The sequence below is a fragment of the Triticum dicoccoides genome, chromosome 3B (assembly GCF_002162155.2).
Source record: "Triticum dicoccoides isolate Atlit2015 ecotype Zavitan chromosome 3B, WEW_v2.0, whole genome shotgun sequence".
Taxonomy (NCBI): Eukaryota; Viridiplantae; Streptophyta; class Magnoliopsida; order Poales; family Poaceae; genus Triticum; species Triticum dicoccoides.
This window is the reverse complement of record NC_041385.1, coordinates 345,293,560-345,437,738: the sequence shown is the minus strand read 5'-3', so window position 1 is coordinate 345,437,738 and position 144,179 is coordinate 345,293,560.

Below are 144,179 nucleotides of genomic sequence, written 5' to 3'. Positions count from 1 at the left end.
CCGGTTAGATTTTATGTGGAGGCTATATAAACCCCTCCACCCCTGTCGGTGCAACAAACCCTGGGTCCGTTGCCCTGACTGTGCACAGGCACAAGATCAAGACTGAAACACCAATCCAAGACAAAGGACAAGAAACCAAGAGATTCGAAGAACCAACCAGCAGATCAAAGGGACAAAGGCCAAGCCCGAGAAGCAAGACATCGTCAGGAGAGAGGCCTCCGTTGCCGGGTAGGCGAGCCCGGCAAGGGGCAAGGCCACCCCCAGAAGAAGATGACCTAGGCGTCCCGGTAGGGCCTGCCGGGACTTGTGAAGGCCAAATCACCTCACCGACCACTCCACCACGACTCACGTTGTCGATCAATGCAGTATCAAGCCACAAAAGGATTAAGTGGCAGCCATTCACCACATGGTAGCCTATTTCTACCAACAAAACCCACAGATGACACCCGTCCTATGACATGTCATGCGAGCAGGCGTGGAGCTGGCAAGATAGCCCGACAAGCCTTGTCGGGCAACCAACGACATGATGTTAAGCGGTGCATTAAATGTGCACTGTCAGCCTACAGAGTTAGGTATGATAGCACTATTTGCTATTTTATCAATGTCTAATGACTAATTTGCCACTGTGGTGACCCCTTAACCTATAGAAGGAGGCCCATGGCAATGGTTCGAGAGGTTGGAAACTTAGATAACTCGCACCCTCATACGCGTGTAGTCGCTACCACCCTGAGGCAACCCTTGCCGGACAAGTGTACTATGCTTCACCACCACTTTTCCACCATCAATCCACCAAAGCAGGAGTAGGGTTTTACGCCTCGCGGTGACCCGAACCTGGGTAAGACTTCCTGTCTGATTTCTGAAGCGCCGCCCCATGTTGGTCTGCTCTTTGTGCAAAACGACATCCCCCTGCCGAACTAGCAAGGGGCTGCCCCTGGCCTCATAGGTGGCCATGGTTTCTCGTGACATTTTTGGCACTAGGTAGGGGATTGCTTGTGTGAACCTAGTGGCGTGAGCAGCGCGTCACCTTCATCGCCATCTGCATCTTCGGTGGCGCCATCGACCATGGCGCCCAAGAAGAAACCAGCTTCTTCAGCTCACCCATCCACCTCGCAGGCTCCGCCGCCCGCAGCCTCCAATGCTGCGGGGGCCAAGGAGATGCGCGAGGACGTGAACGCTGTTGGGGATGTGGTCAGAGCAGGCGGCCCCACCATCCCTTCCCCCGCGGCTGACATAGGAGTAGGAGGCACCAGAGGAGAGCAATACCAGCAACACCTCAACGGCCATGCTCCGCTCGCTGATGGGCACAGTCATAGTGACGGCACTCGGTCTGGGGCGAACCGCCACCCTCCGGCCGCCCCGGTCGCACGCGCGACCGCTACATGTGCACTTTCCCCTGGACGGGTCGACCAAGCCACTGTGCACAATGGAGCCAATAGCCCTCGAGCGCCTCCGCCTCACCACCCTATCATACAGGTGGTTGCACCGCAATAGCGGGGGCGCAGTGCTGCCGCCACTGGCTCCATATGGAGCCGAGAGACGGCAGGATCGACTTCATCATCGTCTATGCCAAGCACAGCTTCGGAGGCCATGACACATGCTTAGCTGCTGCTGAGGTTTCCGCCAGCGGCCGAGTAGATGGACGAGTGGCGTGCCACCATCCAAAGTATGCTCGGTTTTGCCGAAGCCGAGGGATCACGACTAGCTGGCCCACCACAGCCTCCCCAGGCGACGGCGACGGCTCAAGCTACTGCCCGTACGGAGGGAGCCGTCCCCACAGTGCAATCCCCGCCACGGCAGCCAGGTCGAGCGCAACCAAATCAAGACCCCGATGAGGTCTTGATGGCCTCCTCTGACCCTCAAGCACGTCCAGGCCAACGACGAACCCCGGAGGAGAGGCAGAGAGGAGACGTGTGCATCGTCGCGTAGCTCCACGGCGACCACCACCGGACCGACGGGTGTGACGGCCTCAACGTCGACGAGCTCATGCTCGGTCTTAGCGGGTCCCTACCTTTCAAGTTTGGCTGCCCTGCCTCCACCCATGAGCTATGGCAAGTCCATTGGTCGTCCGTTCGGCATTCAAGCCAGAGATTGCTGAGAAATACGACGGGAGGCTGAACCCGACAGAGTTCCTAAGCATCTACACTATCGCTTTTCAGGCTGCCGGAGGAAAAGATGAGAAGGTGTTTGCCAACTACTTCCCTTTGGCCCTCAAGTCCAATGTGAGGTCTTGGCTGATGCACCTGCTAGAGAAATCCATTTCGTCATGGGCACACATGTGCCACGAGTTCATCGATGCCTTCACCGGTGGCCACCAGGAGCCGGGCCGACCCTGTGATCTGCAACTTCTCCAATAGAAGGAAGGAGAAACCATCTGTAAGTATTTACAGAGATTCCACAAAGTTTGTAGAAATATTCCAAATATCCATCCAGCAGCTGTGATAGCTGCCTTCCAGTCCAATGTGCGCATACACCAGATCCATTCTATGATGAACATGCGGTTGCCCAAGACCGTGAAGGAGTTGTATACCCTAGTGGATAAGTGTGCTCGGATGGAGGAGGGAAGGAAGTTGCCCGGAGAGGAAGATTGGATCAATGTTGATTCGGAGGATGATGATGAGTCCACCAGTTCGGAAAAGAGCAAGAAGCGGAGTAAGAAGCAGAGGGATAAGGCAGTGTTGACTATTGAAGGATCGGGCACCCCAAGTACCGGCAAGATCACTAAGGCTAAGGCCCCCGGCAAGGAGGTTGCCGTGTGTGCTGATTGCCAGGAAGCTGGGGCTGCCGAGAAGGCCGGAAAGGGCGATGGGCCATACTGCAAGATCCATCAGACCAAGGGCCACAACCTCCAAGAATGCTATCAGGTTGAGCAGTTAGTCAATAGACAGAGAGCAGAGTATGAGAAATGTGATAAGGAAAAGGGTCAGAATACTGCTGTTGTTAAGGGACGAGGTGGTGAAGTAAATCTCCCCGGCAAGCCCTTTCGGAATCAACGAAAACCCGCTAGGGGTCGAGAGAAAGAAGCTTGTGATGATGAGAGTGATAGAGGGGATGAAGAGGAAATCAGTGAGCAAGAGTTTCAGAAGTCCACTGATGCCCTATGCGTTGACGGGGGTGCATTTCTGCACACCTCTCACCGCCAGCTCAAGCGGTGGGCACGAGAAGTCAATATCGTGGAACCAGTGCCAGAGGCCCCGAAGCCGCTTAAATGGTCCCGTATGACCGTCATCTTTGACGAGAAGGATCATCCTAGCCGTACCACTGTGGTAGGGTGCTTGCCATTGTTGGTTTCTCCAACAATTCGCAACCTCAAGGTCACAAAGATGCTGATGGGCGGTGGGGCCAGACTGAATCTGATTTCCCCGGTAGTTATCAACAAGCTTCAGATAGCAGAGGAAGAGCTAGAGGTTACCGACACATTTCAAGGAGTTAATCCCGGCAAGAGTCATCCTAAGGGGAAGATCACATTTTCGGTAACATTTGGGGGACCACTGAACTACCAGACTGAGAAGATTATGTTTGACGTAGTTGATCTCCCCCTGCCATACACTGGGATTCTTGGATGCCCGGCTCTCGCTAAATTCATGGCGGCATTCCACTATGCCTACAAGACTCTGAAGATGCCTCGGCCACTAGGAGTTGTCACCATCCCATCAGATGAGAAAGATGCCATCATTTGTGTGGACAAGATGTACCAGGACACAGTCGCGGCAGAGCCAGCGGCGGCAGCAGTTCCTGCCAAGGAAAGTAAAGGAAATAAGAAGGATTGTAGGACCTCCAGCAAAGAGTCCGGGAAGTGTGCCCCCACCGAGTGCACGACACCCATTGACGACGTGCCGAAGTGCTCCCATAGCAAGAGATCCAAGGTTGCTGCTCCACAAGTGAAAAGGGTCCCGACAAGGCTGGCTGGTGTTGATGGTACTTTCACTATTAGCGCCACCCTTGATGACAAATAGGAAAGCGCGCTCGTTGCCTTCCTGCGGGCGAATATCGATGTGTTTGCATGGAAACCATCTGATATCCCCGATGTTCCTAGGGAGGTAATCGAGCACCACCTTGTTGTCTGCCCACACGCCAGACCCGTTAAACAGAAAGCCCGAAAGCAGGCCTTGGCGAGGCAACAGTTTCTTGCAGAAAAGATCAAGAAGCTTGAGGCAGCTGGTTTGGTCAGAGGAGTGCTACATCCCACTTGGCTAGCGAACCCAGTGGTGGTCCGAAAGGCAAAAGGGAAGTGGAGGTTGTGCGTTGATTTCATAAATGTCAACAAGGCTTGCCGGAAGGACCCGTTTACCTTTCCGTGTATTGATCAGATTGTGAATTCCACTTCAGGCTGTGATTTGCTCTCATTTCTGGATGCCTATTTTGGATATCACCAGATCTTGATGTCCAAGGAAGATGAGGAGAAGACGTTGTTCATCACTCCATGTGGTACGTACTGCTTTATCCCCATGCCACTCAAACTAAGGAATGTCGGGTCCACTTTTGCAAGGGCAGTCCAGATTGGATTTGAACGTCAGCTACATAGAAACATTGAAGCATATATGGATGATATTGTGGTCAAAACCAAGGACAGAGCAACCCTTATCCAGGATTTGGAGGAGACATTTGCAAATCTGTGCAAGATCAACTTGAAGCTCAACCCAGAGAAGTGTGTGTTTGGTGTTCCCTCCGGCAAGCTGCTTGGGTACTTTGTGTCCCACGGGGGGATCGAAGCTAATCCCGACAAGATCAAGGCCATTGAGCAGATCCAAGCGCCAAGGACAGTTAAAGATGTGAGGCGCCTGACGGGATGTGTTGGCGCGCTGAGCGGATTCGTCTCCAAGTTTCTCGAGTTGCCGTGTCGTTCTTCAAAATTTTGAAGAAGGCAAGTCCTATGAAGTGGACCCCCGAAGCAGACGCATCTTTGCAAGAGTTGAAGGCCTACCTATCTTCTGTGCCTACCTTGGTTGCTCCTAAACCCCAGGAGCCGCTCCTGCTATACCTAGCGTCAACCAACCAAGTGGTCAGTACAGTCTTGGTGGCGCAGCGAGAAGTAGATGAAGCAGAGAGTGAACAGAGACCGGTAGAGTCAGATAAGGTTCAGGACAACAATGAGCACGGCAACAAGGGCAACCCCAAGGACGTGGCAAGGAAGAAAGTGGGGCAGCGCCTAGTGTACTTCATTAGCTCCTTGTTACAGGGGGCTAGATCGAGGTACTATGGCGTGCAAAAGTTGATTTTTGGTCTCATCATGGCCTCAAGGAAACTGCGCCACTATTTCCAAGCCCATGAGATCGGGATTGTTACTCGCTTCCCGTTGCAACGGATACTCCGAAACCCAGAGGCCACCGGCAGGATAGTGGAGAGGGATTTGGAGCTATACAGCTTCAGTTTGAAGCTTGAGAGCACATCAACTGTCCAGAGCAGGGCATTGGTAGAGTTTATTGCGGAATGGACGCCAACCCCTAATGAGGAAGTGAGAGAGACAGTTATCCCCGGCAAGGAATCACCCCAAGAATGGATTATGTATTTTGATGGTGCCTTTTCCCTGCAAGGTGCAGGGGCAGGCATGCTTCTCGTTGCTCCCTTTGGGGAGCACTTGAAGTACGTCATCCAAATGAATTTTGCCCGGGAAGAAGCAACCAACAATACATCAGAGTATGAAGTGCTCCTTGTCGGGCTCAGGATTGCAGCAGAATTGGGAATTAAGAAGCTGATCATTTGAGGAGATTCATAGCTGGTGGTGACACCAGTCAACAAGGATTTTAAAAGTCCATTGATGGAGGCATACGTCAAGGAAGTGAGAAGATTGGAAGAACACTTTGATGGATTATAAACAAAACACACCCCATGTAGAAAATAGCATAGATGATCATCTGTCAAAGTGTGATGCGCATAAGCTTCCTGTGGAATCAGGAACCTTTGTTCTCTATCTTACTCATCCCTCCGTATCCCCAGCGACAATGGCCCGGAAAAGGAGAAATTTGGACACCGGTGAGCCTCTCCCGGTAGAGCCGTCCGCTCCTGGCAGACCCTGCCAGAAACAACTCCTTGCAGGCTGGAGGGGCCGGCCTGCCGGGCCGCCCCCTCCAGCCGGGCCCATGGACCTTGCGTACGAGGCTGGTGCTCCCGCAATAGAGGAGGTGCCGCTAGTCCTCGTTGCCGAGCCCCAGCCTCCAACTTGGGCAGGGCACATTGTCCGCCTCCTCAAGACCGGAGAGCTGCCCGGCAATTAAGACGAAGATGAAATAGTAGCCCGGAGGGCCAGTATGTATCAGTTTGTCGATGACACTCTCTACATAAGGAGGCCCAACGATGTGAAATTGAAGTGCGTCTACTAGGAAGTAGGAAAGGAACTACTGGCTGAGATACACAAAGGAATGTGCGGCTCCCACATTGGATCATGGGCACTAGTTGGGAAAGTATTCCGGCAAGGATTCTATTGGCCCACAGCCCTCCAAGATGAAATTGAGCTAGTCACTAAGTGTGAAGCCTGCCAGTTCCATTCCAAGAAAACCCACCTGCCTGCCCAAGCGCTTCACGCAATCCCTCTATCATGGCCATTTTCGGTCTGGGGGCTCGATATCCTCGGCCCCTTCCCCCAAGAAATCGGGGGCTTTGAATTCTTGTTCGTTGCCATCGACAAGTTTACAAAGTGGCCGGAAGTGATTGCCTTGAGAAAGGTGACTGCTCAGTCGGCTATCAAGTTCTACAAATATCTGGTGTGTCGTTTTGGAGTTCCGGTAAGGATCATCACCGACAACGGCACCCAGTTCACGAGTCATGCCTTCATGCAATATGTTCATGCCCTCAGATGCAAGATCTCATTCGCCTCTGTGGCACACCCCCGGAGCAATGGACAAGCTGATATGAACCAAATATCAGCTATATCAGTTATGGACATTGTTCAGTCAGAGCTCCAAAATATTTACGTGCTACATTACTTTCAGTTCTACGATGGAAAAGACCTCATGGCCATCGCCCTATGAGCACAGGCAGGCGCACCAGGATTTACCTGGTTGCTACTTTGACAAGCCATGGCCACCAGATTGTATGCAATCATATAATGCAAGTAGGAAAGAGTACACCATAGAAGCTAATATTTGCTTTGGAAGGCCACGTCCACCACAAGTACTACTTGATGTTGTACGTATGCATGCAACAAGTGTGACCATGCACATGGATGTTGGATTCTTGGGTATATGTGCACACGTGAAGGATATTGGTGTCTCGAACTGTACAAAGAGATTAGATCCATTTAAAAAGTACAGGTTCAAGGTCAAGCTTAGCCTGCTATTTTTATTCCTGCCGCTCAAGAAATATCAGGCAAGTGCAAATAGGAGGTGCAACTGTGGGTCCTGCTATGTTTAAAGGAGTCTGGATGGGGGCCACCAAGCTGAGCAAACTAAATAACATGGTGCACAAATAAAAGAGTCCTATGCCTACTTAGATTAAGTTAAGTCGTTATTATGTTTGGCATGTCCAGATCGTTTCCTTTTGAATTAGATTAAAGAAGATTAGAGAGATAGGTGTGGTGCGGCCAGTTTGTTGGTCACGCAAAATTATGAGGACTTGGCTATATATAAAGTCATGTCGCATCTATGTAATGGAGGTTATTTTGAGATGAATTAGGCACGTGTGTGTTTTTCGGCCGTCGGCCATTATTGAGTTTTGAAAAATCTTGTCAAAAGTCTCTACTGGCATGTGAGTTCCTGCGACACGACGCGTAGGAGATTACAAGTTGAACATATATGGTTCGTCCATGTTATTCCTTCAGATCGAGGGGTTGGCGTGTTGTTTTTGCTAGGTTTGTGAACATCTTTGTAAACCCGCATCTAGTTTTTGTTGTGATGGAGTTCTGTGTTGTGAAAGATCGGGCCAACAACGGATTGACCCTCGCCTCGAGGTTCGCTCCTCATCAAGTGGTATCAGAGACCGGCATTTCTCACGGCACTTCGGAGGAGACGGCCGGCACGCCGTCACCAAGGAGCTATTGGGGGCTGTCTGGCGATTTTTGGTTGGAGGAGAAAGATTATGGTGCTGAACTTTTTCACACCTACTGTAAAGTGGGAGAGAAAATTTGCGTCATGACGATTGACCATGATAGCTCAGTCAACGTGGTCGGCATCGACATGGTAGAGAAGTTGGATCTATCAACTACACCACATCGACGACCATACATGCTGAAGTGGTGCAACGACAAGCTCGACATCACGCACCAAACTATGGTACTGTTTTCAGTCGGAAAATTTTGTTGTGAGGTTTTGTGCAATGTAATTCCGGAGAGATAGGTGTGGTGCGGCCAGTTTGTTGGTCACGCAAAATTAGGAGGACTTGGCTATATATAAAGTCATGTCGTGTCTATGTAATGGAGGTTATTTTGAGATGAATTAGACACGTGTGTGTTTTTCGGCCGTCGCCATTATTGAGTTTTGAGAAATCTTGTCAAAAGTCTCTACTGGCATGTGAGTTCCTGCGACACGACGCGTAAGAGATTACAAGTTGAACCTATATGGTTCGTCCATGTTATTCCTTCAGATCGAGGGGTTGGCGTGTTGTTTTTGCTAGGTTTGTGAACATCTTTGTAAACCCGCATCTAGTTCTTGTTGTGATGGAGTTTTGTGCCGTGAAAGACCGGGCCAATAACAGATCGATCCCCGCCTCGAGGTTCGCTCCTCATCAAGTGGTATCAGAGACCGGCATTTCTCACGGCACTTCGGAGGAGACGGCCGGCGCGCCGTCACCAAGGAGCTACTGGGGGCTCTCCGGCGATTTTTTGTTGGATGAGAAAGATTATGGTGCTGAACTTTTTCACACCTACTGTAAAGTGGGAGAGAAAATTTGCACCATGACGATTGACCATGATACCTCAGTCAACGCGGTCGGCATCGACATGGTAGAGAAGTCGGATCTATCAACGACACCACATCAATGACCATACATGCTGAAGTGGTGCAACGACAAGCTCGACATCACGCACCAAACTGTGGTACTGTTTTTAGTCGGAAAATTTTGTTGTGAGGTTTTGTGCAACGTAATTCCGGTGTCGATGGTTTCGTGTCATATGTTGTTGGGACGTCTATGGTACAAGAAAAACTATACTATGCATGACTATCTCGCCAACATGTACACGGTCGAACGGGGTACAAAATATGTTCTTGTGGCTTTGGAGAAGAAGGCGTTCAAGACCTGGAGGAAAGAACGACTACAAAAAATGAACAAGCCAGAGAAAGCAAAGGAAAAGGAGTTTGAGGTCGCTAATTTTTTTCTGGCACACATTCAACATGCTACAAACATGTTACTAGTGAGACTGACCCGAAATCGAGGATGGTTTCACTTGAAGAGGGGGAGGTTGATATGACCCAAATATCAGCTATATCTGTTATTGATATTGTTCAGTCAGAGGTCCAAAATATTTACATGCTACATTACTTTCAGTTCTACGATGGAAAAGACCTCGTGGCTGTCGCCCCTGTGGAGCACAGGCAGGCGCACCAGGATTTACCTGGTTGCTACTTTGACAAGCCACGGCCACCAGATTGTATGCAATCATATAATGCAAGAAGGAAAGAGTACACCATAGAAGCTAATATTTGCATTGGAAGGCCACGTCCACCATAAGTACTACTTGATGTTGTACGTATGCATGCAACAAGCGTGACCATGCACATGGATGTTTGATTCTTGAGTATATGTGCACGCGTGAAGGATATTGGTGTCTCGAACTGTACACAGAGATTAGATACATTTAAAAATTACAGGGTCAGGGTCAAGCTTAGCATGTTGTTTTTATTCCTGCCGCTCAAGAAATATCCGGCAAGTGCAAATAGGAGGTTGTAGGATCCAAAGTATGTCTAGAGAGGGTGATTAAACTACTTGACCAAATAAAAACTTATCCTTTTCTCAATTTTAGTCTTTGACACATTTTAGCTATCTTAGCACAAGTCAAGAAATCTCAACACAATTCAAGCAAGTATGCAAAGAGTATATGAGCAGCGGAAAGTAAAGCATGCAACTTGCAAGAATGTAAAGGGAAGGATTTGGAGAATTCAAACGCAATTGGAGACACGGATGTTTTTGTCATGGTTCCGATAGGTGGTGCTATCGTACATCCACGTTGGTGGAGACTTCAACCCACGAAGGGTAACGGTTGCGCGAGTCCACGGAGGGCTCCACCCACGAAGGGTCCACGAAAAAGCAACCTTGTCTATCCCACCATGGCCGTCACCCACGAAGGACTTGCCTCATTAGCGGTAGATCTTCACGAAGTAGGCGATCTCCTTGCCCTTACAAACTCCTTGGTTCAACTCCACAATCTTGTCGGAGGCTCCCAAGTGACACCTAGCCAATCTAGGAGACACCACTCTCCAAGAAGTATCAAATGGTGTGTTGATGATGAACTCTTTGCTCTTGTGCTTCAAATGATAGTCTCCCCAACACTCAACTCTCTCTCACAGGATTTGGATTTGGTGGAAAGAAGATTTGAGTGGAAAGCAACTTGGGGAAGGCTAGAGATCAAGATTCATATGGTAGGAATGGAATATCTTGGCCTCAACACAAGTGTAGGTGGTTCTCTCTCAGAAAATGCAAGTTGGAAGTGTAGGTTCATTCTGATGGCTCTCTCCATGAATGAAGAGGAGGTGGAGGGGTATATATAGCCTCCACACAAAATCTAACCGTTACACACAACTTGCCAAACTCGGTGGGACCGAATTGGTAAACTCGGTCAGACCGATTCAGCAAATCTAGTGACCGTTAGGATTTTCGGTGGGACGGACATGCAACTCGGTAGGACCGATATGATTAGTGTTAGGACATAACGTAATCTCGGTGAGACCGATTACACAAACTCGGTGGAACCGATTTTGGTAATAAGCTAACCAGAGAGTTGGTCAGGTAAACTCGGTGGGACCGGTTCGCTCATTTCGGTGGGACCAAAATGTTACGAAAAGGAAACAGGGAGTTTACATTGCAATCTCGGTGGGATTGATCGCTCATCTCGGTGGTACCGAAACGTTACGGAGGGAAACAGAGAGATTACAATCCCATCTCGGTGAGACCGAGATCCCTATCGGTGAGACCGATTTGCCTAGGGTTTGTGGCAGTGGCTATGACATCTGAACTCGGTGGCGCCGGATAGAAAGAATCGGTGGGGCCGAGTTTGACTTTTGGTTTAGGTCATATGTGGATGTGGGAAAGTAGTTGAGGGTTTTGGAGCATATCACTAAGCACTATGGAGCAAGAACCTCATTAAGAAACACCTCATCCCTCCTTGATAGTATTGGCTTTTCCTATAGACTCAATGTGATCTTCGATCACTAAAATATAAAATGTAGAGTCTTGAGCTTTGAGCTTGAGCCAATCCTTTTGTCCTTAGCATTTTGAGGGGTCCACTTTTTTCATCCATGCCATGACTTTCATTGAGCTTTTCCTGAAATGTTTATCTTGGAATAATGTTTGCTCAATGAGCTATATGTTGTTAGGAATTACCAAAACCACCTAGGGATAGTTGCACTTTCAATCTCCCCCTTTTTGGTAATTGATGACAACATATAGATCAAAGCTTCGACAAATGATAATAAGAGTGAAAAACATTGTCGCTTTGAGAAGTATGTGATAAGCAAGAGCTCCCCTAAATTTGTGCATAGTTTAAAATTTTCTTTGGACTGCAAATGCACAAAGAGTTAGCCTCATGGCTTACTCTTCCATGTCACATAAATCTTGGTGGAGCGCTAAAAAATGATAATAGTTAAATACATGCACTCATCACCTCATCACCAAGCAAAGTAAATGATCATATAGGAATAAAAGGATAATGTCATCCAACAAGCATTAATGTAGCATATGATCAAACACATGATCATCCAAGTATCACACAAACATAAAGTATCTCAAATAAGTAAATAAAGTTCAAACACCAAAGCAAGAGAGAATAAAAAGCAACGCTCTCTCTCGAAGCATATGATCTATACATTTTTATCCCCCTTTGGCAACAAGTTACCAAAAAGTTCATATAAAATGCATAGCACTAAATCATCTCTCAGGCTTGATCTTCAGGTGGTGGTGTAGAGATGGCTCCTTGGATGAAGACTTCGGTAGATGTGGATGGAGCTGGTGGAGTAGGTGCTGGAGCTGGTTGCACTAGGGCTGTAGCTGGTGCAGATGATGTGGCTCTGGTGTCTGTCACTGGCACTGCAGCTGATCTCTGAGCTCTAGGCACTCTGGAAAATGCCTCAGTGGTTGTCTTTCCCTTCCACTCCTGCATATCATCCTGGAGTTGCTCAACAACAGACTGGATCTCAGTTACCTTCACATCCAAGTCATAGAACTTCTGCTCCATGATCCTCTCCAGGCTCTCCTGGTTTTGAGTCAAGGTGGCCAGACCCTTCTCAATCCTTAGAGTGGATGCAATCAAGTAGCCAAGATGATCCTATTTGCTCTTCAAAAAGTATTGAGATGCCTCTTCCATTGTTGGCATCTTGGTAGCATTCTCTGTCCTTGCCTTCTCCTTCTTTGCATGTGCTTGCACAGAAGATGGTTCATCTTCATCCATAACCACTTGCTTGTCCTCAAAGTCTGGATAGATAGGCATGTGATCCTTGTCCAACAAGTATGTGCTAGTTCCCATCTTGGATTTAATCAGCTCCTGGATCTGTGTGGCATACCCACAACTTCTCTTTTGGTCAGCAGCTGTCCTCTTGATAGTTTCAACTATAAGACTCATGACCTTGAACTTTTGTGGCACATCAAATAAGTGTAGCAGATTTATTCCATGGCCTCTGATCATGTTGTGATCACCTGACTTGGGCAAGAGAGTGTGCTTGAGGATCCAGTTGATGGTTGGCAGTCCTGATAGAAGGCAATGTACTGATCCAAACTTATGTGTTTCAACAGCAGCATCTGGGATCTCCTTGTACATATGTGCCATAGTGTTGTGATCCATCTTCTTCTAGGCATAGACATCCAAGTCATCCTCTTTCTCCTTAGGTGCTTTGATTAGATTAGCCCATTCTTCAATTGATGATTGGTACCTAGTACCTTCAGACATCCATACTATCCTGCCATCTGGATAGAAGTGTGCTATGGAGTAGAATTGCATTATTAGCTCATCATTCCACTTTGTGAGCTTTTGCCCAACAAAGTCTGCCACTCCACAAGCACTGAAGCTATCAAACACACCAGGATAGTGTTTTTCATTCTCCTTCATGTATTTCCAGTCCACCCACCTCATGTCACACACTATTGGCTTCTTGTCCAGCAGCACTGTCTCATAGAAATCATGTTGTTCCTTTGTATGGAACCTGTAGTCAACAGCAGTTCTCCTCCTGACTGCATAAGGATCAGACATATTGCAAATACTGACTGCAGAACCTATGAATAGATATAGATGAGATAGAGTGGATGGGCATCACAAACTACAGAGGTTTTTCAAAGAATGAGTCAAAAACTCAGTTTTAGTTTTCCACATAAAGCATTTTGGATCTACCGATTTGTAAACTCGGTGATACCGAAGCAGCTTTTGGAACCTAAACTAGTGAACTCGATCAGACCGAGTCACAGTTAGGTGGCACCGAGACTGCTAGGGTTTCACAAAGTCCTAAACTCGGTCACACCGATTTGCAATTCTCGGTCAGACCAAGAATCACATGTGCAATGGCCTTAGCCGAATCGGTGGAACCGAGTTCTACAACTTCGTGGGTCTGAGATGGTTTCGGCGGAAACATAACCCTACATTTTCAATTCATCTCTAATCTATGAAGTGTTTTGACTAGATAAGATAGTTTCAATCGTGGCAAGATTCATGGCGAACACAATGTGCTAGGAATCAGATGGGGATAGCACAGTGATCGAGTCCATACCCTAGTTCGGCGATGATCTCTCTATGGAGGCAACGGCGGGGATGATTTCCGTTGACGGCAGCGGAGACCAGCGGCTGGAGGCAGCTGGCGATGAGGAGGACGATCCAGAGACCCTGGAGGCAGAGCGGGCTAAGCGCGGGCGAAAGAGTTCGGAGAAAATTTCCAAAGTTTCGCCCGTGGGTATATATAGCCCGACCCTGTCGGTGTGACCGAGTGGAACAACTCGGTGGCACCGAGATGCATAACTGCTAACAGTTACAGCAACTCGGTGTGACCGAAAAGTTCAAATCGGTTGCACCGAGATTGAAAACCTAGATCGACTTAGTGATCTCGGTATGACCAAAATGGAAGAATCGGTCAGACCAAAAGGCACAAAGAAGTTTGGGAAGTTTAAGTCTATGACGAATCGGGGACTCCGAGTGCTCCTCACACAGAGTGGTTCGAATCTGACTTGATCAAATTTTGTGATGTAGCATGAATAGAGTTTGAGACAAGAAAAGCATAGATAGCTAGAGAAGGTTCTTAGGCATTCTTGTCCATCCACTTGGCAAAAGAAAAAGAAACCAATCAATCAAAACAACAAGTGGATGTCCTCGAATGAGTAAAATATGCAACCAACATGCTCACACAATAAAATGGCAAATGAAATATGTGGCAAAGCATGCACAACCAATTCTAGCATCTATCAAGCAATTGGCGATGACTAGGTCATCTATATATGAGTATATTGACTTACGAGTCAAATGAGAACATTTGATCATAGGTCATACTCATCATTTAAGCTCAAGTGGGGTCACCACTTTTACATAATGCATTGATGTGTTCACACCATTAGAGTTGCTTTGACTCAATTCTTAGAGTAAAGCTCCCCCTAGATGTGAGATCCCCCTAAGAGGGATGAACTAACCTTGGGTTTTGTCGATGATGACTTCATGTAGGTGTTGAAGATGTGGATGCTCAATGTTGATGTAGATCATTTGGAGCAATCCTTTGGAGTGAGTTGCACTTTAAATACCTACACGGGTTAGTCCCACAAGGAACAAACAAGGATATCCATAGATATAGAGTGATCCACACACAAAATGATGTCTATGAGAGCATTAGGTTACCTTGTCCCTTGTCTTACCGACAAGAGGGTTTGTGACTCCTTGAACTAGTGCAAGATGTGAAAATTGATTGCACTTGTTGTTTCCAAAATGATATGAGTGAAATATGTTGGCGGAGTCACCCTCAAGAACTCTCTAGTTCTTCTTCTTCAGGATCCACATCGTCTTGATGGGAATCCTTGGAGTTGCAGTCGTACTTGATGAAGTAGAACTTGATGTAGTCTTGGGAACCCACTTGACCAAGGCCTTTGGAGCTTCTTCAAATGCATCAATCTCCTCTTGAAGCTTGTCCTTGCCTTTTTGCTTGTGGTCTTGTGGTGGAAGATCATCTTGGGCTTGTGTCCCTTTGAAGGAAGTAGGATCATACTTCTCTTGTTGAGGAACAAACTTCGTCTTGGGGTATTGATCTTCTTCCCACTCAACTCCATTAGCATTGAACTTTTGTTCAAAACCAACACCTTGGTTCTTCCGGTGCCTTCCTTGCTTGCGTACAATTTCCTAAAATTGCTTACTCCCGGCAAGGCTCTTGTAAACACCTTTCTCTATAATTCCCTTCAATAAGCTTTTTTCTTGCTCAAGTGTAACTTGGCTAAGAGAATAATTAGTGGAATTAAGAGAACTACTAGTAGCAACAACATTGGATTTAGCATGATTATTGTTACTACTAGAGGAAGAAACCTTCTTGTTCTTGTTAATAGACTTGACTTGAGGCATGTAAGTATATAAGAGTAAACGCTTGGCAATGTAAGAAGAACTTTTCTTACGAAGATCATCATTGATTGCCTTTAAGAACTCATGCTCTTGATCCAGGTTGAGCTTTTCAAAGCGTAACTTCTCATGAGTCCTTAAAAGTTCTCGATCATCTTCTAAGATAGTTTCATGAGCTAACTTAAGAGTGTTTAGTTCTTTAGTTAGAAGCTCAATCTTCTCCTTATCATTGTCATTCGTTTTATCTTGATTAGCATGATTAATTGACGTTTCATCATAGTATTCATCACTAGACTTGTCAACAAATAAATCATCATCACCTAACAAGTCATCTTCATCACTATTGAAATCAACATACTCGGGGTGTGTTACCTTTGGGCCTTTAGCCATGAAGCATCTTCCAAGTCCTTCATTTGGTGAATCAAATATGTCATAGGAGTTGGTTGTCACAAGTGCTAGACCGGCAACACCTTCATCTTGAATATATTCAGAGTCGGAGTGATAGCTTCTCTCGGAGTGATTGTCTGAGTCGGATTCGGATACCCATTCACCAACATGAGCTTGATGTCTTCGTTTTGTGTAGCTCCTTGATGATTTGTCCTTCCTTTCCGAATCCTTGCTTCTCCGGGATGTTTCATTCATAACGATCATCTCTACTCCTCCTCTCTCTTCGTGGTGATTCTTCTCTTCTACTTCTCCTCTTGGGTGATTCTTCTCTTCTTTTGTAGGGTGCCGTACACTCATTGGAATAGTGTTCGGGTCTTCCACAATTGTAGCAATTGCGCTCTCGACTAGAAGATCTTTTGTCATTGTAGGACCTTGACTTGGAGCTTCTCTCTTTGCTTCTACTCTTTGTAGAACTTGTTGAATTTCTTCACCATTAAGCTCAATTCTTCATTGAAGGTTTGTTTCTCACTTGATGATGTGGGGGCTTCACATGAGGCTTTGTAAGCACCACTTGACTTGTTGTGAAGTTCCTCCTTATCCTTGAGTGACATCCCATGAGCAACAATTCTTCCAATGACTTCCGTTGGCTTGAGATCTTTGTAATTGGGCATCATTTGGATCAATGTGCACACGGTATCATATTTTCCGTCCAAATCTCTTAGGATCTTCTTGATGGTGAATTTGTCGGTCATCTCTTCACTTCCTAAGCCGGCAATCTCATTTGTGATAAGAGCAAGCCTAGAGTACATTTCAGCGACACCTTCACCATCCTTCATTTTGAACTTGTCAAGTTGACTTTGAAGCACATCCAACTTGGATTCCTTGACGGAGTCGATACCTTCATGCATACCAATCAAAGTATCCCAATTTTCCTTTGCATTCTCAAGACGGTTGATTTTGTTGAATTCTTCGGGGCACAATCCGTTGAAGAATTTTCCTTATATCACAAGCTTGAGCGTTGTATTGCAGCATCTTCAACACTTCTACGCTAGCTTCACAGTTTGATTCTCTCCCATCAAAGAATTCACCTTGCAAGCCAATACACACGATAGCCCAAATGGCGGGGTTATGTCCAAGAATATGCATTTTCATCTTATGCTTCCAACTAGAAAAATTAGTACCATCAAAGTAACGACCTCTACGGTGATAATTTCCCTCGCTAGACGCCATACTCTCCTAGGCTGTGAAACCAAGGCTATGACCACCAAAAGCCATGGAAATCAAAGCAAATGGAGACCAAAGCTCTGTACCACTTGTAGGATCGAAAGTATGTCTAGAGGGGGGGGGGTGATTAGACTACTTGACCAAATAAAAACTTATCCTTTTCTCAATTTTAGTCTTTGGCAGATTTTATCTATCTTAGCACAAGTCAAGAAATCTCAACACAATTCAAGCAAGTATGCAAAGAGTATATGAGCAGCGGAAAGTAAAGCATGCAACTTGCAAGAATGTAAAGGGAAGGGTTTGGAGAATTTAAACGCAATTGGAGACACTGATGTTTTTGTCGTGGTTCCGATAGGTGGTGCTATCGTACATCCACGTTGATGGAGACTTCATTCCACGAAGGGTAACGGCGCGAGTCCACGGAGGGCTCCACCCACGAAGGGTCCACGAAGAAGCAACCTTGTCTATCCCACCATGGTCGTCGCCCACGAAGGACTTGCCTCACTAGCGGTAGATCATCACGAAGTAGGTGATCTCCTTGCCCTTACAATCTACTTGGTTCAACTCCACAATCTTGTCGGAGGCTCCCAAGTGACACCTAGCCAATCTAGGAGACACCACTCTCCAAGAAGTAACAAATGGTGTGTTGATGATGAACTCCTTGCTCTTGTGCTTCAAATGATAGTCACCCCAACACTCAACTCTCTCTCACAGGATTAGGATTTGGTGGAAAGAAGATTTGAGTGGAAAGCAACTTGGGGAAGGCTAGAGATCAAGATTCATATGGTAGGAATGGAATATCTTGGCCTCAACACAAGTGTAGGTGATTCTCTCTCAAAAAATGCAAGTTGGATGTGTAGGTTCATTCTGACGGCTCTCTCCACGAATGCAGAGGAGGTGGAGGGGTATATGTAGCCTCCACACAAAATCTAACCGTTACACACAACTTGCCAAACTCGGTGGGACCAAATTGGTAAACTCGGTCAGACCGATTCAGCAAACCTAGTGACCGTTAGGATTTTCGGTGGGACCGATATGCAACTCGGTAGGACCAATATGATTAGTGTTAGGGCATAACATAATCTTGGTGAGACCGATTACACAAACTCGGTGGAACCGATTTTGGTAATAAGCTAACCAGAGAGTTGGTCAGGTAAACTCGGTGGGACCGGTTCGCTCATTTCGGTGGGACCGAAATGTTACGAAAAGGAAACAGGGAGTTTACATTGCAATCTCAGTGGGACCAACCGCTCATCTCGGTGGTACCGAAACCTTACGAAGGGAAACAGAGAGATTACAATCCCATCTTGGTGAGACCGAGATCCCTATCGGTGAGACCAATTTGCCTAGGGTTTGTGGCAGTGGCTATGACATCTGAACTCGGTGGCACCGGATAGAAAGAATCGGTGGGGCCGAGTTTGACTTTTGGTTTAGGTCATATGTGGATGTGGGAAAGTAGTTGAGGGTTTTGGAGCATATCACTAAGCACTATGGAGCAAGAACCTCATTAAGCAACACCTCATCCCTCCTTGATAGTATTGGCTTTTCCTATAGACTCAATGTGATCTTGGATCACGAAAATATAAAATGTAGAGTCTTGAGCTTTGAGCTTGAGCCAATCCTTTTGTCCTTGGCATTTTGAGGGGTCCACTTTTTTCATCCATGCCATGACTTTCATTGAGCTTTTCCTGAAATGTTTATCTTGGAATAATGTTAGCTCAATGAGCTATATGTTGTTAGGAATTACCAAAACCACCTAGGGATAGTTGCACTTTCAGAGGTGCAACATGTGGGACCTGCTATGTTGAAAGGAGTCTGGATGGGGGCCACCAAGCAGAGCAAACTAAATGACATGGTGCACAAATAAAAGAGTCCCATTCATACTTAGATTAAGTTAAGTCGTTATTATGTTTGGCATGTCGAGATCGTTTCCTTTTGAATTAGATTAAAGAAAATTAGAGAGATAGGTATGGTGCGGCCAGTTTGTTGGTCACACAAAATTAGGAGGACTTGGCTATATATAAAGTCATGTCGCAACTATGTAATGGAGGTTATTTTGAGATGAATTAGACACGTGTGTGTTTTCAGCCATCGGCCATTATCGAGTTTTGAGAAATCTTGTCAAAAGTCTCTACTGGCATGTGAGTTCCTGCGACGCAACGCGTATGAGATTACAAGCTGAACCTATACGGTTCGTCCATGTTATTCCTTCATATCAAGGGGTTGGGGTGTTGTTTTTGCGAGGTTTGTGAACATCTTTGTAAACCCGCATCTAGTTCTTGTTGCGATGGAGTTTTGTGCCATGAAAGATCGGGCCAACAACGGATCGACCCTCGCCTCGAGGTTCATTTCACATCACAAGCTGAGAGGTGAATGCTGGAGTGCTACACGGACTCAAGACAAGAACCTTTGATATGTTGCAAAAGCACGGCAGGCGGTGGATGGAGGAGCTGCCGGTAGTTCTCTGGTCCCTCAGAACAACACCAAACCGAGCTACTGGGCAGACTCCCTTCTCTCTGGTCTACGGGGCGGAAGCAGTTATCCCCATAGAACTCATTTATGGGTCGCCTGGAGTGCTTTCTTACGATGAAATCGTGCAAGATCAGCACTAGCGTGACGACGATGTGCTACTCCAGGAGAATCGTCTTCGGGTTGCTACGCGTGTTGCACGCTATCAGCAATCCTTGTGTCGCTATCATAGCCGCAGGGTTCATGCCCGGTGTTTTGAGGAAGGTGACCTTGTCCTTAGGCGCATTTAGTCCGCCAAGGGTACACACAAGTTATCACCAAAGTGGGAAGGCCCTTACTGGGTAGTACGAATCACCAGACACGGCGCAGTCCGTCTGGAGACCGGAGATGGAACTCTGTTGCAAAACTCATGGAATATCGAGCATCTTCACAAGTTCTACCCATAAGGCGCGAGGCTGTCGGGCCCTGCCCGCCAGCCAGCCATTTGTGCAGACCTTGCCTCAGTTGCATGTAACCCCTTGTACAAAGCCGGGGCGATGACCCCGTGCAAGAGAAAATAAAGAAGCACTATAGGGGGCCCCAACCTAGATTGCATGCATGGATGAGCATTCTAGATCACTGCATAAGCATTTCATAAGCATCTGCATATGCATATAGATAGGATCGCATCATTCATTCTCATCTGCATGAAGCTGCAGGTTCGTGTCGTGAACTTGGCTTCGACAAGGAGTTGAGAAGATTGCCCGACACTGCGATCCCCGACAAGCCAAACAGATAAGTTCTACCTCTTGTCCGCTCGTGTTCTATAAGCTATAACTTATGTATTAGAAAACCTCGCCACTCTTTCTTTGACATAGGTGCTTCCGTTCCTGAGTCGAACATTGCTTCGGTCAGAATGGTCGCAGTGGCCTTTGGCACAAGGAATTTGGCGGGGGGGCTGGTCCCTTTGTCTGTAACCTGACAGATATGGCTCTCTGGCAGACAAAAAGTGTACCAGCAAGATAGCCTGCTGGAAAAAATTCATTTATTTACACTAAAGAGGCATATCACCTCTGCATGGACATATACATGCATGGGTTCCCGGCAAGGTTTGCCTTTTTCATTAATATGTTGATACAAGTACAAGCATTACAGAACACGAACATGGACTCGAGAGATTACATTATTTGAACTAAAATTTGCTGACTGCCTACAAGTTTAAGATTGAAAAAAGATAAAGTGCTCGTGATGCCTTTGCCCCTGTCCATCTCCTACAGGACGAGGTCGAAGAGGCAGGAGGCAAGCATAGCTGGAGTCCGGTGCCTCCCCAGGATCAGGACAGCGCCGTTCTCCGGCAAGGAGGAAGAAACTGGAGGGCAGGCACGTGTCAGATTTTGGGTTCCGCAAACCCTTCAGAGGTTCGAACTCTGGGGTGCGTGCAAAGATCTCACTCTCCCCAGTCTTCCAACTCACCAATGTCACAGCCTAGCGCGTCGATCTCGAAGCAAATGGGACACGGCAATTTACCCAGGTTCGGGCCACCTTGCGGTGTAAAACCCTGCTCCTCCTTTGTGGTGGATTTCCCTCGAGGGGCTAGGGATGAACTAGTGCAGAGGAGAAGAACATCAGGAGGTGTGTTCTTGGGCTCAAGTGAGCTGGTGAGGGTGGAGCCGATGTCGTTTGATCCCGTTCCCTTGGTGGTGGCTAGGTCCTATTTATAGTGGCCTTGGTCCTCTTCCCGAATGGAGGCGGGAAGGGATCCCACAGCGGCCAATTTTGAAGGGAGACAACAAGTACATCTTATCCTGACTAAAGTGGTCTTCGCCTACAAAATCCTCCGGTCCTGCCGTCCTGGCGGTCTTGGTCTTGTTGCACGGGAATGGAAACCTTTGGTTGCTTCCTCAGAACTCCGCGCCTGCTGCTTGCCTCCCTTGAACCAAAGATGAAACCGGTACACTGCGCCTGCTGCCGCTCGCCTGGTGCCTGCCTGGCCTCGATCGTCATGGCTCACGTCATCTAAACCTCACGAGGTGAGCCTTGCATAGAAATCTCCGCTCCTCGGGAGTCATCCTGAGGAGGCTGATCCCCTTGGAGGTCTTGGTGTCGTCCACCTCGCGAGGCTTGGCCCCTCGCGAGGGACTTGGGTTGTTGGTGTTGAAACTAGGCTGTACCAGGCTGTCGATGGATCCACACCACGGGCCGCAGGTAGGCAAGTCTGGGTACCCCCATATCCAGAATGCCGATAGTATCCCTCGGGCCTAAGGCGCGCTCGGACTTGGCTTCTAGGCGAAGCCAACGGGCAAGTGCGGAGCGCCGCGGGCCCAAACCACCTGCGGCATTGGGCGACGTACGGCGATTGATGGGACGTGGGCGTTCCCGCTTCCCAACACTGCCTCGGCAACTGCCCGACTTGACGAGTCACTTCTGCATGCAGAGAGAACCATCATTGCGCAGTATCATGGAGGCCGGCGAATTGCCTCCCTCTGGCTATAAATGAGGGGGGAGGGGCAGAGCCCTCCTCGCTCATCTCTATCTTCATCTTTTTGCTGCCCGTTCCTTCTTCTTCTCCACCTTGCCGTAGTTGCGAAGCTCATGGCACCGGCGAGGAGGTTCACGGCTACTGAGAAAGGGAAGGCCCCTAAGGAGGGGAACTTGTATATTGCCAGAATCGCTTAGCCATTGGACCTTGTATGGGTGCGGGTGCTTCATCTTGACCAATTGGAGCTTGGAGCGTAGTTCTTCACTTGCCAAGTTGTGACAACTACCTCCATCGTTGATGACCTTGGCGGACCTTCCATTGATGTTGGCCTTTGTGTGAAAGAGGTGGCATCTTTGGTCTTCGTCTTGTTGATGTTGAAGAGTCAAGACTTTGGAGACAACGAGAGCGGAGCTTGAATCCTCATCACAAAAGACTTGATCATCTTCATCCTCGTTCATGCACCGGTGCATGGCCACTTGCTCAAGGGCTTCCATCTCCTCTTCACTCATGGAATCATAGGTTCCGTCGTTGTTGAGGATCATGGTGCGCTTGTTTGTACATTGAAAGGACTAGAGGCCTCGACCACCGCAAGTGAAACACTTGAAGGAGATGGTCAGAGTAGATGATGAGGCACGTGGCTTGAAGTTGCTTGTAGTAGGAGGAGGATGACTTGAGGTTGTCGAAGTTTTCTTGTAACTTGACTTGTCGTCATTGCTTGTAGATGGCTTGGTTGAGGTAGAAGTTGGAGGAGTCGTTGAAGCTTGGGTGTTGGAGAAGCCGTAAGTCTTGGATGAGTACTTGGCGTACTTGAAGTCATCTTGTACTTGACGTTCCGCTTTAGTAGCTTGATGCACGAGCTCAATGAGGTTGGAGTAGGGTTGGAAGTCGGCAATCTTCTTGATGGGATGATTAAGGCCATTCAAGAAACGTGCCATAGTTTGCTCATCCTCTTCCATGACATTGGCCCGTATCATGGCTATCCCCATTTCCTTGTAGTATTCCTCAACACTCTTTGTTCCTTGCTTGAGTAGTTGGAGCTTCTTGAAGAGATCACGGTTGTAGTAGGTGGGCACAAAACATGCTCGCATGACATCTTTCATTTGAGCCCAAGTGGTGATTGGTGGTTCACCTCTTGCTTCTCGGTGCTCAAGGACTTGTTCCCACCATATGAGCACATAATCTTGGAACTCAAGGGATGCCATAGCGATCTTCTTCTCTTCCTCATAGTTGTGCAAACGAAAGATTTTGTCGACCTTCAATGCCCATGATAGGTATTCTTCGGGATCATTGCTTCCATTGAACTTGGGTATGGTGAACTTTAGCTTGCCATAGCGTTGCTCTTCATTGTGTTGGGGTCGAGGGTGATGATGATGCCTTGACGTGGAGGATAATCAACCTCATGTTGCTCTTGGCGTGGAGGATGTCCATAGTCATCTTGCTCTTGTTGAACTTGAGGTTGTGGAGGAGCTTGTCAAGCTTGTGGAGGAACTTGAGGAACATGACGTTGCACTCTTGGTTGGTAGTTCCGCTCTTGGATTTCTTCTCGAAGTGCTTCCTCTTGATTACGCCTATCACGGTTGCATTTGGCAATGGCTCGACTTGATTATCGAAGGGCACGTTGCACCTCAAGAGCTTGTGCTTCACGTTGTTGTTGTTGTTGAAGACACTGAGCCTCGGCGTCTTGTTCATCTTGATGTTGTCGCGCTCGCTCTTCCTCTTGGTGATGTTGACATTGTCATTCTTGAGCTTGTGCATAAGGATCTTGGTGTGGACGATGACGAAGTACTTGCTCATCGACTTGCTCTGTGGATGATTGTCGTGTAGAGGATAGCGAGATGCTTGATGGTCTTGACGCGCGGCTCATCGAAGAGTGTTTGATGTCGGTGTACTTGAGCCGGAGATGGTGTCGTCGGAGTGTTGACTTGACCAGCTCCGTCTTGAGTATGAAGAAGTGGAAGGATGGCGGTTCACCAACAATTGTCGGATCTCGTCCATTCTTGCATCGTTCTCTTGCTTGTGAGCGTCGAGCTTGTTTTCTAAGTAGTCGCGTGTTCGTTGCTTGGATAGTCGCAAGTCAGTGGCAAGGTTGTCGATGCGGTCGCTCATTGCTTGTTGCTCTTGATGCAATGCTCGTTGTGCACCAAAGAGGTGGCTCTTGGTGACGTATGATGACATGTCGTCGTATTGCTCAATGAAGAGTGGGTTGGTAGAAGAACTTGGCCTATCCATCATTCCAAGCAAAATGTGAGTGGTAGAAAGAGAAGAACTTATACCAAATGTACCTTGACCGATGTTGAAGATGGATCAAAGATCACTCAAATGCGGACAATGAAATAGCACAATTGGTACTAATTCTTGTCGGTTCTCACACCTACACAAGTAAAAGCTTAGGCTGGCCATAGTGGGGATAACATAATCGGTAACATGCACTTGGAACTAGCAAATATGCTTATGTGGCGCACAACTAAAGAAGAGAGAGAGGGTTAGTGTCGGTGTCAAGACCGGCGGATCTCGGGTAGGGGGTCCCGAACTGTACGTCTAGGCGGATGGTAACAGGAGACAAGGGACACGATGTTTTTACCCAGGTTCGGGCCCTCTCTATGGAGGTAAAACCCTACTCCTGCTTGATTGATATTGATGATATGGGTAGTACAAGAGTAGATCTACCACGAGATCAGAGAGGCTAAACCCTAGAAGCTAGCCTATGGTATGATTGTTGTTCGTCCTATGGACTAAAACCCTCCGGTTTATATAGGCACTGAAGAGGGTTAGGGTTACACAGAGTCGGTTACAATGGTAGGAGATCTACATATCCGTATCGGCAAGCTTGCCTTCCACGCCAAAGAAAGTCCAATCCGGACACGGAACGAAGTCTTCAATCTTGTATCTTCATAGTCCAGGAGTCCGGCCAAAGATGATAGTTCGGCTATCCGGACACCCCCTAGTCTGGGACTCCCTCAGTAGCCCCTGAACCAGGCTTCAATGACGACGAGTCCGGCGCGCATATTATCTTCGGCATTGCAAGGCGGGTTCCTCCTTCGAATACTTCATAGAAGATTTTGAACACAAGGATAGTGTCCGGCTCTGCAAAATAAGTTCCACATACCACCATAGAGAGAATAATATTTACACAAGTTCAATCTGTTGACGTATTTCGTGGCGTGACATCACACCACGGCCAAGCCTTTATTCGAATCGTTTTGACTATTCCACCTCAGCGCGTCTAGCGAGGCGGTTTCCTTGGCACGTCGTTTCAAAGCAGAGATCGTGTCCCCTTATTCCGGGATTCTCATCAATACGGGCGTGGGTAACCCAACCGCGCCATTGATTACGGCGCTTGGGAGATAAGCGAGTTTTACCAGGCTGGTGGGGACGCATAGTTTCGTCCGTCCATATAAGGGGATAAGAATCCACCTTTTTACCTACGCCTTCTTCCTCCTTTGCTTATCCATTTCCGCGCAGTCGAGCTCCAGCGCCCAAGTCCGCACATCTCGCCTCAACCTTCCCCAGCCATGTCCGGAGCGGGAGGCAAGTGGATAGCCTCCTCCGTCATGGAGGGGCACATCAAGAGGCTGCGGAAGTCCGGATACTTGTCCAGCGACATCGCGCATCGGCTCCCTGACAAGGGGCAGCTCATCCCCACCCCCGTGCCCCATCAGAGGGTGGTGTTCCTCACCCACTTCCTCCACGGACAAGGTTTTCCAATTCACCCATTTGTCCGGGGGATCATGTTCTACTACGGCCTGGATTTCCACGATCTGGCCCCAAATTTCATCCTCAACATCTCGGTGTTCATCGTCGTGTGCGAGGCCTTCCTCTGCATCCAGACCCACTTCGGCTTATGGCTGAAGACCTTCAATGTCAAGCCGAAGGTTGTGGGCGGCCGCCAAGCGGAGTGCGGAGGTGCCATGGTGGGCAAGATGCCCAACGTCCTCTGGCTCGAGGGCTCCTTTGTGGAGACCATAAAGGGGTGGCAATCGGGGTGGTTCTACATCACCGAGCCGCGTGACCCTAAATGGGTAGCGGCCCCCGAATTCCGATCTGGCTTCCCTACACGGCTCACCTCTTGCAAAGAGACGGGCCTATCATGGGGTAATTCGGAAGAGCTTACCGGACTCCAATCCTACGTCAAAACCTTGGTGAACAAGAAGCTCAAGCTCGTCAACATAGTCCAGGTCATGCTCATCCGCCGGATCCTCCCGTGCCAACAACGGGCCTTTAACTTGTGGGAGTTTGATCCGGCACAGCACCAAACCTTGAGCAGGCTCTTCGACACTACGTATGAAGATGCCTGGAAGGTGTTGTTCAAGGGCGCCGAGGCTCCCACATCCGCTACCGAAGATCGCGGATACAGCTCGCAGCGTCAAGCCAGTGAGGTAAGCTACTTTGCCCTTTACGGGACTCTTGTTTTCCATAGTTTGACTCTATGCGGGATCTAAAACTCCCTTACCTTTGATAGGCCTGGCAAAAGATGTCCGGGCAGGTTCACTGTCCGGCTCCCTTGCCAGAAGACCCAGCGGACGCCCGATTGACGGGGCTGCTGGTTCCGGCACTTCACGTGGTGCCGGAGAAGAAGGCCAAGAAGAAGGCCACAGGAACTCGAAGGAGTTCCTGGCGCCAGGTGTTGTCGGACTCATCATCCGATGACTCCGAGGTGGACTCCTCCCGCAAAGACGAGGAGGAGGAGAAAGAGGCCTCTCCCCTAGCGGGGGGGGGGGAGAAGAAAAGGAAGGCCGCCCCAACGGGGGAGGCTGAAGGGTCCAAGAAGGGAAGGACCCTCCCTCCGGACTACTCCACCAACGCCGACGATGATGAAGAGGAGTGGCCACCGAGGACTAAGCCCCTGGCGACTTCGTAAGTGTCCGGATACCAGAATAACTCATGGCATTTTGTTTGTCGCATAGAATCTCCTAACGCCTAATACAACCCTGCAGCCCGCCCAAGGACGGGCTCGACACTTCAACGAGCGGCTCCCTGGCTCCGTCGGACGTGAATAGCACTTCACTTCCGGCCACCTCCTCTCCTCGCGCTGCTGATGACACTAAGGTGGGATCCCAAAAGGGGCCCAGCCAGGAGGAGGAGGTCCCGGAGGTGCCGCAAGGCAACCTCCCGGGCTCCGGGCATAAGGGGGGTCAAACCCCAAAGGGCTCTAAGTCCGGCCCTGGGCCGGACTCCGCACCGGAACCTTCAGTGGTTCCGGAGTCCTGCAGGCGGCCCCTTCATAAGAAGGGCGAGACTGCGACACCGGTGACCTCCGTCCAGCCGGAGGCACCGGATAATTTGCTGGAGGCGCTCAACGGCGCCTCCATTGACGAGGAGCACCGCACTGTTATGAGTGTGGTGATCCAGAAAGTTCAGTCTGCCAAGAGCGGGCTGACTGAAGCCTGTGCCAGCCTTCTAAGAGGCTTTGAGGTATGTATTTAAGATGTGTAAAAATATTACCGCATAGACAGTAGCCCATGATGCTCAGTTTGGTGTTCGGAAAGAAAAGCCGAACTGAGGATCTAAAAAGATATAAGCAGGAGTCTAACATAAGCGTGTCAATATGGGAATGCAGGCTGCGCTGCTGACCTCTGCCGCACTGACTGCAGAGGTCAATGCATTGAAGCAGAGCCTCGAGCGGTCCGAGAACGAGCTCGGCCTTGCCAAGAAGCAGCTCGAGGACAAGGAGGGTAAGTAATACCTTATTGAAGTATATAAAAGATGTGGTTGCAAAAAATAACAGGAATAACGTGAGAATTACAGGGGCCACGAACAAAGTGGCGACCCTGAAGGAAGCGGTGTCCAAGGCCAAAAGCAATGCGGCCGCGGAACGCACCGAGTGAGAGAAGCAGGAGGCGCGGGTGGTGGAGGTGCGGCAAGAGCTCCAGGCTCTCGTGGAAAAACACGAGAGTTTGGAGCGTGACTCAAAGACTCGAGAGTCCGAGCTCGCCTCGGCTCTTGAGAGCGCCAAAGCCACTAAGGCCGAAGCCCAAAAAGCTCTCCAGGAAATTGAGGCAATAAAGAAGATAGCTGCGGGTAAGGCATTCTTCATGCAAAGCAAGCACGTGAAAGTGAATTACTTGTTAATTACCCGAATCCGGAGCTCTCCAGGAGCATTCGCAGATCTTCCCCGCAGTGTGTCCGATGCTGCCGCATTCTACCGGGCCGAGGAGGGGAGCTCGACGGAGAAGGTGTTCTGGTCTCAGTATGCTGAGGCCGGACACCCGGTGCCCTTGAGCGACCAACTGAAGCAGCTGGTCGAGCTCCATAAGGTGGCCGAACAGGCCATGAAGGGCCTCATAGTTCGGCTGTGGCCTAAGGAAGCCATGCCCGGAAGCTACTTCAGGCTGGTGAGGCGGCTGGTGGACGCCTGTCCATGGATTGAAGTCGTCAAGCGCTCTGTCTGTATCGAAGGTGCCCGTAGGGCCCTTGCCCGTGCTAAAGTGCACTGGGGCAAGATGGACGCTGAGAAGCTTTTGACGGACGCTCCACCGTCGGGCAGGGAGTATCGCACGCCCGAGATGTATTATGCGGGCGTCCTGAAGGGTGCCCGCCTTATAGCAGGTGAATGCTCCAAAGATGTAATTTTTGAGTAAACTCGCATTTGTTATCCTGTACGCTTGAAAACTTGTTCATATGCGCTAAGCAACGCTTGTGAATTTAAAATATTACCTTCTGTGCGGCTGTTTATTAATTCTGAGAGATGGCGAGTCGTCGGCTTCTGCCCCCATGCCGCGAGTGCTGGGGTGCTCGGGATAAACTTGAGTGCTCTTTTTCCCATTCTTGGGTCCTTCGAGGGAGGCGCTCAACGCAACGAACGAGGCAACCGGACTATAGTGCTTGAACACTCTCACTTAGCCATAGAATTCTATAATTTTAAATTTTGGCGAAGCCCCTAGTTTTCGGAAGACCGAGTTTGGGGCGCTATCCACGCCTGGGCCGGACAGAGCCGACTCCTCGCTCTAAGCAGCATAAGTCTTTAGGGACTCGAAAAACCTCTCGAACAGAGACCGGCTCTCGCCCTATCATGACAGTCAGTTTTAGCTTTCTCCACTGAGGTGCTCCACCCAGCTCAACCGGGGCACAATCGCAGTGGTTCTCCCAACGCTACCTTAGCTGATATAACGGAACTAAGGTACCAAAACATGGGAGCCGGGCAAACCCAACTATTGACCCAAGACATGATTCGAAGCCGATGCATATAATGCTATAAGTTCGGGGTGCCGCACTTGTGAAAGTGTTCGGACTTATCACACCATATTTTGGGGTACTTAAGCCCCTGGTGTATTTGGCCGTACCGAAGTGTACGGATGCAACATGTCATAAGTGAACATGTATAGAAAGAAAAAAAGGAATGCAATAATAGGCAAAAGCGATGCATTGTTTATTCAAAAAAGCTGTGGTAAAAGCAGAACGATACAAATAGTGCGATAAGCAAGGGACAGGACTATTTGACATGTCTCCCTCCAGGAGCGAGCTGTGGAATGATATGTAAAACAAGTATACTGCTCGTTATGGAGACCACCTGGGCATTTGACGTAGCTTTCTGCTTCTCTGGCTGTTGCATCGTGTGTTCGGTGATTCTACTGCCGGACAGGGCTTCTTGAAAAAGGAGTCCTGAAAGTAAGAGAAAAGAAGAATGAAACAATTGGGAGCCCCTGGTGCGATTGAGCCGCATTCTGGGCCTGCCATGGTCGTGCCCCTCCCCAAATGCCCATGGTATTTCCAGAGCGTAGTTATGTACGCGTAGTTTTGGTTTCGCAATTTCGCGAGGGCTGGGGTTGGGGCCGCATTGCTACGCGTGCTCGGAACCTGCCAGGCGGTCTTGTTGTAGGTTACTCCGGGCGCGCTTGACGATGTCTAGACGTTTAATAGCCCGACTGGAGAATTGCCTTAAGAGGCTGCTTTGTACTTCTGCCGCGAGGGCCGCCGTGTGCTCCTCCATTCGGAGGGAGCGTTCGGTGTTTCTGTTGACCGTAATGACTCCTCGAGGGCCTGGCATCTTGAGCTTGAGGTAGCGTAGTGCGGCACCGCATTGAACTTTGCAAATGCGGTTCGTCCGAGCAGTGCATGATAGCCGTTGCGGAACGGGACTATGTCGAAGATTAATTCCTAGCTTCGGAAGTTATCCGGTGATCCGAAGACCACTTCAAGTGTGACTGAGCCTGTACAGTTGGCCTCTACACCTGGTATGATGCCTTTGAAGGTCGTCTTTGTGGGTTTAATCCCTGAGGGGTCTATGCCCATCTTGCACACTTTATCCTGATAAAGCAGGTTCAGGCTGCTGCCGCCGTGCATTAGGACTCTAGAGGTGAAATCCGTCAATGATTGGGTCTAGAACCACTGAATCCGGCATTGGCTGCCGTATCTTTAGCATTATCGCCATTAATGCGGCGCCTGTGCTTGTTGCGACGCGACCTACCGTTGCTGTCCTTGGTATCCGAACTACCAGGGCTCTTGGTCATGTTGTTACTACGAGCTAGCCAGCTGTCCTCTCCCACACAAAAGCGGGTCATGAGTTTTATGACGGCTGCCATGGATTTCGGCTTTTCCTGTCCTAGGTGCCGGGCAAGCCACTCGTCGCGGATGTTATGTTTGAAGGCTACAAGGGCCTCTGCATCCGGACAGTCGATGATTTGATTTTTCTTGGATAGGAACCGTGTCCAGAATTGTCTGGCCGATTCTTCTGGCTGCTGAATTATGTGGCTTAAGTCATCGGCGTCTGGTGGTCGCACATAAGTTCCCTGGAAATTGTCGAGGAATGCGGCTTCCAGGTCTTCCCAACAACCAATTGACTCTGCTGGCAAGCTGTTAAGCCAATGCCGAGCTGGCCCTTTAAGCTTGAGTGGGAGGTATTTGGTGGTGTGTAGATCATCACCGCGAGCCATGTGGATATGAAGGAGGTAGTCCTCGATCCATACCGCAGGATCTGTTGTGCCATCGTATGATTCGATGTTTACGGGTTTGAAACCCTCAGGGATTTGATGATCCATCACTTCATCTGTGAAGCATAGTGGGTGTGCGGTGCCTCTGTATTGGGCTATATCACGACGCAGCTCAAATGAGCTTTGTCTACTGTGTTCGGCCCGGCCGGAATTGCCATGTCCGGCATGACAGTTATCATCACGTATCATGGGGTGCCCACGCGATCCGTAGATCAATCTTGTTTGTCTTGCCTTGTCCTCCAATATATCCCACAGGTCTGGCGCATTTCCCAGTGCCTTGGTATTTTTTGAGCGGCGCTGGGGTGCTGCTTGAGTGGAGGGCCGAGAGGCCTCTCTGTCGCGGCCACGAGGTGGCCGGTCGGCCGTATCATGCGCTGGTGATGTAGGCTTAGGTGCTTCCTCCTCTAATCGGGGTGGCAGCCTGCGCTTTGGGTGGCTCTTGGAGGGGCGTTCGAGTTCATACTCTTCAGCCACGAGGACTTCAGTCCATCTATCGGCTAGCAAGTCTTGGTCAGCTCTAAGTTGTTGCTACTTTTTCTTGAGGCTGCTTGCCGTGGCCATAAGCCTGCATTTGAAACGCTCTTGTTCGACGGGCTCCTCAGGAAAAACGAATTTTTGATGCGGAGTGATACTTTGGCATAATTTCAATGTAAATCTTCTTAATCATGGTATGAATATTCAGATCCGAAAGATTCAAGACAAAAGTTCATACTGACATAAAAATAATAATACTTCAAGCATACTAACAAAGCAATTATGTCTTCTCAAAATAACATGGCCAAAGAAAGTTATCCCTACAAAATCATATAGTCTGGCTATGCTCCATCTTCCCCACACAAAGTATTTAAATCATGCACAACCCCGATGACAAGCCAAGCAATTGTTTCATACTTTAACATTTTCAAAACGTTTTCAATCTTCATGCAATACATGACCGTGAGCCATGGATATAGCACTATATGTGCAATAGAATGGTGGTTGTGGAGAAGACAAAAAGAGGGAAGATAGTCTCACATCAACTAGGCATATCAACGGGCTATGGAGATGCCCATCAATAGATATCAATGTGAGTGAGTAGGGATTGTCATGCAACGGATGCACTAGAGCTATAAGTATATGAAAGCTCAACAAAAGAAACTAAGTGGGTGTGCATCCAACTCGCTTGCTCATGAAGACCTAGGGCATTTTGAGGAAGCCCATCATTGGAATATACAAGCCAAGTTCTATAATGAAAAATTTCCACTAGTATATGAAAGTGACGAAATGAGAGACTCTCTATCATGAAGATCATGGTGCTACTTTGAAGCACAAGTGTGGTAAAAGGATAGTAGCATTGTCCCTTCTCTCTTTTTCTCTCATTTTTTTATTTAGGCCTTTTCTCTTCTTTTTTTATGGCCTCTCTTTTTTTTCGTCCGGAGTCTCATCCCGACTTGTGGGGGAATCATAGACTCCATCATCCTTTCCTCACTTAGGACAATGCTCTAATAATGATGATCATCACACTTTTATTTTTCTTACAACTCAACAATTACAACTCGATACTTAGAACAAAAATATGACTCTATATGAATGCCTCCGGTGGTGTACCGGGATATGCAATGAATCATGAGTGACATGTATGAAAGAATTATGAACGGTGGCTTTGCCACAAATACAATGTCAACTACATGATCATGCTAGCAATATGATAGTGATGGAGTGTGTCATAATAAACGGAACGGTGGAAAGTTGCATGGCAATATATCTCGGAATGGCTATGGAAATGCCATGATAGGTAGGTATGGTGGCTGTTTTGAGGAAGGTTTATGGTGGGTGTATGATACCGGTGAAAGGTGCGCGGTACTAGAGAGGCTAGCAATGGTGGAAGGATGGGAAAAAGTGTGTATAATCCATGGACTCAACATTAGTCATAAAGAACTCATATACTTATTGCAAAAATCTAGAAGTTATCAAAGCAAAGTATTACGCTTATGCTCCTAGGGGGATAGATTGGTAGGAAAAGACCATCGCTCGTCCCCGACCGCCACTCATAAGGAAGACAATCAATAAATAAATCATGCTCCGAGTTCATCACATAACGGTTCACCATACGTGCATGCTACGGGAATCACAAACTTCAACGCAAGTATTCTTTAAATTCACAACTAATCAGCTAGCATGACTCTAATATTATCACCTTCATATCTCAAAACAATTATCAAGCATCAAACTTATCTTAGTATTCAATGCACTCAAAAGAAAGTTTCACATATCTTGACTACCAAGTATATTAACATTAAGCAAATTACCATGCTATTAACGACTCTCAAAATAATCTAAGTGAAGCATGAGAGATCAAGTTTCTTTAAAAAAAATCCACCACCGTGCTCTAAAAGATATAAGTGAAGCACTAGAGCAAAAATTATCACGCTCAAAAGATATAAGTGAAGCACTATGAGCAAACTATCAAGCTCAAAAGATATAAGTGAAGCACATAGAGTATTCTATAAAATTTCAATTCATGTAAGGCTCTCTCAAAAGGTGTGTACAGCAAGGATGATTGTGGTAAACTAACAAGCAAAGACGCAAATAATACAAGACGCTCCAAGCAAAACACATATCATGTTGGTGAATAAAAATATAGCTCCAAGTAAATTACCGATGGAAGTGGACGAAAGATGGGATGCCTTCCGGGGCATCCCCAAGCTTTAAATTTTTGGTGTCCTTGGATTATCTTGGGGGTGCCATGGGCATCCCCAAGCTTAGGCTCTTGCCACTCCTTGTTCCATAATCCATCAAAAGAATTCACCCAAAACTTGAAAACTTCACAACACAAAACTCAACAGAAATCTCGTGAGCTCCGTTAGTGAAACAAAACAAAAGACTACTTCAAGATACTGTAATGAACTCATTCTTTACTTATATTGGTGTTAAACCTACTGTATTCCAACTTCTCTATGGTTTATAAACTATTTTACTAGCCATAGATTCATCAAAATAAGCAAACAACACACGCAAAACAGAATCTGTCAAAAACAGAACAGTCTGTAGTAATCTGTAACTAACGCAAACTTCTGGAACTCCAAAACATCTACCAAAATAGGAAGTCCTGGACAATTTGTTTATTGATCAGCATCGAAAAGAATCAACGCAAAAGCATGTTCCTGTAATTTATCATAACCAAATTCGTGCGCACAAAGATTCTGTTTTTCAGCAGAATCAAATCAACTATCATCGTAGGTTATCCTATAGGTCCTACTTGGCACAAACACTAATTAAAACATAAAACCACATCCAAACAGAAGGTAGATGGATTATTTATTCCTAAACATAAGAAAAAACAAAAAACACAAAATAAAATTGGGTTGCCTCCCAACAAGCGCTATCGTTTAACGCCCCTAGCTAGGCATTGATAATTTTAATGATGCTCACAAGAAAGACAAGAATTGAAGCGCAAAGAGAGCATCATGAAACACGTGACAAACACATCTAAGTCTAACATACTTCCTATGCATAGGCATATTATAAGCAAACAAATTTGCAAGGCAAACAAAAATTAGCATATGCAAGGAATAAGAAAGAGACGATATCAATCTCAACATGACGAGTGGTAATTTAGTAACATAAAAATTTCTACAACCATATTTTCCTCTCTCATAATAATTACATGTAGGATCATAAGCAAATTCAACAAAATAGCTATCACATAACATATTCTCAACACGATCCACATGCATGCAAAGTTGACACTCTTCCAAGATAGTGGGATTAACATTAACTAAAGTCATGACCTCTCCAAACCCACTTTTATCAAAAATACCATAAGATTGAACATTCTCCAAATATGTGGGATCTAAAGTTGACACTCTTCCAAACCCACTTTCAATAGTATTGCAAACACTATTATCAATCTCATATTCATCACGAGGGTTAAATAAATTTTCAAGATCAAAAGAAGAATCATACCAATCATGATCATTGCAACAAGTAGTAGATATAGCAAAACTAGCATCCCCAAGCTTAGGGTTTTGCATATCATTAACACAATTGACATCAAGAGAATTTATAGTAAAATCATTGCAATCATGCTTTTCATCAAAGGAACTATCAAGTATGGGCGCAATAGCAACGATCTCATGTTTAACATAAGGAACTATAGCAAATTCATCTTCATAAATATCGGCATCATGGCCACAAGGATAGCAAGCATCATGTTCATCAAGGGATATTTCAATCAAATCATTGGAATCATCATTATCTATAGATTCATGCATATCATTATTTCCTTCCAAAGCAGCGATCATTCTCTCAATAAATTCTTTGACATTGACATTAGGAGCATAGTTTTCATAGCAATATTTAAGTATGTCAAAAAATTTCCGATTCGTAGAGAGTAATATCATACTTTTCAATCAAAGAAGCAACTTCATAAGCACCCTTAAAAGCAACAAATTCTTCAATTTGTTCGATATCATAGTAACTGTAAACACCCTTTGCATAAGAAGATAAGATTTCATTTTCATTAAACTCACATAGGTAAGGAAGGTGTTTTTTAGGGTTCTTAGAGCAACAAGTAATATCATAAATTTCACAAAGAATCCAAGCATAACACAGCAATCTGTTTATTTGACTCCATAAGAGTCTCCCTTTTTCAGACAAACGGTGACGCACATAATGAGCATGCTCATCTAAAGATTTCCCATCAACTAGGCTAGTTGGGGTTTTAGCACGAGCGCAAAAGGATCGAAGATGATCCAAGTAGAACACTTTAAGTGGATCCATATCAATAGATTTTCAGTGAGCGAAGATGCAAGCATATAGAAGGCACAAGGAAACACAAAAAAGATACATACGAGAAAAAGGCGAACGAAAAAGAGATGGCGAATAAAATGGCAAGGGTGAAGTGGGGGAGAGGAAAACGAGAGGCAAATAGCAAATAATATAATGCGAGAGATAGGGATTGTGATGGGTACTTGGTATGTTGACTTTTGCGTAAGCCTCCCCGGCAACGGTGCCAGAAATCCTTCTTGCTACGTCTCGAGCTTGTGTTGGTTTTCCCCGAAGAGGAGAGGATGATGCAGCACAGTAGTGTAAGTATTTCCCTCAGTTTTTGAGAACCAAGGTATCAATCCAGTAGGAGGTCACGCGCAAGTCCCTCGTACCTACACAAAACGATAGCTACTCGCAACCAACGCGATTAGGGGTTGTCAATCCCTTCACGGTCACTTACGAGAGTGAGATCTGATAGAGATAATATTTTTGGTATTTTTGGTATAAAGATGAAAAGTAAAAAGTAAAAGCAAAGCAAGTAAATAAAGTGATGGAGATTGATATGATGAGAATAGACCCGGGGGCCATAGGTTTCACTAGTGGCTTCTCTCAAGAGCATAAGTATTCTAAGGTGGGTGAACAAATTACTGTTGAGCAATTGATAGAATTGAGCATAGTTATGAAGTTATCTAGGTATGATCATGTATATAGGCATCACGTCCGAGACAAGTAGATCGAAACGATTCTGCATCTACTACTATTACTCCACTCATCGACTGCTATCCAGCATGCATCTAGAGTATTAAGTTAAAAGCAGAGTAACGCCTTAAGCAAGATGACACGATGTAGAGGAATAAATTCATGCAATATGATAAATACCCCATCTTGTTATCCTCGATGGCAACAATACAATACATGCCTTGCAACCCTTTCTATCACTGGGTAAGGACACGGCAAGATTGAACCCAAAGCCATGCACTTCTCCCATTGCAAGAACTACCAATCTAGTTGGCCAAACCAAATGGATAATTCGAAGAGACTTGCAAAGATAACTCAATCACACATAAAAGAATTTAGAGAAGATTCAAATATTATTCATAGATAAGCTAGATCATAAACCCACAATTCATCGGTCTCAACAAACACGCCGCAAAAAGAAGATTACATCGAATAGATCTCCACGAGAGAGGGGGAGAACATTGTATTGAGATCCAAAAAGAGAGAAGAAACCATCTAGCTACTAGCTATGGACCCGAAGGTCTAAAGTAAACTACTCACACTTCATCGGAGGGGCTATGGTGATGATGTAGAAGCCCTCCATGGTGGATGCCCCCTCCGGCGGAGCTCCAGAACAGGCCCCAAGATGGGATCTCGTGGATACAGAAGGTTGTGGCGGTGGAATTAGGTTTTTGGCTCCTATTCTGATCGTTCGGGGGTACGTAGGTATATATAGGAGGAAGGAGTACGTCGGTGGAGCTCCGAGGGGCGCACGAGGTAGGGGGCGCGCCCTCCACCCTTGTGACCTCCTCGGAAGCTTCTTGGAGTAGGGTCCAAGTCTCCTCGATCACGTTCGGTTGGAAACTCACGATCCCGAAGGTTTCATTCCGTTTGGACTCCGTTTGATATTCTGTTTCTTCGAAATACTGAAATAGGCAAAAAAAACAGCAATTCTGGGCTCGGCCTCCGGTTAATAGGTTAGTCCCAAAAATAATATAAAAGTGGAAAATAAAGCCCATTATAGTCCAAAACAATAGATAAAGTAGCATGGAGCAATCAAAAATTATAGATACGTTGGAGACGTATCAGACGTCCGGCGTCGGTTGGACGTCCGGTGCCTAGGCGATTTCTGGCACGGGATGAACACCTCAATTTTGTGGAGGAGGATGGTGGAGAGGTCAAATTTGAGCGATTTTGTGGATGGAAAAGGGTGGAGAGGATGGGGAAAGCTAGATCCACACATAGCAACACAAATCCATGGATCAAATCCAATAAAACTTCATCACACCAACAAATCACAAAAAAAATTGGGGCTATTTTTGGTTGGGATTTTTGGATTTAGGACGAAAACAACAAAATCAAGCTAGAAAACAAAGGGTAGGGGCTCCAAAAACGTGATCAACGTGGCTCATGATACCAAGATTATGTAGGGTAGAACCCTCGAAGCCGATCTTTCACGTTTGGAGTGGATCCCTATGAAGAACACGAAGAACACGAGGCGGGGAACGGGGGAAAACACGAGAGAACACTCAACCAACAAGAAGAAAGTCACACATGTGCTAGATCATCGAAACACAAAAGGGTACCAGATCCAAATCCAACAAGGGACGATACATAGGGTAACCGGTTCTTCTCCGTGAGGAGGTCTTGAAGATGGTCTTCTCTGGAAGGAGGTCTTGAATCCAAGTGGATCTTCTCCGAAGAGGTGTCGGTCCCTCACGAGGAGTAGATCCGGATGGATGAGCGAGGCTCTATCTCACAAATGAGCTAAATCATTGCTAACCCTAGCTAGGACGTGGGAGAAGTCTATATGTAGTCTAAGAGGACGAGAAGGTATGTGGCTTCAGCCCACACACGGGCGGACGCACAGGCGTCGGACGTCCAACGGTCACCGGTCGTTCGAAGGCTCATGAGGGTTCGGACGTCCGGTGTCGGTCGGGCGTCCGGTGTTTTGGTTCTGGACAGCAATTGCCGGTCGTCCGGTCGGGGTCGATCGTTCGGTCGTCCGATCGTCCGGAAGTCTCCGTTCTTCCATTGTTTTGGCTCGGGAGTGGTTGTGCTGGGAGGTGTCGGACATCCGGTCGGCGTCGGCCGTCTGGCCACTGTAGCGTGCGAAGGCTGGGACTTGGCAGGTCGTTTGGAGCTTCCAGGTGTTAGTCATCCGGTCGGCGTCGGTCGTCCGAAGCCTGGGAGTTTCGAGCGGGCCTTCTTCTTGTCCGTTGAACTTGGTATCCTCGCCGTCTTGTCCATGGGGTGTAGATGATCCGTGGCTCTCCTCCTAACACCTAATCACGCATAGAGTCTCCGCATGAGGTACTAGCCATGTCTCATAAGTAGGGAGTGGGAGTTCAGAGAGGAGCGAGTTCACCTTATCTTCGATAGCCTTTGCTCGAGCTCTTGTCATGGGTCCAAGTGGTGTCGTGGGAGATGTAGACACGTCCATGGGGATGATCACGGGATGCTCCGCATCATGAATTGATGAGAGGACCATGGTGGAGAAGCGGCGCTCTAGCCCGACAGGGTTGCCTCGGGATGAGAGCAGCTACACGTGTATGAGTGTACAGGGGTCCGAATCCTTTCTAAGGTTGCCACGGCCCGCCTTTTATAAATAAAGGGGTCACCATAATGGAAAATCAGTCATTGCATACTGATTTGATAGCAAATAGTGCTATCATACATCACTCTGCAGATAGGATAGAGTGCATTAAATGCACCACTTAGTGTCACATCGTAGCGCAGCCCGGCAAGCCTTGCCAGGTAGTTCAGCCACCTTCTCGCCTGCCTATGTGACACGTCTCTGGACGGTTGTCATTTTGAGGTGATTTCCTCCAAAAGCGGCTACCATGTGTCAAATAACAACCACTTAGTCACTTGGGGGCTCGACACCGCACCTATCAATGACTTGTGTTGCTGTGAGGTGGAGCGGTGGAGCCTTGGCGGGGTAGTCCACCCTCGACGTCCTCGGCAAGCTTGCCAGGGCAGTCTTGGGACTTGTCTTCGGGGCAACCTCGACCTCGCCAGGCTTGCCTGCCCGGCAAGGGAGGTTTTTCCTTAGTGGTATCTTGCTCCTTTGGCTTGACTTGGTCTTCTTGATTTGCCCTTCGATTCTTCAAAGAGCTATCTCTTCTGCTTGGTCTCATCTTGGATGTTGTAACCTTGCTCTTGTGCCTGTGTACAGTCCGGGTAACACATTTGGGGTTTGTTGCACCGACAGACTCCAACACCATTCAAGTGGAGTGCATTGTGCAAGTTTCCTTCAAGATCAGCGCATTGGAAGGCACCTTGGAGTGTGATGTGGTTCCTATGTCCAAGTGACATCTCCTCTTAGGAAGACCTTGGCAATTCGACATCATCCACAATGGGCGTACTGACCACTATAGTTACAAGATGAAGGTCAAGGAGTACGTGCTTGAACCTATGTCGCCAAGTCAAGTGATCACCGACAAATAAGCATCCACCCATCTAGAAGAATAGTGAGAGAGTGAACCACCATAACGAGAGTGAGCACCACAAGCCAAAAATGAGTGCCTCCACGATGAGCGACAAGAAAAACTTAGTGCTTTTAGCTACCAAAAGAGACATGAGAGAAGTGTGTGATAACCCATCTAGTGTTATACACTATGTCCTAGTGTGCAAAGACGAAGCGGCAAGGACTAACACCTCTAATCATCTAACTCTAGTGTTTTCCAATCTCATGCAGGAGTTTGCGAACGTATTTCCTGATGAGCTACCTCCCGGCCTTCCTCCTCTCTGCGGCATCGAGCACCGCATCGACCTCATCCCCCTCACACCCCTATAAAACAAAGCTCAATACTGCGTCAACCCCGAAGAAACTAAGGAGATACAAAGGCAAGTACAACACCTCATTGACAATGGACATGTACATGAAAGCTTAAGTCCTTGTGTCGTTTCGGTTATTCTTGTGCCTAAGAAAGATGGTAGTTTTTGCATGTGTTGCGATTGCCATCCCATAAATGCTATAACCGTTTGCTATAGGCATCCCATTCCACGCCTTGACGATAAGCTAGATGAGCTTACCAGTGCCATAATTTTCTTGAAAATTCATTTTAGAAGTGGCTATTACCAATTCGCATTCAACAAGGTGATGAATGGAAAACTGCTTTTAAAACTAAATTTGACTTGTATGAGTGGTTAGTTATGCCTACGGGCTCATCGGAAGCACCCGTCACTTTTATGCGTGTGATGCACTATGTTCTTCGCAAATACATTGGCATATATGTTGTGGCCTACTTTGACGATATACTTGTGTCTAGCAAATCATTCAAAGATCATGTCACCCATCTTAGGGATGTTTTGCAAGTTCCTAGAAATGAGCGTCTTTATGCTAACATGGAGAAATGCATTTTTGGTGTTGACAAGCTTGTTTTCTTGGGCTTTGCTTTGTCTTCTAAGGGTGTTCGTGTTGATGAGTCTAAACTCAAAGCAATTAAAACTTGGCGACAACCCACAAATTTGCAACAAGTGTGTAGTTTGTTTGGTCTCGCCAGCTTCTACCATCACTTTGTTAAGGATTTTAGCACCATTGCATGCCTTGAGTAACAAGAATGCACCCTTTGTTTGGGGACCCTCTGAATCTACCACATTTGACGAGCTTAAATCTTTGCGTACACATGCGCCATTTCTTGCATTGCCTAGTTTTGACAAAACTTTTGAAGTGCATTGTGATGCTAGTGGTGATGGTATTGGTGGGGTTTTGATGCAATAAAAGCGACACATTGCATATTTTAGCGAAAACTTTCCGGCACCCATCTTAACTATCGCATCTATGACAAGGAATTATATACTTTAGTGCGAGTATTCCATGTTTGGAACATTATCTTCGCCCACTTGAATTTGTCATACATACCGATCATGAGACGCTTAAATACCTTAAAGGTCAAACAAAGTTGAACAAACGACATGATAATGGAGTGAATTTATTGAATCTTTTCCTTATGTGATCAAGTACATTGAGGATAAAGAGAATGTTGTGCAGATGCCCTTTGCATGTTAGTAACCCAACTTGAATTGAATGTTATTGGCTTTGAGCATGTTAAAGATCTATATGCACATGATCCTTCGTTTGTGGTTCCTTATGCCAAATGTCTTGCTAACACTTGTTGGGAGCACTATTACCTTAAGGACGGTTATCTTATGCGTGCTAACAAACTTTGTGCACCCGAGGCTTCTATTTGTTTGTTACTTTTGCAAGAGGCTCACGACAGAGGACTTATGGGACATTTCAGACATGACAAGTCCTTTGCCACACTCTCCTTCAAGTAGTTTTGGCCAAAGATGTTTCACGATGTTCCACGCTTCACCAATCGAGGCTCTACATGCCGCCAAGCTAAGTCACAAGCTCAATCTCATGGTTTACATATGCCCCTTCCTATTATGTATCAACCATGGGAAGATAATAGTATGGACCTTTTGCCTGGATTACCTGGGGCTCAAAACAAAAAGGATTCGGTATTTGTTTTTGTGGACCGATTCTCTAAAATGGCATATTTCATCCCATGCAATAAGATGGACGATGCTTCACATGGTGCAAATCTTTTTTGTAGGGAAATCTTGAGGTTACATGGAGTGCCAAGGACCATTATGTCGGACCATGACGTCATGTTCCTAAGCTACTTTTGGAAGACCCTATGTGCCAAGCTCGGAATCAAGTTACTATTCTCGACAGTCTATCATCCACAAACTAATGGTCAAATGGAAGTCAGCAACTGGACGCTATCTACTCTCCTACGCGTGTTGTTCAAGAAGAACATCAAGGAGTGGGAGGAGTGGTTACCCATCACCGAGTACGCCTATAATCGCACAGGACACTCTACTACCGGCAAGTCCCCCTTCGAGGTCGTCTACGGCTTCAACCCTATGTCTCCCTTGGACATCCTCCCTCTACCACACCAAGAATGTGCAAACATGGACACAAGTGCAAGAGCCAATTATCTCATGAATATGCATGAAGATACAAGTCTCATGATCGAGCGTCGAGTACACCGCCTCTGTAACGACCCGAGATCGACGCTCTAGATGCCTTCCATGTATTCCGAGTTTCTCCATGTGTTTCAATTGCTTTGTTGCATAACATCATTTGCATTGCATCATGTCATCATGCAACCCTTTTTAAAAACTCAGCTAAATAAATTGCATAGATCATTGATCTATTTAAATTGAGGTAATTCACATGGTGATTTCTCTTTATAAAATATCCTCCCAATATTTAAGGAGCTATAATAAATATTCCATTAATTTGCAATTCACCATAACACACTTGCAAAATATTCAATGCCTTTGTTATCTCAATTCTTGGTCTCCAACTTTTCCCATAAATTATTTCATCACTTTCGAGAGCTCCACCAAAAATCTCAACATTTTGGCCACTCCTAAACCTCGTCCTAGTTCAAACCATTTGAGTTAAATTCAAATGAGTTTGAATTCAACTCTTCCATGTCGTGTGAAACTTCTTTTCTTGGGCTAAGTATTATTCTTAGACTCCACAGGATAAGTTTCAGCATTTTCAAAACCCCTAGCTATTTCTTTCCTTCTCTTTTCCTTCTGTCTATTTTTCTGTAGTTGGGAAATAGCGAGAAGGTTGGCCTTTTTGCTCCGAAGCTGCAACCAGCCCATCTAACCTCCTAGGCAAAGTCAGACCGGCCCGTTCCCACATCCCTTCCATTCCCCTCATAACCCTAGCTCGATCGGCCTTATCCCCTCGCTAGCTGGCCTCCTCCCGATCGATCCCCTCGATCGCTCGCTCCCTCCAACGACGCCAGCGCCCGATCCCCTCGCCCTCTCATCGATCCCCTCCTTCCACCTCGCTCCAGCCACCCTCCGCCCGACTGGCCCTGCCGCCATCTCGAGCGCCACAGGGTCGACGCCTCACTCCTCCTCTGGTCCAGCTCCCGATCTGGCGCCTCCTTCCGCCGGTCGTCCGGTCCCGCCTCCGTGACCGGTCGCCGCCGGCAACCACGACCTGCGCCGCACCTTGATAACCCGCAAGTATACGGGATAGTTGTAGCCTCTTTAGATAAGTAAGTGTGTCGAACCCAACGAGGAGCTAAAGGTAGAACAAATACTCTCTCAAGTCCTATCGGCCACTGATACGACTCTACGCACGCTTGACGTTCGCCTTACCTAGAACAAGTATGAAACTAGAAGTACTTTGTAGGTGTGAAAGGGTAAGTTTGCAAGATACTAAAGAGCACGTAAATATAAACTAAGGGCTGTTTAGATAAAGAAGCGATAAAGTAAGTATAGCGAGTGTGGAAAAGTGGTGGTAGGAGTTGTGGAATTGTCCCTAAGCAATTGACTACATTACTAGACCGGTAATCACTATTGCAATTCTATTTGAGGGAGAGGCATAAGCTAACATACTTTCTCTACTTGGATCATATGCACTTATGATTGGAACTCTAGCAAGCATCCGCAACTACTAAAGATTCATTAAGGTAAAACCCAACCATAGCATTAAAGCATCAAGTCCCCTTTTATCCCATACGCAAACAACCTACTTACTCGGGTTTGTGTTTTAGTCACTCACGCAACCCAGCATAAGCAAATCATAAAGATATTGCAAACCCTATAGCGGGAATCCCTCACGCTTGCGCGACACGGAGGGAACAATAGGACAACACCAATAATAAAACATGCAACTCAAACCAATCATAGCAATTCATCAATCACCGATAGGACAACGGAAATCTACTGAGACATCATAGGATGGCAACACATCATTGGATAATAATATGAAGCATAAAGCACCATGTTCAAGTAGAGGGTACAGCGGGTTGCGGGAGAGTGGACCGCTGAATATAGATGGGGGAAGGTGATGGAGATGTTGGTGAAGATGATGGAGGTGTTGGTGAAGATCGCGGTGATGATGATGGCCTCCAGCGGCGTTCCGGCGCCACCGGAAGCAAGGGGGAGAGAGCCCCCCTTCTTCTTCTTCTTCCTTGACCTCCTCCCTAGATGGGAGAAGGGTTTTCCCTCTGGTCCTTGGCTCCCATGGCATGGGAGGGGCGAGAGCCCCTCCGAGATTGTATCTATCTCTCTGTTTCTGCGTTCTGTTTTGGCTCTGTTTCACCGTTTCGTGTATATATGGAGATCCGTAACTCCGATTGGCCTGAAACCTTTGCTGTGATTTTTTTCCGAATATTAGCTTTCTTGTGGCAAAAGAAGAGCATCAACCGCCTTATGGTGGGCTCACGAAGGTAGGGGTGCGCCCAGGGGGGCAGGCGCACCCCCTGCCTCGTGACCACCTCGGGCACTGGTCCGCGTTGATTTTCCTTCCGGAATTTTCCATATTTTCCAAAAATAAGCTCCGTCCATTTTTACCCCGTTTGGACTCCGTTTGATATGGATATTCTGCGAAACTTAAAACATGCAACAGACAGGAACTGGCACTGGGCACTGGATCAATAAGTTAGTCCCAAAAATAATATAAAAAGTTGCCAAAAAGTATATGAAAGTGAATAGTATTGGCATGGGACAATCAAAAATTATAGATACAACGAAGACGTATCAGCATCCCCAAGCTTAATTCCTGCTCGTCCTCGAGTAGGTAAATGATAAAAAAGAATAATTTTTGATGTGGAATGCTACCTAGCATAATCTTGATCATATGTCTAATCATGGCATGAATATTAAGACACGAGTGATTCAAAGCAATAGTCTATCATTTGACATAAAAGCAATAATACTTCGAGCGTACCAATAAAGCAATCATGTCTTTTAAAAACAACAAGGCCAAAGCAAGCTTGTCCCTACAAAATCATATAGTTTGGTTGTTGCTCTATCTTCAACACACAAAGTATTTAATCATGCACAACCCCGATGACAAGCCAAGCAATTGTTTCATACTTTAATAATCTCAAACTTTTTCAACTTTCATGCAATATATGAGCGTGAGCCATGGACATAGCACTATAGGTGGAATAGAATATGATGGTGGGGGTTATGGGGAGAAGACAAAAAGGGAGAAAGTCTCACATCAACTAGGCGTATCAACGGGCTATGGAGATGCCCATCAATAGATATCAATGTGAGTGAGTAGGGATTGCCATGCAACGGATGCACTAGAGCTATAAGTGTATGAAAGCTCAAACTGAAACTAAGTGGGTGTGCATCCAACTTGCTTGCTCATGAAGACCTCGGGCATTTGAGGAAGCCCATCATAGGAATAGACAAGCCAAGTTCTATAATGAAAATTCCCACTAGTATATGAAAGTGAAAGCATAGGAGGCTCTCTCTATGAAGAACCTGGTGCTACTCTGAAACACAAGTGTGGTAAAAGGATAGTAACATTGCCCCTTCTCTCTTTTTCTCTCTTTTTTTATTTTATTTTTATTTTTGTTGGTGGGCTTCTTTGGCCTCTTTTTTTTATTTGGGCTTCTTTGGCCTCTCTTTTTTTTGTAAAGTCCGGAGTCTCATCCCGACTTGTGGGGGAATCATTGTCTCCAAAATCCTTTCCTCACTGGGGTAATGCTCTAATAATGATGATCATCACACTTCTATTTACTTACAACTCAATATTACAACCCGATATCAAGAACAAAGATATGACTCTATATGAATGCCTTCGGCGGTGTACCGGGATGTGCAATGATCTAGCATAGCAATGACATCAAAAAATGGACAAGCCTTGAAAACAGCATGCTAGCTATCTTACGATCATGCAAAGCAATATGACAATGAATGCTCAAGTCATGTATATGATGATGATGATGATGAAAGTTGCATGGCAATATATCTCAGAATGGCTATGGAAATGCCATGATAGGTAGGTATGGTGGCTGTTTTGAGGAAGATATAAGGAGGCTTATGTGTGACAGAGCGTATCATATCACAGGGTTTTGGATGCACCGGCGAAGTTTGCACCGACTCTCGAGGTGAGAAAGGGCAATGCATGGTACCGAAGAGGCTAGCAATGATGGAAGGGTGAGAGTGCGTATAATCCATGGACTCAACATTAGTCATAAATAACTCATATACTTATTGCAAAAATCTACAAGCCATTGAAAACAAAGTACTACGCACATGCTCCTAGGGGGATAGATTGGTAGGAAAAGACCATCGCTCGTCCCCGACCGCCACTCATAAGGAAGACAATCAATAAATAAAATTGTGCTCCAACTTCATCACAAAGCAGTTCACCATACGTGCATGCTATGGGAATCACAAACCTCAACACAAGTGTCTCTACTAATCAACAACCACCAACTAGCATGACTCTAATATCACCACCTTTATATCGCAAAACTATTGCAAGGAATCAAACATATCATATTCAGCGATCTACAGGTTTATGTAGGATTTTATGACTAACCATGTGAATGACCAATTCCTGTCATCTCTCTAAATAGATATAAGTGAAGCAAGAGAGTTTAATTCTTTCTACAAAAGATATGCCCACGCTCTAACAAATATAAGTGAAGAAAAAGAGCATTCTACAAATGGCGGTTTTCTATGTGAAGAGAAACAGGCAACCCAAACTTCAAATGATATAAGTGAAGCACACGAAGCATTCTATAAAGCCACACTCAAAAGATTTAAGTGAAGTGCAATGATCATTCTATAAATCAACCAAGGACTATCTCATACCAGCATGGTGCATAAAAGAAAAATAAAAACCTAATTGCAAAAGACGCTCCAAGACTTGCACATAATGCATGAACGAAACGAATCCGAAACATACCGATACTTGTTGAAGAAAGAGGGGATGCCTCCCCAGCATCCCCAAGCTTAGATGCTTGAGTCTCCTTGAATATTTACTTGGGGTGCCTCGGGCATCCCCAAGCTTGAGCTCTTGCCTCTCTTCCTTCTTCTCACATCGAAACATCCTCGATTAGACACTACATCCACACAAAACTTCAACAGAAAACTCGATAAGATCCATTAGTATAATAAAGCAAATTACCATTCTAAGTACTGTTGAAAACCAATTCATATTTTGTTTTTGCATTGTGTCTACTGTAATATAACTTCTTCATGGCTTAATCCACTGATATAAATTGATAGTTTCATCAAAACAAGCAAACTATGCATCAAAAACAGAATCTATCAAAAACAGAACAGTCTGTAGCAATCTGAACAATCACAATACTTATGATACCCCAAAAATTATACCAAAATTAGGAACAATAAACAATTTGTGCAGAAAGACAGTGCAAAAGTAATCAGAACCATTTGACGTTCCAGTTAAAAATATAAAATCGCGCACTACAGCCAAAGTTTCTGTCCTGCACAGTACAAACCAACAAGCATTGTAAACATCCTAAAGGCAAACCTTAGCACATTATTTTTATAATACAATGGAATTGTACAAGGGGATAATTATTTTTATTGAAAAGTTTCTGTAATTAAGATTCACAAAGTTCCCATGGGCATGAACAAAGTTCAAGGACGTCCCCCACTTTCACAATGCTCGTCTCTCTCACTTTCACTTCTCTTTTTGAAAAGTTTTGGGTTCCCCTCTTTATTTTTGTTGTTTTTTAAACTATATGAAAGAACTCAACAGAAATAAATGACTCTCTAAAACTTCCGGGTTGTCTCCCTGGCAGCGCTTTCTTGAAAGCCATTAAGCTAGGCATTTAGTGCTCAAGTAGTGAATCCACCCGGATCCCAAGGTATATCAAAGACAATTTTAATTAACAATGATTTGTAATTTAGCAGTGAGCACAAAGTAACATAAATCATGTAATGACGAAGTCTAACTCTCTTCCTATGCATCAGCATGTCATAAAAGAACAATTCATGCACACATAGTAAAGGCCAATGCATAGTATAAACAGTTTCTTGCAATTTTATCGTGTGGGAAACATAGGGAGGTGGAGAAATAGTTCCTATCTCATAATAATTGCAAGTAGGAGCAGCAAGCACATGCATATTATATTCATCAAAATCATCAAGTGCAATGGTAAAAGGCAACCCATCAATATAATCCTTAATAAGCACAAACTTCTCCGATATAGTGTAGTCGGGAGAATTCAAAAAGATAATAGGACTATCATGCGTGGGTGCAATAGCAACAATTTCAGGTTTAACATAAGGAACTATAGCAAGTTCACCTCCATAAGCATAATTCATATTGGCATCTTGGCCACAAGCATAGCAAGCATCATCAAAAAGGGATATTTCAAGAGAATCAACGGGATCATAGCAATCATCATAGCAATCATCCTTTGGTAAGCACGAAGGGGATTTAAACAATGTATGAGTTGAAGAGTTACTCTCATTAGAAGGTGGGCACGGGTGATCAATCCGCTCTTCCTCCTTTTGTTCTTTGCTCTCCTCGTCATCTTTTTCATCCAATGAGCTCACAATTTCATCAATTTCTTCTTCCGTAGCTTCCTGCAAAATATCAGTCTCTTCTTCGACAGCGGAGACTTCCTCAATAAATTGTTTAACATAGGCATAATTCTCATAACAATATTCAAGTATGGCAAAATTTTCAGATTTGTGAAAAGTAGGATCATATGTTTCAATCAAAGAAGCAATTTCATAAGCATCCTTAAAAGCAACAAATTATTCAATTTGTTGAACATCATAGTAATTGTAAACACCCTTAGCATATGAAGATATGATTCCATTATCACTAAACAAGCATTGATAGGGTAGGTGTTTCTTAGGGTTTTCAGAACAACAAGTAACATCATATATTTCACATAAATTCCAAACATAGCATTGCAAACCTTGAATTTGACCCCATAATAGTTTCCCTTTTTCAGATATACGGTGTCGCACATAATAAGCATGCTCATCTAAAGATTTGCCCTCAACTAAGCTAGTTGGGGTTTTAGCACGAGCACATAGGGATCAAAGATGATCCAAGTAATAAGCTTCAGCAGTGTGATAGATTTTGAGTGGTTCTTCAACCATTGGTTCAGCAGGTACAACTAATTTTTTTGGTATTTTGCGTTTCCTACCCATAACTAAAGATACAAAACAACTAAGAACAACAAATAAAAATTACTTAGTGATAAAGCAAACAAGCACACACGAGAATATTCACCCCACGCTATTGCCCCACGGCAACGGCGCCAGAAAAAGGTTTTGATAACCCGCAATTATACGTGATAGTTGTAGCCTCTTTAGATAAGTAAGAGTGTCGAACCCAACGAGGAGCTAAAGGTAGAACAAATACTCTCTCAAGTCCTATCGGCCACTGATACGACTCTACGCATGCTTGACGTTCGCTTTACCTAGAACAAGTATGAAACTAGAAGTACTTTGTAGGTGTGAAAGGGTAAGTTTGCAAGATAATAAAGAGCACGTAAATATAAACTAGGGGCTGTTTAGATCAAGAAGCGATAAAGTAAGTATAGCGAGTGTGGAAAAGTGGTGGTAGGAGTTGTGGAATTGTCCCTAAGCAATTGACTATGTTACTAGACCGGTAATCACTATTGCAATTCTATTTGAGGGAGAGGCATAAGCTAACATACTTTCTCTACTTGGTCATATGCACTTATGATTGGAACTCTAGCAAGCATCCGCAACTACTAAAGATTCATTAAGGTAAAACCCAACCATAGCATTAAAGCATCAACTCCCCTTTTATCCCATACGCAAACAACCTACTTACTCGGGTTTGTGTTTCAGTCACTCACGCAACCCACCATAAGCAAATCATAAACATATTGCAAACCCTATAGCAGGAATCCCTCACGCTTGCGCGACACGGAGGGCACAATAGGACAGCACCAATAATAAAACATGAAACTCAAACCAATCATAACAATTCATCAATCACCGATAGGACAACGGAAATCTACTCAGACATCATAGGATGACAACACCTCATTGGATAATAATATGAAGCATAAAGCACCATGTTCAAGTAGAGGGTACAGCGGGTTGCGGGAGAGTGGACCGCTGAATATAGATGGGGGAAGGTGATGGAGATGTTGGTGAAGATGAGGGAGGTGTTGGTGAAGATCGCGGTGATGATGATGGCCTCCGGCGGCGTTCTGGCGCCACCGGAAGCAAGGGGGAGAGAGACCCCCTTGTTCTTCTTCTTCCTTGACCTCCTCCCTAGATGGGAGAAGGGTTTCCCCTCTGGTCCTTGGATCCCATGGCTTGGGAGGGGCGAGAGCCCCTCCGAGATTGGATCTATCTTTCTGTTTCTGTGTTCTGTTCTGGCTCTGTTTCACCGTTTCGTGTATATATGGAGATCCGTAACTCCGATTGGCCTGAAACCTTCGCCGTGATTTTTTTCCAAATATTAGCTTTCTTCCAGCAAAAGAAGAGCATCAAACGCCTTACGGTGGGCTCACGAGGGTAGGGGGCGCACCCAGGGGGCAGGCGCGCCTCCCTGCCTCGTGACCACCTCGGGCACTCGTTCGCGTTGATTTTCCTTCCGGAATTTTCCATATTTTCCAAAAATAAGCTCCATCCATTTTTATCCCGTTTGGACTCCGTTTGATATGGATATTCTGCGAAACATAAAACATGCAACAGACAGGAACTGGCACTGGGAACTGGATCAATAAGTTAGTCCCAAAAATAATATAAAAACTTGCCAAATAGTATATGAAAGTGAATAGTATTGGCACGGAACAATCAAAAATTATAGATACGGCGGAGACGTATCACACCTCACCTGTGATGCATCACCATGGTTGACTCATCCCCGAGCCCCTTGCCGTCCCTACCCCGTGCATGCCGCCTCGCCCGCTCGCCATGGCCGCAGCCGCCGCCGTAGTCCAGCTACTCCGTTGCTCTGTTGCCTCGCACGCCGTGCCTCCTGCTTCGTAGAGCGCCTTCCACCACCTGCGCCTCCCTGCGTCATGCCCTGCTTCTCCCACCTCCACGCACAACCATGGATGATATGGAGCCATTCGCCTCCTGTGCACGCTATGTTTTCTTCCAAGACTAGTAAGGCCACCTTGCTCAACCGACGCCGATCACCAAGTTCAATTACATTCGACCATGTACCTCTACAACCATCTTCGAATCACCAAGACCACCTCCATCGGCTACGTCCCTGGACTAGTACCACTTGCACCAAGTACGCCTTCATCAAGACGCATGCCCGAACAAGCACCATTTCCGTGGATTGCGCTACCGACGTCCCCGAACATTGTACTGAAGACCCGTGTACCACGAGCGGCAAGTTCGACTACCATCGCGTGACTTCAACTACGGCATGAGTACAACTACTTCCACTATAACCGCTGATACATCTCCAACGTATCTATAATTTTTTATTGTTCCATGCTATTATATTACCCGTTTTGGATGTTTATGGGCTTTATTTTACACATTTATATCATTTTTGGGACTAACCTACTAACCGGAGGCCCATCCCGTATTACTTTTTTTTGCCTATTTCAGTGTTTCGAAGAAAAGGAATATCAAATTGAGTCCAAATGAACGAAACCTTTGGGAGCGTGATTTTTGGAACAAACGTGATCCAGAGGACTTGGAGTGGAAGTCAAGAAACAAGGGAGGCGGCCATGAGGGTGCCCAGCGCGCCCCCTCGGGCTGGGCGCGCCCCCCACCCTCATGGGCCCCTCGGGAGTCCATCGACCTACTTCTTCCTCCTATATATACCCATGTACCCCGAAAACATCATAAGCGACCACGAAAACCTAATGCCACCACCGTAACCTTCTGTATCCGCGAGATCCCATCTTGGAGCCTTTGTCGGTGCTCCGCCGGAGGGGGAATCGATCATGGAGGGCCTCTACATCATCTCCAAGGCCTCTCCGAGGAGTTGTGAGTAGTTTACCACAGACCTTCGGGTCCATAGTTATTAGCTAGATGGCTTCTTATCTCTCTTTGGATCTCAATACCATGTTCTCCTCGATCTTCTTGGAGATCTATTCGATGTAACTCTTTTTGCGGTGTGTTTTTCGAGATTCGATGAATTGTGGGTTTATGATCAAGTTTATCTATGAGAAATATTTGAATCTCCTCTGAATTCTTTTATGTGTGATTAAGTTATCTTTGCAAGTCTCTTCGAATTATCAGTTTGGTTTGGCCTACTAGATTGATCTTTATTGCAATGGGAGAAGTGCTTAGCTTTGGGTTCAATCTTGCGGTGTCCTTTCCCAGTGACAGCAAGGGCAGCAAGACACGTATTGTATTGTTGCCATCGAGGATAAAAAGACGGGGTTTATATCATATTGCATGAGTTTATCCCTCTACATCATGTCATCTTTCTTAAAGCGTTACTCTGTTCTTTATGAACTTAATACTCTAGATGCATGCTGGATAGCAGTTGATGTGTGGAGTAATAGTAGTACATGCAGGCAGGATCCGATCTACTTGTCACAGATGTGATGCCTATATACATGATCATGCCTAGATAATCTCATAATTATTCGCTTTTCTATCAATTGCTCGACAGTAATTTGTTCACCCATCGTAATACTTATGCTATCTTGAGAGAAGCCACTAGTGAAACCTATGGCCCCCGGGTCTATCTCTTATCATATAAGCTTTCAATCTACTTTTATTTGCATCTTTACTTTTCCAATCTATATCATAAAATATCAAAAATATATTTATCTTATCATATCATCTCTATCAGATCTCACTTTCGCAAGTGGCCTTGAAGGGATTGACAACCCCTTTATTGCGTTGGTTGCGAGTTCTTGTTTGTTTGTGTAGGTGCGTGGGACTTTTGAGGAGCCTCCTACTGGATTGATACCTTGGTTCTCAAAAACTGAGGGAAATACTTACGCTACTATTGTTGCATCTCCCTTTCCTCTTCAAAGAAAACCAACGCAAGCTGAAGACATAGCAACCGCTGCGTGAATGTCTACTTCCTCTACATTGCAGCAAACTCGTTCCGCCCGAAAACACACGCTTTGGAGGTATAACCCCGAGACGACCACCCGTGGACTGAATGCATGTGTTGCATGAGATTCTATTGTTTGCATCGTGTACGAGTTGATCCTTGCATGTTCCTCGTTCCCTTGCCGTCGACATGTGGGAACCCGGTTGCCGGGAACACTTCAGCATCTTTTGCATGTTTCGTACATCCACACTTTCTTTTGCATCGACATCTCGACGAGTTATCGAATCATCAGAGTGTGGCCATGGAACCATTTTCGTTGTCGTTGCCATGGCACCCCTTTCGTTCCACCACGGTGAAAAATGCTTCATAACATGCTCATGTCAACATTTTCATAAAAATTGCATAAAACTTGCATATGTCATCCGCATCATGATAACAACATTTGAAATGTTTAAAATTGTTGTTTGCTTTAAATTGCTAAATAACATATTGGGGTTTTCCGGAATTGTTGTTTGTGTTTCCGGCCTCATTTAAACTTGCCTTTGGTAATGCCTCACCTTCTTGCCATGTTAACCAAAATTTAATATTGTTGAGTACGTAAACGAGAGTTAACTAAATATTTGAATGTGGTGTTTCGTCAATATGCAACTCATTGCATATTGAGCTCCACTTAATTTGTAGTATCCTTTGTTGCACTTTGCCGTGCTATGCCAAATTAAACCAGACATACGTCATACTTGGTTGAGCATTATGCCATGTATATTCACGTGTGTTTACCATGTTGTTTGCTTCTTTCCGGTGTTACTTCTTCTTTCTAGTTCCGGATATGTTGCGATTGTGAGGATTCGTTCGATGATGCCCGTTCGTCTACTTCATGGATTTGGTCTTCTTCCTAGCGGGATTACAGGCAAGATGACCGTCACCCTGGATCTCACTACTCTCTTTGCTATGCTAGTTGTCTTGATGCTATCGCTATGTCGCGCTTCCTACCACTTGTTTATCAAGCCTCCCAATATGACATGAAATAGCCTCTAACCTTTTCCACCATCCTAGCAAACCGTTGTTTGGCTATGTTACCGCTTTGCTCAACCCCTCTTGTAGCGTTGCTAGTTGCAGGTTGTTACATGTTGGGACATGGATTTCTTGGGATATCACAATATCTCTTATTTAATTAATGAACATATATACTTGGTAAAAGGTGGAAGGCTCGGCCTTTTGCCTGGTGTTTTGTTCCACTCTTGCCGCCCTAGTTTCCGTCATACAGGTGTTATGTTCCTTGATTTTGCGTTCCTTACATGGTTGGGGTTTATGGGGCCCCCTTGACAGTTTGCTTTGAATAAAACTCCTCCAGCAAGGCCCAACATTGGTTTTAACATTTGCCACATAATAATATTGAACTAATTAATTAATTGGCGTAGGGGGTCGCATCCCCGAGGTTCTTTAATTCCACATAATACAGGAGAGCCAGTGTTGATGGTGTTGGTCCCAAACTAGAGCAATGTGTGGGGCTGCCCCTTGGCAACTTGGGGTACTTTGGCACCTATACGCGTAGCTTATTCGTCGTGGCCTGAGACGAGAAACGCACGGCTACTATCAGGGTGTCGGCATGTTGGGAGATCTTGCTGGACTTGTTTTACCATTGTCGAAATGTCTTGTGAACCGGGATTGCGAGCTTGATCATGTTGTTCCTGGAGGAGGATTTTCCTCCGTTGATCGTGAGAGCAAGATGGGCTAAGTTGGGACACCCCTGCAGGGTTTAAACTTTCAAGAGCCGTGCCCGCGGTTATGTGGCAGATGTGAATTTTTAATGTTCGGTTGTAGAGAACTTGACACCAGATCCGAATTAAAATACACCAACCGCGTGTGTAACCGTGACTGTCTCTTTTCGAGTGAGTCGAGAAGAGAACATGGTGGGATTATGTTTGAACGTAAGTAGTTCGAGATCACTTCTTGATCATTACTAGCTTGCGACCGTTTGCATAGTTTCTCATCTTATTCTTGTACTCGTAAGTTAGCCACCATACAGTTGCTTAGTCGCTTGCTGCAACCTCACCACTTATCCATTCCGTACCCATTAAGCTTTGCTAGTCTTGATACCCATGGTAATGGGATTGCTGAGTCCTCGTGGCTCACAGATTATTACAATAACAGTTGCAGGTACAGGTAATGCGATGATCTGGAGCGAGTGTGATGCTTGCTTGTTTGGAGTTCTTCTTCTGCTTCTTCTTCGATCAAGGGATTTAGGTTCCAGGTCGGGAGTCTGGGTTAGCAGGGTGGATGTCGTTCTTCTTTTTCATTTGATTTCACCCGTAGTCGGATCCTGCTCTTCTGCATGATGAATGTTATGTATTGATGTATTGTTGTATGAATGTTGTAGCTTGTGGTGAGTGTAAGCCTATGCCTTGTATCCTCATCTATTCAGTACATGGTATGTTGTAATGATATCCACCTTGCTATGCGCTCAAAATACGGTTATGCGCCAATCATGAATTGATCACGTGATTGGGATAGAATCGCATCTTAGGTGCTAAAGTTGGTATCATAGCCTTACCTACCTTAGGAGCCCCCTTGATTGATTGAACCGCTACCGTTGTTGAGTATAGAAGAAAACTATTTTGAGTCTAGTTATATCGGAGAGTAGGAATTCTTTTTACTCCCCAGCCCCTTCGTCGCTCTGGTGAGGACTCCTGACATAGATGTTTTGACTTCACTCTCCTCTTTCTCACTCAAATTTTTTTAGGATCACGCGGGTATTGTTAGAATCGTTGCGGTATTGATGTGACGGGAATTCTATCTTGGTGCCTCCCGATTGTATAGATTGTACCCGGGGAGTTGAGCTCCAAGGTGTTTTCGTCATAGCTATCGTTTCAGTTCCGAAATACCAGAGGGCACTGACATCGAAACGCTCCCATACTTTTCATGGTGGCAAATAGTGTCATGACTTATCCCTAGTACTGGAGGAGATAGCACGAATGATCCTCCATGACTAGTATCGTTGTGTGTTCAAAGGTCTGAGGTACATGATTTCCGAGGTTTTCTTGGTTATGTGTTGATGGATGGATACAGTTGGAGTGTAGGATTTGTTAGTTGTGTGAGATATTTGTGCCTTCCTGTATCCCCAACACCGGATTGCATAACCAGAAAGTTTCAGAAGTTTTTAGGTGGGAATTCAAGTAGTTACCTAGGATATCTTTCTAACAGATGCATGATATGAGATTGGGGTTCGATGTCTAATGGTCCGCCTATCCACGGTTGGTTTTATAGTGGTATCGTTGTGTCTTAAAGAGTCCTTAGCTATGCTAACTTGGGAACGTATCGTATGTCATGTGCACTGCCTTGTACATGATGGTGTTGTACGATCGCCCGTGTGGGCCCCACCACGAAAATTTCGGACGAAATCTCTATCATATGTTTGTTCTGGCTTATTCTGCAAGCCAAATCTTTGTTTTGTTTTGAGTTGCGGTATTCGAGTTGCTTCGATGTCAAATGTTGATCCACACCTTCCGTGAATGGTGTTCTCATATTTCTATGGGAGTGCTAATCCTTCTTGATCATTGAGATTTTTATGTAAATTCTTCTCAACCGGCGTGCTTCTCTTCAAGTTAATCCGATCCCTTCAACATTTGCAAGATCAATTATTAGTTCTTCTCATGGGTGTTCGTTTTGCCCGTCCCAAGTTGCATTTATTTTCCCACCATCCCACCCTTTACTTCAAAGACTCATATATATTAATCAGGTGTCCATTTTATTCATGAGAAGTCTATACAGTTTTTTCCCCTTCAATGTTCTCATTCGGTGTTTCCTCACGAAGATGCTTAGGAGCTTCAAGTTTATCATTGTTCGTTCTCTTTCCTTTTCTGATGGAGTCAATTCGAGCTTCGATGTTAATCATATCTTTTCATTTTGTTTCACATGTTTTTCCATGTTGGAATTTCTTATCCAAGTCTCCCTTAGTTATTCACCTCTCTCTATTCATATTCGAGGTGCCGAAGATATCTCAGAAGATTCAGTTTCCATTCTTAATCCTTTCAAGCTATTTAAATCAACCGGGGAAATCTCTCTTTCAAGAAATCTTTTTCAATGGTGTATCTTCGAGTGGGCCCTAACCCACATGTCTTTTCCCAGGATCTTACCCGGCTCTTCTAATTTTCTGTAGTTATTCTAAAATTCTTTTCAAAGTGTGACTTAAGAATGGATTCCATCAGTCATATGCCTTCTCCAAGACCGCTTTCAAATTCTTTTCATCATTGGTTCAACATTTCCTCTTTTCATTCTTCCGGAGTATCTCTACAATTTTGGTGGTGTTCCTCGTCGTCATTCTCTACAATTGAAGACCGAAGAAGAGTTTCTCTTAAATCTTGGTCCTTTCTCTTGGAGATTCATGGTTCTAGCTTTACGCCTTCCTCTCATAATTGTTTTCGATTGTGAGAATTCTTTTCACCCATTCGGGCAATTCAGGAGTCTTTTCAGTTTGATTCTTCGGAGCCCATCATTTTAGAATTACTTATTCTCAGCTTTCAGCTTTCGTTCTCCAAATCTTACCGGTGCATCGTTCAAGTATTCTCTAGTCAGCTGGTCATCTATTCGTTCTCTTGTGTCTAAATTACCTCAAGTATCTTCGTTCATTTTCTAATTCTTCCCGGTGACGCGTTCCTATTATTTGTTCGTTTTCAGATTGTTACGGTGCTTCACTCAACATTCCACTTCCATATTATCAAATCTATCTACTCGTTGTTTCCAATTCCTACCAGAGGTTCGTGAAGACCTTCTCAAGTTCGCGCTATATCTCTCTTTAATCATTTTCAGCGCGAATAAGTAGTATGCAAATGCAATGCTTCTCATCAATTTAAATTGGTGAAGGATACGCATAACATAATTTTTATTCTTGTTTATCCAAGTGATTAATTCCTTCTTCTGGGATTTGCTCATGATGAATAAACTCTCGGTTCAAAGTGCTCCATCTTTATTTTTCCGGAGCTCCAAGCTATCAATTATCGTGTCACGAAGTTCCATCTAAGTCATCGCAGTGTTTCATCTTGTTCTTTCAACCTTCACTTCCTTCCTATCAATTATTTTCTTACCGGAGTTCTCACTATGGTTCATCATGGTGGTTCATCAAAAGTTTTCATTAGTTCTCGAAGTATTCGTCAAGATTCTTGTTGAAGGAGTTTGAGTATTCTTCTTCTTGCACTTCGAAGTGCAATTCTTTCTACCTTATGTTTTGAGGTGGTGTTATGTCATTCTTCACAATTTCCTTCATGTTTCACGATTCACAAGTTGTCGGGAATAAGATATTGTAAAACCATCATTTTCTCTTTGTTCATGAGTTGTTTCTGTCGGATGTTGGGTTTCGGCAGACCCTTAAGGTTCAAACTCTGGGGTGCGCGCGAAGATCTTCCCCCTACCAAACCACGTCCGATTGCCTCGCGAGAATCTAAGCTAAAACGATGAACAACACGAGCGACACAAGATTTATACTAGTTTAGGCCACCGTTGTGGTGTAATACCCTACTCTAGTGTGTGGTGTGGTGGATTGCCTCAGGGGCTGATGATGAACAGTACAAAGGATGAACAACCTCGCGAGGTGTTCTTGAGCTGGTGCGATGAACTACTTGGATGAGCTTGATCGCATATGGATCTGATGAGGACTCGATCTCTCTCCCTTCTGTGGTGGCTAGCCCTATTTATAAAAGCCCTGGTCCTCTCCCCAAATATTGAGCAGGAAGGGCGCCAACAATGGCCATTTTGAAGGGGAACATCTAGTACAAGTTATCCTGACTAAAGTTGGTCTTCGGCTGCCAAAGGCACTGGGGATGACGCCGTCTTGGGCTCCATGGTGACCTCCATCCTGCCGCTCTGCTGGTCTTGGTCTGGTTGCACTGAAATGGCAACCTTTGCCTGATGCCTCGGTACTCCATGCCTGTGCTTGCCCCTTTGCACCAAAGAGCAAACAAGGACACTGCGCGGGCCGGCGCCCGCCTGGTATTGATCGTCACGGCTTGCGTCACGAGCACCTCGCGAGCCTGCCTGGCGAGGCCTCTCCTGAAGAAGCCTCGTGTCGTCTGCCCCGCAAGGCTTGGCCCCTCGCGAGGGTCTTGGGTCTTGCGTTGATGAAGATGGGTCGTACTGGGCCACCACTCGAGCCACGCCGCAGGCCGCAGGCAGGCAAGTTTGGGAACCCCCGTTCCCAGAACGCTGACAGTAGCCCCAGGGCCCAAGGCGCGCTCGGACTTGGCTTAGCAGAGAAGTGAAGGGGCAAGTGCGGAGCGCCGCGGGCCCCATCAGCTTGCGGCCTTGGGCGCCGCGTGGCGGTTGATTGGACGTGGGTGCCTCCGCTTCCCCACGCTGCCTCGACAACTGCTCGACTTGACAAGTCCCTGCATGCAGAAATGAGTCATGATTACCGGTGATCGTGGAGACCGACGGTTGGCCTCATCTGGATTATAAGTACGGACGGGCGAGAGCCCCCACAGTCCATCTCTTTTTGCTTCACTCTTTCTTCCTCACCCTTGCTTTACTTTACGCCAATGGCGCCGATCCGCCGGTTTTCAGCGGAAGAGAAGGGGAAGGTCCCCCGAGAGGGTCCCGACCCGCTTCCGCCGAAGAAACGGCCGGTCCCCAGCTGTCGCGACGTGGTTGCGTGGCAGGAGACGTCGAGGCCATGGTATGTGTGGCCGTCGCCTGGGTTTCCGCTGCCCTTGTACGCCCGAGCTGAGGGCCCTGGAGAAGAAGATGCCGAGCAGCACCGCCAGCGATGTCGATGAGTCACGATGGTGCGCGTCGTCGCCCCTGGGGTCCATGCCGAGGGCTCTTCTTGCGAGCTTGTGCTTCATGCCGATATGCCTCCACGTTCTTGGATTTGCCTTCCTCCCTCCTTCGCCTTCGAGATGCCGCCGAGGGGGCCTCTGGAGCTCTAGCTGCAGCATGCTGACTACAGCACCCTTGCGACTGAACCGGAGGTTGAGGTTGTCGCTCCGGGCAAGGTCTACATGACCCGGGGCTGGGGCGAGATCGCCCGGGTCTGCCGGACAGGGGGTGCCCTCATAATTCATCTTTAATACGATGGCGCCTCCTTGATGTTCTTCAAGGTCTTCGACACGGAAGGACGCCGACTGGAGTGCTGCCCCAAGGAAGGCGGCCGGGGCATTGAAGCAGCGAGGGCCAGGCCCGCCAACCGCTTCCCCAGCAGCTCCTATGGTAGCAGCGGAGAAACCGGAGGGTCCAACGACTCTCCCGAGCTTCACGTGACTCCGGAGACGGGCGACGACAGCTACAAGCCCCCGAGCTCGCGTCACGCTCGGAGTGGGGCAGCTGCATCGGGCCGCCGACGCAGCTGATCAGGATGGGGTTGGCGCCGGCGCTTGGCGGCCCACTGTTGATGATGGCGTCTCCTATGGAGGCGCGCGTAGTTAGCGTTCCTTAGGATTGGCACCTTTTGTTCCCTGCGAGGAATCGAAGAAACACCCCGCGGGGGTATGTAAGGCGTCTGCCATGTCTTTTGTGAATACTATCCTTATCATGGAGCGATGCGAGATGCTTGTCCTGTCTCGGCTCGGCTCCTCCTTTCTATCCTCACGAGGGCTTGGTGCTCTACGCTGACAGGTCCCGGTCCCCAGGCAGGCTTCAGCCGTCGCTGGTATGCCAGCCCAAGGTCCAGTAAGAGCCCCCGAGGCGCGATGCTTGGGAGGTCCCCTTTAGCGCTCAAGTAGCCTCCGTTGGGGAAGAAAGGAAGGCAACGTCGCTGTGACAGGGCCGCACTAGGCGAGGGTTTAGCGTCGCGTTGATTTAGCTTTTACAGGGGCGTGACTTATCTCATGAGCTTGGAGTAGTTCTTCGGCGAGGTGCCGGGCCTGCGCGCCGGCAGCTGGGGTGTCGCTGGGTTGGGTCCTCGTGATCTTATCCCCTCTTCCCCGCACTTTCCTTCATGCTCTACATCCTCAGGTCCCGGCCCTCGAGCTAGCTCAGCCGCCGCTGGTATGACAGGTCGTGATGCCGTGGGTCAAGGCCAGGGGGTGAGGGATGGAGAGCCAGTAAGAGCCCCTGAGTCGTGATGCTCAGTCGCCCCCCTTTTAACGCGTGAGTGGGTCGTACGGGAGAGAGAGAGAGAGAGAGAGAGAGAGAGAGAGAGAGAGATAAGGAGCTCACGACGCCCCCCACGCTATTCCTTAGGCGGATCCTGTACACCAGCACGAGGAAAACAAGGACTGCCATTACGGTTGCCAGCCAGCCATTGGTTGCTCCGAGGGAGTGATTGAGGCACTGAGGGCCTGGTGAGGTAGCGCTTTGCGGGGCTGCCACGGTCAGAGCTCGACCACTCAGATTCGTCAACATTGCAGGGACGGACCCATGAGCAAGCGTCGTGCCAGAGCGAGCGGCTCCAAAGGTAGCTGTCAATTGAGCAGGCGATTATCTCAAGCAGGTTAAGCATGAAGAAGCAAATCAACTTAGATAGATGCAGAGAAAGGCACACGCCACTGGGTCAGGCCCAAGCGGCTTGGGGATGATGCAGCCTGAGGGGCGCCCCCAACAAGGTAAGCTGAAGACATAAGCAAAACGGATACATGTCACGGGGACAGACCCACGCGACCTGGGAATGATGCAGCCCTGTGGGCGCTCCCAGCTGAAACGAAACTTGAGAGAAGTCACCTTATACCATTGCAGAGCGAGTGTCGGAGTAGCTGACGGTGTGTGGTGAAGAAGCCAATCCTCACGAGCCCTTGGGGCTCCGAGCCTCGGGAGGCTCTAGAGGTCCGGGCGGCCCGGCGAGGTGCACCTCCATTTCCTCCAGGAGCGCATGGTGCTTGGCCACTTGAGCTTCTAGAATGCTTCTCATCACGCACTGGTGAGCAGCAGCCGCGTTCGTCAAGTCGAAGGGCATGCGAACGTAGCTATGCGGTGGACCCTCGCAATGCCCCACGCGCGAAGGCCAGAAGCACTCCTGAGATGCGACTCGATTGAGCCCTGGGTAGTCGATGCAGATGCGCAGCCCGCCATCCTCGCCTGGATGGGGAGCTACACTGGGCAGGCGGCGGTTGCCGCACATGACTCTCGATTCCTGCAACTCCTAAGCGACCTTGGTGTTGAACTCCTGAGGGTTGGGCCCTCCTTGCCTTATGCCTTCTTGAGGGAAACGTGCTGCGAAGCACGCCTCCAAGTGGTGCCCGAGCGCCTCCCTCGTGATCTTGGCAAAGTCAGTGGCTCCCCAAGAGATAGCCCCGAGCCTTGCCCGAGGAGGGCACCGGGCGCGCCTTCCTATGCAACGGAGGGTGGCGCTCCTTGTATGCGCGCATGTCCGGATGTGGCGCCTCCGGAGGTGCCTGCCTCCTAAGGCCTTGAGTCAGGTGATGTCTTCTTCTTCTTGGGGGCTGCTTCAGGAAGGTTTCTACTCTTGCTGTTTGGGTCCTCGATTGACGTGGCTTGGAAGGCACGCTCGAGAGAGCACACCGCATCCTTCTCTTCACAGGGGACCGTGATGACTCCGCCACTTCCTGGCATCTTGAGGACGTTGTAGCCATGGTGAGTCACTGCCGTAAACTTGGCCAGAGCGGGATATCCGAGGATGGCATTGTATGGCAGGAGAATGCGGGCGACGTCGAAGTCAATGAGCTCGGTACGGTAGTTCTTGTGTTGTCCAAAGGTGACAGGGAGGCGGACCTGCCCTATCGGGACAGTGGAACTATCAGTGACTCCTGAGAAAGGCTTGGTTGGTTGAAGCTAATCGTATGGCATTTGGAGATTGTTGAACGTCTCGACGGACAGGATGTTGAGCCCTGCCCCGCCGTCGATGAGGGTCCTGGTAACTTACACACCGCTGATGACTGGGGAACAGAGCATCGGGAGGACACCGGCTGTTGCCGCGCATTTGAGCTGATCAGCTGAACGTGATGGCACACGCAGACCACCTGAGGGGGCGCATGGCCTTAAGCTTGGGGAGGACTGCATTCACGTCGCGAGCAAACTGCTTGAAGATGCGCTGAGAGGCTGGGGCCTGGGCACCGCCCAAGATGCAAGCGATTGCACACGGCTCCTAGAAGCCCCTAGCCCCCTCGTCCTGATGATGGTCGTCATTCCTTCTTGGCGGTGGTGGCAGAGGAGGAAGTCCTATGTTGCCTTGCAGGCGATCCTCACGAGCCTGATCCCTCCAAGCCCCCTCGCGAGGCTGATCCTACTAGCGGTCCTCGCGAGGCCGGTCACGCCACCCTTGGCGAGGGCCACGGTCATCCCATCATCCTCCACCTCTTCCTCCGCCTCGGCCGTAGCCCCGATCGTTGCGCTCGGGGCATCGATCGACACGGCCTTCTCACACGGCCCTAAGCTCTTGGCATTCGTTGGTGTTGTGGGTATGGAGATCATGGTACACATAGTACCGGTTTCCCTTGGACGACTCCGGCTGATCCCTGCCGCGCTTCATGTCCGGCTCTGCTGTGAACACAGCTGCTCCCTTGCGCTTCACATCCTTGGCCTTGGCTTTCTTCTCTTATGGATCTGCAGCCGGGAGCTCGAGAAGGGAAAGGCGTCCCTCCTCAGCCCTTGCGCACTTGGTCGCCAGGTTGAACAACTCCAGAGACGTACACAGATCTTCGTGGATTGCCAGCTCCTCCTTCATCTTGACGTCGCGGACGCCATCAGAGAACGCCGAGATGATGGCCTCCTCGGTCACCTTGGGAATCTTGAGGCGAGCGATGTTGAAGCGCTGGATGTACTTCTGCAAGGTCTCTCCGGGCTGCTGCTTGATGCGGCGCAGGTCACCCACGGCCGGCGGACGGTTGCGAGTGCCCTGGAAGTTGGCGATGAAGCGAGTGCACATCTCGTCCCAGGAGGAGATCGTGCCAGGGGCAGGTTCAGGAGCTAGGTGCGGGCACCGTCCTTGAGTGCCATGGGAAACAAGTTCGCCATGACCTTTTCGTCCCCGTTGGTGGCTTCGATGCCCAGCTCGTAGAGCTGTAGGAACTCCGCGGGGTCGGCAGTGCCGTCATAGCGAGGGGGTAGGTCAGGTTTGAACTTGCCCGGCCAAGCGACACTTCGTAGCTCGGTGGTGAAGGCGCGACAGCCTGCGGTGGCCACCGGAGCTCTCTGCTGATGTGGGGCTTGCTCCTGGGGATTCTCACGCACCGCTGCCTGGAGCAGCACGGGGTCTTGACGTGCTGGCGCAGGGATGCGGTCATGGCACACCGGTGCCGGGAGCATGCGTGCACCTTCTTGGGGACGACGGATTTCTTGGCAGCTCCTTTCTTGTCGCGCGGGCGCCGGATGCGGTGGATCTCGTCCTGGGGCTGCACGCATTGGAGCCAGGGCGCCTTCTTGGGGAGGAGGTGGCGGAGGCACCTCCTGGGCTGCACCACCCATGCAGGACGGAGGGTGAGGCAGCGAGAGGGACGACACAGGGGAGCCTCCCGCGGCGCTGACGAGCTCAGTGATGCGAGCGAGCCACTCCTCATAGAGGTCGTCGACGGGATGGTAGTGCAGGAGCTCACGCGCCAGGAGCAACGCGGCATGCACATCTGTGGGGGCGCGATGGGCGTGGGACGACAAACTAGCTGGAGTCAGCGACGGGGTGGCGGTGCGGCCTTCCCACCGCACCAAAGGATGCAGCGATGAGGCCTGCTGCTCGTCCCCCGCCGGCCCGGTGGCGGCGTTGGCGGCAGGCGACGAGGAACGACGAGGACACCCACCGACGGGAGCCGTCTGGGTGACGCGGGTGGCGAGAGCGGCCCGGCGCTCGGCACGAGCCAGGCGAGCGTCAGCCATGGACACGACAGGTGATCGAATGCGGAACAGCGGAAGAAAGTTTCCGGCGCGCCCCTACCTGGCGCGCCAAATGTCGGATGTTGGGTTTCGGTAGACCCTTAAGATTCGAACTCTGGGGTGCGCGCGAAGATCTTCCCCCTACCAAACCACGTCCGATCGCCTCGCGAGAATCCAAGCTAAAACGATGAACAACATGAGCGACACAAGATTTATACTGGTTTGGGCCACCGTTGTGGTGTAATACCCTACTCCAGTGTGTGATGTGGTGGATTGCCTTAGGGGCTGATGATGAACAGTACAAAGGATGAACAGCCTCGCGAGAGGTGTTCTTGAGCTGGTGCAATGAACTACTTGGATGAGCTCAATCGCCTATGGATCTGATGAGGACTCAATCTCTCTCCCTTCTATGGTGGCTAGCCCTATTTATAGAGGCCCTGGTCCTCTCCCCAAATATTGAGCGGGAAGGGCGCCAACAACGGCCATTTTGAAGGAGAACATCTAGTACAAGTTATCCTGACTAAAGTTGGTCTTCGGCTGCCAAAGGCACCGGCTATGACACCGTCTTGGGCTCCACGATGACCTCCATCCTGCCGCTCTGCTGGTCTTGGTCTCGTTGCACTCAAATGGCAACCTTTGATTGATGCCTCGGTACTCCATGCCTGTGCTTGCCCCCTTTGCACCAAGGAGGAAACAAGGACACTGTGCGGGCTGGCGCCCGCTTGGCGCCCGCCTGGTCTCGATCGTCATGGCTTGCGTAACGAGCACCTCGCGAGGTACCCCTGCCTTGATCTCCGCCTCCTCGTGAGCCTGCCTGATGAGGCCTCTCCGGAAGAAGCCTCGTGTCGTCCGCCCTGCGAGGCTTGGCCCCTCGCGAGGGTCTTGGTCTTGTGTTGATGAAGATGGGCCGTACCGGGCCACCACTCGAGCCACGCCGCTGGCCGCTGGCAGGCAAGTCTGGGGACCCCCGTTCCCAGAACGCCGACAGTTTCAACCCATAATAATTTCTTCATTCGAGTATCTTTATATAGATTTCACCTAAAGCCTTCCATTGGGAGTGTTTCTATTTGTGGTGCTTATCAATGATCCAAGTTAGCCCTTCGTCAATTTGGTGAAAGGAGTGTTGCATCTCTTCGTTCCTCTCAACTAATCAATCATTTGATAGTGGCAGAATTTCACCTCAAGTTTTGAGATGTTTCCATAAGCCCACGAGGAGCATATCATTTGATTGTTGATTCTTGGTTCAAGCCTTTCTCCTAAGGATGTTTTTCAAATTCATTTGCGGTAGAAGATGTTGTTTTCTTCTCCGTTCTTTTCATTCCATTCTTTCATTTGTCCCGGAGGCATTGTGTTGTTTCTCTCGTCAAGTATCATTCCATCTTGTCAAGTTCTTGTTCAATTCCTCCGCTTTTCAGTCGGAGTGCTGTCTGAATTCTTTCGTTCTTATTCCTTATGTATCTCGTTGTAACCGGAGTGGTTTTCAATGTCTATCTTGTCACGTAAGCTCTTGGTTATCATTGTATTCCTTGATTCTCTTGTCCAAGAGAGTGTTTGCAATCTCGTTCATCTCCGTTGTATTCTTTCTTTCAATTTTTTCAACCTCTCAAGGTTCGTGGTTTCACTCGTTTGCCAAAGAAGCAACTTTGTTGTACCTCTTTCTTTTTCGTTTCTCTCTGGTGCCATCCCTAGATTTCGGGGCGAGATTTCTTGTAAGTGAAGGAGAGTTGTAACGACCCAAGAACGACGCTCCAGATGCCTTTAATGTTTTGCCGTGTGTTTCAGTTGCTTTGTTGCATTACATCATTTGCATTGCATCATGTTATCATGCAACCTTTTTAAAAACTTAACTAAATAAATTGCATAGATCATTGATCTATTTAAATCGAGCGAATTCACATGGTGATTTCTCTTTATAGCATATCCTCCCAATATTTAGGGAGCTATAATAAAAATTCCATTAATTTGGAATTCACCATAACATACTTGCAAAATATCCCATGCCTTTGTTATCTCAATTCTTGGTCTCCAACTTTGCCCATAAATTCTTTCATCACTTTCCGGAGCTCCACCAAAAATCTCAACATTTTGGCCACTCCTAAACCTCGTCCTAGTTCAAACCATTTAAGTTAAATTCAAATGAGTTTGAATCAACTCTTCCATATCGTGTGAAACTTCTTTTCTTGGGCTAAGTATAATTCTTAGGCTCCGTCGGATAAGTTTCAGCATTTTCCAAAACCCCTAGCTATTTCTTTCCTTCTCTTTTTCCTCTGTCTATTTTTCTGTACTTGGGAAATAGCGAGAAGGTTGGCCTTTTTGCTCTGAAGCTGGAACCAGCCCATCTAACCTCCTAGGCTCAGCCAGACCGTCCCGTTCCCACAGCCCTTCCACCCCCTTCTAACCCTAGCTCGATCTGCCTTATCCCCTCGCTCGCGCTGGTTCCTATTCGGCGCCCGTTACAGGTGTTCTCGCAAACGGGCGCACACCCACCCTCCGCACTGGGCTAGCCCATCTGCCTATTTGTTTCTTTGTTTTCAAAACGCAAAAAGGGCGCCCCTCCATGACTCGAACCAAAGACGTCCTGGTTCAGGGTGCTACGCACTAACCACTCTGCTAATCAACCCCACGTGACCACTATGCTCTATTCCTCTCTTTTCTTCTCGGTAGTCTTTGTTTCCTTTTTCTTTTCCCCATTTTTCGTATTTATTTTTTCTTCCTCCTGGTTCTACAAACTTTCGGAAAATTCGTGATTTAATTTAAAATAGATGAACTTTTTCTCAAATTTGAACAAAATTTTATGAACTTTTTTCAAATACGATGAACTTTTTTCAAATCCGATGAACTTTATTTCAACTTCGATGAACTTTTTTGAAATTTGATGAACTTCTTCAAATTTGATGAACTTTTTTCATATCCAATCAACTTTTTTCATATCCGATGAACTTTTTTACAAATTTGATGAACTTTTTTTCTACATCTCACAAAACAGATGAACTTTTGCTTCAGACTCGCTGAACTTTTTCAAATTCTATGATCTGTTTTCAAATTTGATGAACTTTTTTTAATTTGATGAACTCTTATTCAACTTTGATGAACTTTTTTAAAATCCAGTGAACTTTTTTTCAAATTCTATGAAGTTTTTTCCCAATTTGATGAACTTTTCTTCAAATTTGATGGTCTTTAATGGATGAATTTTTTTCACAAACTTTTTTCAAAATCGATGAATGTTTTTGAGTTTGTGAACTGTTTTTCAAAAATGACGAGTGTTTTCTAATTCAGGACATTTTTCAGAATAATTCGTATAGCAGACGGTATTATGCAAATAAATAGCACGGCCATGTTGTTCTTATAATGTTGTCGCTGTTTTCTATCACGAATGTCCCTTGGTTCTAGTGGTTAGTTAAACTCAGTGTGAAGGTACCGACCTGAGTTCGAATCCAGGAAACGCCCATTTTTGCAATTTTCGACCTCACTGCGATCCTCCTTCATGGGCCGGCCCAACAAGGTGCGGCAAGTGTGCGCCAACGAGCTGTTCGGGCGCATAAGGCGCCGAATAGGAGCTCTCCTCGCTCGTTGGCCTCCTCCCGACCGATCCCCTCGATCGCTCGCTCCCTCCATCGCTGCCAGCGCCTGATCCCCTCGCCCTCTCATCGATCCCCTCCTTCCACCTCGCTCCAGCAACCCTCCATCTGATTGGCCCTGCCTCCATCTCGAGCGCCACAAGGTCGCAGCCTCACTCCTCCTCTAGTTCACCTCCCGATCCGGCGCCTCCTTCCGCCTGTCGTCCGGTCCCACCTCCGCGTCCGGTAGCTGACGGCGACCACGACCTGCGTCACGCCTCTACCGCTGATGCATCGCCATGTTTGACTCATCCCCGAGCCCCTTGTCGTCCCTCTCCTCCACATGCATGGCCCTGAGCTCCTATGCTCGCGCCCGTACCCCTACCCCCCGCGCACTGCCTCGCCCGCTCGCCATGGCCGCAGCCGCAGAGCTCCTAGCTTCCGGCAGCAGCCGCCGCCGTAGTCCAGCTGCTCCTCTGCTCCCTTGCCTTGCACGCTGCGCGTCCTGCTACGCAGAACGCCTTCCCCCACATGTGCCATGCCTGCTTCTCCCACCTCCACGCACAACCATGGATGATATGGAGCCGTTCGCCTCCTGTGCACGCTATGTTTTCTGCCAAGACTAGTAAAGCCGCCTTGCACAACCGACGCCAATCACCAAGTTCAACTACATTCGACCATGTACCTCTACAGCCATCTTCGAATCACCAAGACCACCTCCATCGGCTACATTCCTGGACTAATACCACTTGCACCAAGTACGCCTTCGTCAAGACGCATGCCCGAACAAGCACCATTTCCGTGGATTGCGCAAACTACCGCTACCGACGTCCCCGGACATTGTACGACTACCGTCGCCCGAAGACCCATGTACCACGAGCGCAAGTTCGACTACCGTCGTGTGACTTCCACTACGGCATGAGTACAACTACTTCCACTATGACCGCTGCGAGAACGTCTACTTGCTCTACATTGCACCAAACTCGTTCCGCCCAAAAACGCACGCTTTGAAGGTATAACCTCGAGACGACCACCCGTGGACCGAATGCATATGTTGTATGAGATACTCTTGTTTGCACCGTGTTCGAGTTGATCCTTGCACGTTCCTCGTTGCCTTGCCGTCGACATGTGGGAACCCGGTTGCTGGGATCACTGCACCATCTTTTACATGTTTCGTACATCCACACTTCCTTTTGCATCGACATCTCGACGAGTTGTCGGATCATTGGAGTGTTGCCATGGCACCATTTTTGTTGTCGTTGCCATGGCACCCCTTTCGTTCCGCCACGGTGACAAATGCTTCATAACATGTTCATGTCAACATTTTCATAAAAATTGCATAAAACTTGTATATGTCATCCGCATCATGATAACAACATTGAAACTGTTTAAAATTGTTGTTTACTTTAAATTGCTAAATAACATATTGGGGTTTTACGGAATTGTTGTTTGTGTTTCCGGCCTCATTTAAACTTGCCTAAATAGGTGGTTTGCTAATGCCTCACATTCTTGCCATGTTAACCAAAATTTAATATTGTTGAGTACATAAATGAGAGTTAACTAAATATTTGAATGTGGTGTTTTGTCAATATGCAACTCGTTGCATATTGAGCTCCACTTAATTTGTAGTATCCTTTGTTGCACTTTGCCAAGCCATGCCCCATTAAATCGGACATGCATCATATTTGGCTGAGCATTATGCCATGTTTATTCACGTGTGTTTACCATGTTGTTTGCTTCTTTCCGATGTTACTTCTTGTTGCTAGTTCCGGTTACGTTGTGATTGTGAGGACTCGTTTGTCGATGCCTGTTTGTCTACTTATTGGATTCGGTCTTCTTTCTAGCGGGATTACACGCAAGGTGACTGTCACCCTGAATCTCACTATTATCTTTGCTATGCTAGTTGTCTCGATGCTATCGCTATATGATACGTTCATTTTGCATCATCCTTTTATATCAATATTTATTGCATTATAGGTTGTTACTACACATTATGTTACAATACTTATGCTTATTCTCTCTTATTTTATAAGGTTTACATAAAGATGCCGAATGCTGGTAGCTGGAATTCTAGGCTGGAAAAAGAGCAAATATTGGAGACCTATTCTGCACAACTCCAAAAGTCTTGAAACTCCACGAAAGTCAGTTTTGGAATATATTAAAAATATTGAGTGAAAAAATCACCAGAGGGGGGCCACCAACTAGCCACGAGGGTGGAGCGCGCGCCCTACCCCTTGGGCACGCCTCCCTGCCTCGGGGGCCACCTGGCAGGCCCCCGATGCCCATCTTCTGCTATATGGTGTCTTTTGCCCTGGAAAAAATCATAAGGAAGCTTTCGGGACGAAGCGCCGCCGTCTCGAGGTAGAACCAATTTAGGTCTTCGGCGGAGCTGTTCTGCCAGGGAAACATCCCTCCAAGAGGGGGAAATCGTCGCCATCGTCATCACCATCGATCCTCTCATCGAAAGGGGGTCAATCTCCATCAACATCTTCACAAGCACCATCTCCTCTCAAACCCTAGTTCATCTCTTGTATCCGATCTTTGTCTCAAAACCTCAGATAGGTACCTGTGGGTTGCTAGTAGTGTTAATTACTCCTTGTAGTTGATGCTACTTGGTTTATTTGGTGGAAGATCATATGTTCAGATCCTTTATGCACATTAATACCCCTCTGATTATGAACATGAATATGATTTGTGAGTAGTTATGTTTGTTCCCGAGGACATGGGAAAAGTCTTGTTATAAGTAGTCATGTGAATTTGGTATTTGTTCGATATTTTGATGAGATGTATGTTGTCTCTCTTCTAGTGGTGTTAGGCGAACATCGACTACATGACACTTCACCATTGTTTGGGCCTAGGGGGAGGCATTGGGAAGTAACAAGTAGATGAAGGGTTGCTAGAGTGACAGAAGCTTAAACCCTAGTTTATGCGTTGCTTCGTAAGGGGCTGATTTGGATCCATATGTTTCATGCTATGGTTAGGTTACCTTACTTCTTCTTTCGTAGTTGCAGATGCTTGCGAGGGGGGTTAATCATAAGTGGGATGCTTGTCCAAGGAAGGGCGGTACCCAAGCACCGGTCCAGCCACATATCAAATTATCAAAGTAACAAACGCGAATCATATGAGCATGATGAGAACTAGCTTGACGATAATTCCCATGTGTCCTCGGGAGCGCTTTGCTTTATATAAGAGTTTGTCCAGGCTTGTCCTTTGCTACAAAAAGGATTGGGCCACCTTGATGCACCTTAGCTACCTTTGTTACTTGTCACCCATTACGAATTCCCTTATCACAAAACTATCTGTTACCAATAATTTCAGTGCTTGCAGAGAACACCTTACTGAAAACTGCTTACCATTTTCTTCTGCTCCTCGTTGGGTTCAACACTCTTATTTATTGAAAGGACTATGATAGATCCCCTATACTTGTGGGTCATCAAGACTATTTTCTGGCGCCATTGCCGGGGAGTAAAGTGCCTTTGGTAGGTGGAATTTGTTAAGGAAACATTTATATAGTGTGCTGAAATTTACTGTCACTTGTTACTATGGAAAATAATCATTTGAGGGGCTTGGTCGGGATATCTTCACCCCGACAAGAAGAGCAAAGAGTTGCTCCTCAACCTACTGAAAATATTTATTTTGAAATTCCTTCAGGTATGATAGAGAAAATGCTAGCTAATCCCTATACAGGAGATGGAACATTACATCCCGATATGCACCTAATCTATGTGGATGAAGTTTGTGGATTATTTAAGCTTGCAGGTATGCCCGAGGATGTTATCAAGAAAAAGGTCTTACCTTTATCTTTGAAGGGAAAGGCATTGACATGGTTTAGACTATGTGATGATATTGGATCATGGAACTACAACCGATTGAAATTGAAATTTCATCAGAAGTTTTATCCTATGCATCTGGTTCATCGTGATCGTAATTATATATATATAATTTTTGGCCTCATGAAGGAGAAAGTATCAGTCAAGCTTGGGGGAGGCTTAAGTCAATGTTATATTCATGCCCCAATCATGAGCTCTCAAGAGAAATTATTATTCAAAAAATTTATGATCGACTTTCTCTCAATAATCGCTCAATGCTCGATACTTCTTGCACTGGTTCTGTTATGATGAAGACTATTGAATTCAGATGGGATTTATTGGAAAGAATTAAGCGCAACTCTGAAGATAGGGAACTCGACGAAGGTAAGGAGTCAGGTATAACACCTAAGTTTGATTGTGTTAAATCTTTTATGGATACCGATGCTTTTCGTGAATTTAGCACTAAATATGGACTTGACTCTGAGATAGTAGCTTCTTTCCGTGAATCATTTGCTACTCATGTTGATCTCCCTAAGGAGAAGTGGTTTAAATATCATCCTCCCATTGAAGTAAAAGTAGTATAACCTATTAAAGTTGAAGAAAATACTATCACTTATGATGTTGATCCTATTGTTCCTACTGCTTATATTGAGAAACCACATTTCCCTGTTAGAATAAAGGATCATGCTAAAGCTTCAACTGTGGTTCGTAAGAGTAATGCTAGAACACCTACACCCCCTGAGCAAATTAAAGTTGAACCTAGTATTGCTAAGGTTAAAGATCTCTTGGTCGATAATATTAATGGGCATGTTATTTACTTCTATGATGAAGCTGCTAGAATTGCTAGACCCGATACTAAAAATAAACATAGACCTGTTGTTGGCATGCGTGTTGTTTCTATTAAAATAGGAGATCATTGTTATCATGGCTTATGTGATATGGGTGCTAGTGCGAGTGCAATACCTCATTCTACAAAGAAATTATGCATGATATTGCACCTGCTGAGATAGAAGATATTGATGTTACAATTAAGCTTGCCAATAGGGATACTATTTCACCAATTGGGATTGTTAGAGATGTTGAAGTCTTGTGTGGGAAAGTTAAATATCTTGTTGATTTTCTTGTTCTTGGTTCCACACAAGATGACTTTTGTCCCATTATATTTGGTAGACCCTTCTTGAATACTGTTAATGCTAAGATAGATTGCGAAAAGGATATTGTTACTATTGGTTTAGGGGATATATCTCATAACTTTAATTTCGCTAACTTTCATAGACAACCCCATGATAAAAGAATTTCCTAGTAAAGATGAAATTATTGGTCTTGCTTCTATTGTCGTGCCTCCTAATGATCCTTTAGAACAATATTTGCTAGAACATGAAATGATATGTTTATGAGTGAAAGAAGGGAAATAGATGAAGTATTCTTTAAACAGGGACTTATTTTGAAACACAACTTGCCTGTTGAAATCCTAGGGGATCCTCCTCCACCTAAGGGAGATCCCGTGTTTGAGCTTAAACAATTACCTGATACTTTGAATGTGCTTATCTTGATGAAAAGACTATATATCTTGTTATTATTAGTGCTAACCTTTCAGAGCATGAAGAAGAGAAATTATTGAAAACTCTGAAGAAGCACCGTGCTGCTATTGGGTATACTCTTGATGATCTTAAGGGAATTAGTCCCACTTTATGCCAGCATAAAATAAAATTGGAGAAAGATGCTAAACCAGTTGTTGATCATCAACGACGGTTAAATCCTAAAATGAAAGAAGTGGTAAGAAATGAAATACTAAAGCTTCTTGAGGCAGGTATAATTTATTCTATTGTTGATAGTCAGTGGGTAAGTCATGTCCATTGTGTCCCTAAGAAGGGAGGTATTACTGTTGTTCCTAATGATAAAGATGAATTGATCACACAAAGAATTGTTACAGGCTATAGAATGGTAATTGATTTCCGCAAATTAAATAAAGCTACTAGAAAAGATCATTCCCCTTTACCTTTTATTTATAAAATGCTAGAAAGACTATCTAAACATACACATTTTTGCTTTCTAGATGGTTATTCCGGTTTCTCTCAAATACCTTTGTCAAAAGAGGATCAGGATAAGACCAATTTTACTTGCCCTTTCGATACCTTTGCTTATAGACGTATGCCTTTTGGTTTATGCAATGCACCCGCTACTTTTCAAAGCTATATGACTGCTATATTCTCTGACTTTTGTGAAAATATTGTTGAGGTTTTCATGGATGATTTCTCCATGTATGGAACTTCTTTTGATGATTGCTTAAGCAAACTTGATCGAGTCTTGCAGAGATGTGAAGAAACTAATCTTGTCTTGAATCGGGAGAAGTGCCACTTTATGGTTAGTGAAGGTATTGTCTTGGGGCATAAAATTTCTGAAAGAGGTATTGAAGTTGATAAAGCTAAAGTTGATGCTATTGAAAAGATGTCGTGTCCTAAGGACATCAAAGGTATAAGAAGTTTCCTTGGTCATGCCAGTTTTTATAGGAGGTTCACTAAAGACTTCTCTAAAATTTCTAGGCCTCTGACTAATCTCTTAAAAAAGATGTTCCTTTTGTCTTTGATGATGATTGTGTAGAAGCATTTGAAATACTTAAGAAAGCCTTGATTTCTGCACCCATAGTTCAGCAACCCGATTGGAATTTACCCTTTGAAATCATGTGCGATGCTAGTGATTATGTTGTAGGTGCTGCTTTAGGACAAAGAGTTGATAAGAAATTAAATTTTATCCAATATGCTAGTAAAATGCTAGACAGTGCCCAGAGAAATTATGCTACTACTGAAAAAGAATTTTTAGCAATTGTGTTCGCTTGTGATAAGTTCAGACCTTATATTGTTGATTCCAAAGTAACTGTTCACACTGATCATGCTGCTATTAAATACCTTATGGAAAAGAAAGATGCTAAGCCTAGACTTATTAGATGGGTTCTCTTGCTACAAGAGTTTGATTTGCATATTATTCATAGAAAGGGATCTGAGAACCCCATTGCAGACAACTTATCTAGGTTAGAAAATGTTCTTGATGACCCACTACCTATTGATGATAGTTTTCCTGATGAACAATTAGCTATCATAAATGCTTCTCTTACTGCTCCATGGTATGCTGACTATGCCAATTACATTGTTGCTAAATTCATACCACCTAGTTTCACATACCAGCAAAAGAAAAGGTTTTTCTATGATTCAAGACATTACTTTTGGGATGACCCACACCTTTATAAAGAAGGAGTAGATGGTGTTAATAGATGTTGTGTGCCTAAGCATGAACAGGAACATATCCTACGCAAGTGTCACTCCGAGGCTTACAGAGGATACCATGCTGGAGATAGAACTGCACGTAAGCTATTGCAATCTGGTTTTTATTGGCCTACTTACTCTCTTCAAAGATGCCCGTAAGTTTGTCTTGTCTTGCGATGAATGTCAAAGAGTTGGTAATATTAGTAGACGTCAAGAAATGCCTATGAACTATTCACTTGTTATTGAACCATTTGATGTTTGGGGCTTTGATTATATGGGACCTTTTCCTTCCTCTAATGGGTATACACATATTTTAGTTGCTGTTGATTACGTTACTAAGTGGGTAGAAGCTATTCCAACTAGTAGTGCCGATCATAACACTTCTAGTAAGATGCTTAAAGACGTTATTTTTCTGAGGTTTGGAGTCCCTAGATATTTAATGACTGATGGTGGTTCACATTTTATTCATGGTGCTTTTCCTAAAATGCTTGCTAAGTATGATGTTAATCATAGAATTGCATCTCCATACCATCCACAGTCTAGTGGTCAAGTAGAATTGAGTAATAGAGAGATTAAATTAATTTTGCAAAAGACTGTTAATAGATCTAGAAAGAATTGGTCCAAAAAACTTGATGATGCATTATGGGCCTATAGAACTGCATATAAAAATCCTATGGGTATGTCTCCGTATAAAATGGTTTATAGAAAAGCATGTCACTTACCTTTCGAACTAGAACATAAGGCATATTGGGCCATTAAAGAGCTCAGTTATGATTTCAAACTTGCCGGTTAGAAGAGGCTATTTGACATTAGCTCACTTAATGGATGGAGAACCCAGGCCTATGAGAATGCCAAACTGTTTAAAGAAAAAGTTAAAAGATGGCATGATAAAAGGATACAAAAGTGTGAGTTTAATGTAGGTGATTATGTTTTGCTATACAACTCTCGTTTAAGATTTTTTGCAGGAAAACTTCTCACAAAATGGGAAGGTCCTTACATTATCGAGGTCTATCGTTCGGGTGCCATCAAAATCAACAACGCCGAAGGCACAAATCCGAAGGTGGTGAACGGTCAAAGAATCAAACATTATATCTTAGGTAATCCCATAAATGTTGAATCCAATGTTTTTGACACCGTAACCCCGGAGGAGTACATAAGGGACACTTTCCAGAATGTTTCAGACTCCGAAAAGGAATAGGTATCTGGTACGGTAAGTAAACGGACTCCAAAACTGCTCAAATAGCAATATTTCTCCATTTTGGAATATTTAAAAAATTAGGAAAATAAGTAGTCTGAAAGGGACACGAGGCATCCACGAGGGTGGAGGGCGCGCCCTATCCCCCTGGGCGCGTCCCCCTGCCTCGTGGACACCTCGTGTGCCCTCCGGACTCTGTTTTCTTGCACGATACTTCTTATGGTCGGTAAAAATTCATTATATAATCTCTCGGAGGTTTTGACCACCGTACCACGACGAAATCCTCTGTTTTTGTTTTGAGCTGTTAATGCAGCAGATTTAGAGCAATATGTCGTCCCAGGATTCGGAGGGAGAAAGCTATGTGGCTGATTACCTTGCAGACCCCAAGTTCTATAGGGACTTGGAGCATTGTGGTTGGACCACGGAGGAATAAGAAGACTATGATCCTTAAGGGAGAGGAGGAGACGAGCTCAGATGAAGATGAAAGTCCCACTACCTCAACCTGGGGACATGCACGTGGAGTTTAAAAGGTCAAGCCTCCATGATAGAGCGAAGAAACCTAAGATCGAGTTTATCCCTTTTCGTCTCTTGCAGGAAAACAAATAGGAACTATGCAAAAAGATACTAAGCCTTGAGCAGGAGATCGATGACTTAAAGGAGCAAAATTCTATCCTCAAGCGCAAACTAAGGAAGAAGCCTACATCATCAACAACTCCATCATCACCACCTCCGAAGAAAGAGACATAAACACATGGGTATGGGCACTCCCCTTGGCAACTCCCAAGCTTGGGGGACGTGGCCCAGTATCGTATCACCATCACACTTCTATCTTTATCGTTTTTCTTAGTTCGCTCCTTAGTTTTAGTATGATCTAGCTTTGAGTTTTGTGCTGATCCCTATCTATGTAATCAAGTGCATGAGCTATATATAATAAAGATTACTTTTGAGTCGAGGGCTTTTGCTATCTTGCTATGATCTTGAGGGAATAAAAGAAAGAACAAAAAGAACTAAAAAGATCATATTGATCTTATGGAGAGTAATGACTTCACATATAAGGAGTATGATGAATAAAAAGTTGTTGAGAGTTGACAAACATAGTTTTAGTCATTGTTGCAATTAATAGGAAGTAACAAAGAAAGAGAGGTTTTCACACATAGATATACTATCTTAGACATCTTATATGATTGTGAGCACTCATTAAAATATGACATGCTAAAAAGTTGATGTTGGACAAGGAAGACAACGTAATGAGTTATGTTTGCTTATATCCGAAAAGTTATATTGTCATGCATCATCCAACATGTTGAGCTTGCCTTTCCCTCTCATGCTAGCCAAATTCTTTGCACCAAGTAGAGATACTACTTGTGCTTCCAAATATCCCTAAACCCAGTTTTGCCATGAGAGTCCACCATACCTACCCATGGATTGAGTAAGATCCTTCAAGTAAGTTGTCATCGGTGCAAGCAATAAAAATTTCTCCCTAAATATGTATGACTTATTAGTGTGAAGAAAATAAGCTTTATACAAGATTGTGATATGGAAGAAATAGAAGTGACGGACTGCATAATAAAGGTCCCTATCACAAGTGGCAATATAAAGTGACGTTCTTTTGCATTAAGATTTTGTGCATCCAACCAATGTTGAGGATATCGCTTATCGTTATCGTCTCGGACAACTGTGGATTAGATATTAATCGGAAATCGGTCGATTAATCGACTTTATCGGTCGACCATTAATCAGCCATTTTTTGCAAATCTCATGTTCCCAACACTAAAATATGTTATATTCAACACCAAAACAATATTGGAAAGAAGTGTTACCTTGATTCCTAGCCTTTGAATCCTTATATAATGACGAACAAAACAGGACAACAGTACATATTGTGTAACAAGGTCCACAAAACGCAAATAAACATAGTTTTTGCAAACATAGTGCTATGAATAGGCTTGATTTATCGGTAGATTCCTGATAAATCACTTGTCATAGAAATAAATCGGCCCAAACGATAAATGGTGAAGGTAAGGCATAATCTTAACGATCACGCGAAGAGTAGCGATCAATCGAATGATAAATCGCTGAAACGGAAGATTTCTTGAACAGTGCATCCAACCATAAAAGTGCATGACAACCTCTGCTTCCCTCTGCAAAGGGCCTATCTTTTATCTTTAACTTCTACCTTATACAAGAGTCATGGTGATCTTCACCTTTCCTTTTTTACACTTTATCCTTTGGCAAGCACTATGTGTTGAAAAGATCCTGATATATATATATATATATATATATATATATATATATATATATCCAATCGGATGTAGGTTTTCATAAAGTATTATTGTTAACATTACACTTGAGGTAAAAGGTTGGGAGGCGAAATTATAAGACCCTATCTTTCTCTGTGACCGATTGAAACTTCATACCCATAAGTGTTAGCAATTGTGAAAGACTAAAGTTGAGTATGTGGACTTGCTGAAAAGCTAATATATTGACTCTTTCCGATGTTATGATAAATTGCAATTGCTTCAGTAACTGAGATCATAGTTTGTTAGTTTTCAATGAAGTTTCTGATTCATACTTTACATTGTGAATAGATTGTTACTTTAGCATAAGAAATTATATGACAATATATATGTTGCTGTTCTAAGAATGATCATGATGCCCTCATGTCCGTATTTTATTTTATCGACACCTCTATCTCTAAACGTGTGGACATATTTTTCAAAATATCGGCTTTCGCTTGAGGACAAGCGAGGTCTAAGCTTGGGGGAGTTGATACGTCCATTTTCCATCATGCTTTTATATCAATATCTATTGCATTATGGGCTGTTACTACACATTATGTCACAATACATATGCCTATTATCTCTTATTTTAGAAGGTTTACATTAAAGAGGGAGAATGCCGGCAGCTGGAATTCTGGGCTGGAAAAGGAGAAAATATTACAGACCTATTATGCACAACTCCAAAAGTCCTAAAACTCCACGAAAGTCAGTTTTGGAATATATAAAAATATTGGGCGAAGAAAGCACCAGAGGAGGGCCACCCACCAACCACGAGGGTGGAGGGCGCGCCCTACCCCCCTGGGCACGCCCCCTGCCTCGTGGGCCACCTGGCAGGCCCCCGATGCCCATCTTCTGCTATATGTTGCCCTGGAAAAAATCACAAGGAAGCTTTCGGGATGAAGCGCCGCCGTCTCGAGGCGAAACCAATCTAGGGCTCCGGCGGAGCTGTTCTGCCAGGGAAACATCCCTCCGAGAGGGGGAAATCGTTGCCATCATCATCACCATCGATCCTCTCATCGGGAGGGGGTCAATATCCATCAACATCTTCACCAGCACCATCTCCTCTCAAACCCTAGTTCATCTCTTGTATCCGATCTTTGTCTCAAAACCTCAGATCGGTACCTGTGGGTTGCTAGTAGTGTTGCTTACTCTTTGTAGTTGATGCTAGTTGGTTTATTCGGTGGAAGATCATATGTTCAGATCCTTTATGCACATTAATACCACTCTGATTATGAACATGAATATGATTTGTGAGTAATTACGTTTGTTCCTGGGGACATGGGAGAAGTCTTGTTATAAGTAGTCATGTGAATTTGGTATTCGTTCGATATTTTGATGAGATGTATGTTGTCTCTCCTCTACTGGTGTTATGTGAATGTCGACTACATGACACTTCACCATTGTTTGGGCCTAGGGGAAGGCATTGGGAAGTAATAAGTAGATGATGGGTTGCTAGAGTGACATAATCTTAAACCCTAGTTTATGTGTTTCTTCCTAAGGGGCTGATTTGGATCCATATGTTTCATGCTATGGTTAGTATTACCTTAATTCCTCTTTCGTAGTTGTAGATGCTTGCGAGGGGGGTTAATCATAAGTGGGATGCTTGTCCAAGGAAGGGCAGTACCCAAGCACCGGTCCACTCACATATCAAATTATCAAATTAACGAACGCAAATCATATGACCATGATGAAAACTAGCTTGACGATAATCCCCATGTGTCCTCAGGAGTGCTTTGCTTTATATAAGAGTTTGTCCAGTCTTGTCCTTTGCTACAAAAAGGATTGGGCCACCTTGCTGCACCTTAGCTACCTTTGTTACTTGTTACCCGTTATGAATTACCTTATCACAGAACTATCTTGCGGGGAATACCTTGCGGAAGACCGCTTGTCATTTCCTTCTGCTCCTTGTTGGGTAAGACACTCTTACTTATTGAAAGGACAACGATAGATCCCTATACTTGTGGGTCATTACTATGTCACGCTTCCTACCAATTGTTTATCAAGCCTCCCAATATGCCATGAAACAGCCTCTAACCTTTTCCACCATCCTAGCAAACCGTTGTTTGGCTATGTTACCGCTTTGCTCAACCCCTCTTATAGCGTTGCTAGTTGCAGGTGCAGTTGCAGGTTGTTCCATGTTGGGATATGGACATCTTGGGATATCACAATATCTCTTATTTAATTAATGCACATATATACTTGGTAAAGGGTCGAAGGCTCGGCCTTTTGCCTAGTGTTTTTATCCACTCTTGCCTCCCTAGTTTCTGTCATACCAGTGTTATGTTCCTTGATTTTGCGTTCCTTACACGGTTGGGGTTTATGGGTCCCCCTTGACAGTTCGCTTTGAATAAAACTCCTCCAGTAGGGCCCAACATTATTTTTAACATTTGCCAACATAATAATATCGAACTAATTAATTAATTGGCATAGGGGGCGCGTCCCCGAGGTTCCTTACTTCCACATAATACAGGGGGCCAGTGCTGATGGTGTTGGTCCCAAACTAGAGCAGTGTGCGGGGCCGCCCCTTGGCAACTTGGGGTATTTTGGCACCTGTACACGTCACTCATCCATCATGGCCTGAGATGAGATACGCGTGGCTCCAATCGGGGTGTCGGCACATCGGGCGGTGAGGGAGTCCTGGATTAGGGGGTGTCCGGATGGCCGGACTATGACCTTCGGCCGGACTCCCGGACTATGAAGATACAAGATTGAAGACTCCGTCCCGTGTCCGGATGGGACTTTCCTTGGCGTCGAAGGCAAGCTTGGCGATACGATATGAAGATCTCCTCCCATTGTAACCGACTCTGTGTAACCCTAGCCCTCTCCGGTGTCTATATAAACCAGAGAGGTTTAGTCCGTAGGACGAACAACAATCATACCATAGGCTAGCTTCTAGGGTTTAGCCTCTCTGATCTCGTGGTAGATCCACTTTTGTACTACCCATATCATCAATATTAATCGAGCAGGAGTAGGGTTTTACCTCCATCGAGAGGGCCCAAACCTGGGTAAAAACATCGTGTCCCTTGTCTCCTGTTACCATCCGCCTAGACGCACAGTTCGGGACCCCCTACCCGAGATCCGCCGGTTTTGACACCGACATTGGTGCTTTCATTGAGAGTTCCTCTGTGTCGTCACCTTTAGGCCCGATGGTTTCTTTGATCATCAATCACGATGCGGTCCAGGGTGAGACTTTCCTCCTCGGACAGATCTTCGTATTCGGCAGCTTCGCACTGCGGGCCAACTCGCTTGGCCATCTGGAGCAGATCGAAAGCTACGCCCCTGGCCATCAGGTCAGGTTTGGAAGCTTAAACTACACGGCCGACATCCGCGGGGACTTGATCTTACACGGATTCGAGCCACGACCGAGCGTGCCGCACTGTCTTGATGGGCATGATCTAGCTCTGCCGCCGGACAGCGCCCAGAGCGCCGCTCGGGTGTCCGCTCTGACCATTAGCCTGGAGCCGACTGCGCTAACCAGGGACGGACGGTTAGACGCCGCCCCAGGAGCCGCAATCTCTACGGCGATAGAGCCAAATACCAGCCTAGTCCTTTGCAAGGCCCGTGACTCCAAGGTGCCGGACTCCGTTCCGGACTCCAAATCTTCCGCACCCCTTCCGATCGAACCCGATTGGGCTCCGATCATGGAATTCACCGCCGCGGACGTCTTTCAGCACTCGCCCTTTGGCGATATCCTAAATTCACTAAAGTCTCTCTCTTTGTCAGGGGAGCCCTGGCCGGATTACGGTCAGCATGGTTGGAATGCGGACGACGAAGAAATTCGAGGCCCACCCACCACCCACCTCGTAGCCACTGTCGACGATTTAACCGACATGCTCGACTTTGACTCCGAAGACATCGACGGTATGGACGCCGATGAAGGAGACGACCAAGAACCAACACCTATAGGGAACTGGAAAACCACCTCGTCATATGACATATACATGGTGGACAACCCCAAAGCAGGGGATGGTGAGGAAAAAACAGAGGATGACCCCTCCAAGAAGCAACCCAAGCGCCGACGTCAGCGGCGCCGCTCTAAGTCCCGCCAAAGCAAAAACGGCGATTCCGGCACTGGAGATGACAACACGTCGGACAGTGCCGAAGATAACCCCCTCCAGCAGGATCCAGTGCAGGAGGACGAAGGAGCCAGCCCTCATGAGAGAGCGGCTGACAGAGAGGTTGAGGACGACAACTATATGCCTCCCTCCGAAGACGAAGCAAGCCTCGACGACGACGAATTCGTCGTGCCAGAGGATCCCATCGAAGAAGAGCATTTCAAACGCAGGCTTATGGCCATGGCAAGCAGCCTCAAGAAAAAACAGCAGCAGCTTAGAGCTGACCAAGACTTTCTAGCCGACAGATGGACCGAAGTCCTGGCGGCCGAAGAGTATAAACTCAAACGCCCCTCCAAGAGCTACCCAAAGCGCAGGCTGCTACCCCAACTTGAGGAGGAAGCAACTAAACCTACATCACCAGCGTACGATGCGCCCGATCGGCCACCCCGTGGCCGCGATAGAGAGGCCTTCAGGCCCTCGACCCAAGCCGCACCCCGGCACCGCTTAAAACATACCAGAGTACGGGGAGATGCAACAGACATGCGAGACATATTGGAGAATAAGGCAAGGCAAACAAGATCGATCTACGGATCGCATGGGCGCCCCGCTTCACGTGACGCTAGCCGTCACGCCGGACATGATAAGTACGGCCAGGCCGAATACAACAGACCAAGCTCATCCGAGCTGCGTCGTGATATAGCCCAGTACAGGGGTGCCGCACACCCACTATGCTTCACAGATGAAGTAATGGATCATCAAATCCCCGAGGGCTTTAAACCAGTAAACTTTGAATCATACGATGGCATAACAGATCCTGCGGTATGGATCGAGGATTACCTCCTTCATATCCACATGGCCCGTGGTGATGATCTACACGCCATCAAATACCTCCCGCTCAAGCTTAAAGGACCAGCTCGACATTGGCTTAACAGCCTGCCAGCAACGGATAATGTACACGGATTCCAACACCGCAGCCGAATACGAGGCCCTTTTACATGGTCTCCGGATGGTAGTCTCCATGGGCATTCAGCACCTAGAGGTCCGCGGGGATTCAAACCTCGCAATATCCCAAATAAATGGAGACTTTGACGCCAAGGATCCGAAAATGGCAGCTTACCGCAACGCCATCTTAAAGATGTCAGCTCGGTTTGAGGGGCTCGAATTTCATCACATAGCCCAGGAGAATAACCAGGCAGTAGATGTGTTGGCACGCATTAGCGCCAAGCGCGATGCCGTCCCTCCCAACATCTTCCTAGAGAGGCTATTCAAGCCATCCGTATCATGGGAGGGAGAGTCCGGAAACAATAGCCCGGACACAACCACACTGCCCCTCACCGAACACTCTGACACAGTTGGTGGCTCCGCCAATGAAACAACACCGTCAGCCCACACAATAATGGCAGTCATTGCCCCGTGGACAGAACCATTCCTAGCCTACCTAACTAGGGAGGAACTCCCTGAGGACCAAAATGGGGCCCGCTGCATAGTGCGACGATCTAAAGCCTACAAAGTCCACGAGGGAGAGCTTTATAAGAAAAGCACAACCGGAGTCCTTCAAAGGTGTATCTCCGAAGAGGAAGGGTGAGACCTTATGGCTGAAATTCATGCCGGACTCGGCGGGGACCACGCCGCTGCCCGGGCCCTTGTAAGCAAGGCCTTCCGTACCGGATTTTATTGGCCAACGGCCCGGGCAGACGCTCAGGACTTAGTGCAGCGATGCGTTGGTTGCCAGTTATTCGCCAACCAAAGCCACATGCCGCCTACCACCCTACAAACTATACCCATTACCTGGCCTTTTGCTCTCTGGGGGCTTGACATGGTTGGACCCCTTAAAGTAGGAACCCACAAGCAAAAATATCTACTGGTCATGGTGGACAAATTCACCAAATGGATAGAGGCCAAGCCTGTAAAGACGGCCGAATCCGGACCGGTGATAGACTTCATATCCGGGGTCGTACACCGTTACGGCGTCCCCCACAGCATCATAACTGACAACGGCACAAACTTCACGGCCGATGAAGTTAAACTCTGGTGCAAAAACATGGGCATTAAGCTTGACTACGCTTCAGTCTATCACCCTCAAACCAATGGTCAAGTCGAGCGAGCTAACGGTCTCATTATGAGCGGCATCAAACCTAGACTAATGCGATCCCTATAGGAATGTAACACGCACTGGGTAGAGGAGCTCGACTCCGTACTCTAGGGGCTGCGGTCCACGCCGAATCGCACTACCGGATTCACACCATTTTTATGGTATACGGCGCAGAGGCAGTACTGCCATGCGACATAATTCATGACTCACCTCGAGTGCGCATGTACGAAGAAAGAGAAGCCGAGCTCGATCGGCAGGACAGCTTGGACGCATTGGAGGAGGAGCACGACGTGGCAAAAGCTCGTTCCGCATTCTACCAACAGCAGGCTCGAAGATATCAAAGCAGAGAAGTACGGGCCAAAACTTATAACGTTGGCGAACTAGTTCTGCGCCTGCTGGACAGGAAAAAGGACAAACTAAAGCCCAAATGGGAGGGTCCCTTCATAATCCACCAAGTACTGACTGGTGGAGCATACCGTCTGCGCAATGCATCGGACAACCGACTCAAGCCGAACCCATGGAACGTAGCACGCCTATGAAGATTCTACGCCTAGCGCCGGACTCCGTGTTCGTCTACTTCCTCCATCCCCTTTTTATTTTTATTTTAATTTTTTCACATTAGCTGTTCGGGATTTCGCTCCCTCTCCCTAACCTTTTTCTCCCAAGCCCTTAGGGGCTTGCATGTGTGTTGTTCGCACATACCTGACGCGCCACCCGCGCTCACCATACCTGGGGGCTTCTTTATCAGAAGTTTATATAAAACGGTCCTCATGCCCAAAACATGTGTGACACTTCCGCATGAGCCTTTTACACACCATTATATGCATCGATATGACTTAAGTTTTGGCCAAGCTGGGTTGCCTGGCTCCTGTGCTTACCCCTACGTTCCCGTTCGTTCGGCTAGGTGGTAAAGGGAGCACCTCTGCAATTGTTACTACCGGGTCAGCCGGATGTGTACCTTATACTGGGTGAAGCCGAAAGCTAGCGTTCTTAAGGGAATATTCGGTCGGTGAACTAAAAGATGATCTTTCATGTTTATTTATCTGCCCCCAGATGCTTCTCTGCTCTTTTTAGCAGTTCGGACATGCACTTTAGGGAATGCCTCCCAGGGAAAGGAACCCCTAACGGAACTATTCTCCTTGGAAGATGTTCCTTACTAACCATGTAATATAACATAACTAGTTGGGCACTTGTCTGCTAAAGCAATTATGACCCCTACGCCTTGTCTCCATGCATGCCCCGGTTCTTACATAATCGAGAGGGTATTCAGACACACTCCGGACTATAGGGTCCAGAGTCGAAGCGAAAAGGTCCGCAATGACAAACGATCTACAATCTGGCTAGAAGGCATTCTTCATGTCATTTTAAATTACAGAGTCAATCCGACTAGGTATATTCTTCTTCAATACCATCCAACAGGCGGTCTAATTTACAGTCCTGTAGGGAATACTTTGCAGCCAGCTCTACCTAGCCATATACTAAGCTGACAGGGATCTCCTTTCCGTCAGGACCCATAGGGCCGACCTCGGCCATGTGGTTTGGGTCAGCCTTCATGTACCGAGTCTTCACCATGGACCAGGCCTCCCTGGCACCTTGACGGCAGGCCGATATCTTCCACAACCGGAAGCGCTGCCGCACTCCCTCCAGCTTCTTTGTAAGATCCCCAAGGCCTTCGGGCATGGAGAGGGATGGCCACATAGCCTAAATGATGCTCTGCATTGCCTGCCGAACTCGTTCGTGCAGTTGCAACAGCTCGGGAAGAAGGTCTCCCGTTGAACCGGGCATTTCCTCCGCATGACGACCTGTCAGCAGACCTACAGACATAGCTCTGTCAATCGACTTCTTCGCCGAATTCTTTTTTTGAAGATTCATTCAAGCACTTACTAAAAATGCCGCGCCGAATTCGCCGATTCTCCTTTACGGAATAAGACACCTGAATACGAACATCCTTTAGTTCCTCACCCAGCTTGGTATTGGCGTCTTGAAGTTTGTTCTTCTCTTGCCTCACCCTCGTCAGCACGCTCTCGCTAGCCTTTAGTTGGCGTAGGAGTTGTTGCTTGTCCGGATTTACTCCGGGCCCATCTGCACTATTATTGTCAGGGTTGCGCACCCGACGCACTTCATAACGGAATTATCTTTCGAAGCATATATTACCTGAGGGCGTCCCCTTGGCATTTTCTGAAGTGGCCAGTGCGGCCTCGAGTTGGGGCTTGCACTCTTCAAGCTCCTGGGACAGTTGCGTATTCTTCTTTGTAAGACACTGCATAGCACATGATCCTTAAAACAGTTATCTTCATTGTTTCAAGTCTCGGGGGCTACTGACATATATAACCTTCAATTTTACTCACCTGTATGTCTTCTACATAATGCTCTGTGGCTCTAGCTAGACCATTTTGAGAGGCACGGAGATACGCATCTCCTGTATTAAAGGCCTCCAACGCCTCTGGGAAAAAACATGCATCACGAAGAACAGTCCGGCGACGCTTGTGGTTTAGGGCACTCTCCACCTCTGAATTGGTGGCAGATAGCCCGTCGGCGTCCTCTGTCGGAGGAACGCCCGAGGAGCGCCCCGTGTCCGTCTCCGCTTCCGGACCCGGCCTTGAACCTTGGCCGGCAGATATAGTCTGGCGGGCTCTCTTCTTTCTAAGAAAAATCATGAGCGTTAGTAAGACTCAAGGGCATAAACCGTAGGCATTAAATTTGCACGCCGTACCATTGCGCCGGAATCTCGATCTGGTCCGCACTTCTTTTTGGCCCACTTGGCTTCAGCGGCCCTTGTTGGCTGCCCACCGCGGGCCTGGCCTTCCGCCTCAAGGATTTACCCTGCGAAACGAAACACTATTAGTTCACGGCATGCAAGATAAAGCATGGATAGATCTCCTTGAGAATACTGGGACTTCGGTCTCGGTTACCTTTGAGGCTGGAAGTAGTCCGGGATAGTCGGCCGTAATGGCCACTAAGGCATTGTCCTTGCTCAATTGATGAAACACCCCGTCGATTAACTCCACACATAAGTCCGGGTCCTCTTGGGAGTCCGGATCGAGGGACCGTTCCGGGTCCTCGGGTTGTGGAGGAGGGTTGTTTATCTCCTTCACAGTCTGGCGCAGCTCCTGCGTTTAACATTGCTAGACTAAGTACTCAACTACGGGAATTTCAAAAGCGGGTAGGCAAGTGAAAGTGTTTGCTCACCCAACTTGGTGGAATGTACATGGGGAATCCGCCCTCCGGGTTGGCACGGAGGAATTCTTCTTCTTCTCCCTTGTACAAAGCGGATAAGATTCTCGTTAAAGTGGCGGCCGAATCTGGACCCTTACGACCGCACCAGGTGGCGTCGTCTTCCCCGTTGAAATCCCACATGGGGTGGCCTCTGTATTGAAGCGGCTACACCCCTCACGTAATGCATATGGCCATGACCTTGATCATGGTCAGTCCGGAATGAGCCAACAACCTTATTCGGCTCATCAGGTAAAGGACGTCCCTGTCAGTTTCCCTCTGAGGGTTCCGCGCGCGCCAACTCAGGCGCTTCTTCAACGGAGCATTATTGAACTCAGGGAGGCCGATCCGTACAGGGTCCGGCAGGGGGACATCATCTATATAGAACCACTCCGAGGACCAGTCTTCGGACGTCTTCTTTGGGGTACCGGATAGATATCCGGTCCCGGCGATGCGCCATAGTTCGGCTCCGCCCACTTGATAAATAGACCCCTCCTGAGAACGAGGCACAAGGCAAAACAACCTTTTCCACAGTGCGAAATGGGCCTCAACGCCCAAGAACAGCTCGCAGAGGGCCACGAAGCCCGCAGTGTGCAGAATGGAGGCGGGCGTGAGGTTGTGTAGCTGGAGGCCGTAGAACTCCAGCAACCCTCGAAGAAATGGATGAATTGGAAATCCGAGTCCTCTCATCAAATAAGGGACTCGACATACCCGCTCTCCTTGAGAAGGATTGGGGACGCTCTCCGCCTGCTCTCCGCCGCTATAGGTAGCAATCCCGGCTCGAACTGGGACCATATATGCTGGGGGGAGAAGCCCCTTGGACTGAAGCACTACTAACTCGCCATGCGGGGCGGAACACCGCCCCCAATCTCCGGGCCGAGGGCTGGAGAGGCGAGAGGAGGAGCTACACCGACCGGCCATGGTGGAATGGATCCCTGTCGAAGGCACTCTGATGAAGGCTCGCGGAGGGAAGATGGTGTGAATTGGATCTAAATCCCCGTCTCTTTTATGGGCGGTTCATGAACACAACCGGGAGGGTAAATGAAAAAATCCCCTGGCTTTTCGCATTCGCTTGACACGTGGAAGATGGTCATTATGGGGCACAGAAGTCGAGGAGGGCAGCACGCACTAGAAGCCGGACACTATTTGACGGGTACAGGGAATTTGAAGGAGAACCCGCCTTGCAATGCCGAAGACAACTTGTGCACCTTACTCGTCGTCATTGAAGCCTGGTTCAGGGGCTACTGAGGGAGTCCTGGATTAGGGGGTGTCCGGATGGCCGGACTATGACCTTCGGCTGGACTCCCGGACTATGAAGATACAAGATTGAAGACTCCGTCCCGTGTCCGGGTGGGACTTTCCTTGGCGTAGAAGGCAAGCTTGGCGATACGATATGAAGATCTCCTCCCATTGTAACCGACTCTGTGTAACCCTAGCCCTCTCCGGTGTCTATATAAACCAGAGAGGTTTAGTCCGTAGGACGAACAACAATCATACCATAGGCTAGCTTCTAGGGTTTAGCCTCTCTGATCTCGTGGTAGATCCACTCTTGTACTACTCATATCATCAATATTAATCGAGCAGGAGTAGGGTTTTACCTCCATCGAGAGGGCCCGAACCTGGGTAAAAACATCGTGTCCCTTGTCTCCTGTTACCATCCGCCTAGACGCATAGTTCAGGACCCCCTACCCGAGATCCGCCGGTTTTGACACCGACAGGCGGTCTTGCTGGACTTGTTTTACCATTGTCGAAATGTCTTGTGAACCGGGATTCTGAGCCTGATCGGGTTGTTCCGGGAGGAGGATTTTCCTCCGTTTATTGTGAGAGCTTGTGATGGGCTAAGTTGGGACACCCCAGGCTCCTGACCTGGAACCCATCCTATGATCAACGAAGAAGAAGCACAAGAAGAACTCCAAAAGAAAACATGCATCGCTCTCACGTCAAAGCATCGCTTTACCGGTACCTGCACCTATTGTTGTAGTATTCTATGAGCCACGAGGACTCAGCAATCCCATTACCATGGGTATCAAGACTACCAAAGCTTAATGGATATGGAATGGATAAGTGGTGAGGTTGCAGCAACCACTAAGCATTTGCATGGTGGCTAGGTTACGAGTACAAGAGTAAGAAGAGTAAACTACACATGATGGTTGCAAACTAGTAATGATCAATATGTGATCCTGAACTACTTATGAGTCAATCATAAACCCACCATGTTCTCTTCCCGATCTCCCTCGAAAAGAGGCTCTCACGGTTACGCACGCGGTTGGCGTATTTTATTTGAAATTTAGTGTCAAGTTCTCTACAACCGGATATTAAAAATTTCCAAGTCGCCACATGACCGCGAGCACGACTTCCGAAAAGATTTAACCCTACAGGGGTGTCCCAACTTAGTCCATCATAAACTCTCACGATCACCGATGGAAAAAACCTCAACCTCGAGATAACCCGATCAATCTCGAGGCAACATGAAGTATCATCGGAATCCAGGTGCACAAGACATTTTGACAATGGTAAAACAAAACCAGCAAGACCTCCCGACGTATCGACACCCCAATTGGAGCCACGCATATCTCGAAATCAGGCCATGATCGGATGAGCACAACGTACAACAACTGAGACCCGAGTTGCCCCGGGAGAAGCCGCAAACACCTGTGTTTTGGACCAACACTCATGAGGAGCACTAGCCCAGGTTGTTGATTGATTATCCCCGGGTGCTAGCCAGCCCCTATGCAAGTTTTAGTTATTATTAGGCAAATGGTAAAACCAAAGTTGGGCCTTCCTGGAAGAGTTTTATTCAAAGCGATTTGTCAAGGGGGCCCCACAAACCCCCACCATCTAAGGAACATAACACCGGTATGACGGAAACTAAGGCGGCATGAGTGGAACAAAACACCAGGAAAAAGGTCAAGCCTTCCACCGACAACCAAGTATATAGATCCATTAATTAAATAACAAATATTGTGGTATCCCATGATATCCATGTCCCAACATGGAACTTGCAACTGCACCTACCACTAGCAACACTATAAGAGGGGCTAAGCAAAGCAGTAACATAGCCAAACAACGGTTTGCTGGGATGGTGGAAGGTTAGAGGCTTATCATGGCAATTGAGAGGCTGGCAAACAAGTGGTAGGCAGGTGACATAGCGATAGCAACGAGACAACTAGATAAGCAAACATAGGAGAACAAATCCTCACATTCACAACATAGCAGGAACTATAGAGAAGAAGCATAGCCAGATAGAAGCAAACAACATGGTAAACAACCACCACATAAAAATGGCATGATGCACAATCAAGTATGCTGCATGTCGGGTTTAATGAGTCATGGCATGGCAAAGTGCAACAATCAAATACTACAAATTAAGAGGAGCTCAATATGCAATGAGTTGCGTATTGACGAAACACCACATTAAATTGTTTAGTTTACTCCTGTTATGCACACAACAATTTTAAACGATTAAAGCATGTGAAAAGGTGAAGCAAATTAACCAACACATATACGCATGTTCAAATGAGGACAGAAATAACAAATAATAATTCCTGAAAATCCTCATATGTAATTTTCAAATTTGCTACCAATCTTCTTAAAACATAATTTTAAAGTTATTAACTAGCAAAGTAAAGTGCACCATGTTAACCTACACATTCTTCTAGAGCATTTACATATATATTTCATTTAATAACAGTCAATTAGTTATGAAATAAATCATTTTAGCATCTCATTTATTAATGCAAAAACAATTTTAAACATTTTTAGCATGGATGAAGCTACATATGATGAAGCTACACAAAATTCAAATCATTTTACATATACAAAACATTTTAATCCGATGCACAGTTTGTGAGACATTATATGCATGAAATGCATGGGTTTTTCTATAAAATATTAAACTCTAGAAATTATCTAAATTCCCAGAAAAAAAACACTCCACGGGTTGAAACTACAAAGCACAAGATAATAAGTTGCGGATTGGTAGATTGCTCACCAGAGTGCCCCTGGGTAGGCTTGGTGGTGGCGAGGCAGGCCGGGCAAGGCGAGCGCTGGGCCGGCGGCTGGGTGATGACCCATAAGTATACGTGATCAGTCGTAGTCCTTTCAATAAGTAAGAGTGTCGAACCCAACGAGGAGCAGAAAGAAATGACAAGCGGTTTTCAGCAAGGTATTTTCTGCAGGCACTAAAATTTTCGGTAACAAATAGTTTGGTAGCAAGGAAATTTGTAACGAAAAAATAATAGTAAGGGTACCAAAGGTGCAGAAAGGTAGCCCAATCCTTTTTATAGCAAAGGACAGACTGGAAAGGTCTCTTATAATAAGCAAAACATTCTTGAGGACACACGGGAAGTTCACCTAGTCACTTTCATCATGTTTGTTTGATTCACATTCATTACTTTGATAATTTGATATGTGGGTGGACCAGTGCTTGGGTGTTGTTCTTACTTGAACAAGCCTCCTCCCACTTATGATTACCCCCTCTCGCAAGCATCCTCAACTACGAAAGACGAATTAAGATAAATCAAACCATAGTATGAAACATAAGGATCCAAATCAGCCCCTTATGGAATAGCGCATAAACTAGTGTTTAAGCTTCTGTCACTCTAGCAACCCAACATCTAATAACTACTCCATAGTGATTTTCCTTAGGCCCAAAGATGGTGAAGTGTCATGTAGTAGACGTTCGAATAACACCACTAAGGGAAACTACAACATACATGTGACGCCCCCGATTCAATCGTACACTAATCATGCACGCAAACATGTACGATCAAGATCAGGGACTCACGGGAAGATATCACAACACAACTCTAAAAACATAAATAAGTCATACAAGCATCATATTACAAGCCAGGGGCCTCGAGGGCTCGAATATAAGTGCTCGATCATAGACAAGTTAGCTGAAGCAACAATATCTGAGTACAAACATAAGTTAAACAAGTTTGCCTTAAGAAGGCTAGCACAAACTGGGATATAGATCGAAAGAGGCGCAGGCCTCCTGCCTGGGATCCTCCTAAACTACTCCTGGTCGTCGTCAGCATCCAGCACGTAGTAGTAGGCACCTCCAGTGTAGTGGTCGTCATCGACGGTGGCGTCTGGCTCCTGGGCTCCAACGTCTGGTTGTGGCATCTGAGAAGAAGAGGAAAACGGGGGAAAAGGGGGAGCAAAGCAACCGTGAGTACTCATCCAAAGTACTCGCAAGCAAGGAGCCACACTACATATGCATGGGTATATGTGTAAGGAGGCCATATCAGTGGACTGAACTGCAGAATGCCAGAATAAGAGGGGGATAGCTAGTCTTATCGAAGACTACGCTTCTGGCAGCCTCTGTCTTGCAGCATGTAGAAGAGAGTAGATTGAAGTCCTCCAAGTAGCATCGCCTAGCATAATCCTACCCGGCGATCCTCCCCTCGTCGCCCTGTGGAAAAGCGATCACCGGGTTGTCTATGGAACTTGTCTGGGTGTGTTTTATTAAGTATCCGGTTCTAGTTGTCATAAGGTCAAGGTACAACTCCGGGTCATCCTTTTACCGAGGGACACGACCATTCGAATAGATCAACTTCCTTGCAGTGGTGCACCACATTTCCCAACACGCTCGATCCCATTTGGCCGGACACACTTTCCTGGGTCATGCCCAGCCTCAGAAGATCAACACGTCGCAGCCCCACCTAGGCACAACAGAGAGGTCAGCACGCCGGTCTAAATCCTACGTGCGCAGGGGTCTGGGCCCATCACCCATTGCACACCTTCATGTTGCGTACGCGGCCGGAAGCAGACCTAGCCCCCTTAATACAAGAGCAGGCTTACGGTCCAATCTTGCGCGCGCCGCTCAGTCGCTGATGTCACGAAGGCTTCGGCTGATACCACGACGTCGAGTGCCCATATCTTTCTCGCGTTGTTGGTTAGTGCGTATAGGCCAGTGGCCAAACTCAGATCAAATACCAAGATCTCGTTAAGTGTGTTATTATGAAGCAACCGCGAAAGTCGACCAGGGCCAGGCCCACCTCTCGCCTAGGAGGTCTCAACCTGCCCTGTCGCTCCGCCACAAAGATCCACACAGAGGGCCATCGGGACAAAGGTCCTTTCAGCCCCCAATCCGTGAATCACTCGCGGGTACTCTTCGAGCCGACCCGACTTTAGTCACCATCTGTAGTATGTATATATGTATAGTATATACCCGTGATCACCTCCCGAGTGATCACGGCCCAATAGTATAGCAAGGCAGACTGACAAGAATGTAGGGCCAATGATGATAAACTAGCATCCTATACTAAGCATTTAGGATTGCGGGTATGGTATCAATGACTGTAGCAACAATGACAGGCTATGCAACAGAATAGGACTAACCGAACAGTAACATGCTACACTACTCTATTGCAAGCAGTATAGAGAAGAATAGGCGATATCTGGTGATCAAGGGGGGGGCTTGCCTGGTTGCTCTGGCAAGAAGAAGGGGTCGTCAACTCCGTAGTCGAACTGGGCAACACCAGTGTCGGTCTCGTAGTCTACCGGAGAGAAAAGGGGAAGAAACAATGAATACCATGCAAACAGATGCATAATCGCGGTAGTAGGTGATACCGACGAAGGGGGAAAACATCCGGGAAAGTATTCCCGGTGTTCCGCGTTTTCGGACAGATGAACCGGAGGGGGAAATTTGCGTGTTTGCTATGCTAGGGATGTGTGCCGGACGAACGGGCTGCGTATCCGGATTCGTCTCGTCGTTCTGAGCAACTTTCATGTAGAAAGTATTTTCATCTGAGTTACAATTTATTTTAAGTTAATTTAAAAAGTATTAAATTATTTTTAGAACAAATAGAATTAAATTAATTAGAAAATCTAATTATGATGTCAACGTGATGTCATCATGATGTCATTAGGGTCATAGGTTGACTAGGTCAACCTAGGTAGGTGGGACCCATTCGTCATAGTCTCAGGTCAATTAAACATGGTTAATTAGTTTAACTAGATTATCAGGTTAATTAAACAGCATTAATCAAGTTAACTAATTAATTAATTATTTTAAATATTATTTATTTATATATATTTATACAAACGTTTTGGGGTGGGGCCCCTTGTCATAGGCCTAGAAAACTCTAAGTTGTTTTAATATGCTAACTTAACAGTGGGGGTCCAGGTTAGTTGCCCATTCAGACCAATTAAACAATCAATTTAACGTAAGCTAATTAGCCCTAATTAAACAAGGGCCAAGCCCATATCCACAGAGCCGGCTGGCCTCTTGGCTGTGCACATACGCACGCGCAGGGCCATGGCCATCGTGATGGACAGAGCCAGCGGTGAGCGCGAGGGCGCGCGAGCGGGCTAAGGGTCCAGCGACGCGGGGAGCGCGGTGAGGAACTGGGCACGGCCACGAGCAGCAGCAGCAGCCGGCGGCAAGGGCACCGATGGCAAGAGGCAGCAACAGTAACACAGCAGGAGAGCAGCCGAAGCGGATGCGAACGACGACGAGCGCGACGGACGTGCAACACGTGGAGTGAGCATGTTGAGAGCGAGGCTCGGACGGGCACGGAGGCTAATCTGCTAGAGAGGAAAAGGGAAAGGGAAGTGGGGCTCACAGGGCCCTGTAGTTGAGCGAGGCGTACTCGGGGAGGAGGACGAGGAGGCGACGGTAATGGTGGGTGACTCCGGCGAAGCAGTGGCAGGACGAGGCGACGATGGTGTGCGGCTGCGGCGTGCGTGGACGGCGTCCGGCGAGGAGAGGGCGAGGACGAGCGACGAAGACGGGGAGGCAGCACCAACGATAGCGGGTGGCGGGGCGGCTTCAGCGGGGGTTCCGGGCGACGGCGGCGGCGAACGCCCCCGATCCCAATCTGGATTGGGGAGGGGGCAGAGGAGGAGTGGAACGAGTGGGGGGAGTGGGGGATCGGGAGGAGAAGTGGGGCAATTAGGGTTTCAGTCGGGTGGACCAGGGGGTTAGTAGGCGGGGGTGCAGGGTTAGCCGGCCTCGTGGCCTGGTGGCCTAGTGGGCCGAGGCCCAGTTGGGCCGGGGGAATCCTTTTGTTTTTTTGTTTTATCTTTCACCTTTTATTTCTTTTCTTTTCTATTTTCTTTTTAACTTCCAATTTATTTTAACTCTATTAAGATAATTAATTAGCGCCTAAATTAGTGTTGTAAATTATGCCTCTGCCATAAAAAGTTTGACTACCAAGTAAATTAGTTTAGGATTTTATAAAATACAAAAATCATTTATTTAATTGTTTTAGACATTGCATTAATTACTTTTCAGCATTTAAACAAGTTTTTAAAAATGTGGTTTCTCCACCATTATTACCCCTGAACTATTGAACACGTTTAGAGCATTTTAGTTTTAATGTTTGGTAACTTTTATTGTTTGGCTTAAATTTGAATTTGAATTTGAATTGGGTTTGAACTAACGCGAGATTAACAACAGTAACCATGGTGATGTGGCATCATTAACATGGGATTAGTGTAGCCTAATTATTCGGGCGTCACAATTCTCCTCCACTACAAGAAATCTCGTCCCGAGATTTAAGAGGTAGTGAAAGGGGGGAAGGTTTGGTAACGAATCTAGCGGGTCTTGTCATCCTGGTTTGCTCTTCGCGAAGAAGTTGATCCCTGTCGTTGATGTCTTCATTTCTCTACTTCGGGTCAGCTTGACGAAGTCGCATCCTTTCTTCGGGGTATGTCTCGTACTTACGAATAGGTAAGGGGCAGTTCGACAATGATAGAATGCTATAAAAGTTAACCGTCAGGGGTTATCCCATGAATGAACACAGGGGTATCTCTCGAGTTGGTCAAATGAAAACACATCAAGAGCCAAGCAAGAAGGTATAGTAAGAAGTATCAAGCGTATAGGCAATCATTCGATGCCCAATTAGATGGTGAAAGGGTTTCATGGCACAAGAATAAGTATTGCGTCTGATACCAGAGTAGATCAATAGGCAGGTGGCCCGTGAACTACATACGAAGTCAAGCGCGAGGAATAACTTTGACAATAGGGTGTACAGGAGAGTCAGGTTTTGATCATGTGGAACTGTGGGTTATGGGCCCGCCATGTGGTGAAAGGCAGGAGGGGCGGCGACATCTTGCACGGTCACGATAGCAAGGCATGCCAGAGGGTAGCCTGTCAGTTATGTCGGCAACAACATCGATACCAAGTGCGAGGGACGAAGAGAACCATTTTCCTACTCATTGAACGAGGCGGACCAATAGGCGAAGTTCTCGTCCATCGATGGTTACCGGAATGTCATCAACAATAATAACAGGGTCTGACTGATAAGGTGGTACACCGAGGTGTTTTCATAAGCAGGAAAATATCACTGCTTAGATCATATAGATCACAAGAAAGGTTAAACCAAACAATGGAAAGGAAAATATGATTATCAGAGTAACAGAACAATGGAAAGGAAAATGTGTTTAAACACATCTTTCAGGGATATATCCTTCCCAAGGACAAGCGGGGCATGATATCCGTGGCAGGATACAATGAAGAAAACCTTTTAGGTAAGGGGAGACAAATTTCATGACATTACCCATACAATGGTGTTTGGTTAATTGAGCAAGAAACATTTAGCATTGGGCTTCAAATGTTCTTGTTGAAAAAACGGAGTACTATAGACATGCTTCGAGATAGCATTCACATGGTCTTCAAGCAAAGGTCGTACTTTGGATTGTAAAGGATCCATCAAGATAACTTATTAAACAAGGCATTCAATTTCCTCATTGAAAAATGGTTAACCTAGTTAAAAAGGAAACTACAACAATAGGTCCTCCGGTTAGGAGTGCTAGGCATGACATCACCTTGTCGGGTCATATAAAGACCAATGTTATAGCTCTTGGAAATATGTTCCAACCATCATATCTGACCGAGATTCAGATCTGATTGGTGTCAGGATACCTCAAACTCAGGATGCCTGAGAAGAAAGGTGCAACACAAATTGATGGGATGACATTGTAAGATTCTCTGGAAATGAACTATGAAGTGATTTCCGTTAACAAGAGTTCATCATTAACCCAAGGAGAGGACAAGGAGGTGGCTGATGAACTCAACGACAATTCATCAAAATTTCCAAAGGATGGATTTCCACAATTATGTGAACAAGGAGATAACATTTGTCAGATCAAAATGATATATTGATGTATGCTTGAGGAAAACATACACAATTTAACATTGGTTGAAAGGTGCACCCAAAATATGGGTTGGGTTGCACAGCTAACATTGGAATGGTGATTCAATAATCAATAGTCTAAGAATGAACGGCCAACCATTAGCTTCAAAGCAATAGGGTTGCTAGAAGGGCGGAATCCAAACAGCACCGCTCACTTGTTGGTACCCTGGTTGGAATCAACACAAGGACCCCAGAAAGAATGGTGATGGTGAGAAGTATCACCATACCAAGAATTCTTAAGAGGTGGTGAAATTCCCACGACATTCTTGACATAAAAGGTGGTAATATTCCAAGGTAAATCAGAACAATGCTGGGTAGCAAGGAACTCAAGGTATAACACAAAACACGAACAAGTTTGTGTTGGAGGGAAGGCAATAAAGTGGTTGATGATAACACAAATCATCGAGGCAAGGATGGTATTTCTCATCATGAATCCGATTGATATCCTGGAAGAGCTCATAAGGTTGATGATGATCATGACACATTTGTCGAGAGGTTACACGAAGATGTAATTGATCGACGATGACATCAAGTCAAACGAATGATGAAGCGAAAGGTTATTGGAACCACGGTTAGGACACAAACTCCAAAGCAAGCTTGCTGTCCAAAGCGAAATGATATGATGAGGAAAGATCGACGTAACCTTAGCTCATCGTCAAAAATTATGCTCTGGGAAGAGGACCAGGTAGCACAGTTAAAATCGGCACGACAAGGATATAGCCAAACAGGCTAGGAATGACGTGATTGAGTTCAAGCTCGTAAGTAATGAAGGTTACCAAGAGTTGCTTAATCGCGATGCGGACTCGGGTCAGTTATCGGTGTCTTTGAGTGTTAAATAACTCAGAGCCCGTGAAAAATTGGAATCAATGAGAATGTAGCACTTGATGAAGAACTCATAAGAAGTTATGCAGTTCCGTGATAATCTTGAGATGCCAGGGGGGTAATACTCGAGGACAAATCAAAGTAGAGGTTGGACTGGGTATTACTCTACAGAAGACAAGTCCTTAAACTTGCACGAGAAATGGTATTTAAAGGAGAACAAGGTCGGAAACCTCGATCATAAATGATCGAACCACAGATACAGGATGAACTTATAACAAGGGGGTAACTATTTTTACGAGTAGCTTCCATGATAAGTTATACATCGTGTCCATGGGCATGAACGCAAGGTTCAAGGTCGACTCTCACTTCTTCAATGTATAACCTTTCAATCACTTCTCACTCTTATTAAAAATGAATTGATTGTGGAAACCTACCTGGTGAATTACCAGAGGAGTATGACTCATGAAAACTTTTGGGGTCACACAAATTAAGAAAGGTATATGTTCAACCCATCAGGGCATCTTAGGAACATATACCACAAACTTCAATAGTAATTAACACAAGCGCGATAGTAGAGCATGGGTGACAAAAGGAGAGGATACAATTTACCAAATGCATTATGTATCAGGGAAAGATCTTCTCGAGGGTTTTGTATACAAAGGACACTGTCGGATGATATTACAACAAAGGATCCGACGGTCCATAGCGGAGCTGATGTGAGTATCGGTACACAAGCAAAGGAAGAAACAATGCGAAGGCATTGATTTATAGAAGCAATTGACTAATTCAAAGCTCAATGTAAAGAATCATGATTTCTGATTCAAGGGATCAGAAGCAAATGCTCTGATTGAGGATGGGTAAGCTGAATAGACTTAGGGGTACAATCGACGACAATTTGATTGGTCGATCAACAAATCATTTTCAAAATGACATCTCAGCCGGAAAGATAATTTTAAAAGAATCAACCGATGACCGCGTGCATTCGCACTCATGTTGAATCAATAGGATCAAAATGACGATGTTAAAGGAGACTAATGAATGTTACTAGATCTATGGGAAGCATCCATAATGGAAGCAAACAAGTATATGTAGAGCAATAGTTTTAAAGAGGATTCTCGAATGATCGGATAGAATTTCAAAGTATCATATGAAACATATGAACAACTGGGGATGGATGAATACTCGATAAGTGCGAGTAATTATTTGCAGGGGTATTCATGTGGTAAAGAACTGCAAAGCAGTAGACACAAGGTATTCTCATATCAATAGAGAGCAAGATCAACTGGGGATAAAAGTAAGAACGACAGGTGTATGTATTTATCCATACGGATATTTCGGTGGTAGGGAATTGCAAAAGCAACAGGCAGAAAGTCTCGAAAGAACATCAGAGGGTATCTTTGGAATCCTTCGGTGCACCAAGCAATCATCTGGAGTGAGGGGCTCTCCGAGAGAAAGTAGTTACGAGAACCTAGTGTTAGAGTTAGCAAAAATCATTTAACCCGAATAGAAGAGATGACAGAGTCCCAGAGTATAGGTCGAGGAATAAAAGATCCTAATACCACCCAAATGGCAACATGGGCCCATGGGCCGCACATCCAAGTTAGTAAAAGTTTTGTAATGACTAGAATCGACTTCGGCCAAGGAGTGTGGAAGGGGGATTCCTACAGGCAGTCGGCTCTGATACCAACTTGTGACGCCCCCGATTCAATCGTACACTAATCATGCACGCAAACATGTATGATCAAGATTAGGGACTCACAGGAAGATATCACAACACAACTCTAAAAACATAAATAAGTCATACAAGCATCATATTACAAGCCAGGGGCCTCGAGGGCTCGAATACAAGTGCTCGATCACAGACAAGTCAGCGGGAGCAACAATATCTGAGTACAGACATAAGTTAAACAAGTTTGCCTTAAGAAGGCTAGCACAAACTGGGATACAGATCGAAAGAGGCGCATGCCTCCTGCCTGGGATCCTCCTAAACTACTCCTGGTCATCGTCAGCAGCCTGCACGTAGTAGTAGGCACCTCCAGTGTAGTGGTCGTCGTCGACGGTGGCGTCTGGCTACTGGGCTCCAACGTCTGGTTGCGGCATCCGAGAAGAAGAGGAAAACGGGGGAAAAGGGGGAGCAAAGCAACCGTGAGTACTCATCCAAAGTACTCACAAGCAAGGAGCTACACTATATATGCATGGGTATATGTGTAAGGAGGCCATATCAGTGGACTGAACTACAGAATGCCAGAATAAGAGGGGGATAGCTAGTCCTATCGAAGAATACGCTTCTCGCAGCCTCCGTCTTGCAGCATGTAGAAGAGAGTAGATTGAAGTCCTCCAAGTAGCATCGCCTAGCATAATCCTACCCGGCGATCCTCCCCTCGTCACCCTATGGAAAAGCGATCACCGGGTTGTCTGTGGAACTTGTCTGGGTGTGTTTTATTAAGTATCCAGTTCTAGTTGTCATAAGGTCAAGGTACAACTCCGGGTCGTCCTTTTACCGAGGGACACGGCTATTCGAATAGATCAACTTCCCTGCAGGGGTGCACCACATTTCCCAACACGCTCGATCCCATTTGGCCGGACACACTTTCCTGCGTCATGCCCGGCCTCGGAAGATCAACACATCGCAGCCCCACCTAGGCACAACAGAGAGGTCAGCACGCCGCTCTAAATCCTACGCGCGCAGGGGTCTGGGCCCGTCGCCCATTGCACACTTGCACATTGCATACGCGGCTGGAAGTAGACCTAGCCCCCTTAATACAAGAGCAGGCTTACGGTCCAATCCGGCGCGCGCCGCTCAGACGCTGACGTCACGAAGGCTTCGACTGATACCACGACGTCGAGTGCCCATATCTTTCCCGCGTAGTTGGTTAGTGCATATAGGCCAGTGGCAGACTCAGATCAAATACCAAGATCTCGTTAAGCGTGTTATTATGAAGCAACCGCGAACGTCGACCAGGGCCAGGCCCACCTCTCGCCTAGGCGGTCTCAACCTGCCCTGTCGCTCCGCCACAAAGATCCACACAGAGGGCCGTCGGGACAAAGGTCCTTTCAGCCCCCAATCCGTGAATCACTCGTGGGTACTCCTCGAGCTGACCCGACTTTAGTCACCATCTGTAGTATGTATATATGTATAGTATATACCCATGATCACCTCCCGAGTGATCACAGCCCAATAGTATAGCAAGGCAGACTGACAAGAATGTAGGGCCAATGATGATAAACTAGCATCCTATACTAAGCATTTAGGATTGCGGGTATGGTATCAATGACTGTAGCAACAATGACAGGCTATGCAACAGAATAGGAGTAACCGAACAGTAACATGCTACACTACTCTAATGCAAGCAGTATAGATAAGAATAGGCGATATCTGGTGATCAAGGGGGGGGGGGGCTTGCCTGGTTGCTCTTGCAAGAAGAAGGGGTCGTCAACTCCGTAGTCGAACTGGGCAGCAGCAGTGTCGGTCTCGTAGTCTACCGGAGAGAAAAGGGGGAAGAAACAATGAAGACCATGCAAACAGATGCATAACGATGCATGACATGACAAGTAACGATGCTAGGTGTGCCCAATCACGGTAGTAGGTGATACCGACGAAGGGGGAAAACATCCGGGAAAGTATTCCCGGTGTTTCGCGTTTTCGGACAGATGAACTGGAGGGGGAAAGTTGCGTGTTTGCTATGCTAGGGATGTGTGGCGGACGAACGGGCTGTGTATCCAGATTCGTCTCGTCGTTCTGAGCAACTTTCATGTAGAAAGTATTTTCATCCGAGTTACAGTTTATTTTAAATTAATTTAAAAAGTATTAAATTATTTTTAGAACAAATAGAATTAAATTAATTAGAAAATGTAATTATGATGTCAATGTGATGTCATCATGATGTCATCAGGGTCAAAGGTTGACTAGGTCAACCTAGGCAGGTGGGACCCATTCGTCATAGTCTCAAGTCAATTAAACATGGTTAATTAGTTTAACTAGATTATCAGGTTAATTAAACAGCATTAATCAAGTTAACTAATTAATTAATTATTTTAAATATTATTTATTTATATATATTTATACAAACGTTTTGGGGTGGGGCCCCTTGTCATAGGCCTAGAAAACTCTAAGTTGTTTTAATCTGCTAACTTAACAGTGGGGGTCCAGGTTAGTTGCCCATTCAGACCAATTAAACAATCAATTTAACCTAAGCTAATTAGCCCTAATTAAACAAGGGCCAAGCCCATATCCAGAGAGCCGGCTGGCCTCTTGGCTGTGCACATACGCACGCGCAGGGCCATGGTCATGGTGATGGACAGAGCCAGCGGTGAGCGCGAGGGCGCGCGAGCGGGCTGAGGGTCCAGCGACACGGGGAGCGCGGTGAGGAACTGTGCACGGCCACGAGTAGCAGCAGCCGGCGGCAACGGCACCGGTGGCAAGAGGCAGCAACAGTAACACAACAGGAGAGCAGCCGAAGCGGATGCGAACGATGACGGGCGCGACGGACGTGCAACACGTCAAGTGAGCACGTTGAGAGCAAGGCTCAGACGGGCACGGAGGCTAATCTGCTAGAGAGGAAAAGGGAAAGGGAAGTGGGGCCCACAGGGCCCTGTAGTTGAGCGAGGCGTGCTCGGGGAGGAGGACGAGGAGGCGACGGCAACGGTGGGTGACTCCGGCGAAGCAGTGGCAGGACGAGGCGACGACGGTGTGCGGCTGCGGCGTGCGTGGACGGCGTCCGACGAGGAGAGGGCGAGGACGAGCGACGAAGACGGGGAGGCAGCACCAACGACGAGGGTGGCGGGGCGGCTTCAGCGAGGGTTCCGGGCGACGGCGGCAGCGAACGCCCCCGATCCCGATCTGGATCGGGGAGGGGGCAGAGGAGGAGTGGAACGAGTGGGGGGAGTGGGGGATCGGGAGGAGAAGTGGGGCAATTAGGGTTTCAGTCGGGTGGACCAGGGGGTTAGTAGGCGGGGGTGCGGGGTTAGCCGGCCTAGTGGCCTGGTGGCCTAGTGGGCCGAGGCCCAGTTGGGCTGGGGAAATCCTTTTTTTTTGTTTTATCTTTCACCTTTTATTTATTTTCTTTTCTGTTTTCTTTTTAACTTCCAATTTATTTTAACTCTATTAAGATAATTAATTAGTGCCTAAATTATTGTTGTAAATTATGCCTCTGCCATAAAAAGTTTGACTACCAAGTAAATTAGTTTAGGATTTTATAAAATACAAAAATCATTTATTTAATTGTTTTAGACACTGCATTAATTACTTTTGAGCATTTAAACAAGTTTTTAAAAATGTGGTTTCTCCACCATTATTACCCGTGAACTATTGAACACGTCTAGAGCATTTTAGTTTTAATGTTTGGAAACTTTTATTGTTTGGCTTAAATTTGAATTTGAATTTGAATCGGGTTTGAACTAACGCGAGATTAACAACAGTAACCATGGTGACGTGGCATCATTAACGTGGGATTACTGTAGCCTAATTATCCGGGCGCGACAATACATATCATCAAAATATCGAACGAATACGAAATTCACACGATTACTTATGATAAGACTTCTCCCATGTCCTCAAGAACAAACGTAATTACTCAGTAAAAATATTCATGCTCAAGATCAAAGAGGTATTGAATAGCATAATGGATGTGAACATATAATCTTCCACCGAATAAACCAACAAGCATCAACTACAAGATGTAATGGTGTTGAGACAATGGTTGAATACAAGTGATGAACTAGGGTTTGAGATGAGATGGTGTTGTTGAAAATGTTCATGAAGATTAGTCCTCCCATGGTGAGAGGATCGTTGGTGATGATGATGGCTTCAATTTCCCCCTCCCGAAGGGAAGTTTCCTCGACGGAATCGCTCCGCCGGAGAGCAAAAGTGCTCGTGTCTAGGTTCTGCCTCGAGACAGCGGTACTTCGTCCCGAAACCTTCCTTCTGATTTTTTCTAGGGAAATGGCATCATATAGGAGAAAATGGGCCCTATAGGCATGCCAGGGCCACCACAAGCTCGGGGGGCATGCCTAGGGGGTGGGGCGCGCCCCCAGGCATGTGGCTGCCTGGTGGGTCCCCCTTTGGTATTTCTTTCGCCTATAATTTTAATATATTTGAAAATAATTCTTTGACAATTTTCTGCCCATTTGGAGATGTTCAGAAAAAATGCCTCTGATATAGCCCTTTCTGGTCCAAAATTCCAACTATCGGTGATCTCCATCTTTATGTGATACTTGCAAAATAAGAGAGAAAAGGCAAAAGAATTGTATCATAAAGTGAAATAATAGTTCATAATGCAATAAATATTAACATAAAAACATGATGCAAAATGGACGTTTCAACTCCCCCAAGCTTAGACCTCGCTTGTCCTCAAGCAAAAGCTGAAATCAGTAATCATGACCACATGTTTAGAGAGGGAGGTGTTGACAAAAATAAAATACGGACATGGAAGCATCATGGTAATTATCATAACAACAATATATCATCATAAAACTTCTCATGCTAGAGTAACAATTCGTTCACAATCTAAAGTATGGAACATAAGCTTTATTGGAAACTAAGAAATTGTGTTCTTAGTCATCGAAACAATCACAATCCATCATATTTTCAGAAATAGTCCATGTCAGAGCTTTATTTAGCAAGTTCACATACTCAACCATCATATAGTCTTCTATGATTGCCGACACTCAAGGCATATTTATACAGCAAGAAGTCTTAGTTAGAGACATAGTGTCGGTGCAACAAACATTCATGTTTGCTGACCGAACCCATGCATAGGTGCATCGACGGTCACATATTCAGACACCAAGGAATGGCATCAAGTCAAGCCAGAAAACCCGCTCTTCATGAGATCAAGGAGTGCATTAAGGAGAGCAGGATAGCTGTGGGCCACCTATGGCAGGAGATCCTGGCATGGTCGAGGCCATTCCCAAGAATGAGTCCAGAATTGCCCCGACAGGCTTGCCGGGGCCGCCAAGATCAAACCCCGCCAAGCTCCTTCAACAAGGAACCTTCACCAAGACGCCGCCGCTCCACCTCACAACACCCAAGTCATTAATCAGCATGGTGTCAAGGTATTAAGAAATCAGGTGAATTCTATCAAGCACGTGGCAGCGTCAAGACGAAGAGATTAGCTTTATTGACACCCATCCAGGAGGCGTGTCAAGTTGATAAGAGAGGCAGATAAGCGGCACGACAGGCTTGCCGGGATTCGCCCTCGGCACAACACCTAGCAGTGCATTTTTTGCACTTTGTCCTAACTGCTATAGTTAGGTATGATAGCACTGTTATCTATCTAATCACACCCAAAATGACTATTTTGCCACTGTGGTCACCCCTTAACCTATAAAAGGAGGCCCGTGGAAACCTAGCAAAGGGTTCGAACAACTCGACCCCCTACACTTGTAAGTTCGCATTGCTCTCCCCAAGGCACCATTGCCGGCCAGAGCGCGTCGAGCCTTCATCCAACTCCAAATCAATCCATCAAAGGAGGAGTAGGTTTTTACGCTACAAAGCGTCCCAAACCTGGGTAAAAGAGAGTGAGTCCATCGCCATGCTATCCCTCACTGCTTCTGCTCTTTCTGCAACACGGCCGTCCCCATGCCGAACCCCAAAGGGGCACCCCTGCCCCATAATTGATCGTGCTTCCACGCCGAAAACTTTGGCGCGCCAGGTAGGGGGCGTCGCTTGTGCGAACCTGAAGTAGTGACCAGTGCAACGATCCTCGTTGACTGTTGTCATCCATGCATCCCAAGAAGAAGAGCGGAGCCGGAGTGCATCCTTCCTCCTCAAAGGCCTCATTAACCGTGGCTGCGGGCGCTGCGGGAGCTGCGGCTGTGGCGGACGGGGCCGCCGAGGCGAGTGGTGCCGCCAACACTCCCGCTGCAGCTGGGGCAGGGGCCGCAGACGCGACCCAACCCCTTTAGCATGTCATTGATTAAGCTCCCGCCAGTGCGGGTCACGGAGGCGCTTAGCTTGCTCTTGCTCATCCCACCGGCGTGGCCAACCAACGCAACGTCGATGCCCACTCCGGTGTGAGCTGAGATCCATTAGTCACGTCGCCCGGTGGGGCGGAGAAAGGGCTTGCGCCACGCCCCATGTAGGGCGAGCAGGACAATACCCCAAGCGGCACCATCTACACCCAGCGACCATGTCCGCATGGGAAGGGCTCGGCGGACCAAGAGCCTGGTCCACAAGAGCAGCCTCAACCGCGTCGAGTCCCTCTGGCTACTGCTCCAATGCGGCGAGAGCCCGATGATGTCTACTATAACTATGTCGGTATTTCCCCAAAGAGGAAGGGATGGTGCAGTATAGCGTCGGTAGGTATTTCCCTCAGTGATGAGACCAAGGTTATCGAACCAGTAGGAGAACCTCCTAACACCACATAAACAACACCTGCACACAAATAACAAATACTCGCAACCCGACGTGTTAAAGGGGTTGTCAATCCCTTTCGGGTACGGTGCCTCAAGATAGGCAAATAACGTGAGCTAAAAGTGGTAGGTAGGATAAGTAGAACGTGGAACAAATAAATTGCAGCAAGGTATTTTTGTATTTTAGTTTAATAGATCTGACAATAAAAGTAAAGAAAAATAGATCACAAAGGCAAATATGATGAAAAGAGACCCGGGGGGGCGTAGGTTTCACTAGTGGCTTCTCTCGAGAAAAATAACAAACAGTGGGGAAACAATTACTGTTGGGCAATTGATAGAACTTCAAATAATCATGACAATATCCAGGCAATGATCATTATATAGGCATCACGTCCCAGATTAGTAGACCGACTGATGAGGACATGACTACCTTGGATATGACCAAAAATATTGCATATATGCATATTTGTCAGGTGATGTGTAGTGCAAACTATTCAATAATCTATTTATCTTATCCAGAACAAAAATACTTCACACACTTTTGTGTTTTGTCTAATTGCAGGTGTATGGGACATTTGTACAATCCACATATGAAGATAAAGAAGAAAGAGATGTTTATTTGCTGTCCAAAAAGTTCTCTCACGTCACTTTTGGCCCAAGAGAAGATAGAGTCCAAGTCTCTCACGTTCTGGATTCAGATTCGGACTGCACAGACATACCTGACTCAAAACGCACACAAGTTTTTCATACGGACTCCGAATTGGGTGATTCTTTTTTTGTTGGAAACTAGATTTCGTGCACTTTCCAACCCAATTGGAATCACCTTCAAATTCGCCCGGAGCGTTGAGTTGTGGACGAAACAATCTGATGCTGCAGCAGAATTCGAGTCAAACTACAAGTCCAAAGGTGTTACATCACCTCCACTTGGGCCCATTGGCCTTGTACGACCTAGATTTAGTTTTAGGCTGCCTTGGGACGTCCTCCCACCTCCTTGGCCGCCACCCCTTGCTCCTATATAAGTAGATCCATCTAGTAGCTTTTCCTTGGGATTTGTTTAGTTAAAAGTTAGCCATTGCAACTTCGTGTGCTTCGTTTGTGTCCAACGACCAGACCAAGACCACTTTTCGGATCCCCACCATTATCAATACTTCATACATATTCGCGATATTCAGATTGCTTTTATCATATTCTTGCTTGTTCTTCGATTGCTTGCAGGAATAGACCTTCGTGGTCAGGTTGATCATGCTCCGGCGTGGTCAATAACCTCTCGGAGTTGGTTTAGCAATTGCTAAGGCACAACGTCGTTGCACGTTTGTAGTCGGATCGTCAAAGTCGTCTCCACCAAATCGATAGTTATCATCTCATCGAAAGATCGGGACCCTCGCCTCTATCAAGTGGTATCAGTTTTCAGGTTGCTCGGTGAGAATTTCCAGTTTTCCTAGATTAGATTTATTTTCTTACCTATTGTCCAAGAAAAAGCCACAAAAAAGAGTTAGATCTATTCATCCTTGGTCCAAGCCAGTCTGAGCCTTTGCAATTTTCTTTTCATTGCTTGCATAGTTGAATTATCGGTTGCATCGTCGTGTCGAGTTGCTGGTCTTAGTGTCTAGTTCGTTTAGAGTTTCGAGTTCTGTTCACATTAGTCACGCCACCGCTGCATCATTATCTCTTCCGCTGTCCACCACCCATCCATCAATTTCCACCACGTGCTACCCACCATTCATTGTCATAATAATAGTTGAGATCGTTCACATCTTCACTTGATCCAATCTGCATCTTATCTAGTTTGTTTTGGAAAGAGGGAGAAAAAAAAGAGAGAAAAAAATGAGAAAAAAAGGAGAAAAAAAAGTCAGAGAAAAAAAGGAGAGAAAGAAAAAAAGTGTGAGGAAAAAAAAGAGAGAAGAAAAAAAACAAAAAAATCGGCACAAACTTTTTCAGAGGAAAGTTGGAGACAAAGTTGTTGATATATCCTGCTTGGCTGTTGTTTCACCTCATTATCTTTACTGCCGTTGTGATCTTCACTTATATCTTGCTGTCCAGAGCTACTTAGTATCCTTCATTGATGCTAGTTGTGCTACGACGTGACCTCATTAGTGTACTAGGCTCGCGTCTCTAGTCCGGTTTAGCCTAGGACCAGCACAGTACCGTCGTTGAGCGTTTATTCAACATTGCATCTTTGAATTGATTATTGCTAATCTTTTGCTACCATATATAGCCAACCCAGCTCCACATATTTCTACACCGTGTATACGTACGCTCCCCTGGCAATTGCTTTACTCAATATTCGGAGTTACTTGACACCGCTGGTTGCCGATCACCGCCTGCTGCATGGTAAGAACTTGTAAGACATTGATATTTGCTTTACTGTGAGCGTTTTACCACCACATCCTAGTAGTTATAGGAACATTATTTTTGGGTTTTGTTTCTTGTTCTACTAATCATGACAGGATCCAGAGTCAATTCATGGGCTTTGTCGATCGCGGGAGACGTGCCACCACCTTTGCAAATACCACAACCGTCACGAGAGGTGCACAAACATCCAAATGCACATGATCAGGTTAATGTATCTATACCACCATTTAATGGCCGTTTTAAACCTGCTTTATATATTGAATGGGAGTACGACGTAAAAAATATATTTGCTTCCCATAATTTCAATGAACATAAAAAGGTTAAGGTTGCGGTTGGTTCTTTCACTGGTTATGCTTTGGTTTGGTGGAGTGAATATTGTCGGTTACACCCTGATTATATACCTACTACTTGGGATGATTTGAAACTTGCCATGCGACATACTTTCGTCCCTGCTTATTATACTCGTGACATGATTAAGAAGTTGCAACACTTAAAACAAGGTAGTGAAACTGTAACAAAATATTATGATGATTTACAAACTACCTTGTTGCATTCCTCTTTAGAAGAAAGTGAAGATGATTTTATGGATAGATTTTGGGGGGGATTAAACCGTGGTATTCAAGAGATACTAATTCATGAAGAGTGTTATCCTATGGACCATTTGTTTCATCTTGCTTGCAAAGCTGAACATGAAATAAAACGACGTGTTGGCCACGAGGAGAACAAGCGCACGGTGCACATTCCAAGAGTTGATATGATTGTTCCTTCAACTACTAGGCATACTATGACAACCACATACGTTGTTATCAGGACTACATCACCTCCACCATGTGACACATCGCCCCCGAGAGTGGCTACATCATCTGAGTTGATCATAAGAGGTAATGACAAAGGTACTGATCTTCCATCTCTACATGAGAATGATGAATGCCTTGTCAATATGAATGCACCATCTGATGAGCTACCCACTACTTTGATCACACCAACTATTTTAGAGGACTACGTTGATAATTTGACTTTGCCATGTGATCAAACAACTGAAATACCAACAATTTTGAGTGCACCCATTGAATTAACTATTGATGCAAAAGAACCAATGTTTAATCATTTTGATATGACCTCTAATCTTGGTGATGATTCTGTGTTGAATGACTTATTGCATGTTTGCTTATTTAAGCATGTTGTAGCATGTAAATTTGATGCAAGTAAGGTTTATTCGCCAATGTTGGGATGGTTTAATGATGAACATTGTCAATCTTTTGAAATGAATAAGAGCTTCACTTATATGTGCAAACTGAGTTGCAATATTTTCATGCCTTCTACTTCTTGTGCTAATTTTTTGGCTTTAGATTTTATGAACTATGCAAGTTACTCATCTATTCATGTGTCATATATGCAAAAATCAAGGGAAGTAAAAATGGATGACATATACATATACAACATGTACACCTTGTCTCTTTTGTTAGCCACATTTCAGATTAAGCAACGCCGAGGACGGCTTTATTTTCAAGAAGGGGAGGATGATGAGGACATGACTACCTTGGATATGACCAAAAATATTGCATATATGCATATTCGTCAGGTGATTTCTAGTGTGATAGAGGCAAAGGTGTCCCGTCTTTCGATGAGATGGTGGATATCGCTTTGGTGGAAGTCGACTTTGACGATCCGACTACGAACGTGCGAGGACGTCGCGCCTTAGCAATCGCTAAACCAACTCCGAGAGGTTATTGACCACGCCGGAGCACGATCAACCTGACCACGAGGGTCTGTTTCCTGCGAGCAAACGAAGAACAAGCAAGAAACTGAGATTGCAATCTGGATATTGCGAATATAAGATGAAAGCTTTATTGATCAAGGTGGGGTTCTGTGACGCCTTTGTCTGGTCGTTGAACACAAACGAAGTACGCGAAGTTGCAGCTATGGCGAACTTTTAATCTAAACAAAACCCAAAGTCTAAACGATGCCCTAAGGGCTGCATATATGGAGGAAGAGGGGGGAATTTCGTGGCCCTTGGTGGAGGGGTCCGAAATCAACCCTATCTCTTGTTTCCCCACACATACGGACTCTAAAAATAGCCTATACTTATGTATTTCGAAATTACATGGGCCTGGCCCAATAATAAGGTGACGCAGCACCTAAAATAGCCTCGGGACGAAATTTATGAAGTGGCATCTTGTATATTTCGTCCAAGGCTTCATGCACCCATTATGGTGGCTTCAAAGTCCTGAAATCATCACTTGTAACCCCGTTCTTGTTTCCCTTGCGCATGCCATCATCTCCATGCTTGTTCTTGCTCCAATGTTCATCCTTCTCCAAGCTAGGCCCTTCATTTGTAAGCAAAACAAATGTATCCAATTTAGGCAGCATCATATTCTCATGAACATTAGAATCATTACCAAGAAACGAAAGTACCTGGTAATTTAGTTGGCGTGCACGAGCTCTAGTAATTGGTCCAGTATGTATAGCAGCAGGGGCTGTGGGTGTAACAATTGTATTGATGTCCTCATCACATGATCAGGTTAATGTATCTATACCACCATTTAATGGCCGTTTTAAACCTGCTTTATATATTGAATGGGAGTTCGACATAAAAAATATATTTGCTTCCCATAATTTCGATGAACATAAAAAGGTTAAGGTTGCGGTTGGTTCTTTCACTGGTTATGCTTTGGTTTGGTGGAGTGAATATTGTCGGTTACACCCTGATTATATACCTACTACTTGGGATGATTTGAAACTTGCCATGCGACATACTTTCGTCCCTGCTTATTATACTCGTGACATGATTAAGAAGTTGCAACACTTAAAACAAGGTAGTGAAACTGTAACAAAATATTATGATGATTTACAAACTACCTTGTTGCATTCCTCTTTAGAAGAAAGTGAAGATGATTTTATGGATAGATTTTGGGGAGGATTAAACCGTGATATTCAAGAGATACTAATTCATGAAGAGTGTTATCCTATGGACCATTTGTTTCATCTTGTTTGCAAAGCTGAACAGGAAATAAAACGACGTGTTGGCCACGAGGAGAACAAGCGCACGGTGCACATTCCAAGAGTTGATATGATTGTTCCTTCAACTACTAGGCATACTATGACAACCACATCCGTTGTTGTCAGGACTACATCACCTCCACCATGTGACACATCACCCCCAAGAGTGGCTACATCATCTGAGTTGATCATAAGAGGTAATGACAAAGGTACTGATCTTCCATCTCTACATGAGAATGATGAATGCCTTGTCAATTTGAATGCACCATCTGATGAGTTACCCACTACTTTGATCACACCACCTATTTTAGAGGACTACGTTGATAATTTGACTTTGCCATGTGATCAAACAACTGAAATACCAACAATTTTGAGTGCACCCATTGAATTAACTATTGATGCAAAAGAACCAATGTATAATCATTTTGATATGACCTCTAATCTTGGTGATGATTCTGTGTTGAATGACTTATTGCATGTTTGCTTATTTAAGCATGTTGTAGCATGTAAATTTGATGCAAGTAAGGTTTATTCACCAATGTTGGGATGGTTTAATGATGAACATTGTCAATCTTTTGAAATAAATAAGAGCTTCACTTATATATGCAAACTGAGTTGCAATATTTTCATGCCTTCTACTTCTTGTGCTAATTTTTTGGCTTTAGATTTTATGAACTATGCAAGTTACTCATCTATTCATGTGTCATATATGCAAAAATCAAGGGAAGTAAAAATGGATGACATATACATATACAACATGTACACCTTGTCTCTTTTGTTAGCCACATTTCAGATTAAGCAACGCCGAGGACGGCTTTATTTTCAAGAAGGGGAGGATGATGAGGACATGACTACCTTGGATATGACCAAAAATATTGCATATATGCATATTTGTCAGGTGATTTCTAGTGCAAACTATTCAATAATCTATTTATGTTATCCAGAACAAAAATACTTCACACACTTTTGTGTTTTGTCTAATTGCAGGTGTATGGGACATTTGTACAATCCACATATGAAGATAAAGAAGAAAGAGATGTTTATTTGCTGTCCAAAAAGTTCTCTCACGTCACTTTTGGCCCAAGAGAAGATAGAGTCCAAGTCTCTCACGTTCTGGATTCAGATTCGGACTGCACAGACATACCTAACTCAAAACGCACACAAGTTTTTCATACGGACTCCGAATTGGGTGATTCTTTTTTTGTTGGAAACTAGATTTCGTGCACTTTCCAACCCAATTGGAATCACCTTCAAATTCGCCCGGAGCGTTGAGTTGTGGACGAAACAATCTGATGCTGCAGCAGAATCCGAGTCAAACTACAAGTCCAAAGGTGTTACATCACCTCCACTTGGGCCCATTGGCCTTGTACGACCTAGATTTAGTTTTAGGCTGCCTTGGGACGTCCTCCCACCTCCTTGGCCGCCACCCCTTGCTCCTATATAAGTAGATCCATCTAGTAGCTTTTCCTTGGGATTTATTTAGTTAAAAGTTAGCCATTGCAACTTCGTGTGCTTCGTTTGTGTCCAACGACCAGACCAAGAACACTTTTCGGATCCCCACCATTATCAATACTTCATACATATTCGCGATATTCAGATTGCTTTTATCATATTCTTGCTTGTTCTTCGATTGCTTGCAGGAATAGACCTTCGTGGTCAGGTTGATCGTGCTCCGGCGTGGTCAATAACCTCTCGGAGTTGGTTTAGCGATTGCTAAGGCACAACGTCGTTGCACGTTTGTAGTCGGATCGTCAAAGTCGTCTCCACCAAATCGATAGTTATCATCTCATCGAAAGATCGGGACCCTCGCCTCTATCACCGACTCCTGCCTGCATCTACTATTATTACTCCACACATCGACTGCTATCCAGCATGCATCTAGTGTATTAAGTTCATGGAAAAACATATTAATGCAATAAGAACGATGACATGATGTAGACAAGATCTATTTATGTAGAAATAGACCCCATCTTGTTATCCTTAATAGCAATGATACATACATGTCGTTTCCCTTTCTATCACTGGGATCAAGCACCGTAAGATCGAACCCATCACAAAGCACCTCTTCCCATTGCAAGATAAATAGATCAAGTTGGGCAAACAAAACCCAAATATCGGAGAACAAATACGAGGCTATAATCAATCATGCATATAATAGATCAAAGAAGACTCAAATAAATTTCATGGATAAATGATGAGGACATCAAAACCATTGTTACACCCACAACCCCTACTGCTACATATACTGGACCAATTACTAGAGCTCGTGCACGCCAATTAAACTATCAGGTACTTTCGTTCCTTGGTAATGATTCTAATGTTCATGAGAATATGATGCTGCCTAAATTGGATACATTTGTTTTGCTTACAAATGAAGGGCCTAGCTTGGAGAAGGATGAACATTGGAGCAAGAACAAGCATGGAGATGATGGCATGCGCAAGGGGAACAAGAACGGAGTTACAAGTGGTGATTTCAGGACTTTGAAGCCTCCATAATGGGTGCATGAAGCCTTGGACGAAATATACAAGATGCCACTTCATAAATTTCGTCCCGAGACTATTCTAGGTGCTGCGTCACCTTATTATTGGGCCAGGCACATGTAATTTCGAAATACATAAGTATAGGCTATTTTTAGAGTCCGTATGTGTGGGGAAGCAAGAGATAGGGTTGATTTCGGACCCCTCCACCAAGGGCCACGAAATTCCCCCCCTCTTCCTCCATATATACAGCCCTTAGGGCACCGTTTAGACTTTGGGTTTTGTTTAGATTAAAGTTCTCCATAGCTGCAACTTCGTGTACTTCGTTTGTGTTCAACGACCAGACAAAGCTGTCACAAAACCCCACCTTGATAAATAAAGCTTTCCTCTTCTATTCGCAATATCCAGATTGCAATCTTAGTTTCTTGCTTGTCCTTTGTTTGCCTGCAGGAAATAGACCTTCGTGGTCAGGTTGATCTTGCTCTGGCGTGGTCAATAACCTCTCGGAGTTGGTTTAGCGATTGCTAAGGCGCGACATCCTCGCACATTCGTAGTCGGATCGTCAAAGTCGACTTCCTCCAAAACGATATCCACCATCTCATCGAAAGACGGGACACCTTTGCCTCTATCAAGTGGTATCAGATTTCTAGGTTGCTCGGTGAGATTTTATAGTTTTTCGTAGTTTAGATCGAGTCTGTTCTTCATACCTATAGTCCACGAAAAAGCCAAAAAAATTAGGGTTAGTTCATCTTATCCGAACCAATCTGAGCCTTTGCATAATCTTTTTGGTATTTTCTTTGTTGAATTTGCGGTTGCATCATCGTGTCAAGTTGCTGGTCCTAGAGTCTAGTCCTTTACAGTGTCGAGTTCTGCTCACAAGTTGTCACGCCGCCGCCGCACCATCGTCATCATCGCTGCCATATACCACCATCATCATCACCGCTGCCATATACCACCATCATCATCACCGCTGCCATATACCACCATCGTCATCACCGCTGCCATATACCACCATCTTCATCCCCGCTCCCATATACCACATATCCACCGCCATCATGCTAATCCGAGTCCACCTCCATCACAGATTCGCCACCAGTCCGTGTTCCACCGCCCTGCATATATCCGCCACCAGTCCGAGTTTCCACCAGATTCATCTCTGCCACCAGTCCTAGTCTGAGTCCAGTAATTGTTACTTTGTTTTCGATTTCCAGATCACGCGGTACTCCGAGTCGTGACAGAGTAGGACTCCCCAACTTTCGAGCCATCCGCAGAAGAAAAATAGTTCCAGTTTCAAAAAAAACTAAGTCTGGAAAATTCTGGCTAGGCAGTTTTTAGGACATTTGTAGATTTTTTCGAAAAATATTAGTTGCGGAGCAAAAAAAAGAGGAAAAAAGTGCAAAAAAAAGTGAAAAAAATAAAAAAAATCAGAGTGTGCTCCACAACCTCAAGTACAACAAGAGCAAGTTGACTATGGACATCCTCCACGGCAAGAGCAACATGAGGTTGATTATCCTCCACGTCAAGGGCCTCATCATCACCCTCGACCACAACACAATGAAGAGCAACGCTATGGCAAGCTAAAGTTCACCATGCCCAAGTTCAATGGAAGCAATGATCCCAAAGAGTACCTATCATGGGCATTGAAGGTCGACAAAATCTTTCGTTTGCACAACTATGAGGAAGAGAAGAAGATCACTATGGAATCACTTGAGTTCCAAGACTATGTGCTCATATGGTGGGAACGAGTCCTTGAGCGCCGAGAAGCAACAGGTGAACCACCAATCACCACTTGGGCTCAAATGAAAGATGTCATGCGAGCACGTTTTGTGCCCACCTACTACAACCGCGATCTCTTCAAGAATCTCCAACTACTCAAGCAAGAAACAAAGAGTGTTGAGGAATACTACAAGGAAATGGACATAGCCATGATACGAGCCAATGTCACGGAAGATGATGAGCAAACCATGGCACGTTTCTTGACCGGCCTCAATCATCCCATCAAGAAGATTGCCGACTTCCAACCCTACTCCAACCTCATTGAGATCATGCATCAAGCTACCAAAGCGGAACGTCAAGTGCAAGATGACTTCAAGTATGCCAAGTACTCATCCCAGACCTACGGCTTCTCCAACAACCAAGCTTCAGCGACTCCAACAACTTCTACCTCAACCAAGCCATCTCCAATCAACGACGACAAGTCAAGTTACAAGAAAACTTCGAAAACCTCAAGTCGTCCTCCTCCTACTACAAGCAACTTCAAGCCGCGCGCTTCATCCATTGGACAAGACGGTGAGGGCACCAAGTTCAACGGACAAGATGAAGGCCCGCTCGAAATTCCCAGGCCTTGGACGACCGACACCGACCGGACGTCCGACACCGACCAGACGTCCGACACCGACCGGACGACCGACACCTGGAAGCTCCAAATGACCAGCCAAGTTCCAGCCTTCGCACGCTACAGCAGCCGGACGACCAACGCCAACCGGATGTCCAACACCTCCCAGTGCTCGGATGACCGAGCCTCTCCGGACGACCGACACAACCACTCCCGAGCCAAAACAGCGGAAGAACGGAGACTTCCGGACGACCGACCCCGACTGGACGACCGACAATTGTTGTCCAGAACCAAAACATCGGACGCCCGACCGGCACCGGACGTCCGAACCCTCGTGAGCCTTGGGACGACCGGTGACCGTCGGATGTCCGACGCCTGTGCGCCTGCCCATGTGTTGGTCCGAAGCCACTTACCCTTTCGTCCTCTTAGACTATAAATAGACTCTCCCACCTCCTAGCTAGGGTTAGCGTTGATTTATCTCATTTGTGAGATAGAGCTTCGCTCATCCATCCGGATCTACTCCTTCGAGAGGGACCGATACCTCTTCGGAGAAGATCCACTTGGATTCAAGACCTCCTCTCGAAGAAGACCATCTTCAAGACCTCCTCATGGAGAAGAACCGGTTACCCTATGTATCGTCCCTTGTTGGATTTGGATCTTGTATCCCCTTGTGCCTCGATGATCTAGCGTATGTGTGACTTTATTATTGTTCGTTGAGTGTTGTCTCGTGTTTTTCCCTCGTTCCCCTCTTTGTGTTCTTCGTGTTCTTCGTAGGGATCCGCTCCAAACGTGAAAGATCGGGCTCTAGGATTCTACCCTACATCACTATGTCAATAGGTTAGTACCAAAAATGATAGAAAATGACTATACAATGATTGTAAAACATCCAACAATGATAATATAACAACATGGAACAAGAAAAAATTATAGATACGTTGGAGACGTATCAGCATCCCCAAGCTTAATTCCTGCTCATCCTCGAGTAGATAAATGATAAAAATAGAATTTTTGATGTGGAATGCTGCCTAACATGTTCATCACATTTCTTTTCTTTATAGCATGGACATTTGGACTTTTATATGGTTCAAAGTAATAGTCTAGTTTTGACATGAGGACTTTAATAGTCAAGCATACCAACAAGCAACCATGTCTTTCAAAATATCAACACTGAAGAAAGTTATCCCTGGCCCATTATGCTCAATCATTGATCCATTCATGAAACACACTCGAATATTAGCTACACCCAATGCTCAAATATGATCATATTGCTCCTTAGTTGGTGCTTTATAAGACAAGATGGAGACTCAAATTCAAAATAAAAATTGCATAAGTAAAAGAAAGGCACTTCGCAGAGGGAAGTAGGGATTTGTAGAGGTGCCAGAGCTCAAAGTGAAAATTGAGAGATAAAAACATTTTTGGAGGCATACTTTTCCCACCAACAAAAACGACTTAGAGCTCCCAACAATTTCCATGCTAGATACATCATATGCAGTTCCCAAACAGAAAATAAAGTGTATTCTTTTTTCCACCATTATGTTCAATTTCCATGGCTTGTTCGTATCCACGGGTGCCCTCCATACCAACACTTTCCAAGGAATTTATTATATTTCAACATAAAGTAAATTCATTTTTCATTTCGGGACTGGTCATCCCTAATACCTTTGTCGTACTCTCGTGCAATGACTAGTGAATAAACACTCATCGCGAGAATAACAATCTAGCATGGAAAATATTGGCCACCCCTCACCGCATCACAAGCGGTACAACACATAAAAGAGAAATTTATTTTGAGAATTAGAGATGGCACATGCAAATTTGCTTAGAACGGCATGGAAATACGACATATAGGAAGATATAGCGGACTCATATGGCAAGATGGTTTAAAGGGTTTTGGATGCACAAGTAGTGATCATACTTAGTGAAAAATGAAGGCTAGCAAAAATATTGAGAAACGACCAACCAAAAAGCGAAAAATCTCATACCCAAGCATTAAGCATAAGTAACACCGAATAATGCACCACAAGTAGGATATAAATTCCATTGCATAATTAGTGACTTTCGTGCTTGCATAGAGAATCACAAACTTTAGCGTCAATATTCTTACTAAAGCATAATTACTCATAAAAATGACTCACATATCATATCGTCATATCTCAAAACCATTACTAAGAATCAAGTTTATTTTGTCCAATGATCTTCATGCAAGTTTTTATTATATCCTCCTTGGATATCTATCACTTTGGGACTATTTTCATATGTTGCTTTTGATAAGCTCAAACAAATTTAAGTGAAGAACATGAGGATAATATTTCTTTCTCTCAAAATAATGATAGTCCCGATGTTTCGATGAGATGGTGGCTATCGTTTTCTAAGGGAGTCGACCTTGACGATCGGAGTACGAACATGCGAGACGTCGCGCCTTAGCAATCGCTAAACCAACTTCCGAGGGTTATTGACCACGCCGGAGCACGATCAACCTGACCATGAGGGTCTGTTTCCTGCGAGCCAATGAAGAACAAGCAAGAAACTGATATTGCAATCCAGATATTGCGAATATAAGAGGAAAGCTTTATTAATGAAGGTGGGGTTCTGTGACGTCTTGGTCTGGTCGTTGAACACAAACGAAGTACGCGAAGTTGCAGCTATGTTGAACTTTTATCTAAACAAAACCCAAAGTCTAAACGGTGCCCTAAGGGTTGTATATATGGAGGAAGAGGGGGGAATTTCATGCCCCTTGGTGGAGGGGTCCGAAACCAACCCTATCTCTTGTTTCCCCACACACACGGACTCTAAAAATAGCCTATACTTATGTATTTCGAAATTACATGGGCCTGGCCCAATAAAAAGGTGACGCGGCACCTAGAATAGCCCCTAGACGAAATTTATGAAGTGACACCTTGTATATTTCGTCCAAGGATTTCTTGTTCCCCTTGCACATGCCATCATCTCCATGCTTGGTCTTGCTCCAGTGTTCATCCCTTTTATCCATGCCAGGCCCTTCATTTGTAAGCAAAACAAATGTATCCAATTTAGGCAGCATCATATTCTCATGAACGTTAGAATCATTACCAAGAAACGAAAGTACCTGATAATTTAATTGGCATGCGCGAGCTCTAGTAATTGGTCCAGTATATGTAGCAGTAGGGGCTGTGGGTGTAACAATGGTATTGATGTCCTCATCAAATAATCTAAGTGAAGCAAGAGAGAATTTCTTAAAAAAATTACTAACTCCCAAATATATCTAAGTGAAGCATGAGAGCATTTCTTCAAAAATAACAATGCACACCGTGCTCAAAAAGATATAAGTGAAGTACTAGAACAAATCCATGGCTCTAAAAATTTAAGTGAAGCATAGGAGCAAGCATAGCATAATTTTTGGCTCTCTCAAAAAGGTGTGTTCAACAAAGATTCAACACTTAAAACACAAAGAAAAACAAGCAAAGACTCATATCATACAAGACACTCCAAGCAAAACTCATGATATGTGACGAATAAAAATATAGTTTCAAGTAAAATACCGATGGTTGTTAGAAGAAAGCGGGGATGCCACTCGGGGGCATCCCCAAGCTTAGTTGCTTGATACTTCTTTGAATATTATCTTGGGGTTCCTCGGGCATCCCCGAGCTTAGAATTTTGCTAATCCTTATTTCTTCATCCATCGTAAGATCACCCAAAACTTGAAAACTTCAATCACACATAACTCAACAAAACCTTTGTGAGATCCATTAGTATAAGAAAGCAAACCACTACAATAAGTACTATTGCAAACCTATTCATATTTAATTTTTGCACTATATCTACTGTAGTCCAACTATTCTATGGCAAAAACTCATCAAAGAAAACCATAGAATCATCAAAACAAGCACAAAACGCAAAGAAAATAGAATCTGTCAAAAACAGAACAGTTTGTAGCAATCTGACTACTTCGAATACTTCTGTAACTCCAAAAATTCTAAAAAATTAGGACAACATGAATAATTTGTCTATTAATCTTCTGAAAAAGAATAGACTCAAAAGCACTCTTTTGATAAAGATGAAAAATAATTTCGTGAGCGCAAAAGTTTCTGTTTTTCAGCAAGATCAAATCAACTTTCACCCAAATCATCCCAAAGGCCTTGATTGGCACAAACACTAATTTAAACCGCAAAAACACATCTGACCAGAGGCTAGCTGATTTATTATTGCAAAAAAGTAAGGAAAAATATTGGGTTGTCTCCCAACAAGCGCTTTTCTTTAAAGCCTTTTAGCTAGGCATTGAGATTTCAATGATGCTCACATAAAATAGAAGAATTGAAGCACAAAGAGAGCATCATGAAGCACGTGACAAACACATCTAAGTCTAACATACTTCCGATGCATAGGCATTTTATAAGCAAACAAATTATCAAGGCAAGCAAAAACTAGCATATGCAAGGAAAAAGAAAGAGATGATAGCAATCTTGATATGAAGAGAGGTAATTTAGTAACATTAATATTTCTACAACCATATTTTCCTCTCTCATAATAACTACATGTAGGATTATAAGCAAATTCAACAAAATATCTATCACATAACATATTCTCAACATGATCCACATGCATGCAAAGTTGACACTCTTCCAAAATAGTGAGAATAACATTAACTAAAGTCATGACCTCTCCAAACCCACCTTTATCAAAAATTTCATAAGACTAAACATTCTCCAGATATGTGGGATCTAAAGTTGACACTCTTCCAAACCCACTTTTAATATTATTGCAAACCTTGTTTTTAATCTCATATTCATCATGGGGCTTAAATAAATTTTCAAGATCATAAGAAGAATCACCCCAATCATGATCATTGCAACAAGTAGTAGACATAGTAAAATTAGCATCCCGACCTTAGGGTTTTGCATATCATTAACACAATTGACATCAATAGAATTTATAATAACATCATTGTAATCATGCTTTTCATGCAAGGAGCTATCGTGAATCACTTTATAATTTTCTTCTTTCAACACTTCATCACAATTTCAGATTCACGAATTTCAAGCAAAACCTCATAAAGATAATCTGGTGCACACAACTCACTAGCAATTGGTTCATCATAACTAGATCTCTAAAAAATATTAGCAAGTGGATGAGGATCCATAACTTTGTAGTTCTTTATTTTCAATAAACACACAATTGTGCCAAGCAAGCAAGCAAACAAGCCAAGTAAGACATAAAGGGCAAATGAAAAGACGAACGGAAAAAGGGCGAATAAAATGGCAATTTTTTGTGAAGTGGGGGAGAGGAAAACGAGAGGCAAATGCCAACTAATGTAAATTGCGAGGAGATGAGATTTGTGAATAGGAACCTGGTTGATGTTGAAGATCCTCCCTGGCAATGGCACCAGAAATTCCTTTTGATGTATGCTAGAACTACGTCGGTATTTCCCCAAAGAGGAAGGGATGATGCAGTATAGCGATGGTAGGTATTTCCCTCAGTGATTAGACCAAGGTTATCGAACCAGTAAGAGAACATCCTAACACCACGTAAACAACACATGCACACAAATAACAAATACTCGCAATCCGACGTGTTAAAGGGGTTGTCAATCCCTTTCGGGTACGGCGCCTCAAGAAAGGAAAGTAACGTGAGATAAAACTGGTAGATAGGATAAATAGATCGTGGAACAAATAAATTACAACAAGTTATTTTTATATTTTTAGTTTAATAGATCTGAAAATAAAACAAAGTAAAATAGATTGCAAAGGCAAATATGATGAAAAGAGGCCGGGGGGGCGTAGGTTTCACTAGTGGCTTCTCTCGAGGAAAATAACAAACGGTGGAAAACAATTACTGTTGGGCAATTGATAGAACTTTTCAAATAATCATGACGATATCCAGGCAATGATCATTATATAGGCATCACATCCAATATTAGTAGACTGACTCCTGCCTGCATCTACTACTATTACTCCACACATCGACCGCTATCCAGCATGCATCTAGTGTATTAAGTTCATGGAAAAACTGATTTATGCAATATGAACGATGCCATGATGTAGACAAGATCTATTTATGTAGAAATAGACCCCATCTTGTTATCCTTAATAGCAATGATACATACGTGTCGTTTCCCTTTCTGGCACTGGGATCAAGCACCGTAAGATCGAACCCATCACAAAGCACCTCTTCCCATTGCAAGATAAATATATCAAGTTGGCCAAACAAAACCCAAATATCAGAGAAGAAATATGAAGCTATAATCAATCATGCATATAAGAGATCAAAAAATACTCAAATAACTCTCATGGATAAAGCCATAGATCTGGTCACAAACTTAAAGTTCATCAGATCCCAACAAACACATGCAAAAAGACTTACATCAAATGGATCTCCAAGAGACCATTGTATTGATAATCAAGAGAGAGAGAGAGAGAGAGAGAGAGAGGAAGCCATCTAGCTACTAACTACGGACCCATAGGCCTACAAAGAACTACTCACGCATCATCGAAGAGGCACCAATGGACATGATGAACCCCTCCGAGATGATGTCTAGATTTCATCTCGTGTTTCTGGACTCTGCAGCGGCTAGAATTGATTTTTGTCGACTCCCCTAGGGTTTCTGGAATATTGGGGTATTTATAGAGCAAAGAGGCAGTGCAGGAGGCCAACGAGGAGGGCACAAGCCACCAGGTGTGCCCTGGTGGGTTGTGCTCCCCTCAGGTGCGTTCCTGGCCAACTGAATGTCTTTTGGCCCAAAAAATCCACAAAAAGTTTTGCTGCGTTTGGACTCCGTTTGGTATTTATTTTCTGCATGTAAAAAACATGCAAAAAACAACAACTGGCATTGGGCACTATGTTAATAGGTTAGTACCAAAAAATGATATAAAATGATTGTAAAACATCCAAGAATGATAATATAACAGCATGGAACAATCAAAAATTATAGTTATGTTGGAGAAGTATCACCCGACGACACTCCTTCTGGTTCATCCAGTAGTCAAGTGGTGTCGCGCTCTGCCTCCCACGCCATGCCAGAAACAGCGGCTGCAGCAGTAGCGAGAGCTCAACTATTGTTGGACTTCCCTATAGTAGCAGACAGGATGGATGAATGGAGAGCTACCAATCAAAGTCTCCTTGGGTTCACTGAGGTCAACAAGCCACCATGCACCGAACCATCACGACACCCGTAGGCGACACCAGCGGCTCCCACTAGTGGCCAAGACGGGAGGACCACACCCACAGTGCAGTCCCCGCCACGGCACCTCTCCCAAGGGGAACCACGGTAACTCAGCAGCCACCAGACGATGATGACCACTATAAGGCATCAATGGCCTTGTCTGATTTGCAACTCCGTCGAGATCAACATCAAGTGTTGTGGGAGAGGAAGAAGGAAGATGCTCGCGTCACCATTGAGCGACATTGTGAGACATCGTCAATCCGATAGGCGCAACGAGGCTGATGTTGATGAACCCGTGCCCAGTGTTGGCGGGTACCTACCTTACAAGGTAGGGGCCCCTGCCTTCACAAGGGAGCTGCAGCAAGTCCCGTGGCCACCATCTCACACCTTCGGGCCTAACCCGCCGGAGAAGTATGACGAAAAACTAAACCCAACAGAATTCTTGGGCATCGATACAATCGATGCTCAAGCTGCCTGGGGAAGGGATGAAAAGGTGCTCTCCAACTACTTCTCGTTGGCACTTAAGCCGAATGTGAGGTCTTGGTTGATGCACCTACCAGAAGATTCCATTTTGATGAAGACATCAATACCACTGTTACACCCACAACCCGTGCTGCTATACATACTGGACCAATTACTAGAGCTCGCGCACGCCAATTAAATTATCGGGTACTTTCATTTCTTGGTAATGATTCTAATGTTCATGAGAATGTGATGCTACCTAAATTGGATACATTTATCTTGGTTACAAATGAAGGGCCTAGCCTGGACAAGAGGGATGAACATTGGAGCAAGATCAAGCATGGAGATGATGACATGCACAAGGGCAACAAGAACGGAGTTACAAGTGATGATTTCAGTACTTTGAAGCCACCATAATGAGTGCATGAAGCCTTGGACGAAATAGAAGATGCCACTTCATAAATTTTGTCCAGAGGCTATTATAAGTGTTGCATCACCTTATTATTGGGCCAGGCCCATCTAATTTCAAAATACTTGAGTGTAGGCTATTTTTAGAGTCCGTATGTGCAGGGAAACAAGATTTGGGGTTGGTTTCAGACCCCTCCTCCAAGGGACACAAAATTACCCCCTCTTCCTCCATATATACAACCCTTAGGGAGCCGTTTAGGCTTTGGATTTTGTTTAGATTAAAAGTTTGCCATAGCTGCAACTTCACGTACTCCGTTTGTGTTCAACGACCAAAGCAAGACGTCACAGAACCCCACCTTGATCAATAAACCTTTCATCTTATATTCGCAATATCCAGATTGCAATCTTAGTTTCTTGCTTGTTATTCGTTTGCTTGCACGAAATAGACCTTCATGGTCAGGTTGATCTTGCTCCGGCATGGTCAATAACCTCTCGAAGTTGGTTTATGATTCCTAATGCGTGACGTCCTCGCACGTTCTTAGTCAGATCGTCAAAGGCTACTCCTCCGAAACGATAATCTGCATCTCATCAAAAGACGGGACACCTTTGCCTCTATCACATCTACTCCTGGGCAGATCTGTGCAACGAGTTCGTGGGCTCCTTCACGGGTGGACACAAAGAACCAGAACAGCCTAGTGACCTGCAAACCATTCTGCATAAGGAGGGAGTAAGTTTGCGCAAGTATCTCTAGAGGTTCAGCCGAGTCCACCACAACATTCCAAAGATACACCCGGCAGCTGTGATTGCCACATTCCATATGAATGTGCGCAACCGCAGAATGCGGGGTAAGATGAATGTACAGTTGCCCAAGACCATCAGCAAACTCTACACGCTGGAGGATAAGTGTGCTTGCGCTGAAGGGACAAGACTTCCCGGGGAAGAGATTGGCATCGAAGTCCGGGTCTTCCACAATTGTAGTAATTGCGATCACGACTAGGTGATTCATCTGTTCTACTTCTCCTTTTAGGTGAGTCTTCTTTTCTTTTGTAGGGAGCCGTACATTCATTGTAGTAGTGTCTGGGTCTTCCACAAATGTAGTAATTGCGATCACGACTAGAAGATCTTTTGTCATTGTAGGACCTTGACTTGGAGCTTCTCTCTTTGCTTCTACTCTTGTAGAATTTGTTGAAGTTCTTCACCATTAAGCTCAATTCCTCATTGAAGACTTGTTTTTCACTTGATGTAGCAGGAGCATCACATGAAGCTCTATAAGCACCACTAGACTTGTTGTGAAGCTCTTCTTTATACTTGAGTGATATCTCATGAGAAACAATTCTTCCAATGACTTCCATTGGCTTGAGATCTTTGTAATGGAGCATCATTTGGATCAAAGTGCACACGGTATCATATTTTACATCCAAGGCTCTTAGAATATTCTTGATGATGAATCTGTCGGTCATCTCTTCAATTCCTAAGCCGGCACTCTCATCTGTGATGAGAGAAAGCCTAGAGTACATTTCAGCGACTCCTTCAACATCCTTCATTTTGAACTTGTCAAGTTGACTCTGAAGCACATCCAATTTGGATTCCCTGACTGACTCGGTACCTTCATGCATATCAACCAAAGTATCCCAAATTTCCTTTGCATTCTCAAGACGACTGATTTTGTTGAATTCTTCGGGGCACAATCCATTGAAGAGGATATCGCAAGCTTGTGCATTGTATTGCAGCATCTTCAATTCTTCCACGGTTACTTCATGATTTGGTTCTCTTCCATCAAAGAATTCACCTTGCAAACCAATACACACAATAGCCCAAATGGCGGGTTATGTCCAAGAATATGCATTTTCATCTGATGCTCCCAACTAGCAAAATTAGTACCATCAAAGTAAGGACCTCTACAGTGGTAATTTCCCTCGCTAGACGCCATACTCTCCTAGGTTGTGAAACCAAGGCTATGATCACCAAAGGCTATGGAAATCAAGGCAAATGGAGACTAAAGCTTTGATACCACTTGTAGGATCGAAAGTAGGTCTAGAGGGTGGGTGATTAGACTACGTGACCAAATATAAATCTAGCCTTTTCCAAATTTTAAGTCTTGGCAGATTTTTTTGACAGAAAGACTGTAAGGGAACCCCCTACAGTATAATTGGTGCAACAAACCCAAATTGCAAGTACCATGCCTTGAACCTGGGTGGGTGGGAAGGCATCAACCCCTTGCCGCCACTAGGCTATACCTTAGTCTGTGTCTTGGCAGATTTTAGCAAGATAGCATGATTCAAGCAATCAACCTACACATGCAATTCTAAGAGTGTAGCAGCGGAAGGTAAAACATTACATATGAAGGTAAAAGGGAAGGGTTTGGAGAAGGCAAACGCATTGTAGACAGGGAGATTTTTGGCATGGTTCCGATAGGTGGTGCTATTCTACATCCATGTTGATGGAGACTTCAACCCACGAAGGGTAACAGTTAGGTGAGTCCACGGAGGGCTCCACCCACCAAGGGTCCACGAAGAAGCAACCTCGTCTATCCCACCATGGCCATCACCCATGAAGGACTTGCCTCACTTTGGTAGATCTTCACGAAGTAGGCGATCTCCTTGCCCTTACAAACTCCTTTGTTCAACTCCACAATCTTGACGGAGGCTCCCAAGTGACAGCTAACCAATCTAGGAGACACCACTCTCTAAAAGGTAATAGATGGTGTGTTGATGATGAACTCCTTTCTCTTGTGCTTCAAAGGATAGTCTCCCCAACACTCAACTCTCTCTCACAGATTTGGCTATGGTGGAAAGATGATTTGAGTGGAAAGCAACTTGGGGAATGCTAGGGATCAAGATTCTTGTGGTTGGATTGGAATGTCCTGGTCTCAACACATGAGTAGGTGGTTCTCTATCAGAAAATGAGTAGTGGAAGTGTAGGCACGTTTTGATGGCTCTCTCTCAAGTGGAGAAGGGGGTGGAGGGGTATATATAGCCTCCACACAAAATATAACCGTTACACACTTTTTACCCAACTCGGTCAGACCGAATAGAGAAACTTGGTGAGACCGATTTAGTTCAAAATGTGAATGTCAGGAATCTCAGTGGGACCGATGAGATCAACTCGGTGGGACCGATGTGCTAGGGCTAGGGAAAAACCTCATCTGGGTGGGACCGATCACATGAACTCGGTGAGACCGATTTCAGCAATAAGCAAATAGAGACTTGGTCAAGCAAACACGGTGGGACCGATCGCTCATTTCGGTGAGACCGACATGTTACGAAAATGTCACACCCTGATTTTCATGCCTCAACACTTAAGCTAATAAATCATGATAAAATGTGGTTTGGCAAAAAGTTTTGCATTATTTGGCTTTTATTCGAATTGGATTTTTGTGTGTGACTTCAAGTGCTCATAAAGGTCAACATAGCTCCACCTTCTATACTTCATCTCCTTGATCCAAACTTTTTCCCAATGATGATGCCATGTGTATAGGACAGAATAGTGTTTTCTTACAAAAATAATTTGGCCAAAAAGTATTCTCTAAATTAGGTTTTCCAAAACCCCCTGAATTGAGCTTGCACTACAACTACTTAATTTGGGGTATGAAAAATATTTCAAAAATTATATTTGAGTCCTATTAGGTACAGGACTCCCATAAACCACAAAAATACGATTTTAAAAGTTATTTTCCTATTTTATCTAAAGGCTTTTTCTTAAGGCCAGAAATGGTCTTTAATAGGTTAAAATTATTTTTATGTTTCAAAATATTTGAGAAAATTTAGGGAAACTTAGTGGACATATATTTTCCATATATATGAGTTTCAACACATGGTCATGTTCAAATATTGGACAAAATCCCCCAAACACATTTTTCTTCATTTCAAATATTTTCGAATAAACCCAGGAAAATTCTAGCAAGTCACATATGCATAATGTGATGATTCTGCAAATTTTTATCCCAACCGATATTGTTTGGTTCACAAAAGTGCCCCAAAACCCTCTCTGTCCAGATCCAAGTTTGAACAATTTTACAGTGCCAACTTTCTCTATTTGATCCCAAACTTTGTGGATGTGCTCAAATACCCAAATGATGACACTACACTAAGTGGCGCACCAAGGAGAAGAGTTTAGCTTAGCTAGATCTAAGCAAGTCCATTTCTGTTGATTTCTAGGGTTTAGAAAAGTTACATTGTGAACCTTGTCCAAATGAGCTCAAATTTCTACCACCTTGCCAAATGGTCAAGCTCAACACCCCCATCAAGTGGCACAAGAATGAGATGGGTGCAAGTGACTTAAACATGAATCAAACACCTTCTGCCACATTTCCAAAATCACCATTTGGACCTCTTCCACTATTCTCCTCGAGTTCAAATTTTTACCACAGCTCCTCCTAGTCCCCTTCTACCTCCAGTAACATTTGCATGTCCACAGTTCCATTATTGGGGGGTAAAAACCTCTCTGTCACTCTCTGGACAGCCATTTTCTCTCTCTCCCTCAACCTCTCTCCTCTCCTACTGGCTCTCCAGGGCATCCAATGCCTCTCCCCACTTCTTTACTACCCGCTAGCATTACCAGACACACTTGGCCGCACCCACATTGCTAAAAAATGGCCATGCCGGCCACACACGCGCTCTAGAGCACGCTATAGTGTGCTCCCGCATTGCAGCGGCTCCCTGAACAACACCTCCAACCACCTCGGCTCTCCCCCGCGCGCCAGGAGGACCACCTCGATGTCCGATACATAGCACGCGGTCAGCCCCCTCCTCCCTCTCTCTTTCCTGGCCGACCCGTGCGTGAATAGAGCGTCGCCCCACTCCACCACTCACTGCCCTCGCCGGGGGCCTCGCCTATAACTCGCCTTGCTCCTTCTCTCCCTTCCCGGCACCCTACACCACCCCCATGAGCACCGCACACCCTCCCCTTCTCACTCCGATGGCCACCAGAGCCATCGCGGTGGGCACCCGTGGGCGTTGTCCACGGTGAGCCCCGAGCCGGCTATCTAAGGCCTCCCCGAGCCTCTCCCTCACCACCACTCGCTCTCTCCCACTCCCAATCTTCCTCTTGCGCCTCCCGTTCATCCCCAGAGTGAAAGCACAAGTGCTCCCTGGGTGATTTTGGCAATTAATGTCAACATATCTCTTGTTGGACTAATACTTCTATCTAGTATATTTCTGACAAGTTCAACATTGGTGTGGAAGGACACGAGGATGTGGAACCCCTTCAAGATGCTAAGGACAAACATTGGCAAAAGCTCAAGACTCTACATTTTCATTTTAGTGATCCAAGATCACATTGAGTCCATAGGAAAGCCAATACTATTAAAAGGGGATGAGGTGTCACTTAATGGCTTGCTTGCTCAAAGTGCTTAGTGATATGCTCCAAAACCCTCAACCACTTTCTCATTTCCACATAGGTCCTAAACCTAAAGTCAAACTTGGCTCCACCAATGTGATTCATCTGGCACCACCGAGTTCACTTGACATAGCCACTGCCACAAACCCTAATCAGTTCGGTCTCACCGAGATGGCCTTGCAAACTCTTTGTTACCTATTGCAGTTATTTTGGTCTCACCGAGCTACGCAGTCGGTCCCACTGAGTTTGCCTGACCAAATCTCTGTTTGCTTATTACTGAAACCGGTCTCACCTAGTTCACGCAATCGGTCTCACCGAGATGAGGTTTTGCCCTAATCCTAGCACATCGGTCCCACCGAGTTGACCTTGTCGGTACCACCGAAAACTCTAACGTTCATATTTTCAACCATATCGGTCTGACCGAGTTTCACTATTTGGTGCCATCGAGTTTGGAAGATTGTGTGTAATGGCTATATTTTTTGTGGATTCTATATATACCCCTCCACCCCCTTCTCCATCAGAGAGAGAGGCATCAGAACGTGCCTACACTTCCACTACTCATTTTCTAAGAGAGAACCACCTACCCATGTGTTGAGACCAAGACATTCCAATCCAACCAGAAGAATCTTGATCTCTAGCCTTCCCCAAGTTGCTTTCCACTCAAATCATCTTTCCACCATAGCCAAATCTATGAGAGAGAGATGAGTGTTGAGGAGACTATCATTTGAAGCACAAGAGCAAGGAGTTCATCATCAACACACCATCTATTACCTTTTGGAGAGTGGTGTCTCCTAGATTGGTTAGGTGTCACTTGGGAGCCTCCGTCAAGATTGTGGAGTTGAACCAAGGAGTTTGTAAGGGAAAGGAGATCGCCTACTTTGTGAAGATCTACCCTAGTGAGGCCAGTCCTTCGTGGGCAATGACCATGGTGGGATAGACAAGGTTGCTTCTTCATGGACCCTTCATGGGTGGATCCCTCTATGGACTCGCGCAACCATTACCCTTCATGGGTTGAAGTCCCCACCAACGTGGATGTACGATAGCACCACCTATCGGAACCACGCCAAAAATCTCCGTGTCTCCAATTGCGTTTGCAAACTCCAATCCCATCCCTTTAATTTCTTGCAAGTTGCATGCTCTACTTCCCGTTGCTCATATACTCTTTGCATGCTTGCTTAAATTGTATTGTGAATGCTTGAAATTGTGCTAATTTCCTACCACAACTTGAAAACCCTAGAAATTTCTATCTTTACTTGTTGAGGGTCTAATCACCCCCCCTCTAGACACCTCTTCTCGATCCTTTCAATTAGTATCAGAGCTTTGGTCTCCATTGCTTTGGTTTAAACACCATTGGAGGAAGATGGATGAGTCTACGATTGGGAGTATTAGACGTAGAGTGCCTATGCTTGATGGAGAGTTCTTTATTGCTTGGAAAATAGAGATGCTTGAGATTTTCAATGAATATCACTTGAACAAGTACATTACTATCCCTTGTGCACCCCTTATTGACCCCTTGCACCCTACCCCTGATGAGTCTCTTGATATGATTCGCAATCTTAGAACTGTCAATCTTATCACTAGAGGTTTACCTAAAATTTTGTTTGCTCGCTTTCCAACTCTTGAATGTGCTTACACTATATGGAGATTTCTTGAGGAACGATTTCCAGACTATTCCTTGAAAAACTTAGATGAGATTCTTCACAAGTCTATTGCTTTGTATAAGATGAATCCCAATGATCCTAAGTTTGGTGATTGTCTATTTGAGCTTCGTGACCTGATGTGTGCCAAAGGAGATGTTGGAATCATTAGCAATATCATTTCCGAAGTCATTAGAATTCATAGAGATGCACATTGTCATGATCACAAAACTAATGAATCACTCTCGCTAGAAAATGATCAATCACAAGATGATGTTGAACATGGATATTATGATGAGGATGATGATAGTGACTATGATCTCGATGATTCTATGAGACATTTTGGTATTATGGCAAACCTTCACGGCTACATGGCTGAAGGAAAGGAATGGGTTCTTGATAGTGGATGTACCGATCACATGACCGGAGACAAGGATATGTTTCGTGAGCTGGCTGAAAACAACGGCCCTTGAAAGCATGCCAGTTTTCGTGATAACTCAAATGGTAAGGTGGTTGGCCTCGGTAAGGTGACCATCTCACATGACAGCTCCATACAAAATGTTATGCTCATTGAATCTCTTGGCTACAATTTACTTTCTATATCTAGACTAGCCGATTTCGGTTTCAATGTCCTATTTACCAAAGTAGATTGCCAAGTGTTTCGAAGAGATAATCATAATATGGTCTTTACCGGCATACGTAGAGGTGATCTTTACATTGTTCATTTCACTAAAAAAGGCTCAACCTAGAACTTGCTTAATTGCTAAATCCTCTAAAGGCTGGTTGTGGCATAGACGGTTAGGTCATGTGGGCATGCGAAATCTAGAGAAGCTTATTAAAGGTGATCATATCCTTGGTGTTAAAGATGTTATATTTGACAAGGATAGACTTTGTAGTGCTTGCCAACCAGGAAAACTAGTCGGAGGAAGTCATCCCGTGAAGAACATCATGACCATGAGAAGACCACTTGAGCTACTTCACATGGATCTCTTCGGTCCCAACGCCTACAAGAGTCTCGGTGGTAACTCATTCGGATTGGTCATTATTGATGATTTTTCAAGATTTACCTGGGTGTTCTTTCTTGATGATAAATCGCAGGTCCAAAAGATCTTCAAAAACTTCGCTAGGAAGGCCCAAAATCAATTTGAAGTGAAGATCAAGAAGGTTCGCAGCGACAACGGAACGGAGTTCAAGAACGCCAATGTGGACACCTTTCTTGACGAAGAAGGGATTTCACATGAGTACTCGGCTACGTACACGCCTCAGCAAAATGGAGTTGTTGAGAGGAAGAACCGGGCGCTCATCGAAATGGCGAGAATGATGCTTGATGAGTACAAGACGCCAAAACACTTTTGTGCGGAAGCGGTTGAGACAGTGTGACGCTTGGATAATTAAGCTACAGTGAACCTATGCTAATGATGCCACGTCACCTCAGTTACTGTTGCTAATCTCGCGTTAGTTAAAAAACCGATTCAAAATCCAAATTCAAAAACAAGTCAAACAATTAAAGTTTTCAAAAGTCAAAACTAAAATGTTCTTATTGTGATAAATAATTCATAAGATATATTAGTGGAGAAACCAAGTGTTTATAAAATGTTTAAATGCACTAAACCAATTATATTAGTAGCTAAAACCATTAATTAAATGCCTTTTATATTTTGTAAAATACTAAACTATATTAATTGGGATGGAACTTTTTGTGGTTGTGACATAAGTTGTAACATCAATTTAGGTGCAAATTTGGTATTTTATTAAAACTAAAATAATTAGGAACTAAAAGAAAACATAAAAGAAAAATAAGAAAAGGTAAAAGAAGAGAAAACAAACAAAAAAAGAAAAGAAAAGGAACCCCCCGAGCGTCGACCCATCTGGTCTTTGGGCCACCAGGACAGCCCACGGCCCACCCCACTCTCTCTGGCCTACAAGGCCACTCCCCCGACCCCAAACCCTAAATCACCCCACTCCCGTTCGATCCCATCCTCCCTCCTTGCGCCGCCAGGAAGAGACACAGAGAGGAGCGAGAACCCCCACAGTCCCTCGCACGCGCCCTCACCTCGGGCCACGTCGTCAGTACCCTACCTCGCTCCATCGCCGCGCTCCCCGCCCGCGTTGGCCGCGCCGGCTCGGTGGCAACTGCCCACGCCGCCCGCCTCTACTGCCCCTCTGCTCGCTGCTCACTTCTACCCAGTTGCCGCTGCCCAGCGCCCGTTGCCGCCACATGCGCAACCAGTGCGCGCCCATCACCGCCTCTCCATGTTCAGGAGCTCTTCGGGGACCATCTTCATCGACCGCAACCACCGGACCTAGCCGGGACGCTGCACTGCCGTCGCCTTCTTCATTTCTCCCCGACTGGATCCGCCATGGCTGATCGGCGATCTGCATCGCCCTGAACCACTCCAGCTCCACCGAGTCCTCCACGAGCTTCAATGTGAGCTCCCACCGGCTTCCCCTCTATCTCGCTCGAATCAACCACAGAGGCATCGTCCCCTGCGAGCCCCAAAGCTGTCGTCCGCCATGGCTAATGAACGCATCATTGCCGTGCTCCTTGTTGCGTTTTGTTAGCGTGCGCGAGCTCCAGGAGCTGTACAGATGTCGCCTGACCCTTTTCCTCGCTCATTCTTCTCTTGTTTCACCGGATCCGTCGAGCTCTTGTTTCGACTGCCGCTAGACCTCATTGCCGGCGTCCATCCCGGCACCTCCAGCACAAACCACTAGCCCCACTCGAATGCGCGCCGACGCGCTCGTCCTACTGATGCTCGTGGGTGACCAAATGGTCGCCGGGACGCAACTCCGACGAGTCTCCGCCGTGTACTGTGGCTATCGGCGGCTAAACGCCGATGCGCTGCGTGGCTCCATTAACTTAGCTCCTAATGGAGCCATGTGTCCCTGATAAACGGGACCCACACCTAATTAATCATCGGCATAATTAACACACTAATTGAGCTAATCCTGATAGCCACTGACGGTGGGCCATGCAACTGTAGCGATTAGGTTTAACTCAAATAAAATATGTTAGCAAGTTGACCCACTGACCACTAGGCCCCATCCTAACTAATTAAGTTTATTAGTTCAAATAAGCTCTGTTAATATTGCCACTATCTATGACATGTGGCCCCACCTTGACCAGTTTGACCAGTCAAAGTGTTGACTGTCTATCACCTAGCCAATGGCAGATGGCCCCACCTGCAGTGTGTTCACTATTGACCTGGTCCACTTTGACTACTGAGTCAGCAGTTGACTGGAACCACCAGTCAGTCTTTGACTGGGTGTAATACTGGGTGCACTTCATGAAATAGCTATTCAATATTTCAAATTTAATTAAAGATAGTAATGTTAGAAAACGAATTAAAACTTTAAAAATTACTATAAAATAATCCGTAGCTCGGATGGAAAAACTTTGTACATGAAAGTTGCTCAGAACGACGAGACGAATCCGGATATGCACCCTGTTCGTCCGCCACACATCCCTAGCATAGCGAACGTGCAACATTTCACCTCCGGTTCATCTATTTAGAAACGGGAAACATTGGGGATACCTTCCCGGATGTTTCCCCCCTTCACCGGTATCACCTACTACCGTGTTAGGGCACACCAAACACCGCGTATTGTCTTGTTACGCTTTGTGATGCTTTGATTGCTCTATTATTTGTAGTGTTCCCTCTCCGTTACTTCTTTCTGATAGACCCCGAGACTGCCGGCAACCCCCTATTCGACTACGGTGTTGACGACTCGTCCTTCTTGCCAGAGCAACCAGGCAAGCCCCCCCCCCTTGATCACCAGATATCACATATTCTTCTCTATACTGCTTGCATTCGAGTAGTGTAGCATGTTACTGTTCGGTTACTCATATTCTGTTGCATAGCCTATCATTGTTGCTACAGTCGTTGATACCTTACCCGCAATCCTAAATGCTTAGTATAGGATGCTAGTTTATCATCATTGGCCCTACATTCTTGTCAGTCTGCCTTGCTATACAATTGGGCCGTGATCACTTGGGAGGTGATCACGGGTATATACTATACATATATACATACTATACAGATGGTGACTAAAGTCGGGTTGGCTCATTGAGTACCTGCAAGTGATTCCAATGTGGGGGCTGAAAGGACAGGTGGCTCCATCCCGGTAGAGGTGGGCCTGGGTTCCCGACGGCCCCTGACTGTTACTATGTGACGGAGCGACAAGGCAGGTTGAGACCACCTAGGCGAGAGGTGGGCCTGGCCCTGGTCGGCGTCCGCGGTTACTTCATAATAACACGCTTAACGAGATCTTGGTATTTGATCTGAGTCTGGCCACTGGCCTATACGCACTAACCAACTACACGGGAAAGATATGGGCAATCGACATCGTGGTATCAACCGAAGCCTTCTTGACGTCAGCGACGGAGCGGCGCGCGCCGTGTTGGACTGCGTAACGCAACTTCCTTTGTAATGGAGGTTGCTAGGTCTGCTTCCGGCCGCCCTCGCAACGTGCAGGTGTGCAATGGGCGATGGGCCCAGACCCCTGCGCGCATAGGAGTTAGACCGGCGTGCTGACCTCTCTGTTGTGCCTAGGTGGGGCTGCGATGTGTTGATCTTCCAAGGCCGGGCATGACCCAGGAAAGTGTGTCCGGCCAAATGGGATCGAGCGTGTTGGGAAATGCGGTGCACCCCTGCAGGGAAGTTTATCTATTCGAATAGCCGTGTCCCTCGATAAAAGGATGACCCGGAGTTGTACCTTGACCTTATGAGAACTAGAATCGGATACTTAATAAAACACACCCAGACAAGTTCCACAGACAACCCGGTGATCGCTTTTCCATAGGGCGACGAGGGGAGGATCGCCGGGTAGGATTATGTTATGCGATGCTACTTGGAGGACTTCAATCTACTCTCTTCTACATGCTGCAAGACGGAGGCTGCCAGAAGCGTAGTCTTCGATAGGACTAGCTATCCCCCTCTTATTCTGGCATTCTGCAGTTCAGCCCACCGATATTGCCTCTTTACACATATACACATGCATATGTAGTGTAGATCCTTGCTTGCGAGTACTTTGGATGAGTACTCACGGTTGCTTTTCTCCCTCTTTCCCCCCTTTCCCTTCTACCTGGTTGTCGCAACCGGATGTCGGAGCCTAGGAGCCGGACGCCACTATCGACGATGACCCCTACTACACTGGAGGTGCCTATTACTGCGTGCAAGCCGCTGACATGGACTAGGAGTAGTTTACGAGGATCCCAGGCAGGAGACCTGCGCCTCTTTCGATCTGTATCCCAGTTTGTGCTAGCCTTCTTAAGGCAAACTTGTTTAACTTATGTCTGTACTCAGATATTGTTGCTTCCGCTGACTCATCTATGATCGAGCACTTGTATTCGAGCCCTCGAGGCCCCTGGCTTGTATTATTATGCTTGTATGACTTATTTTACTTTTAGAGTTGTGTTGTGATATCTTCCCGTGAGTCCCTGATCTTGATCGTACACAACGTGCATGATAAGTGTACGATTGAATCAGGGGCGTCACAAGTTGGTATCAGAGCCGACTGCCTGTAGGAATCCCCCTTCCACACTCTTTGGTGGAAGTCGAGTCTAGACATTACAAAAACTTTTTACTAACATGGTTGTGAGTCTTATGGGCCCATTTTGCCATTTGGGTGGTATTTGGATCTTTTACTCCTCGACCTTTACTCTGGGACTCTGATCTTTCCTCTATTCGGGTTAAATGATTTTACTAACACCGACTCTAGGTTCTCGTAACTACTTCCTCCCAGAGAGCCCTCACTCCAAATGATTGCTTAGTGCACTAGAACATTTCGAAGATACTCTATGATGTTCTCCCGAGACACTTGTGCCCACCGCCCTTACAACTCCCTACCATTGGTATATCCTTGTGGATAACTGTACACACCTTCCATTATTACATTCAATCCCATTGATCTTGCTTTTACAAGATGTCCTGAACTGCTCTTCGTTGCTCCGAGAATCCTTTGAGCTTACTGCCTTGCCGTTCTTACCACAGGAATACACCATACAAATAATTTCTCGCAATTACCGAGTATCCGATCATCATTAATTGATCCAAGTAATTCACAAAAAAAATCTTCGAAATGCTATTCGACCTTCTAAAAATCCTTAGCACCTTATTGCTACTGAAGTTCTTACCTTACCGCATTATGGTTAATTCCATATATCTAGTAATCTTCGTTGGCATCCTTTGTCATTATCATTTTGGGTCCGTTGATTCGAAATGTTGCGAATGCCCGCAATCATCAGTTGATCCTGATGAATTCATCCTTCCGGCTCAGACGTCATTTTGAACATGAGTTGGTCCTCGACCAATCAAGTTGTCGTCTAATGTACCCCTAAGTCTACTCAACTTATCCATCCTTGATCAGAGCGTCTACTTTTGATCCCTTGATTTGGAAATCATAAATTCCTTTGCAATTGAGCTTTGAATTAGGAAGTTGTTTCTATAGTCTGATCTCCTTGCATTGTTTCTTCCTCTGGTTGAGTATCGATGCTCACATCAGATCCCTTGAGGACCACCGGATCCTTTGTTGGATTTTAACCGATAGCGTCCTTCATATTCAATCACTTTGGAAGTTCTTTCTCCATTGGTAAATCCTATCCTCTGATTGACCAACCATGCTCTGCTTTTGAGCTTGTGTTATTTACTCCTGAAGTTCATGGTATATGTTCTAAGAAGCCTCGATGGGTTGAACCTATGCTTTTTCTAATCTGTGTGAACCCGGAAACTACTACGGGTCATACTCTATTGTTGTTATGTCAGATAAAACTTCAACACTACAACTTCGTTGAAGGAGAGAAGTGAATGAAAGGTTATGCATTAGAGAAGTGGGAGTCGACCTTGAACTTTGTGTTCATGCCCATGGACATGATGTAGATCCTATCATGGAAACTTTGTGTAATAATAACTATTTCCTTGATAAATATCATCTGGTATCTGTGAATGGATCCTTTGCAACCATGGTTCCGGCCATGATTGTTCTCCTTTGACTCTATTTCTTGGACAAGTTAAAGTACTTGCCTTCTGCAGACCAGTACGCCTTCCCAACCTCTATTTTGTTCTACCTTCGAGTATTACCCCATGGTATCTCGAGGATATCAACCCGTTGCACTTCATCTTATGAATTTCTAATGAAGTAGTACCTTTCCCCATTATAGTCACTCAACGGGTTCTGAGTTGTCGTCAACTGAGAACACCGATTTGTGAATCAAATCAACACTGAGATTCAGTACTCTCAGTACCTTGTTGGTGAGAAGTTTAATACTCCATCACGTCACTCCTAGCCTGAACGGCTACATCATTATCGTGCTAATATAACTATGCTACATGTTCCTTAATCGCGGAGCACAACTTTCGATGATGAGCTAAGATTATGTCGATTTCGTCGTCTTATCATTCCACCTCAAACAACAAGCTTGATTCCGAGTTGGTGTCGTATCCGTGGTTCAAATAATCTTTTGCTGCATCAGTCCTTTTACTTGATGTAGTGGATGTTCGATTACTTCTTCCTGGAGCCTCTCGACAAAATTTTGTCGTGATCACCATCAACATTTTGACTCCTTCCAGGTTTCCAATTGAATTCATGATGATAAATACCATCCTTGCCCTTGATGAATTTTATTATCATCGACTACTTTATTGCCTTCCCACCAACACAAGCTTGTTCGTGTTTGGTGTTATACCTTGAGTTCCTTGCTATCCAGCAATTGTTCTTCTTTACCTTGGAGGATTACCATCTTTTATGTCAAGAATGTCGTGAGGATTACTCCACCTCTTAAGAATTCTTGGTATAGTGATACTTCTCACCATCACCATTCTTCTTGGTCCCCGTGTTGTTTCTAACCGGAATACCGGCAATTGAACTACGATGTGTGAATTCAAAACTTCTAGCAACCCTATTGCTTTGAAGTGAATGGTCGATTGATTCTGCTTCATTAAGTCGTCGTCCTAACATCTATCGTGCAACCCATCCCATATTTCGGGTGCACCTGTCAACCAATGTTTAATTGTGGATGTTTTCCTCGAACATACATCATTATATCATCTGATCTGACAATTGTTATCTCCTTGTTCACATGATTGTGGAAATCCATCTTTTTGGAAATCTCGAGGAATTGTCGCTGAGTCCACCAGCCACCCCCTCATCCTCTCCTTGGTCTACTGATGAACTCTTGTTTCGGAACTCGCTTCCATAGTTCATTCCCGAGAATCTTATATTGTCATCCCATCAATTTGTGTTGCACCTTTTCTTCTCAGACATCCCGAGTCTGAGGTATCCTAACACCAATTGGATATGAATCTCGATCAGATATGATGGTTGGAACATATTTCCAAGATTTATAATGTTGGTGTTAAATGACCCGGTAAGGTGATGTCATGCCTAGCAGCACCTGGCTGGAGGACCTATTGTTATAGTTCCATTTTATCAAGGTTATCCATTCTTCGATGAGGAAATTGTAAGACTTATTCTATAAGTTGTTCCTGATGGATCCTTTGTGTATCCATAGCGTGATCCTTACCTGATGACCATGTCAATGCTATCTCGAAGCATGTCTGTGGTACTCCGATCATCGATAAGAGCAATTGAAGCATAATGCTAAATTCTCTTTATCAATTATCCAAACACCGTTGTATGGATAATGTCATGAAATTTTCTCTCCCCTCATCTAAAGGGTTTATATCTTGCCATGGATATCATACTCCGCTTGTCCTTGGGAAGGATATACCCCCTGAAATATGTGTTTAAACACATTTTTCTTTCCATTGTTTTGTTTAATCTTTCTCGTGATCTATATGATCTAAGCAGTAATAATTCACTGCTTATGTAAACACCTCGGTGTACAACTCTGTCAGTAAGACCGTGTTACTATTGTTGATGACATTCTGGTAGCCACAGATGGACGAGAACCTTGCCGATTGGTCCGCCTCGTTCAAACGAGAAGGAGAATGGTTCTCTTTGTCCCTCGCCCTTGGTATCGATGTTGTTACCGACAAAACTGGCAGGCTATCCTCTGACATGCCTTGTTATCATGAGTGTGCAAACTATCACCGCCATTTCTACTTTTAACCTACATGGTGGGCCCATAACCCACAGTTCCACATGATCGAAACCTGACTCTTCTTTACAACCCGTATTCTAATGTATCCTTTGCACCTGGCTTTGTATGTGATTCACGAGCTAAATGCTATATCATTATTCATCCTGGAATCAAATACCATGTTAGTCTCATTGTTCAAACCCCCATTCCAACTTCTGTCTAGTCATCAAATGATTGCCTACCCGTTTGAAACTTTGGTACCATCGTATATTGCACTCAACAATTCACTGAAATGCAACTCGTGGGGTACCTTGTGTATTTTCCATTGAGTTCACCGTCAAATGCCCAGCTTTGTGGAGATGCGATCTTCCGGAGTCTTTCCCCTTGGTCGCGTTCGTAGGACGATGGAGATCCCGAAGAAAGGATGACGACTTGATCATGGTGACTTGAAGCACAATGAAGACATCAACGAAATGGACCAACCTCTTCGAAAGGGCAGCCAAGACCAAGAAGACTCATTAGTTTTTCCTCTACCAGCACCTTTCCCCCTTACTCCGTCGCTTAAATCTCGGGACGAGATTTCTTGTAGTGGAGGAGATTTGTGACGCCTGGATGATTAAGCTACAGTGAACCTCTGCTAATGATGCCATGTCACCTCAATTACTGTTGCTAATCTCGCGTTAGTTCAAAAAACCGATTCAAAATCGAAATTCAAAAACAAGTCAAACAATTAAATTTTCAAAAGTCAAAACTAAAATGTTCTTATTGTGACAAATAATTCATAAGATATATTAGTGGTGAAACCAAGTCTTTATAAAATGTTTAAATGCACTAAACTAATTATATTAGTAGCTAAAACCATTAATTAAATGCCTTTTATATTTTTTAAAATACTAAACTATATTAATTTGGGATGGAACTTTTTGTGGTTGTGACATAAGTTGTAACATCAATTTAGGTGCAACTTTAGTATTTTATTAAAACTAAAATAATTAGGAACTAAAAGAAAACATAAAAGAAAAATAAGAAAAGGTAAAAGAAGACAAAACAAACAAAAAAAAAGAAAAGAAAAGGAACCCCCCTGGGCCTCGACCTATCTGGTCTTTGGGCCACCAGGCCAGCCCACGGCCCACCCCACTCTCTCTGGCCTACAAGGCCACTCCCCCGACCCCAAACCCTAGATCACCCCACTCCCGTTCGATCCCATCCTCCCTCCTTGCGCTGCCAGGAAGAGACACAGAGAGGAGCGAGAACCCCCACAGTCCCTCGCACGCGCCCTCACCTCGGGCCACGTCGTCAGCGCCCTACCTCGCTCCATGGCCGCGCTCCCTGCCCGCGTTGGCCGCGCCGGCTCGGTGGCAACTGCCCACGCCTCCCGCCTCTACTGCCCCTCTGCTCGCTGCTAACTTCTACCCAGCTGCCGCTGCCCAGCGCCCGTCGCCGCCACACGCGCAACCAGCGCGCGCCCATCGCCGCCTCTCCACGTTCAGGAGCTCTTCGGGGACCATCTTCATCGAACGCAACCACCGGACCTAGCCGGGACGCTGCACCGCCGTCGCCTTCTTCGTTTCTCCCCGACTGGATCCGCCATGGCTGACCGGCGATCTGCATCGCCCTGAACCGCTCCAGCTCCACCGAGTCCTCCATGAGCTTCAATGTGAGCTCCCACCTGCTTCCCCTCTATCTCGCTCGAATCAACCACAGAGGCATCGTCCCCTGCGAGCCCCAAAGTTGTCATCCGCCATGGCCGATGAACGCATCGCTGCCGTGCTCCTCGTTGCGTTTTGTTAGCGTGCGCGAGCTCCAGGAGCTGTACAGATGTCGCCTGACCCTTTTCCTCGCTCATTCTCCTCTTGTTTCACCGGATCCGTCGAGCTCTTGTTTCGGCTGCCGCTAGACCTCGTCGCCGGCGTCCATCCCGGCACCTCCAGCACAAACCACTAGCCCCACTCGAATGTGCGCCAACGCGCTCGTCCTACTGATGCTCGTGGGTGACCAAATGGTCGCCGGAACGCAACTCCGGCGAGCCTTCGCCGTGTACTGTGGCTATCGGCGGCTAAATGCCGATGCGCTGCGTGGCTCAATTAACTTAGCTCCTAATGGAGCCATGTGTCCCTGATAAACGGGACCCACACCTAATTAAT